This window comes from Bos indicus x Bos taurus, chromosome 15 (genome assembly GCF_003369695.1).
Source record: "Bos indicus x Bos taurus breed Angus x Brahman F1 hybrid chromosome 15, Bos_hybrid_MaternalHap_v2.0, whole genome shotgun sequence".
Classification (NCBI taxonomy): domain Eukaryota; kingdom Metazoa; phylum Chordata; class Mammalia; order Artiodactyla; family Bovidae; genus Bos; species Bos indicus x Bos taurus.
The window spans coordinates 46,836,746-46,980,924 of NC_040090.1; the positions used below are offsets into that span (position 1 = coordinate 46,836,746).

The 144,179-nt window shown below is 44.7% G+C and overlaps 1 protein-coding gene across 1 annotated transcript; it reads left to right on the top strand.

The window, feature by feature from the left end:
- The first annotated feature begins 11,015 nt into the window (after positions 1-11,015).
- Positions 11,016-112,089, top strand: INSC (INSC, spindle orientation adaptor protein). Its single transcript, XM_027563356.1, has 12 exons — positions 11,016-11,110; positions 39,521-39,866; positions 40,841-40,893; positions 41,952-42,075; positions 55,770-55,883; positions 61,927-62,052; positions 80,804-80,975; positions 88,436-88,614; positions 99,517-99,583; positions 102,216-102,371; positions 103,867-103,943; positions 111,471-112,089. Exons 1-12 carry the CDS (start codon positions 11,055-11,057, stop codon positions 111,597-111,599), a joined length of 1,599 nt encoding a protein of 532 aa, XP_027419157.1. The 5' UTR covers positions 11,016-11,054; the 3' UTR covers positions 111,600-112,089.
- Positions 112,090-144,179: the final 32,090 nt, after the last annotated feature.

Below are 144,179 nucleotides of genomic sequence, written 5' to 3' on the forward strand. Positions count from 1 at the left end.
AAACTGTGATCCACAACTCACCTTATTCCATCTTTTGGCTTTGCCATACTGTGGCTTTCTAGTTGCTCTGTTATCACTGAGGAGACAGAAATGGGAAGAGAGAGGGACCATGAAGAAAGCGTATGTTTTATTATAATATAATTTAAAAAATTTCAGGATGTCAGAGTTTGATTTATTCCTAGGAAACCTGTTGGAGAATTTACTGTAGGTTAGGGTGGTTGGAAAAGGCCTCCCAAATGAAGTAGGATTAAAGCTACATCCTGAAATATCGATATTACCTGGATATAGGTAAAGAGTGTTGAGATTTCCGTCTGGATGTGCTGAAGTGGCATGACCAATGCATAGAATTATGGAAGAGCTAGATGTTTTTGGAGAACCATGCAACCCTTTCTTGGAAAATAACCAACATTTATTGAGCTCCTATGCTGTGCTAGACACTGTTCAGATGCTACGGTGATACATGGCTTCCTAAACATCATTGAGCCTCCATAAGACAACATTCTGGGAATGGGCTCTTTTTCATGTTTGATCCACTCTGTGGCTGGGTTAATTCAAATAATCATATTTGGAACATGTGGTCCAAGTACCTGACACTGTACTCCCACATAAAGGATCTTTATCTGAGGATGTTATGGTAATGACAGCAGGATTTGTTGAGAATCGTGTGTTGAACTCTCACTCTGGATTATTCTGTCTACATTTGGTAGCCCTGAAATGGGTTCTCGTTCTGTGACTTTGGTGCCTTTTTTTCAGTGAGCTGCTGAGAATCCTTTGCCCTTGTTGCTGAATCAAGGTTCTGGTTCAGTATGGACTCTCTTTTGAATGCCCCACACTATTTAAGTCACACAGGGTGTGAGCTGGGATGTTAATTGTTTCTTCATGGCCAATGTTACTGATTATGGAAAATGTCTTCATGTTGTTATTTGGACTTATTCAAAGCATGATCTTTGTATATGAGATCTTTGTCAAATCTCCAGGGAAGGCTTGTCTTCTTCCCAATATATACAGTATATTCTGCTTTTTAATCCCTTTCAGTTTGAAGCAGCTCTTTGGGCCTGAGTTCTGGGTGGGAAATGGATCTTTCTTTGGGTACAATGATAGATATCATGAGACTTCCTGTGTGATACCATTAACTTAGTTCCCTGGGTCAAAGTAGCCTATGGTATTGTTATTTCACTTGCTCTTATAAGTATCATGCAGGATACATGATCTTATGTGATTCTTATAACAATCCTGAGAATAGATTAAATTCCCATTTTACAGATGAAGAGGCTAAAGGTCAGAGAGGCCTGGTAAGAGACAAAATTGGGGTTGGAATCCCAATCCTGAACTTTTGGATTTCCATAACCTTATCATGCTACTTTCTAGATGTTATTGAGCATCCTCCAGTTTGGAGGATTTAAGAAGGAAATAAAATATGGGGAGGCTGGATTAGCATGGTTGTTGATGTAGTACTCTTGTCTACTCATGGCTTTAGAAGTAAGAGAAAATGGTATTTGTGAAACTACAAAAGATTGTAGTCTCTCTTCTGTCCTCTTTCCCAAGGGTATGTAGACCCCCCTCAATGCGGGCCCTCGTCATGACTCAGAGAGGGAAATAACTTGCCCAGCCTGACCTCCAAGAGTGATTTATGAAACAGGATATATCCAAATTTTCACCACATTGGAGCTATTCAATTTTCTCTAATGGCCTTTATCTGAGAGTTATGTCTATTCGTGGCAGCCACGACCAGTAAGTCATTAGCTTAAAGTATACTGATTGTTAATTTTAGCATCCTGGGACCTGGGCCCAGTGAGAGAGGACTCTCGCTTTTGCGAATCAAAGCTGAAGAACGTTCGAGCAGTTGGCTAACATTTATATCAGCAGAAGTTAGAAAGTAAGAAGAAATAATTAAAAAGTTGAAAAGTAAGAAGCAGTTGACTAGCTTGACATAGTTCAGGAGGTGGCAGAATGGCTTCCATTTGTTGGCCTCCCTACTGCTAGGTACTGTCCTCATCAGAAGAGAAAAATGGAACCAGTCTTTATATCAAGCACCCTTGGGTGCCAGGTACTTCACATATGTGATCTCATCGATCTGAACAGCAGTGTTATGAGGACGGGACCACCCCTTGCATTTTATCTTTACAATATACAAACCCCAATTTATAGACAAGGGCACATAATACCCGAGGTCACACAGCTAATAACTGACGGAACTGGGATTTGAACCCCGACAGTCTGCATTCTTAACCAACAGAATTCTGCATGGTGGTGGCTCAAAGGCCCAGCCAAGCCTCCCTTGAGGACTGCATGCCACTTAAGGTCTTGGAGGTCTGATGTACCATTTTCTTACTTATGACCCTTAGAAAATCACCAGCTCAGGGACAGCTCCCAGATGCCAGTAACTGCAGTTTCCTTGTGTGGTTCAGGGCTTGGGGCTCCTCTCATGGGCAGCTGGGCTTTGGGACCCCAGAGCTGGAAGGAACCTACCCTAGGACACAAGATGGGAAGCCATGGCTTTCCTGGCTCCAGGAGCCTGTGTCCCCCTGCAGGATTGCTTCATATGCTCCTTCAGGAGAGGCTGCTGGGGTTTGGCTCTGACAAGTTGAGCCATTTGGGGGATGGGTGGTCGTGTTAATCAGGAATTGGGGCACATGGCCTCAGCCAGGAAAGTTCGACTCTGGGCTTGTTTTCCTCCAACTTTGGGGGACTCATGGACACTTCTGAGTCAACCTGCCTGTCCCATTCCAAGGCTGAGCCAAATTAGACCAGGAATCCCTGGAACCTCCCTGTCCACTGTCCATTCTTCTGTGCTTTGTAATCACAGCAAAGGAGAGAAGCAGCTGTAACTATCCCTGTTTTACAGATGGGGAACTGTGCTGCCATCGATTTCCTAGGGTAAATTACTCTGAGCCTGGATGGGGCTCTCTGAGCTCTCACTAGGACAAGACTTCTTTGGATTTCCCAGGGGAGTTTATGGGAATGCAAAGACCTGAGTGCTGGCCCCAGGAATAGCTCAGCTTACTGTGTGACATCAGGCAGATTTCTTCCCCTCTCTGGGTCTCGCCATCTGTTCACGCTGAGCTCTTTATGCTTCAGTTTCCTCATCTGAAAATGGGGGACAATAATAGTAACTTAATTCATAGAGTTATTTTGAGGATTAACTGTAAAGCATTTAGAAGAGTACCTGATACAAAGCACCTAATAAGTGTTTCTCCCTCTACTCCTCATTTTCTTATCATCATCATTATTATAAGGGGGTCTTCTCTTATGCTTTCCATTGGTTCTCATACTCTATGAAGTAAACTCCTCCAAGAAGCCTGCCTAGATTTTGACTGACCCTGGGGTTTATGGGGTCCCTCTGGGAGCTTATAAGTGTCTCTTAAATGAACTCCTGTTGCTAGTCTTACTCCTGTAAAGTTCACGGACATACTTGTGCATAAGTACATCCATGAATTTCGATGTCCTATTACTTTCCAGGACTTTGGGATTCTTGTTACTTTCCAGGTTAGGGCTAGAAAGTGTCAATAGACATATTAGGTTAATCAGGTGGAGGCTTGGGACCTTGTCTGTGTCTTGCTGAAATTGTTCTGGCTCCAGAATTGAAGAGCAGGGCTGAAGTCTGGGTGGACCCTCTCTACGTGATGCACAGGCCACCTGGGTTGTCCAGCCAGGCTTTCCAGGGCCTGAGGGGACAAGGCCAGCAATATGAGCCCTGAGGTTTGTTCTGCCTACCTGCTGGGCTCTGTTGCCTGACAGCTGTGAGGGGCCCTCAGAGCCTCCTCCAGGGAGCCAGCGCTCTCTATATTTCATGAGACTTGGTCCATTCAGCAGGGCTGGTGGCAGCTTGCTTGAGTTCTTGCATCTCCCCTGGGAATAAGGGTTTTTAGAGTATCTGATTGCTGCAGGAGACTGGCCGCCACAGCTAGCAATGCACAAGGATCTCTGATCCTACTGCCACCTGTGGGAGACAAGTCACATAGAGGCCCAGAGTGGGGAGGGGGACCCATTATCCTTACTTCACAAAGCTCACTGAATCCCTCCTTTCCACTGTGGGTCTCTACTTCTCCAGCCCTGGGGCTTTCGGGGTTCTGCTAGGAGCTTGTGTTTGTCTCTTGAACGAATTCCTGCTGCTGGTCTTGCTCCCTGAGGCCCGTCCACTCCATTGGTCACGATGGAAGTGGAAATTCCACTCTGATTATTTTACTCTCCTGCTCATACACCTTCAGTGGTGCCCACCATCTACAGGATAGAATCTAAGGAATCAGCTCCTTTTTTTCCCTTCCCCACCTCTCTGCCCACTGCCTCCCCTCCCCACAACAGGAGAGACCTGGGTCTCTAATACCTGGTCCATTTTCTGGTCTCCTTGCCATGGCTCTCCTGGCACTGAATGTCATGTCCCATCTTCACCTGGCAAGATCCCACTCTGCATTTAAGACTCAGGTCAGATGTCTCCTCCTCTAAGAAGTCTGGCCTGTTCTCCAGCTGAAAGTGACCCCTTTTTTTCTGTATTTCCTTGCCACTGGGACAGCTTACTCCTGACTCCACTACCAGCCCTGAGGTCCCCAGCCTTTCTAGAAACCCTTGAAGTTCCCTAAGTGTATCATGCTCAGGATTCTGTGCTTTCACACGCCCATCCCTCTGCCTGCATGCTCTTCCTTTCTGCCCCTTCTCCTTCCCACATTCTTCTCTCAGTTTTGGGGTCATGTCCTGAGAAACTTCCCATGACCCCCTCGCCCTACCTTCCATTCTCACCTACTACTGCTTGGAGGTCCTCTGGACTCCTTTTAGCACGCCCTTGTGTGTGTGTGTTTAGTTGCTCAGTCATGTCTGACTCTTTGCGACCCTTTGGAATGTAGCTTGCCAGGCTCCTCTGTCCATGGGATTTCTCAGGCAAGAATACTGGAGTGGGTTATTTCCTCCTCCAGGGGATCTTCCCAACCCAGGTATTGAACCTGAGTCTCCTGTGTCTCCTGCATTGCAGGTGGATTCTTTACCCACTGAGCCATCAGGGAAGCTCTTGTTATTGTAGTTTTTGTGCAGTTTTGGGATTGTCTATTCATCCATCTGTCTTGAGCATAGAGCTGGTGGGAGGGAGGGAAGGTACCACCAGGCAGTTAGGACAGCAAGAACTAGAGAGGGGCAGGTGGCTCTTTCTCATGGATTTAGGAGGCAGAGCCCTTTCCATGCAGTGTATATGGTTGCAAAAGGCCCTCCCAACTATTTCACTGAATTCTTATAACCATGTGGTGAAAATAGGTACTTCATCTCTGGTTTCCCAGTGAGGAAGCTGAAGTTCCTCAATAAGAACTCACCTAGTCAATCAGCAAGTGTTACTTGATCTATGTACCAGGCAGTGTGTCAGGAGGGAGATGGTGTGGTGAGGAGTGGCGAGGAGACAGAGCCGTCAACGGGGCAGACCTAGTCCACACCCCTGGTAGGATCCTCAAGGGAGAAAGACGCTAAGTGTTAATTTCACAGTTAATTGTTTAATTACAATTGTGATAAATTCCATGGAGGAGAAATAATGAGGGGATAGGGGATGGTGTAAGGAGGGACTTGACTGAATTCCTGGGTCAGTGCCTCTCCTGCCCACCGCCATGCCCAGCTCCTATTCCTCTCTCTATTGGTGCTGCTGCTGGAGCTTAACTGCTTCCCACAGTAGTTACTGCCCAGCTCCTGTTGACAGCCCTAATGGATTCTTCAGATTAAACAGTCCCAGCCCAGCCTTGGCTGTACTTGGATTGGCCCATTAAACAACAGCAGAAGCACCCCCCACCCCCCCAACCCCTGCCTTGCTCCTGGTTCTAATTGAATAATTTACTGTAAATAGCTTCCATTTCCTCTAGAGCCTAAGCTGGCTCCTTAGCCAAATGGAGGTGAGCAAGGGCTTCCTCTAATGGGACGCAGGAGCAGAAATGAGCTGTCCAAATGAGCAGTCGTCGCAGCAGGCGTTGAATTAAATCAGAGACACTTAAGACTTCAAATCCTTCTTGTAAACGAACCACTGTGGTGGGGAGACACCACCAAGAGCCCTGCAGAACCCAGGCTGCAAGCTCCAGGGTAGGATTTCCCATGAATTAGAAGGCCCTTGGGCAGAGAGTGGAGGTAATGGAGTTTGCTGTTTCCTGCTCACCCCTACCTGTGTCCTTTTCCCATCTCTCATGAGCAAGATAGCATCTCTCCCTGAGATATATTGGGTTGGCCAAAAAGTGTGTTCAGGTTTTTCCATTACACCTTGTGGAAAAACCCAAATGAACTTATTGGCCATCCCAGTATTTCTCAGCTCTTTCTTCTATGAGGAAGAGTGCTCCTACTCTGAGGCTAGCATGTGCCAAGCACAATATATATTATTTTGAACTAAATTATCTATCAGAGAATTTTATGAGTGATCTCATTTAACCCTTATGAGGCTTCTGGGAGGCAGGTATGATTGAGGAAATCGCATTCATGCAGACTGATGCTTTTCCAAAGGTCACATATTTATCAGACATAGAATCAGGATTTGAATCCAAATCTATTAGACTCCAAACTTTAAATTCAGTCTGCAATACCAGTGAAGACAGATGGCATACCGCCAAGGGGTTACTTTGGGTCCATTCTTGGTTTCCTGACATGCTCAGCAGCTTCAGAGGGGTTCTATTCTAACTCTCTGCTCAATAGGATGAGTCCAGCTTAGGTCAGTGGGAGGGAGAAACCACCCAGCAATCTGTGGAGACCTCCCCGAAGGCTGCGTGATTGAAACGGATCTCTCTGCAAATCTGGTGACACTTTAGACTTTAGCTGGGACTGTCGTTTCCCATCCCCTGACCCCTTTGGGACCCGTGTGCATGTGCTAAGTCACTTCAATTGTCTGACTCTTTGTGACCCTATGGACTGTAGCCTGCAGGCTCCTCTGTCCATGGTATTCTCCAGGCAAGAATAATGCAGTGGTTTGCCATGCCCTTGTCCAGGGAATCTTCCTGACCCAGGGATTGAACCCACATCTCTTACATCTCCTGCATCGGCAGGCAGGTTCTTTACCTCTAGTGCCACCTGGGAAGCCCTTTAGACCCACAGCTTTGTCCTAATGACTCACTAAAGGAACCAACCAATGAGGAGCAGGAGATCTGCTCCCCTTACTCCCATTGGTGTCCCACTTCCTTCTACCACTTGGTGCAGTGTTTGGGGGCTTCCTTCTTCCAAGGACTCTTCTGTCCTCTGACCTTGTCACTGAGGTCCGATACTCAGTGAAGCTGCTGATCTCATGGGTTGGGAGGCGCTGGTGAGAGGAAGAGGGCTCTGCAGTGTGTGAAGGGTGAGGGCCAAGTGTGGCCCCCAGGGAACGGAGTCAGACTTACTGTTAGCAAACGCTGGACTTGTGTTGCAAGTCCTTTGTTGCGCTCATCATCTTCACCTGCTGCAGCACCTCACCTCCTGTCTGATCATAAAACCCAGAGACCGGTCCTCTGTCACCTACTAGCTGTGTGATCTGGGGCAGTGCACGTGCTTCCACTGAATTTCAGAGGTCTTATCATCACAGAGGGATGCTGATAGTTTTAAAGGTGCTAATACTATATGAAGCTCTTAGGTGCCTGGAACATAGTACACACTCAAAATGATACAAGCAATTATTAGTATTCTTTGCACTTTATAAACATCAACTAGGCTTATTCTTGATAGTCCCCATTTCATCTTCCAGATCTTCCCAGGTGGCTCTAGTGGTAAAGAGCCTGCCTGCCAGTGCAGGAGATGTCAGAGACGTGGGCTCGATCCCTGGATCAGGAAGCTCTTCTGGAGGAGAGCAGGGCAACCCACTCCAATATTCTTGCCTGGAGATTCCCATGGACAGAGGAGCCTGGCCTTCTACAGTCCTTAGGGTCACAAAGAGTCTGATACAACAAACGACTTAGCACACATGCATCTTCTAGATATGCCCTTACTTGTTCCCCGTCCCCAGTGATTATGAGCTGTGGCTCCTCTGAAAACTTATCTGACTCACCATCTCAGCTTCACCATGTAGGTGCCCAGCTTCTCACTGAGCAAGATGGGGCTTCAGACATCCAGGAGTTTGTCCCACTGGGGAAAGGAGGCATGAATAAAATAGTCTATGCAGAGGGCAGTGATACATGTCTTGCCTGGATGTCCCTAAGCAGGCTCTCCAGCCTCTGGGAACGTGCATAGTCATGTGAACCAAGGTTTCGTTAGCAGACAGCCTCCACTGGCCTAGCTCCTGAAAGGCTGATGAAATAGGGCAATGAGGATATCTCAACTGGGTCTTTCAACAAAATCAAGATATATTAGGTTTATTGCATCCCCCTTCAGCTGAGAGCCCAGTGGTTTCTAATGAAAAGGAAGAAATTGAGCATGATTTGTTCCATCTGGGCTCTAGCTGGCTTCTGCCTAAAGGGCTCACAGATCAGTGATTAGGAATCTGTTTTAGAATTTTGTGGTCACCAAGTGTTTCTAGAATCTCTTGGAAAGTCAGAACATTCTCCTGCCTTCAGGGACCCTTTCTCAGGGTCCCTCAGATACAACTTGATCAGATCTAGACGGGTTCTCTAATGTTCATGGGTGTGCTCACAGAATCCTAACTCGTTCACACTTTCAAGGGGCTTGGAGCTTTGTGTGTCCTTAAATTTCCCTTAGTGTCACCTGCCTTAAGCTGATTTCCTCTTTAACTTTTACTTTGCCCCTTTCTTCTCCATGATGAAGATGGAGCTAAAATAAGATCTGCTAGCTCACTGTGCTCTGATCACGTCAGAGCATTCACTCTGAGATGCTGGTATTTCCCTTTTTGCTTCTTTCATCAGAGATATCGAAAAGGGAACAAATACCTCATTTTGTTGTTTCTAGCTTTTTTTTTCTTTTGTGCCTTTCTTTTCAGGTTGCTGACTCACTGGGTTCCAAAAATATACCTTCTCAATAATGAAAATAATGAAAGTAATAAAAATTGTGATGCTCCTGATGATAAAGAGCCCTCATGGAGCACTGTTATTGTCCTGGGTTCTTTAGATGCTGTGTTTAATAGCATCTCCCCCGGCAAAGCTGACCACAGGGCTGAACACACCACAGACTCTTAGGACATAATAATAACTATTTATTTAGCTCTCCACCTGGCCTGACATTTCTGCATTCCTTACCCTATGTCATTGTTATAATAGCCCTGTAAAACAGATACTATTATTCTCTGTTGCAGATGAAGAATTAGGGCTCAACATAAATATATTAAGAATTCACTCCACTCATTATTTCTATAGACATATCGAATGTTTGCTAAGTGCCCAGCCCTTAGAACCAAGTGGTTCCTGCCCTCCACGGTCTCACAGTCTAGTGGGGCCCAAAGGGCAGGGAGCAGGCAGTGGAAGTGAATCTCTGGAATTATCTAAAGCCCTAATTTGTTCTGGGCTCCTGCCTCCCTATATTTTCAGATTCACTCTTTGTCTTTTGTTCCAAGCATCACAAGGGGGCTTCCCAGGTGGCACAGTGGTAAAAAATCTGCCTGCCAATGCAGGATGCTGGAGATGTGGTTTGATCCCTGGGTTGGGAAGATCCCCTGGAGTAGGAATTGGCAACCCACTCCAGTATTCTTGCCTGGAAAATTCCATGGACAGAGGAACCTGGTGAGCTATAGTCCATAGAGTTGCAAAGAGTTGGACATGACTGAGCACTCATCACAAGGGGTACTTCATGTCCAGCCACATCACTATTAATTAAAGTCCTCCTCCATTCTTCTCTCATAAGGGTCACTTGTAACCATAAGAGTTTAATTTTTCTGGACCTGAGTTGCTGCCCTCCTCAGCTGTATCCTCCCACAAGTTCATGCCTGTGTTTTCTCTGAGGGTCTTGATCTGTTGTTCTCAAGCTCAGAACATGATAGGTGACAGTCAACCCTGTCTTGACTATTGCTTTACTCAGATGAAGGGGACAGAATCTTTATTTTCACCAAGGAGGGCTTCTTATTGGCTTGGAAAAGGAGATGACAGAGAGAGGAGTGGGAAAGGACGGGCGAGGCAGGAGACAACAGGTGGGCAGCTGATTTTATGGAGGAAGAAGGACACTATTTGAGTTGGTCTAATCTGTGAGGCACAGGCAAACCAAGTAGGTGCTCAGTGCTGGGACTGGAGGCCCTGGAACCTGGATCACTTTTATTTATTAGACTATTTATCGAACCAGAATCCTCACTGAGACAAGAACTTTACTATCTTACATACTGGGACGCCCAGAGGTGGGCCAGACCCAGCACTGGTTGATTCAGTGGCTCCGTGATCAAGGATGCAGGTTTTTCCCTGTGTGCATCCACTTTCTTCTCTAGCTGGGTCCCTTCTCGATGGCCAGGTAGTCTCTGGCAGCTGTGGAGTGATGCGCTTCCTTGTTCAGGTTCAGTGGGAGAGATACTATCTCACCTTGCGACTGGCTTGCAGTTAAGGAGAAAGTAAATTTTTCCTGGAAACAGTTCTTTCATGGCTCATTGGCTTGAATTGGGTCACATGCCTATCGCTGAACCAATTCCTGGCAGTTTGGGTGAAATGACATCATCTAAAGTGGAACAGATTTGGGGAAGCAACCACCGTGCCATTACAGGGTCACATTTCCCAGACATAAGCAAAGTGAAGAACCCAGTACTGTGACAGTATATGGTTAAGGAATTAGTATGCAGAGTTGCCAGATTTAGCCAAGAATACAAGGTGCCCGGTAAAATGTGAATTTCAGGTAAACTACAAACTTTTAAAGTATAAATATTTCCTGTGCAATATTTGCTGGTCTGTATGTCCCAACATTTGGTACAAAGCAAAATGGGTTAAGTATGTGTTTGGCGATGAAACCTAAGAAAAATTCTAGGGGTTGATGGTGCATCAGGGACTTAGAATCAAGGTCAGATCTGAGTCTTGCATGGAGTGTGAGGTCAGTGATTCAAACAGCAGAGGAGGGCTGGGGGGCCTTCTCTCCACACATAAGATGACCCCCTGTGGCCAGGATTTGGGAGAGGAAATGACTGGGCCTCCTCACCTGGGGGCCCTGGTTGACCCCATCCTGCCTTCTCTTTGTAGGGCCCCGATCGCTGTCGGCAGGCTTTGCTGCGGATTGGCGTCAACATGATGGCGCTGCCTGGAGGCCGCCACCTGGACTCCATCCCTCTGCCGGGTCAGCGGTAAGTCCCACTGCTGTGTCTCAGGGCCTGGCCTGCCCCATCTGGACTCTGGCAGAGGCCCAGACCCAGGATCCTAGGGTTTGCAGGTGGCCCCATCTCTCAGCACACTGTGCTGGGAGGAGGCTTAGGATGAGGTATCTGGGATACTGCAGTCACTCAGCAAATACAAATGGAACTGGGCTCTGAGACACAGAGGAGTCAGCCACATCCTGCCCCAAGGGGCTACTTTAAGATCCAAGCAGACAATGAAGCAAAGGATCAAGTGGGAAGTGCTGCTCACAGAAGGGGCCCCAAAGGAAGCTCTGGATTCTGTTAGCGACAGGAGGTTGGAGCCACTGGGGGGACTTGGCCTCTCCAAGCCTCTTGGAAGACATCAGACTACCATTAGATGTCTTTCTCTCGAAACACCAGTGGGAGGAGTGGGCACAGAGCTGATCCTTGGGAAACGCTTGTTGCCCTGAGTTGGGCAGTGTGGTGAGGGGGAGGAAAGAATACACCAAGCAGGGAGTGAGGCCTGGATGATGGGCGAAGGAAGATCTAGGGTTCCAGAGCTGCCTTCACACAGGTGAAGGGGACGGGGAGGCAGGTGGAGATCTGACTGGCTGGTCCTGGTGGCCCTAGACAGAAGCAAAGGTTGAGGCACCAGGGCAGCAAATCTCTGATGACAACTATCCCAGTTTGCCTGGTACTGTGCTGATTTTGGCACTGACAATCCCATGTCCCTGGAAACTCCTCGGTCCTGGGCAAACCGGAATGGTGGGTCACTCTAACTTAGGTTTGGTCTGTGGAGGAACTTTGCAGTTTGAGGCTCAGAGCTTCCTCTTAACCTCTCACTTCTTGCTTAGACATTTTGATGGGACTGTTTTGAGGCAGCAGAATCCAAGTAGCCCTTCCAAGGTTGTTAGATCATTGTTTTTTATTGCTTTATATATTGGGTTGGCCAAAAAGTTCATTCAGATTGTTCCATCCAATATTATGGAAAGACCCAAACAAACATTTTGGCCTACAAAAATATTCTGATACCACTACCATCTAATCTCTCTTTTCAACCCCCGCTTGAATTATAGGGGCTTCAACTATGTACAGCATTCATTGCTACATTGTTTGTTCTGTTTTTGAGTATTTTGGGTGTGTGTGTGTATTGCTTTTAAAATCAGAAGGATTTATTAAATATTTGCTAAGAGTCTACTGGAGTTGGATTAATCTCTATGACAGTATCGGTCTGCTCCCCCAAAGCCATTATCATAAAGAGGTTTAAGAAGATGAACATTCCTGAGGGCTGAGAACACTGTTAGAAATGCAGTTAAGAATTTCCTGTGTGGCCTGACCCTGGGAGTAAGGTATAATATGAGACCCAAATATTTTTCCACGTGGACTGTAAGGTAGAGCTCAGAGATGGTGTGATGCAAACCTGTAAGGATACATGCATAGTCTCAGAGATGGGATTTCATGATTTGAGCAGATGTTATCACCTCTGAACACATGACTGACTGGCTTCAACTAATTGTGTGGTTTTATGTGAACTCCTCAACCCCATGGCTTCTTGGCTCCCTCATGTATAAAACAGGGGTAATAATAGTATCTAGACATAAGGTTGATGTGTGGATTAAATGAGCTAATAATACATGTAAAACGTCTGCCATCAGGTGAGAGCTATATAAGAAGGGCCCTTGTTTATTGGGTGCCTGCTACATGTTGGAGGCCCTCTGTGTCTCTTCATGTAGGTGATCTTAGGGGGTTCTTCTAGAAATACTTCGCTTGACCCCTTACTATAGGCAAGTTACCTCTTTGAGAAAATAAGAAATCATGGGCAGACACTCCCATCAGCCTAATATTTTATAATCAGAAAAGAGTAGAAGTGTTCTAGATGCAGAGGAATCTGTCTTTCCATCATCTGTCCTGCCCAGGTTGAAAACCGTATACTCAGATGAGTAGAACATCTGTGGCAATAGGGCTTTGGGACCCCTCTACAGATCTCACAGGGTTGGAATTGTTAGACCAGAGCCTGTGCTGGGGTTCGGGAAACTGACATCACAGGGCAGTTTAGGACAGTGGTTAGGAATCTTGACCCCCCCCACCGCCCACAAAAATTGATTCTTGGTTCTGCTGCTTATTAGCTATAACCTTGGGCTTCAGTTTATTGATCAATGAAATAGAGATATTTATGCTTACATCATCGGGTTGTGATGAGCCTTTAATATGTATATGTTGTTACTATTCACATATAAACTGAACAACAAATTGTTGCTGTATGCAAATAGCTATTATGCTTTATTTTTGTGTAGAAGAAAATGCTTGAAAATAAATCCAAAGATTAAAAAAAGAGATAATATACAAAGTGCCTGTCTGAAACATAGGAACTGCTCAATCAATATTACCATCTCCTTTAGATAAAGAATAAGACCCTGGAGTAGAGAATATGAGCCAAGGTAGATCACATTCTGGAACTCTGTCAGCCCCTGGGAACCACTGGTCTCTCTCTTCCAAGCTCCTCAGAATTTTTAAAAATAAGAGAAAATTAAATTACATAAAAATGATTTAGGAATCAGATCATTATGCTTTTGGAGTCGAGACAGGCTTTCTAACTGACATTGTACAGCAAATATTGATACCTTGGGAGGAAAATACCAGACTAACATGATTCCACAAACACTGCAACCTGCAAAATTGTTTGTTTAGAATGTCTTCAGTCTTATTATTCTGGTAGGGGAGGCAGGCTGCAGAGAGAAGGTGGCAGCGCCTTTACTGTCATCACAATCTCATATTGCCGGGCCAGGCCTACCCAGAACAGTGGGGGAATATAATCCTATTAATCATCTACCACCCTGTTAATTGTCTGTGTTCTGGAGTGTGTGCCTGGGCCACATTCACTGTTGGGGCTCATGTGTATTTACAGCATGTCAGAGGAATTCATTTGTCCAATCTGATGCTTCATTATGAGCAGACAATAGCAGCCGCCTCTTCTTTCCTCTTGTTCCAAGCTGCAGAGGCCTCTCTCGTGGGGAATAACACCATGGTTATTGTCTCCAGATAAATAATTAATGCTGGATAATTGACTTCTTTCTGTTGTGTTCCACTGAGCCTGAATTTCACTCTGGAGTGCCATTGTTCACATCGGTGTACAAAGTAAATAAATATTGTCAAGTTGCATGGGATCATCCCACAGCCTGGGTTAGACCTTTGGTGTTTGAGACCCTTTTGAGTAAATAGCATCAGAAGAGCTTTTCTAGGTATTGGCTCCTGGAAGAGTACAGAAGGTGGGGAACAGAGGTGTCTGAGGCCAGGGGTTGGGATTGTGAACTGAATTGGGTCATAGAAGGGGGTGTGATGGTTGTCAACTATGACCATGTCTGAATATCCTGGGAGGTTTTCATATTTAAAAAAATAATATAATAATAAAAAGCCCATACTGCTGATTCATGTTGCTATATGGCAGAAACCAACACTGTATTATAAAGCAATTATCCTCCAATTAAAAATAAATTTTAGAAAAGCGATAAAATAAAATAAACAAGCCAAAGAACAGGACCCTATTCTTGAAAACTTTAATGTAGGAACCTGAAGATGTTGAAAGCATATAAGCCTTGGGATCAGACTTGGGCTCTAAGCCCAGCTCCACTTCCTACCAGCTCTGTGACTCTGGCTGCTGCCTAATCTGTCTGAGCACCAGTTTTATCTTCTATAACAAGGTGACCGTGGTCATTGCTTTAAAAGGTCGTCTAAGTGCTGGGGTCTAAGAAGGAAGGTCTCTCTAGGCCTCTGGGTGCCAACATACATTTTACAAGGCCATCCTGGTAACAGTAAGGCATCCCCCACCCCCAATCTCCCTCCCTCAGCAGTAAAAACCCTTGCAAGCTTAGGTTCAGATACTTCCCCAGAAGTTCATGAATTTATTGCTGGCAGTAAAGGGGACAGCGGATCGGCTCTCTGGGTAGCTAGAGACTGTGGTGCTGTGTCTCTAGCTGATTTTGTTCTTCTCGGGTCTCTGGGCTCCCATCTCTACGATTGGTACATCAGTTCTTGCTGTTGGCTCTGAGCTGGATGGTAGTGGTTCGGGGATCCAGACATGGTGGTCAGGGTGCTGCCACCTGTCTGCCTGCTCCCAGGATTGTGCCCGCCATCATCGTGCCTCCTCTTCTGCAGGAGGCCCAGGCCTTTGAATTAACAGTCTCTATGGTGCGGTTCCTGCAGGGTGGACTGGAGGCCAGTCTGAGGGATGCACACAGGGCCACATCCAGACATGTCTCCCGCTCCCCCTCCCTCCCACCCTCCCTCCCTTTCATTGCTTCTCTTACCCACAGATCAAGCTGAGACACTGACATTTTCTCTCTGGTTTCCTGCTTGTGAGGGTGGGAATACTGATGAAAGGACTTTACTAACCCCCGTAACAAAATTGGCTCACTCTCATTCAGCACTTGCTATGAGCTGGTTGCTTTTACACATAGCAATTCACTCAGTCCTCATCACAGCCCTTGTGTATACTTACTATTATCTCTGTTTTGCTAATGAGGGGGCCATAGGTTGGGTTCCCTGGGAAGCAGTCATTGAGATGGGGTTGAGAGTCCAGGATGGTCATTAGGGAGTGCCTTTGGGATTGACACTTGTGGCAGGAAAGGAAGGAAGCAGGCATGGCCGGTGGTGTGGGAGTGGGGTGGGGGCAGGGTGCAGATGGTGAGCTGTGATGCCGGCTTGATGACAACTCAGCTGACCTCACAGGGACCTTTGGGATCAGAGTTGTTCATTGGCCAGACAGGCCAGGACCTTCATATCCCACCTTCATTCTGTCGGAGTGGGCGACTTTGGGCAGAGCATGACCTCAGGTAAGGTAGCTCTGAAAGTCCTGCCAGCTGGGGACAGCAAGTCTTTCCTTTGAGGAAGAACCCAGATGCCACATACAACGTCCGTCCCATGAGAAAACTGAGGCTTGAGGAGCTGAAGCTGCTTACTTGTCCAGGACAGGCTGACAAAGAACAGAGCCAGGATACATGTCCTCAGATGGTGCTTGAACCTGAGTGCCAGCCAGTACTCTATTCCAGCTGTCTTTTCCATGATGTTCTTGAGGGCATCACATGAAGAAGTCATTCATTCATTCATTCATTCAGGTGGTTGTTTATTCATTGTTGTCTTTGTTTAGTTGCTAAGTTGTGTCTGACTCTTTGTGACCCCATGGACTGTAACCAGGCTCCTCTGTCCATGTGATTTTCCAGGCAAGAATACTGGAGTAGATCACCATTTTCTTCTCCAGGGGAATCTTCCAACCCAGAGATTGAATCCGTGTCTCCCATGTCTCCTGCATTGGCAAGTGGGTTCTTTGCTGCCAAGTCACCAGTGAAGCCCCGTTTATTCATTAGTATTCATTAAGTCTTCCACAAAATTTCTCTACAAGTACGTATTAAGTGCAGATCACGTCTCTGTATGGGGCTGTGTGCTTAAGGACATGATGGTGACTGAATCAGATGTGGTGCCTTTCCTTGTGGAACTTGTTCATTTATCTCAAGTGATCAGGCTTGGATTGGAAGCAAGTATACAACCGGGGTCTTTTCTTTGGGATGTCTCACTGGGAGGGAGAGATGTCTCACTAGGTTTCTGTTCAGCCTGGAGTCTGAGATGAGTCAGCTGAAGCCTGTGGCAGGCTGGCGGCCTCCTGGGTCACCCCTGGGCTGCTGGCGAGGACCCGCCCAGCTTCCCTGAGCCAGTGAGGCTGTCGTGGGCCAGCCTGTCTCCAAGTAGATAATGGCTTGCATGTGTACGCCCTTGCTCTGCGGCTGGTTTTCTGCTGCCGGTTGCTTTCTGTGCCCGCGGTGAAATGTGCAGACTGTAATTGTCAATGGGATAATTGGATATTTTCCTGTTTAAACCTAAAGGAAGGCTAGAATCAAATTCCCTTCCTTCTCCCATCTCCCAAGAGAAATCCACAGAAACGTAGGGTGTGACCTTGTAAAGACATAGGAATAATGATTCCATTTTTAAGAGAGGAGGTTGGATTTAAAATCCCTTATAGTGCCGGGAACTGGGATCATAGAGGCATCGAATGTTGTTGCTGGAAGTTTCCTTAGAGCTCCCTGTATTACGAGATGGGGAAATTGAGACCCAGAGAGGGGAATGGAGCTGCTATAATACTCTCAGGCCCCCTGCTGCTCTCTGTGGAGTCCTGCCTTCCCTGAGCTGTGTTTCTTAAGTTTATTATCCCAGCTAGCCTCCAGTGATTTCTAACAGCTCTGTGTCCTAGCTCCAGTGGAATCCTCTTATTAGCAGTGATCTGTAATAGATTTCAATTTCATTCATTCACCCGTTCATTTGAATGAAATTTACTTTAGGCTAAGAACTTACTTTGGGCCAGGCCATGAGTAGAACTATAATGAATTATGTAAATGTCATCCTTCTGACTCAATAAATATCCTGAGGGTCAGTCATTTCTGATTCATATTTGTGCTCCTGTGGTTAAAATGCACACGAAAGAAGCTCAAAAACTGGTTGTTGAATGAATAAATGTTTAATAAATGACAAGTGACTAACCACTGAGGCGTCTCAGGTGACTGTGAGAAATTTAATTCCTTAGCTCAAAGTTTGTTCCTTTCTCCAAGCAAGCTGTTTTCATTCTTTATGGTAGAAAACTGCCTCATGGAGGGAAAGGATAAGCTAAAGTTTTACCTTGATTAATTTAAATACTGTTTCTGAGTGGCAGCCAAAGATTTAATTGGTTGAAGAGTCAGATAGTTGGAGAGACTTTTTCTTCTCCTAAAGGATAGCAATTCAGAAATATTTTTAATCTTTTGGTTTTATGTTCATTGGAAAAAATGTCTCTGCGATTTCATCATTTAATGTCTTGCAGGAGAGCACGGTGCAGTGGGGAGCAGTGACCAGGGGCCAGAGGCTGGCCTTCCTCCCACCCTGTCTTCCTTCCTCCCTTCCTTCCTTCCCAGCCCTGGTTCTGCACTCACCTGCTCTGTGTCTGCAGACAATCATTTCCCTCTCTGAGCTTCGTTTTCTTCACCTGAGGATGAGGAGGTAGGCAAAAGTTTCCCAAGGACTCTTTCAGTGCTAATGTTTTAGGACTTTGTGAGTGAGTTTTGGATGGTCTTTTCCCTTTTCTGGACAAAAAGGATCCCACTTTAGTGCCTCAGGGCTGTGAAAGAATCTCATTGACCAAAACAAGCAAGGTCTTATTCCTTTCAGTGAAAAGCATGAAAAGGTTTTGTGTTGGCCTTGTAGCTGGGAAGGAAATTGTAAGACATTTTAGTTTGGGAGCCCCTTCCAGCATCTGAGGGTGTGCCTTGTCCAGGTTTTATGGAAGCCCCATGGTATAGCCTGGAGAAGTGCTTTATGAGGGGGTGGGTATAGAGCACCCAGCTTCGCTGGAATAAAATACAGATAAATCCATGAATCCCAGCATTCCAACACGCTTCTTGATTTGAAGTTCTTACTTTTGACTGAGTCCATTCCACCCCTCTGACTACTCTTAGCAACTCGCCATCTTCCCAACATGCGGCTCCATGTCTCCACTGCTTTGCACATGCTGGTTCCTCTGTTTGAAATCCTGTCGCCTTCCAACTCTGCTGCTTCTAGTACACTTGAAGGCATCCTTCTAGCGTTAGCCTGGGACACTTTCTCAGATCCCCTAGCTTGAGCTGAACTTCTCTGTGCTCCCCAAATTCCTTCTGATTACTTCAAAATGCCACATGGAACATACTGAGCCATAATTGCTTATTTAAAACCGTTCATTTATTCATTCAGCAAATGTTCGTCGAGTGCTTATGACATGCCAGGTGCTGTGCGAGGTCCAAGGATCATGTCACACTGTGATGGAAGGTCCAGCCCTCTTGGAGATCACATTCTCACTATCTCTCCTATATAATCCCAGCACCTAGCTTGGCCCACTGGGATGCTCAGTGGAATTTGGAGGTCATTACCAAGTGTTCTTGGCATAGAAAAGTATTCTTTTACAGAAAAGTCTCCGCTTCACATTAGCAGGTAGAATAGAATAAGGCAGATCGAAATTTCAGACTTAGAAGGAATAATTGAAGTTTCAGTCTGAGTGAAAAGAATTTAAAAGGAGCCAACAAGAATGTAGACAGAGATTTCCATAAACTATTGCCCCCCAGTGTTTTGGGGGAACCCTGGATGCCAGACCTACAGGATTATCTGGCAATGAGACATTGATATCAGAAGTTAGGGGCCAGGGCATGGGTCTGCTGGACTGCGGAAAGCTGTTCCCTCTGGCATCTGAATGGTGTGGTGCTGTTACCTTCCCCCAGTGATGGGCTTTGAAGAGTGAGGCAGGATGCGAGCAGAGGCAGAGCAAGGATGGGGAAGAGTCCTCAGAAGGGCACTCCTCACTTTGCCCCATCTCCCTGGCTTCCCACTCTGGCAGTTCTTCTGGTGCAAACTTGTCAGAGATCTGTGATGATGGGGCCAGTGGCCCAGTAGTTCTGTCCTGAATTTAAATAACATACACCTCATTCTGTCTCAGAAGGAAATAAGGCAGGATTTGAAAAATGACTAGGCATACTGTGGTCTTTAAATGATCATAAGCTTTAAAAAGACTTATATACGGTAGCAATGAACCTCTTTGCAGGGCAGGAAGAGAGGCACAGACACGGAGAAGGGACTTGTGGACACAGAGGGGAAAGGGAGGAGGGGACGACTTGACAGAATACAGTTTACATGTATATAGTACCATGTGTAAAACAGTTAGTGGGACGCTTCTGTATAACACGTGGAGCTCAGCTCAGTGATGATCTAGAAGGATGGAATGGGGGTTGGAGTTGGAGGGAGACTCAAGAGGGAGAGGATATATGTATACATGCAAGAGAGTGGAAGTGTTAGTCTCTCAGTTATGTCCGACTCTTTGCCACCAGATGGACTGTAGTCTGCCAGGCTACTCTGTCCATGGGATTCTCCAGGCAAGAATACTGAAATATGTTGCTGTTCCCTTCTCCAGGGGATCTTCCCAACCCAGAGATCAAACCCAGGTCTCCTGCATTGCAGACAGATTCTTAAACACTATCGCCATCTGGGAAGCCCATACATATATTTATGAAAAAAAGGCATTGATAGTCATGTAAGAATGGTTTAACATGGGAGAAAGAGCCCCAGCTATGGATTTGAGGGTGTGAATATCAGTAAAATTGCTGAAGACTGTTAAAAAACATACTATTTAGGTAAGAGCAAAGCTCTGGTCTCAGACTGCATAAATTCTTGTTTCCACTTAACTCAAGATCTCCACCTTGAGATCTTGGCCTAGTTACTTCACCTCCCAAATCTCAGTTACGTGACCTTCACTGGATTGTTTTTGTTTGTTTGTTTTAATTTTTACCGAATGTAGATGCTTTATAATGTTGTGTTAGTTTCTGCTGTACACCAAATTGAATCAGCTGTATATATAGATATATCCCCTCTTTTTTTGTGATATCCTTCCCATTTAGGTCACCACAGAACATTGAGTAGAATTTCCTCTGCTCTATAGGTTCTCATTAATTATCTATTTTATACACAGTAGTCTGTGTATGTCTATTTTGAGGGTAAAGTAAATAATTAAGATTGGACCAAGCATTTAGCACAGTGTCCAGAATTTAATAAGCACTCAATTCTAACTTCATTATGATTATTAACAGTGAGGTCTTAGGCGAGTTAAATAATGCTTCTAAGCCTCAGTTTTTACCTCTGTATAATGGGTGGGTAATCACCAACCATCGAACCACTGTGTGGGCTGAAGGAGAGAGTTCTTGGTTCCCAGAAGGTGTCCTATTGTTGGTAATTCTTCCTGCTTACTGTGTGGGTAGTTAATTCCTTCTGATTTTAGACACAGCTCAGGGAACCCATTGTTTCATTCTGTAATTCTTTGGTATATGACTATGCTACTCCCTTCCCCTACTCCAACTCTACCCTGGATAAATTCCAGCTTAAAAAAATCTATCTGACCAGTAGCCTGGTATGTGGAGATAACTGTGGTTACATCTGGCTTTGGGTTTTGGAATCTGCCAGACTCCACAAAACCCAGATTTGGGGGCTCAGTCACCTCCTTCCAGATGTCCAGGAAGGCCACCATCCAGAAGCAAGGAGCAGGGCAACTGGGGGAGTAGGCAGCTCTTGGGAACTCTGCTGGGAACTGCACAGGCTCTTGTGAGCCTGGTTCACTGCTGGGATGCCCGCCTGCTCCCCAGGCACAGGGGCATCTTCCTAGCATCAGATTCCAGCTCACCAAGGAGACAGAGGAAATCCAACCTCGGTCTTGGCCCCTGGCCCCTCCAGCTCCTGACTGTGGCAATTTCCACCATGAAGGGTATGTGACTCATTGCCAGTCCATCTGCTTTGACCTTGGTTTTCATTTCCTCCCTTTGTATGAGAAGTCAGACCATCTGTACTAGGAATGGGAAGATTTCATGTCTAGTGTGATGGCAGCTCCAGGTTCACAGCTGAGGATGGTTCAACCACTGGGAGCTGCGAGGTGTGGGGCAGCAGACAGTCCCCACTGCACAGCAAGAGCTGCCCTGTTCAACCAGACTTTTTATCTTGGGGGTCAATCAGCAAATACAGTAGGAAAGGTGGCGCCCTGGGAACTGGAGAGCTAATGACACAGAATCTGACGAGCTCTGCAATTATGGGATGCTCAGTCCAAACCCTAAGGAGCCGCAGTCCCCGGACTCCAAAATTGAGAAGAACATCTCATTATGTGGCGGCACGGTGACCGCGGCTGGGAGTGGACCGGCCTGTGGCGGGGCCGTTCCGGGCTCTCCAGGCCTGCTCTCCTCCCTGGGAAGGCGTGGGGCTCTTCGATTGACCCCTCTGTGAGGCCCCACACCCACTTCTGCTCTGACCTTGTGAATCCTGCTTGTCATCGTGCCCCACCCTGAAACCAAGCAAGATGAAAACTGACCCCTCCCTGAATGGGTTTCCCGTCAGCCAGGGCAGCACCGGGCACCCAGACCAGGCCCCAGGAGCCAGCCTTGCTCCTTCTCCTCCTTCACCCTCGCATCCTCTCACCTCGCCTCACCATCCACTTCTTCCTGGCCCATGCCATGGTCTTTGTGCAGCCTGCTGTCCTCTCTCGACTGTACAACCTTCATCTCCTGGCAGGTCACCTCCTGTACAGTATTTAATCCACTGTGGTCCCTTTTCTACTGAGTCTCTGCACAGTTATGTCACTGCCCTGCTCTGATATGTTTTGAGTGGCTCCGAATTGCCCTCAGGATTAAATCCAAATCCCTAATCATGGTATTCAAGGTCTTTAATCAACTGATCCTCCTCTCTATCCTTAGGCCCCTTCATCGGGCCCTGAATTGAGTCTAGTGAAACTTCTAGTTGTATTACTATTTCTGTGTCCCCAGGCGTTTTTGCATTTATGTGGAAGCCCTTTGGCCCTTGTCATCCTGGCCAACTCCTCTCCTCTAAGAACCAGGGCAAATGTCATTTCCTTTGTGTACATATTCCCAGGCGAAGTCAGGCCCTCTGTCTCCTGTGATCCCAGACTCTCCTGCTCACAGCTTCTTCCTCTCAGTGTGGTGTTTAGTTGATATGAGGAGAAGGTCTGTGCTCTAGAGCATGGGTCTGAGTCTTGGCTTCACCACTTACTGACATGTGACCTCTCCCAGAAGAAGTCTCTTTGTCTGTAAATGAGATTAATAACAGTCTTCTCTCCCAGGGCTGTGGGGAGGATTAAGGAGATAATATATTGAGAGAGCTTAGAACACTGCCTGGCTTATTGCTGGAACTCAATACATGAGCTACTGTTACAATTATGACCAGATTGGATTCTTAGTGCTTTCTTCCCTGTTCAGGGTCTTGCCTGAGCTGTGTGAGCACTGGGATTTTCTTCTATTCAGCTGTGTCCTCAGCTTTTAGAACAGACTGGTGATGAGAATGCACACAGAAGACACCAGGGCACTAGGGCTCCCAGCCTGGCCCCAGCACGTGCTGCAGGACCTGGTGGGACAGGCAGCCTCTCCTGACCTCTGCGTCTAGGGTCCTTTTGAAGCCAAAGCCTAAGGATGCCTGGAGTCTGCCCAAAACCAGGGACAGAGGACTCATGGTCACAGCCTAAGGCTGGAGCTGCTGTGAGAGTGGTGGAAGAAGGGGGTCAAGGTGCTAGGGGCTGGAGTCCACAGCGATGGTATAGATCTGCTCTTGGAAGCCCTCTAGTGGTGACTTCTGGACTCTCACCTCCCTTTCCCGGAACCCCATGGAGGTACCAGGATGGCAGCTGTGATGTAGGATCTGTGAATTCTCCTAAATGTTTCACTTTGGCAAATGAAAATACTCTCCTTAAAGTGAAGAGGAGAATACAGTGGGAAAGATAAAGCTAAAACCGTCTTGTCTATACTTCAGGTCCTGTGTTACAGCCATGAAACTTGAGGCCAAGCAAGGACTCCGCTTGGGGATGTGAGAAGGCATTTATATCTTTACCTGACAGTCCTGAACATGCCACCTGCACAGAGCATGGCCTTCACAAGGCGGGTTAGAGTGGCATTTAAGAAAAGACAGGGTCTAGAGTCTAATGGGCTGGGTTCTGAGCCAAACTTTGCCACTGACAATCTGAGTGATATCTGATAGTTCATGTAACCTCTCCGAGCTTCAGTTTCCTCATTTGTAAAAATAAGATAATTATGGCGCCCTGCCCTCAGGGTCACAGTGAGATCTGCACAAAGCCATCCCCATGGTAGTTTGGCCCAGGGCCCAGTCTCAATAAATGTTAGCGGTAATGGTTATGGAGCTTATCACAATAACCCCGTGAGACGGTACAGCAGTGCAGGTCATTGTTATTCCCATTTGATAGATTTTTAAACTTAATTCAGTTCCATAAATATATACACTGAGCATTTTCACTATATCAGGTCCAGTGCGAGGGGAAGCGTGGAGGGCAGGCATGACAAACAGAAGCCCCGCCCTGCTATGGACTAGTGCAGGGGTCTCCTACCCCTGGGCAATAGACAAATGCCAGTCAAAGGCCTGTTACATGGATTTCACAGCAGGATGTGAGCAACAGGTGAGCAAGTGAAGCTTCATCTCTATTTATAATTGCTCCCTATCGCTTGCATTACCACCTGAGCTCCACCTCCTGTCAGATCAGTAGAGGCATCAGATTCTCATTGGAGAGGGAACCCTACTGTGCTTGAGTCATCCTCAAACCATCCACCCCTCACCCCCAGTCCATGGAAAAATTATCCTCCATGAAACTGGTCCCTGGTACCAGAAAGATTAGAGACCTCTGGGCTAGTGGATAAACAGATAGTTGAATAATTGAGACCTGTGTCATGATGGGGGAAAGACAGGGTGCTTCAGACACACAGGACCCATGGGAGGTAAGCTCATCTAGGAGTCAGAGACACCTGCCCCAGGAGAGACATTTGGGACAAGATTTCAAGGATGTGTGGGCACCAGCAGGGTGCAGAGGAGACAGGGCGAGAGGGATCAACAGCTGCAAAGGCTGGGGGGCTGGAAGTCTCAGGAGGCACTGAAAGAACTTGGTGAGGCTGAGACAATGGTTGGGGAATGAGGGGGAGAGCAGGTCAGGGAACTGAGGCTCAGAGAGGGCAAGTGTCACATGCAAGGCCACACAGCTGTTAAGAGGTGGAGTGGGATGAGGACACGTGATGGAGCCTCATCACGTTTTCTTGCTGTGAGCAGCATCATGCCAGTTCTTATATGTGTACTGACAATGTGCACACATACATGTATCTTTTTAAGAGGTTCAAAAATAAGTTGTTCCTGAGTTAAAGAAAGACCAGGGATTATTAGTAGCATCTTTCTCTGGGGGCTTCCCTGGTGGCTCAGATAGTCAAGAATCTGCATGCAGCCCAGGAGACCCCGGGTTCTATCCCTGGGTTGGGAAGATGTAGGAAATCCCTGAGTAGGAAATGGCAACCCACTCCAGTATTCTTGCCTGGAGAATGCTATGGACAGAGGAGCCTGGCAGGCTAAATTCATGGGGTCACACAGAGTCAGACATGACTGCAGGACTAACAACAGTTTCATTCTCCGAGGGCGTCTAAAATGCCAGGGTTTCATAAAGTTAACAAGATGGGCTTGCAATCATCAGAGAGGAGGCAGCTGTGAAATGTACACATGAAATTGGCTGCCTGGACTGGAAATAGTCACCTGGAGACAAATTCCTGTTCTTTGGCTTTCTGAAAGAGAAAACAGCAGTGCACCCCATAGGTGCTGGACAGACTAGAGGGGGTGAGTCTCAGTTTTCCTCCTCTGTAAAATTGGGGATGATAAAATAGGATCCTAAAACTGCAAGACGGGCTTCCCTGGTGGCACAGCAGTGAAGAATCTGCCTGCTAATGCAGGAGACATGGGTTTGATTCTTGGGGCAGGAAAACCCCCCTGGAGAAAGAAATGGCAACTCACTGTAATATTCTTGCCTGGGAAATCCCATGGACAGAGGAACCGTCAGGCTATAGTCCATGGGGCTGCAAAAGAATCGGACACTACTGAGAGACTAAACAACTGCAACAAGTGCAAGACAGATACTGTACGTCAAGCACTTGATATGTGCCTGGCATGCAGAGGTACTCAAAAAATATCTCCTTTACAGCATGCTTGGAACGAGGCCAGACTTTTTAAAAATTGACTTAATGCATCCAAATCTCTTTCGTACCTTCAAGTCCTTCTATAGGTCAGTGGAAGCCACAACCTGGAGAAACAGATGGGACAGAGTGACTGTAATGCCATTATCCACGTCCCCTTCACAAATTACTCCCTGGTATTAGCTTCAAGGTATATTGGTGGGCCATTACTCCTGTGAATATCTGAAAAGTAGGATCAACTCTCTAACCATGTTATACTGGACAGTTCAATTAACAGAAAGAGTTGTGGAACACATATGTCAAAATGGCTAGGATGAATAATGAAAATGAGAACATCTCTACCCTTAAAATGTGAACTAGGAGTGGTCAGGGATGGAGAGGTAGAGAATTGTCTGCCCCTTTCACAAAAGCCTCAATGCACAGAAAGGCCTGTGCTGCTGCAGCCCCGCGTGGGTCAGAAGCAGGGCGATGAAGATGCTGGAAGACGAACAAGATCAGGGAGCAGCATTTCCTCGGTCTCAGCTGGCTGGGCTTCACTGGTTCACCAGTGCCTTAGTAAAGAGGGACTGGAAGTTAATCTCCTAACCATACTGTAAATTATTTACAGTTTGTTACCTAAATAATTATGCTTGAATTAACTGTTTAGTAAACAATTTATAGTTTACTGCATAGCAGAGATTGTCATTCTAAATTAATCTATGTGTTGTTTTTATAAAACCCTTAGTGAGAGAGTCTTCCGGGTTGGGTTGTAGAATGGTGTGGGGGCCGGGTAGACCCAGCTGATATCTGATGACAAGACTCCTCGGATGTCTCAGGAGGAATCCTCATGTTTCCTCAGAGTGAAATCCCAGAGTGCCTGCAGTGGCTTCCAGGGGCCTCCAGGATCTAGCTTGAGTCCCTTCTCACCTCTTCCTGATCTTTCCTTTGTTCACTCCATTCTAGCCGTGTTTATTTCTGTGCCATTTCTCAAACACCCAGGCCTACTCCAGCAGAGGGTCTTCGTACCATCTGTTCCCTCTGCCTGGAATGCCCAGTACCTGTATTTAACCATGGTTGGTTTTCTCTGAAGCATTTACTCAAATCCTACCTTCTCAATGAGTCCTGCCCTGATCCTTTAAGTGGCAGTTACCTTCCTGCTTCCCACATGAACGATCTCATCCCCACGTATTCTTACATCTTTTGAAAAGAAATTATCTGCGTTTGATGTACTGCATGTGTCCTTAGCTGTGTTTGACCCTTTGTGACTCCATGGACTGTAGCCTGCCAGGTTCCTCTGTCCGTGGGATTTTCCAGGCAAGACTGCTGGAGTGGATTGCCGTTTCCTCCTCCAGGGGATCTACCAGACCCAGGAGTTGGAGCTGCATCTCCTGCAATGGCTCTGCACTTTTAAATTTATTACAATTTATTGCTATTGTCTGTTTTCCCTGCTAGAAAGTACCTTCCATGGGACAGGGATGTTTTTTGGCTTTTTCACTCTGTATCCCAAGTGGCTAGAAGAATTCCCAGCACATTGTAGGCACTAAGGAAATATTTATTGAATAAATATTCAGAGTTGAACGTGTGAGGGTATGGAGGCCACGCACTCTGCCTGGAGGCTGGAAGTGCCCAGAATTTTGGAGAATGAAGTTCGATGGGAGGAAGTCCAGTGAGAAGGATGAGCCCTCTTCAAAAAAAGAGACAGTAGGTCCATTGGATTCAACTAGTCTCAAACTGAACCCATCTTCCTATCTTCTGACCTGGTTTTGCCTGTCCATTCATCTGCTCAAGTCAAAAATCTGGGTCACCTCTTGGACTAGTTCCTGTCATTCTTCATCCTTATGATTTGGTATCGAAGTCCTATTGATTTTATCTTAATTGTTCTTGAGTGATTGTCTCCCAACACCACTGCTGCCGCAGGAATCAGGGCTCCTTCTTATACTTGAACGTCCTTTTGGCTAAATATAAAATCCTTGGTTTCCCTTAGTGTTTTGTGTATGTTACTTTACTTTTTTTTTTTTTTTTCCTAGTAAAAAGGATTGCTCTAAAAATATTATTATAGCCTAATTTTGGTCCTTTATAAGTAACATGGACTTCCCCAGTGGCTCAGCAATAAAGAATCTGCCTACAATGCAGGAGTCACAGGAGATACAGGTTCGATCCCTGGGGTGGGAAGATCCCCTGGAGGAGGGCATGGCAACCCACTCCAGTATTCTGACTTGGAGAATCCCCATGGACAGAGGGGCTGGGTGTGCTACAGTCCATAGGGTTGCAAAGAGTTGGACATGATTGAAGCAATTTAACATGTACACAAGCATAAGTTAACATGCACTCATTTCTAGATGCACAAAGGATTTTCTTTTTTTTTTAAATAAAAGTCCAGTCTTCCTAGGATGTGCTTTGTATGCTTGTTTTCATTTATGTAGTATACTCTGTATCTATAATTTTCTTAAAAATTTAAACTCATTTTTATAATGGTTACTTAAATAGTAAGTTATAATTTCCTTCTGTTTTGTGAGTACATTCTACTGGCATTTTCTCATTGTTATTATTCTGCTCTTTATTCTATTTCTAAAATAATTGTACATGGGATGATACTTCAATAAACTTTTGTTGCTCATTTCTATGTGAAATTAGATTTATGAACATTTGCGGGGGGGTGGGTGCATTTAGGAAAGCTGTTCTAACTTCATAGAGCTCCATTGTCTTTTGTTTTTGTATAGGGTTCAAAAAACATAGTGATCTGCCTCCTAAGGTTCCTAGCTCTGTTCTGCCCTTCACGTTGGACTGAACATCTCCTCCTCTGTCTCTGTTGTCTCTGTCTTGCTCAATTTTGATCTTACTCCCAAAAGTTTCTTCTTAACGTGGCTCTGTGTAGAAGAGATTCCTGTTGGTTCCGTTTTAAGAGTCTAGTGTAGTTGCCTTGCACTCACCCCAGACAGGCAAACCCCTTCTGATTTCAGTTACTATTCCTAAATTGTCACACTGTCCTTTGCATTAAATACGCAGTGGCTCATCCAAGTTCTCATCCTCTCCAGATGCCTCCTTACTGCTGCTTCTCGTACAGTTTTGTAACTGCAGGTGATTTGTCCCCAGCCGCTTGCAGTTTGAGTTTTGTAGGAATCCTTTACCGTCTAGTTTTGTTGTAAATATTATCCATGGGGTTTTGGCTCTCTTATCTAGTTACTCTGCCAGTTTTTATATGGGGAACTGGAGTGACTGAAAAACTATACTGCCACAACTGTCATCTTTTCAGAATTCTTCCTTATTTCTCTTACTTTTAAGCAACTAAGTTCTGATGATACAGCTGCTTTAATTCAAATCATTCCAGAAATAATGAACACACACAGTATTGCCTATCAGAAATGATTCTAAGCAAATATTTACATATAGTTGTAATATACATATTACACTCTGGATACTACAAAAAACATGATAAAAAAGTTTTGTGTTTTAAATAGAAATACTTAAAGCAGATGTCAGCAGAAGATAATTTTCACTTATTAATCAAAAAATGCCTAGAAGTTAGGTACTATCATCACTCCATCTTGCTAGTGAAGAAGAGGAAACTCAAACATAAAGAGGCTTTCCCAAAGTTGTAGTTAGCAAGTGGCCAACTAGTAGTTAATCCAGGCAATCTAGCTCCAGGATTCATACTCGGAGGGGAGTAGTGGTACCCAACAGAAGCCACCTGATGCCTGGAACACCCAGTGTCATGCCAGGCTCTGATGCTGGCACAGTGGTACCTAGAAGATGCAGCAGTAAGAGAAGAAGCAGTGACTCTGATAGTCTGAGATGTCTAATAGAAATCAGAGAGCATGACGTTGCCCAGAAGGAAAGGCAACCATGCTGGATGGACCTGGCAGGGCCTGGAAGTTAGAATAACAGCCAGTGGAAGTCTGCTGAAGGAAGAAAAGATGACAGCATGATCCAATGCTGCCATGTGGTTGACTGAACCTGTCTTTTTTTAGGGGGTAAGGAGGAAATATATGAGTGGAACTCTAGGGATGCCTGGAAATACTTGACACTATGGTACATCATGTTGGAATGAGAATGAAGTTGGCTGTATTTGTTTATGTCTGTTTTTCTCTTGGGCAGTGTAAGGGCAAGGGTTGCCAGAACAAAGCCTGGTATATGATCAACATCTGTAGCGTTTCACTGAATTGACCAGGGATTGTTTTAAATCTTATGAAACTGGTTGAGACTACTTTATGTTTGTTACAGGTATCATATGGGGACAGGCACTTCCTATGGGAGCTCAGACCTCCCTTCAGCCACTTCGCCAAGGCTTAGATATATATCCCCATTCCTCATTGGAAAGCCATTTGCCTGTAAGTTCTGAGAATCGGGATAATGGTTGGTTAGGGTTCAAGCTCCACCCAATCAGAGCATTGCTTCGTGGAATATAGGAATGTCTGCACAATGCCTTTTACAAAGGTCTCTCTGATTCTGCTGACATCTGCTTTAAGTACTTCTATTTAAAACACAAATATTTTTATCATGTCTTTTGTAGTATCTAGTTATTTGGTCAAACTCAAATTTTAGCCATAGGTTGATCTACACTTTTTCTGACATCTAAGCCAAAAACAGAGTACACATTGTCTGAAATATAGCCCCAGAACAGAAGATGGAGTGATGTCATGGATTCCAGTCTATGTTCCCAGTCAGGGCACTCATGCTTATCTTGCATGACACTCTGCAATTTCTGGAAATATTTTTGGTTGGCAAGGCTCATAATCTGTTTTCCAGAAACTCTTTGGTTTACTTGATTCAAATAAGTATTTATTAATACCTGCTGTGTGCTGGATACTGGTGATGCTGAGATAAATCAGGAAGTGCCTACTTTTGAGGGGAATCTCAAAATCTAGTGAACAAGAGACACAGGTGGAGAAACTCTTTAGTATGGCCAGGGTGCACACTGTCTATGAAATCAGGCTGCCTACATGGAGTTCTGGCTCTCTTAAGTCTTGTAAGTGTTGTGCACCTCTATTTTCATCTGGAAAGTAAAGGCAATAAGAACATTCACTTAACCAGGTTACTGTGAAAATAAAATACTGCATGATAATTGTACAGCTATGGGGCACAGTAAGAGTCCAATAAATATTAGTTATAACTGGTGGATTTTGTCTACTTTCTCTTTCCCCGTGACTTCAGAACTGCTTTCCACCCAATTATCTATTTTATTTATTTATTTAATGCGATTATATATTATCCCAATGGCTTAGTTGTAACTTGAGTAACTTGGGGGCAAAGCAAGCTGAGTAAAGTCAGGCTTTGTAGGTATATACATGCCTTGATCATCAACCCATTTTGACCTCTACCTGCTGGTGGGCCAGAGCCTCCAATGTCCTCCCATCCCTGGTCAGAGTTGGCCTTGGACCTGAGTGGGATGTGCCTGCTTCTTGGGGCCTGGGGATGAGCCACGGAGTGGGGTTAGGAGGAGGCAGGAGGCAAGGATCCATGGGCTTACTAATCTGCTTGTTTATTCTTCTCTGTATGTTCGGTTGCTGCTGGGAGAGAAAGAGGAGGTATCTGTTTAAACAATCTCTAGAAACGGAAGTTATTTTAAGTTCATTCTTAAAGAAAACCAGATTCTTCTTGCCCCGCAGGCGCCCCTTGTCTGTCTTCGTCTCTGAAGCTGTCACCCGGGAAGGCAGCTCCTGGAACTGCGCGGCCAGGAGTGGGTTTGGCCTGAAAGCAGCAATTCCCTCTCTGGGGCCCGTGATCCTGGTCTTCCCGCTACCCAGAGCTTCAGGCAGAGCCAGTGGCTCACAGTTTCCCTTCATCTTCTTGTTGCCAATAAGCAGTCCCTGAAGTTCTTCCTTGAGAAAATAGCCCCACTTGTCTTCCTGGGTTGAGGCATCTCATCCTGCTCTCGGATCTTCTTCACATTTTTTGAAGGGGTGGGCAGAAGGTGAAGCAGTAAAGCAGAGCAGTGAAGAGTAGACTCTGGAACCAGAAAGACTAGGATTTACTACTTTTGACCTGGGTGACTTTACTTCTCTGCATCTCAGTTTCCTCATCTGTAAAATGGGGATGATGATAAGACCCGACTCAAACAGTTGTTCTGAGGAGTAAGCCAAATAATTCATGTAAAATACTCAGCACAGCTCTCAACACATGGAATGTGCTCACTAAATTCTCACCATTATTATAGTTATTAGAGGTGCTAATGGAGAAGGCAATGGCACCATTCCAGTACTCTTGCCTGGAAAATCTCATGGATGGAGGAGCCTGGTAGGCTGCAGTCCATGGGGTCGCTAAGAGTCGGACACGACTAAGTGACTTCACTTTCACTTCTCACTTTCATGCATTGGAGAAGGAAATGGCAACCCACTCCAGTGTTCTTGCCTGGAGAATCCCAGGGACAGGGGAGCCTGGTGGGCTACCGTCTATGGGGTCGCACAGAGTCGGATACAACTGAAGCGACTTAGCAGCAGCAGCAGCAGAGGTGCTGAAGTGTTGCATGTGGGGAAGGGCAGCCAAGAGAATGAACATTTTTGAGCATCTTCTTTGTGTTATGCAATGTCCTTTCGTGTTCACCATTTAATCCGTCCATCAACTCAGTGTGGCAGGTTCTATTATTATCTCAGTTTTACAGATGAAGAAATTGAAGCTCAGAGAGGTTAAGAAACTGACTAAGAAGGCTAATGTATGTGGTGAGGGTCAGAACACTGGTTATTGTGGTGGAGGAGTGACCAGAAAGGGGTGCAAGGGTGACTTCTGGAATGCTGCTAACGTTCTATTTCTTTGTCTGTTTTAGAATACCAGGGTACATTGATTTTATGAAAAGTCATCAAACTGCAGCTTGATATTATTTGTTTACTTCTAAATACATATGCTGGGAAAGACTGAGGAAGGGAGGATAAGGAGGCAACAGAGGATGAGATGATTGGATGGCATCACCAACTGAATGGACATGAGTTGGAGCAAACTCCAGGAGATAGTGAAGAACAGGGAGGCCTGGTGTGCTGTAGTCCGTAGGGTGGCAGAGTTGGACACGACTGAGCGACTGAACAACAACAACAAATACGTATGTTACTTCAATACAAATATCAGAAAAGGGGGAAGAAAGCAGCAGCAGGGCCAACCTGGCTTTAATCCCTCACACAGATTATGAGCAGCAGGCCCAGCTCTTTCTACCACCGTGTGCAGAAGTGCAAGCCTTGTTGGTCTGGGCCTGCGGAAGCCCCTCTTATGCTCAAGGCCTTTACACAATAGGCTGTTCTGTCTGAGGAAGCTCTGCTTCAGGGTCTGTTCAGGCGATTAAGGAGGGATCAGGATCTTCCTGAGCCAGTCTGTGGGCCTGGCTGCCAGAGTGAGGCCTCCCTGGGATCGTTAAGTGCAGAAGGCTCAGGTCTAAGAGTCTGGCCTGGGATCCAGCCATTGCTGGGCTCTAGGGTGGGTGATGGGGTCGACTGAAGACAGAGCCAACTAGGCTCTCCCTGTTTCTCCCCACTAAGAGGACAACTTCTGTCTCCTAGCTGAGCCATACACCCTCTCTCCTTTGGCTTCAGCTTTGTAGCCAGCTTCCATCTTCTGGTCCTCTGGAGCTTGGATGCACTAAGGCTTCCTGCTGTGAAGCTCAGGACACAAAGTCAGAGAGACGTACCGTCTCCGCCTGTGTTTCCGGTTGGGGAAGAAGCACGGGAAGTGAAATTCTTTCTAGAAGGATGGGGTGGAAAATCCTTTGGCTTGTCATCTGAATTCCACCTCCCTGCCAAACCTCATCTTTTAAAAAGAAACTTAAATTATTTTTTGCTTAATAGTTTTGGATTTGCAGAAAGTTGCAAAGATAGTACACAGTTTTTCTATATCCCATATACCCAGTTCCTCTGATTACTGTCTAATACCCACTTGGTCCATTAGTCACGACTAAGGAAGCAGCATTGGCCCTTTACCATTAACTAAATTCCAGACTTTATTTGGATTTCACTAGTTTTTCCGTGAATGTATTATTTTTTTTAATGGTTTCAGGATTCTATCCAGGGTATCCTGTTACACTTAGTCATCACCGCATCTCCTTGCTCCCCTCTGGTCTATGACGGTTTCTTGGTCTCCGCTTGCTTTTGGTGGCCCTGAGGTTTGAGGAGTGTCACTCAGGTCTTCTGTACATGTGTGCCGTGCACTTAGTTTGTGTGCAAACCCTTAGGTTGGTTCCCTGTTGTTTTTCCCATGATGAGACTGAGTTACGGGTTTAAGGGGAAAATTCACAGAGTTTGAAGTGTCTTTTTCACATCCAATCAGAACTGTGCTGAGCTGTGCTGTGTTTAGTCACTCAGTTGGGTCCGACTCTTTGCCATCTCATAAACTGTAGCCCCCCAGGCTCCTCTGTCCATGGAGATTCTCCAGGCAGGAATACTGGAGTGGGTTGCCATACCCTCCTCCAGGGCATGTCAAGACTGAAAGTGAAAAGTGAAAGTAAGTCACTCAGTCGTGTCCGACTCTTTGCAGTCCCATGGACTGTAGTCTACCAGGCTTCTCTGTCCATGGAATTTTCCAGGCAAGAATACTGGAGTGGGTTGCCATTTCCTTCTACCTGCTATCAATGTGGCTTATCAGCAGTGAGGTTGATCTCTTGGTTAAGGTGGTGTTTGCCAGGTTTCTCCATTGCAAAGTTACTTTTTTCCTCCACTTTCTGTTCTCTTTTCTTTGGAACTGAGTCATCAGTCGCAGCCCACACTCAAGTCCGACACCACCGCCATCCATTTTTAATCTTCAAGTTTCTCTGACACAAGACCAGTAAACACACAAACTCATCTGAGTATTGACTCAGGTAGGGATACACAGACTGTCACCCAGACACCAACACACAGATGACATAGACAGACACCGAGATGAGTTCATATCTGCCAACATGGACAGACACAGACACAAATATACAAACACCGGGGAGATCAATAGTTTTGTCATTCCATTTCTCTTACCAGCAGAGTGATAAATCAACTAGGATTTTAATCAGCAAAGCTTCTGAAATCCCACTTTCCTTCTAATTTCTAAAGACCTTAAAGAGCAAGAACTGAGTAATAACCTCCATGCAAGTTGGGGAGGAAGCGGGGACTGATGAAAATCTTGGTTTGGGGATCTCATCAGACTGAGATGGGTTTCAGGGAAAAAGTGACAGAGGTGAAGTGTCTTCATCATATCAGAAGTGCATGCTACCAACGTGGCTTATCAGAAAGGAGGTTCCCTTGTGGATGGGCCCAGGTCATTGGCAAGTGGTGGCTTTGTCTTTCTTTTTCTACCTGGTTCTTCCACGGCCCTTTCCCACCCAGACCAGAAGTGAGGGGTGTGCATATCTCCCCCTGAGGACCCCAGAGCTCTTCCATGGGGAGATGTGCCAAGAGCCCATCTTAGCACTGTGGGTTTCCTTTGTGCTGGGTGCTGGTCTCAGCTGCTGTGATTTAGGTAGGAATCTTTCAACTCCACTGGTCTCCTCCTGTCGTTGCCTAGCCTGCTGCCCTTGAATAGCTTTTTGGGGCTTTCAGCATAAATGCCCAAGCCCTACTCTGGCTTCAAAGCTTCTCAAGCTCAGGGCTTTCCTCCTCCTCCAAGCTTTTCCCTCTCTTTGCTCCCTCTCTTTCAGAATGTTTAACTCTAACCCCACTGACCTACTCATTGTCCTTTCATCTGCCATACCCTGGAAGATGCTCCCACTGTCTTTAGGTGTTCCAACTCTGTTGCTAAGTTGTGTCCCAGCCCTACCCAGCTCTAAAGCCACCTTCTACATGAACCTACCCTGATCTCCAACTGGAATGAAAGGCTCCCAGAAAACCATTTTTTTAAGGGATGGCACTGACTGAACTCTGCTTAATTATCTGTGAACTTGTGCTTCAGAAAAGATTCTTTTGCTTGCAAGCAATAAAGATTAACTCTGGGCCTTGTTCCCCAATCTTCAGTTGATGCTGGAGTTCCTCATGGAACAGCTGAAGTTGCCGTCATGGAAGTGACTCACATCCGGCACCTCCAGTCTGTTGTTAACTCTTGGTTCTAAGTCTCATAGTTTAGGGAGAGGGAATCAGATTAGTGCAGCTTGGTTCAGGAGCCCACCCATGGATTAACCACCAGCCGTGATGAAGAGCATCTTCACGCAATGCAGACAGGGCTCCTGAGGGACCACCTTATGTTTGGGAGCAGGGGCCCGCCCAAATGCTGAAGCCTACATTGCCCCACCAAGAGGCCAGGCAGCTAATGTAGCTTGCCTTTGCCACTGATGGAAGGAGGGAGGGTGCAGGGAAGACAAAAACAACAGATGTCCCCTCCTAAGTATTTATGAAGAGAATGAGTCAGTGAGTGAGTGACTGGTTTATTTGTTGCCCCTTAAAAGCCCCTAGGTCAGTTTGCCTCCCAGGTCTGTATCTCTAGAACATGATGGGCATATATTTTTCCATCTCCTGTATCCCCTTTCCTATCATGTTGTCATGAATGGAAAATGTTGCCAGTGTATCAGTAAACAAAGGATGCTGCAGCCATCAGGCCACTATAGCCGCCCCTGAAAGTGAGCCCCGAGGGAACTCAGAATGGAGACAGATGGGCCGCCTGCTGCCAAGCCCTCAGCCTCTGCAGCCTCACTCTGCAGCCAGTGGGCTGCCCTGGGGGAACTCAGGATAGAAAAGAACAAGGTACCAGGCCTAGATAGCTAGATAGCTGAGATGCATATCAAAAGAACGATTTCAGGGAGTCCAGACTCTTGCATCTTCCTATACATAAATAGTGCTATATTCATGAACTTGAGATGTCTGGCTTTCTTTATTTAACAGTACTGTTTTGATGTTCTGTCTACTTGGCCTTTGTTGCAAAACCCCCTATACATCCTGGCTCCTTCCTTACCTCTTCGGAGCAGTCCCTTGGAGCTATTCTGAAAGGCTACCCCCCAGACTTGAAGTGCTCAGTTTTGTCTGTCAAATAAAACATAATTCTCAATTTTTCAGTTGTGCATTTTTTTGTCACTTGACCTTGTGCTTGATGCCGTTCCCTGGGAGGTGGAATAGTGGAGTCGTGGAGAGTCCCCCTGCAGAGGTAGAGCAGTAGATGCCTGCCACTCATTCTAGGTGGAGCTGGGATCTGTCAGGCACTGGTGAGAAACCAGATATGAGGGACTGTCCCTCATAGGATGTACAGAGTGCAGACAGATATACAAATTGCAATAGAATGTTATTAGGCTCCAATGGAGGAAGCATGGAGAGGTGGGAGCTGCTGGGGGGCAGCTGATGAACTCTGACTGAGGCTTTTCAGAGAAAGTAACATTAGAGTCCAGTATCGCAGAGTGAATAGGAGCTTGCCGGGTCAAGAAGAAAGAAAAAAGATTCCGGTCTAAGAAATTATCTGTGCAAGACAGGGGTATGGATTGTAAAAGACTGCTGTACTTGGGAAACAGGGAGGTTGAGTGTACCCTGAGTGTAGTGTGTTTATGGTGAGAGTGCTAAGATTGGAGGGAAGATGGAAAAGGGAGGTGTATAGAAAGGAGGCTGAGGCCAGATCTAGGAAGCTCCCCATCTGAGCCTCGGGAACTTTAACTTGTGGAAGGAGGCGGTTGGTAGGGGGGACTCACATAGGGGAATAACAACATATATGTATAGAAAGTTCTCCTGCATTGTTGGGGAATGCATTGCTTCTTTGGGGAGCTAATGTGGCAACTTACTGAACTTCGCTCCTTCCTACTCCTGGGGTCTATGGCATAGAATGAAAATACTGATATGTAACGGCACATGTATAATGGGGTCTGTAGTGGTCAAGAACTAGAAACAAATGAGTGCCCAAGAATGGGAAAATGTTTAATAAATTGTGGTATATCCATAAAGTGATTTTTCATCCATCTATCTTCTATTAAAATTCTTTACAAAATATAATAGCTATTTTTCATGAAGGGAGAGGGAGATAGAAAGGTCATTGGTAAGCTCTTATTTTTAACAATTTAAAAAGCTGTAAGGAACCACATGTATAATTTGCATAAACAGTATAAGTCTTGTAGTTAAAACTTACATTTAAAAGCCTTATAGACAGCTGCATCATTGAGAAAGTCCTAGTCCTTCTCATTAAAAATGAAGATGTGATTTTAACCATGATAATTGGAGCATGCCTTTATCATTTCAGTCCTCCTTGGTACCTTGGGCCCACCTATCCACTCTCCTCCATGCTTTCTGTGTGCTGTGATAACTCGGAATAAAAGCCAAGTCCTCACCTTGTCCTACACAACTCCGCAGGGTCTGCCCACCTCCACCGTCCACTCCCCTCACCTCAAGTCCTCCGTCTCTCTCCCTGTCAGGCTAACTCTGGCCTCCTTGCTATTTCTCACACATCTCACAGACATTGTGTGCCCCAGGACCTTTGCTCTTGCTGTTTTCTCTCCCTGAAACAATTTGCCCCCAGATATCCACACGGCTCACTCCCTCATGGCCTTCAAATCTTGGCTCACATGTCCCTTTCTCAGACAGCCTTCTCTGATCCACCTATTTTTACAATGCAGTAACTACTCCCCTTCCACCTCCACAACTCTCCAGACTTTTTTCCTGTTCTTTTCCTTCATGGTACTTACTACCTCTAGTATACATTGCTTATTTATTTTTGTTTATTTGGAAATTGCTTTGAAAGTTGACTCTCGTCTCACTTGAATGTAACTTTCACAAAGGAAATGGCTTTTTTCTACCTGTTGTTATAGCCCAGAGCTTGGACAGTACTTGGCATGTAGTAGACTCTGAGTACTTACTTGTGGGATGAATGAATGACTCGTGGTAGATGGAGAATGGCTGGAGGCAGGTAAGATGCATAACAAAAGACTAGTTAGAAGCCTGTTACAAGCCAAGGGCTAAGGGACTCAAACCCAGCCTTAAAGTTTAGCTGTGCATATCTTTTTCTGTTGTAACTTTCAAATGATGTTGAAGTCTATTATTTTTTAACTTCTCATTAGTGTGTCTTGTTTATTTAGGCAGATCTGAAACTCCAGGAGAAGGGAGGCTTGGCATGTTGATCTCCACTTTTCCCACAGTGCCTGGCAATTACATGCTATTAAATATAATTCACTCAACCAATGCTCAAAGCTTCATTAATGATCTGATGTTACTTACTATTATTTGACTAAGTGATTTTTAGAGTGAACTTTATTTGACAAAGATTTTAGGATCTAATTGATATTCTTATGCTGTTGTATTAAATAGAGTTAATTTTGTTCCATTAAAAATGTAGTATGGGACTTCCTGGCAACCGGGTAGTTCAGACTCCATGCTTTCAAAGTAAAGGGAGTGGGTTTGATCCCTGGTTGGGAAACTAAGATCTCACATGCTGCATGGTGAAGCCATCAAGTAAGAAAAAATAAAAAGAAAAATATCTAGCTTAAAAAAAAAAAGTCATATACATGCTTATGATAGAAAATTTAGAAGTTAGAGAAAAGTTGAAAACAAATGAAAAATTTTTTTCATTTCACTACCCATAAAGAACCACTAGCATTTTAATATTCCTTTTAAATATTTTTCTAGACATAGCTTTTTAACATAGTTATAATAGCTGTGTTTACATTTCTGCATACTGATTGCATACTTTGTGTTTATTAATGCTATAAACTTTTGGAAAACATTATTTTAAATAGGCTCACGTTATATGTCACTGTACTATAGCTTATTTGACATAACCAGTACTTGATACTTAGGGTTTTTCTGTTTTCTTCTTACTGTAAAAGTTATTTGTTACTCTGTCAGACTTCATGGCCTGGTTTGTCTGGTCATCTGCCCTCAAAACATCTTATTATCTATAAGATGGGCATAATGAGGAGCAAGAAGTTTAAGGTAAGTGAATGCAAGAAACAGTGGTGAGCATAGAGTAGGTGTTTAGGAAACATCAGATGGCTTGGGATTGAAACTGTGGGAACTTGAGGAGTGCTAGGAGCCTTCATGATGCTGTGCCCTGGCTGCAGGCCGCACCTGATGCAAGTGGACTCAGTCCAGCGCTGGATGGAGGACCTGAAGCTCATGACGGAGTGTGAGTGCATGTGTGTCCTGCAGGCGAAGCCCATCAGCCTGGAGGAGGATGCCCAGGGTGACCTCATCCTGGCAGGTGGCCCTGGCCCTGGAGACCCCCTGCAGCTGCTGCTCAAGCGGGGCTGGGTCATCAGCACTGAGTTGCGCAGAATTGGGCAGAAGCTGGCCCAGGACCGCTGGGCGCGCGTCCACAGCATGAGCGTGCGTCTCACCTGCCATGCCCGCTCCATGGTCAGCGAGTACAGCGCTGTCAGCAGGAACTCTTCGCAGGAGATGAGCCAGGTCGGTTGCCTGGCCTGGGCATGGGTGGGCACTCAGAACTGGGAGTGTCTTTTAAAAGAGTGGGTCTGAATTGCTTAGAGTCTGAAGTCTTCCTGCCCCAGGGACCTTCCTCCCCTTCCAATGAAGCAGGGAAGACAGTGAGGACCTTTACTGAGTATCTGCTTTGTGCTAGGAACTGTGCTAGATGTTTTTATACACATCTCACTTAACTTATACAACCTGTGAGGCCAACATAACTTGTGAGGCCACAGTGCAAGACACTGAAATGGTTAAATACACCCACTTTAATGCCAGACTCCCTGGGTTCAAATTTCAGCTCCGTGTGCTGTGTGACCTCAGCAAGTTACTTCTCTGTGCTCTAGTTCCATCATCCTGATGAGTATAATAATAGAATTTATTTCATAGCTCCATTGTGATGACTGAGTTCTAATTAAATTAATTAAAAATATTAGCTAGTATTATTGTCCTCATTTTATAGATGTGGAAATAGAAACTCAGAGAGTCTAAGTAACTTGCCCAAAGTTACGCGTGAATGGTATAAATGGGATTCAACCTACAGCTTTCTAGTTTCAAAGCCCATGATTCTGAATCTTCTTCAGGTCCAGAGTGAACCACTGAAAATCCCCCTTCATATCTGTTTCCTCTGGCATCACTTTGCACCTTAGTTCTCTACTCTTTTCCTTGCTCCACTTTGCACAGTATACTTGTCTTCACTCTTTGAAACCCAGCTCAAATGCCTCTTCCTCTCTGAGACTTCCCAGATCCCTCAGCACAGTTAATCACTCAGTTTTCTTTCCCTGAGCAGCTGACGATGAACTCTGTTGCCATCCATTTCGCACGGTTGTAGTTTATGTGCCTGTTTTCCAAATCGGATGATTTGATTCTTCATCTTTATGCCGCAGAGCGCCCAGCTCAGCAGTTGGTCTTCGACCAATGCTTATTGAATTGAATAAAATTGATCTATTTTTCTGCAGATTGAGAAGCTGCTAATGGAGAAGTGTTCAGAGCTGTCAGCGGTCACAGAGAGGTAAATCTGGCCCCTGGGTGAATCTGGACTGCGTCTGCCATCCTTAGGCAGAGGAAGGTCCTGGCGTCTGTCTCCTTCCATGGGAACAGTGGGGCTGGGGAGGGCTGGTGGTGACCTGGGAGCTTCCTTTTGCAACCTTAAGAGACTCCCTGGGGATTTTCTGCTCTGTTTTCAGGCATGGGAGAATGTAGAAGGCAGAGGAGAGGCCTGGCCATAGGAAGAAAGAGGATTCATGAGGGTTGGTAGCAAGGAAAGGTTTCTCACAGCTTTGAGAAGCCCCCTGATCTCCATGGTCAAGGCAAAGTGAAAGTGAACACACACACCTTATCCTCACATCCACACTGACCACTCACACAATCACAGGGGTACACTCACACCTTCTCCATATCTCACATACATAAACCCGCAATGACACTCAGACACATACACACACTCAACCTGGCCTGTTTACATACCCAAGAGTGTGTTGACACTCTCCCTCATGCTTTACAGCCCCCAGGCCCTGGAAGAAAAACCTGCAACTTGACATTCCTAGGGCTGTGTGGGCTCTTTGGACTTCCAGCATCAAACATTCTCAGGCCTTAAGGGTGGATTTTATCTTGATCTTCCTGGGTGAGGAGAAAATCCTCAAGGCTCCTGTCTGCACTGCTGCAGGCAGCCATTTCTTAAAGGGGCACGGGCATCGCGATACACCTTCAGAGTGAGCATGGCACACCAGCATCCCTCCTCTGCAGCTCTCATCCCCCATCTCTAGACACTGATGGTTGATTCTCCCAGGGAGAATCCCAAAGGTATGGATTTAGCCACTTTTGGGTGGCCTTTCTTCCTGGTGACTTGCACTGTTAGCTCCCATTCTAGGCCAGCTCTTCTCGGAATGCTAGGAAGCCGGAGGATGAGCCAGTCTTGGAATATTTCCATTTTGGACTCCCCTGGAGCTGATATCCTCTTCCCAGGCCACTTGTTCCACCACCAGGCCTGCGACAGGCCCAGATTTGGCCCCGGAAATGGCTATGACCGCCTGCTCCTTCTGGTGGCCCATCGAGGGTTTCTTTCCCTAGGTGCCTCCAGGTGGAGAATGAGCATGTCCTGAAGTCAATGAAGGCCTGTGTGAGCGAGACCCTGAGCACTCTGGGCGAGCACTTTGGCCAGCTGCTGGAGCTGGCCCTGACCCGGGAGGTGCAGGTCAGTGCTGGCTGGGCGGCGGAGGAGGGCTGAGTGGTTCTGCTAGGCTTGGGGAAGCTCCAGAGTGGCCTTTCTTGGGGGCCATCCTTCTCAGACTGCCAAAGTGAACTCCAACACCTTAGAGACAGGACTGTTAGAGCTGAGCAGAGGCTTGCTGAGCATCTAGCACAGCTCTGCATTTTCCAGATGTGAAAATTGGAGCCAGAGAGGGCAGAAACTGACCTAAGGTCACACAGCAAGGCTGTGGCAGAGCACACCGTCTCCTAATTGTACTTTCAGTATTGCTCCCACCACCTTAACTCTTCTCTTTTGAGTTATTGTTCACAGCACACACAATGAATCTTTATTGTCCCCAAAGACTTAAGGCACCTGCAGGGAACATGTCAATTCTGGATATCCTGGCAATAGAGAAGAATCTAGAAAGGTCAGATAGTCTAGCTCCTGCCTTCAGGCAGTCTGGTGCTTGATTCCAGAAAGAACGTAGGCTTTGGAACCTGACAGATCTACTTTCACGGCGTGGTTCATGGCGAGACCTTGGTCAGGTTCCTTAATCTTGTAGCCTCCCTTTCCTCATCTATAAAGTGAAAATCTTCCCCAGAAGAAAAGCGAGAGGGCTAAGTAAACAACGTTTGAAAAGCACTTAGCACATAGTATAGGTTAAATACGTGTTATTTCCTTCTCTTGCCTTTTCCTATTTTAAAAGCCTCCAGAAAAGCTGATTCCATACGGTTTTCATTAGGAAAGGTATTTACATGTTATTTATAGTTACAGAAATATTGTGTTACATATTTGCCATTCTTTTCCCACCATCAAGTAAAAGCTTTCCACAAATAACAAATCCCTTCCCGTATCGGCTTCTATCCAAACTCAGCCTTTTTACCTAACCCAGCATTTCCTTTCTCTTTTTCCTGTGTGTCTGGCTCGTTTTGCACACAGCACAGGCCCTTCTGATCTGGCTCACTTGCTGGTCAGGGTAGCTGGCCCTGTGCAACCCAGAAGGGTCTGTAAAGTTCTCTCTCCCTGTCCCCAGAGCCTGGGACAAGGGGAAGGAAGGACCGGGGCTCTGGTGCTTAAAGCTGATGAGCAAATGCTGACAGTCACATGTATGGTCAGGGAGGAGTTCAAGCTGGGGCCAGTGTCCCAAATGGAACCATCAAGAACCATCAAGTCCAGAGGGACCCACTGGAACATGGGAGCTAAAGTGGGTGTAGAAGTTGGAGAAGTGATGAGCTGGGGTATTGAAGTCGGTGGTAGGGACGAGGGGAGCCTGAAGGGACGCCTGAGCAGGAGCACAGGTGCCTGTTGACTCTTTTTATACCATTTTGATGCTCTTTTGCATCAAAGTACCAGGAAGTACCAGGCTCACACTTTCATGCATTGGAGAAGGAAATGGCAACCCACTCCAGTGTTCTTGCCTGGAGAATCCCAGGGACGGGGGAGCCTGGTGGGCTGCCATCTGTGGGGTGGCACAGAGCCGGACACGACTGAAGTGACTTAGCAGCAGCAGCACTAGGCTCACGTAAAAGGGCTGAAGTGGAGGAGTTCTGCTGGATTGTGAACAGAAGCCAGCAGGGTTTGCAAGCAGTCAGTCCCTAGCTGTTTCTACTCGCAGGCAAAGGGTAGGATGTCTTTTTGATGCTCTAGATCATAGAATCCTGCGGAAAAGCTCCTTAGGCTGTCAGGAACCTACCTGGGCCTTGTGGACTATGTATCTGATTTCCCGGGGCACCTGGATCCATTCTGTTTTTCCTCAACTTGACCTTGTTCAGGGTGGAATTCCTGATCTAGTGCTTTGGGAAGGCTTAATTTTGAATTCATGTTGGATCTGCTTCTGTGACTTGAACCCTCATCCTGCCGCTACTGTTACTGTAAGCATACATAATGACCTGCCTCAGGGAGATAACCTGAGCTGCCTGACTGTAAGGAATTGAAACTAACACATTCCCCTGCCTGAGGCTCGCCCATTCTTGGGAATGTTTGCTAGGATTGAATAGTCTTTTTACTTGGTTTCCTCAGCCCCTTCCCATCTCTGGTTCATAAAAGAACCTGACAACCAGGCCCCTTTTCAGCGCTACCCTACCATCTTCTCAGCCAGCCAGCTCTCGAATAAAGTCCCTTCCTGATCCCAGCACCTTGTCTCAGATCCATAGACTGATTGTGCTGCTAGTTTGGACTTGGTAACCCTTCTGCTTCCCTGCCTAAATCCTGCCGCATCCTCAGATCTGCCCACCTGCATCACTGATACTCAGCCTGAGAGCTGTTGTATCAACTGCTCCTGTCTTAGGACTGAGTCCCTCATTGATCCCCCTCCCCTGGTGGAGGGGGCAGTGTCTGTCCTCCATTCCTCTGTGTACTTGTTGGTTTCCTGACAACTCCTCCCTTCCTTCCCACATGTCCCATGGTGTCCTCTAATCCCTCCTATGGGCTGAGCTTGCTGTGCTCATAATATTTCTTGGCTGATCTTTAGCTTCTTTTTACATTAGAAAGTTTCCAAACAGGACAGTGGTGACATAAAAAGATACACCACCTGAAGGCAGGGTAACCCGTGTGCGGTGTTGTGAGCATGTGTTTCCTAAATGGGTGACTAAAATACTGTTCTCTAGAAGTTAGTAATTATACCAGGATCCTATGTTTGCCGTTGTTATTAGTCGATAAGTTGAGTCTGACTCTTGCGACCCCATGGGCCCCCAGAGGGCCCCTGCCAGGCTCCTCTGTCCATGGGATTTCCCAAGAAAGAATACTGGAATGGGTTGCCATTTTCTCCTTCAGGGGATCTTCCCAACCAGGGATCACACCCACATCTCTGGCATTGTAGGCAGATTCGTTATTCTTTATCATCTTGACATAATTAAACTTAAGTTTATTTCTTTATATTAGGATTTCTCTTATGATATGCTACTGTGAGTCTTCTTAAAGGTCCTCACATATTCATAGTATTTCTTGTCTGAACTGTAGTTTGCATAAACACGGAATTTGGTTTGTTTTGTTCACTAATGTAATATCTGCTCACAGTAGGCATCCAATAAAGATTTATTAATGCATGAATGTTAAGCAGTGTGTTCCAAACTTACATAGTTACAGCTCTTTTTTTATTCTTAAAGCACCCATTCACTTATTCTGGGATACTGGTTTTTAGGAAATGCAATTTGGGAAAATTCCCTTTGTGCACCAGGGAGCCACGTAGGCTCTAAAGCAGAGAAACAGTGCTCTTTCCACCACAAATTACAATACACGGTAGAATGGTGCTTGTAAGGAGGGCGGTGATAACCCAGCACTACTTTGCATTGGTCTGCTCCGTCCTGGAATGTTCTGTCAAGCTCCAGATTCTAGATGTGTTATTGCCAATGATTGTGTTCAGGGAGGTCCCTGGAAGGATGAGAATGGGCCAAAGATTAAGATATGTGGGGACTAGGTGGAGGAGCTGGGACGCTTAATCTTGAATGGACACTGTATTACCTCCAAAGAGAGGAAGCGAATTTATAGGACATTCCATGAAAAAAAGGAGTTGGTAAAGCAATAGGGCTGCCCCATAGTAAAAGGTCTGCTTTAGAAACTTCCCATCACTGAGTCGTGCCAGGAAGGGTATTGGCAGTAGGTGGAGGTTGGATTAATTACTTGCAAGGTTTCTTCCAATCTTGATAACGTATACATCTATGAATGTGAGCCTTGTGGAGTGGTGAAATGAGCATAGCATTTGGAGGCATCAGGGTTCAAATCCTGTGCTGCTTACTGGATCTGCAAACTTTGAGCCAGTTGCTTAACTTTGCTCAGTTTCCTCATCTCGACAGTGGCTTGTTGTCGGCATTAAATAAGACAACACAGGACTATGGGTGGTACTCCTCTGATTGTGTCAGTAGCTTTACTCACTAGAGACCTAGCTACCTTAAGAGAAGCTAACAACAGGCTTTGCTAAAAAGAGCCTCCTAATCACCTAATTACTATTTCTTGAGATAATTTAACTACTTGGTGGGCATAGAAATTTAAGGCTTACCTGTTAGGAGTCACCAATGGAAAATTAATGAGTATTAAGGATTAGACTTTCTTGGCTTAAAGGATTAGCTGTGTGGGAGGTAAGCGGAAGAGACTTAACAGAGGTTGATTTACTTGAAGACGACTTCTAGGGGACTCTATTGAATAAATCACCTCTCACCTGTACTTTTGAATTTCTTGACTCAGCCTCATGTGGATAGATGTTTTGTATTCATCCCATCAATCAATATTTATTTTAGTTTAAAATATCACCTTTATTCTAGTAGAACTGGTTCGTGAGTTTATCTCTGACTCTGTGGCTGCATGAACTTAAAACTTCATCTCGCCCCTAAGTTTCCCCTCCCAGTGCCAGGCAGACCTGGGCAACCTCAGACCGCACCTGGGGCACAAGTACCTATCTTGTGGCAAAGGTCAGGTCAGAGGGACGCTTCCTAAGAGAAGAGAGGCAGGTGCTAAGCTGAGTATACCTGGTTCCTTCTTCCAAACTCACTAATGCATCCCTACCCTCTTGGCAAGTGACATAGAGGTGTGGGGAGTGAGGCCAGCAGACGTGGTGTTGCTGAACCCTCCCTAGCAGAGCAGGAGGACTGGAGACCAAGCATCACTCCTGAGTGTTCACAGTTCTTGTCCTGTAACCTTACTGAACTCATCCATCCACGTGTGGTCAGGCAAGGGTATGGCTGGGCCCTTTGGAAGAGGAGGTCAGCTCCCTATGAAGCCATCTTTTCCCACCTTCAGGAAGCTATCCACCCTGCTTCCCCCCCCCCCCCCCCCCCGCCATAACAAACTCTACTCCTTTGTAGATCCTTCTGGAATCCCAGTGGGCAATTTAAACTTGGAAATGACTCAAAATACTACATTCCTTAAATTGACTCTAAGGAGATTTTGTAACTAAAGGTTATAATTTGCTTTCCTGTTCTTTTTCCCACTCTCAGATTTTGCTCAGCTATGGTACCTAATACAGATAATCAGAGGCTGCAGGGCAATTCAACAGCAAGGTAAAGGTAATCCAAACATAACTGCCAGGAGGAGAACTATCAGGATGTTCAAAATTTTTAAATGGTCTTCTATCTCATTTTAAAGTTCCCTGAGAAAGAATAAAGTGAAAGGAAAAAAAAAAAAACCTGAAAGCTGAATCCTTTTACTCTTAGCAATAATTCAAAGCCCCCAGTTCTTAGATTAATAGGATTCTCCTTAATTTTCTTATTCAGCTCATCCTAGTCAGGAGGGTCTCATCCCAGTGTGTGTGTGTGTGTGTGTGTGTGTGAAATTATGTTTCCCTGGGTAACTACAGCCCAGGCTGTTTCCCCAGAAATAGGAAGGATTTCTTCAGGGCTTTTTGATTTATACTGGTCTTTCCCTATGATACTTGAAAGGACCCAAAGAGTTGGTACCTTGCATACACTGTATTATCATAGCATTGCTGCTGTACTCACAGAAAGTTAACACAGGCCAATCAACCCTAACAACCGTTAGGGTGGGAATTCCAGTCAACATGTAGTCCCAAGACTCTCTTTAGGGTTGCCAGAGACCTTAATAGGCACTCATTTGTGGTTGAGAGAAAGAGGGTGGATGACAGGTACCGTCTTGGTTGCATATGCAACAGGATGACTATTTCAGTTGTCCATAGTCCACAAGGATTCCTGAACATACATTCACTGGAGGAAATGAGAAACCACAGGTTAATCGTGATGTGATGGTTACCATATTTGGGAGAAAAATGTCTCCTTTTTCATGGACGGGTATGTGATATATTTCTTCTTCGTAGCAAAGCCAGGTATTTGTAATTCCTCCTCAAGGACTTGCTCGATTTGTATTCTTCCCCGCAGTGTTTTCAACATTTGTGAATTTCAGGCTCTCCTGTAAACGTTGTGTTTCTGCCACTCCAGGCTGCATTGATTTGGACTGCTTGAACCTGGGATCTACCACTTCGGATGCATTGCATCCTCTGTGTTCCCAAAGATTTCCTAGGAGAAGTGCAAGCACACGTATTTTTAAGGACATCAATTTCTAGATCTTCAATTTTCATTTGTTTTCTTTTTTAAAGACAACCCAATGATACGTCGTTTTTAGTAGCTCTTCTGTTATTTTCTGAAAGAAAGGCATACTCCTCACTCATCCCAAAACTTATAGTGCATTGCCACCCCCCCACGCCCACTTTTTAGCAAAAACCTTGGAGGGGGAGTGAGGAGAACAAACAAAAAAGAAACCTATATTCATGAACCGTAGATCTTTAGGCTTCCATGCATTTCCATGTTTTAAATATTTCTGTTGAGAAAAGCATTATAAATTGTGTATTTTTCCCAGTGTGGGAATTTTCTGAATCTAGAAGTGTGGTAGAATGGTAGAGTGTGTGTGTATGTGTGCGAGTCACTGAGTCATGTCCAACTCGTTGCATCTCCATGAACTGTAGCCCGCTAGGCTCCTCTGTCCATAGACTTCTCCAGGCATGAACACTGGAGTTGGTTGCTATTTCCTTCTCCAGGGAATCTTCCTGATCCAGGGATCGAACCCTGGTCTCCTGCATTGTGGGCAGATTCTTTACAGTCTGAGCCACCAGGGAAGCCCATCTTATCCATTTATTCTCAAATTGTGCAGAGCTCTTGAGGGATATTCTCCGTAGACAAAGCAAAGATAGCACAGGTAGGGCCAATCAAACACTAACAATGGATTTAGGGGAACTTTTTAAATGCAAGCAGTTCTTTTCAGCTCTGTGTTGTGCTCAGCTCTAAGAGATGTCATTGCTGCTGCTGCTGAGTCGCTTCAGTCGTGTTCGACTCTGTGAGACCCCATAGACAGCAGCCCACCAGGCTCCCGTGTCCCTGGGATTCTCCAGGCAAGAACACTGGAGTGGGTTGCCATTTCCTTCTCCAATGCATGAGAGTGAAAAGTGAAAATGACGCTCAGTTGTGTCCGACTCTTAGCGACCCCATGGACTGCAGCCTACCAGGCTCCTCTGTCCATGGGATTTTCCAGGCAAGACTACTGGAGTGGGGTGCCACTGCCTTCTCCGAAGAGATGTCATTAGCTGGAAAGAAAAGTATCTTTAAAGAACCAAAGACTTTAAAGTTTAATGATAATGATTCTTTTAAATGTAATTGAAATATTTTTGAGAAAGACCACATTTTTCGAGATATACTGGATAAAATTCACAGAATCAAGTTTTGCATGGTTTTCCTATTCAGATTTGATGCATATTATTTAAGGCACCAGTTAGACTATTTTGTCTAAACACTTTGTGAGATATTTACACTAATTTCTACTTACTGTTAGCAAGAGATATAATTAATTTCTGGCAGCGGGACTAATTAGATTTAAGTATAAATACTTTTCTTCTTCTTTAAACACATAGGGAAAATTGATCATAAGAGCTACTAAAAATAGTCAAATGATATTTTTATTCTCAGATCTTATTTAATTATTCCTTGAAATAAACACAAAAAGTTCAATACACAAACACATCTATTTACTGAAGGAATACAGTGCCTTTTATATTTCCAGATTTATAATTAATTTACAGTGTAAGCTATGTATTACTTTGCATTTTGAAAAGTTTAATAGATTGTTTCATCTTGGCTTTAGAACATATACAACTAAATCAAATTTTATTTTAAGTCTATATTATTTTAATATTGGCAGTTTTTAGCATTTTCCCTTATAAAATGATTTCCATAATTATTTGTCAGCATTTTTAGCATTTCTTGGAACACATATTAAAATTTTTTAATTAAAAATGAAGTCAGGTCTATATTGAGAAAAAGCTAAGTTGACTTGGCTGATTGGGTTGGCTTAAAAACAGTCTTTGCCAGTTAGGTCATAGGGTGGGTATTTTCCATAAATTAAATATACAAAAGCTGCAGATTCAAGCTTTTTATAAAACATATTTGAAACACACAAAAATATTTGATTAAAATTGTATTGGTGATGAAATTAATAATATTTTGATTTTCTTAATCCTCTCTGAATAATTTGGATAATCCAAGGTGCTCTAAGTGAAGGAGTTGAAGGAGTAGTGGGTATAATTAAGAGTTATTTCATATGTCTTGGTAAAGTACTTCTGGATTTCTTCCCAGAAATTGAGATAAGTGAATGAATGAATCTAATGATTGGGTAAGAAATACTTTTGCAAGTCAAATGGTTTCCAATTTTTGCTTCTACAAATTTATATGCATTATCAGCTGGCAGATCATTAAAAAATAGTGTTTGATGATAGATCACTGAGTGACTACATAGCTCAGAATGTGCTCAAAGGGTGAACAACTTGTCTATACAAACTCCTCCCATTCTTCTTTTCATTTGATTTATAGAAACAAGATTTTTCAGGATTTATATCATTAAGTCAATATTTAGTCATGGATAAATAAGTTAGAAAGCCTAAAATGTTTGCAAAGCCTTATTTATCTCATTAGGAGATATAGTTATGATAAAATTTTAATTTTTATGATTTATAATTATTTTTCAAAATTTATCATCTATGTTGTATTGACCAATTGTACTGATGATAACTGTAACACTAATTCAACTAAGAAGAGATTATTTTTAAACACTTGGAGCCTTATAGTCAAAGAAATAATAGAAGATTTCAAATTTCAATTATAAGCCTGATAATGGTGATTAGTAAAATTATTTGAAACTTAAATGTATTACATTAAGATAAAATTCTGAGGGAGAAATGGAATAAGAATGTAAATTTTAAAATGAAAAGATGCAAAATGGTCCCATGTTAAAGAGATTACTCATGTATTTTTAAACATGATGATGGTATCAAGTTTTGGTATGTAGATTTCATGGAATACATCTAAAACAGTAATGCAGTCATTTTATTTTATGTCACTATTTATAGTCTGCTGGAAATCATATCATTTCCAAATTTGTTCTTTAAAGTTATGATGAAAAACTTACCTGTCAAATTAAAAATTTATAGGGGGACATATATTTTAAAAAGTTCTTTTAGGGCTAAATGAGAAAAAAAATGACATAGGATATACAGACACCCTAGTTCTATAATATGATGGCCATTGTCTCTGCCTCTTGCTGAGAATCGCTTCAGCCTTAAGACCCTGTCATCTTGGCAGGGTTTTCTTGTGATGCTCCTGAAGCTTGGTGCCTATGGGCCTAGTCAGAACCTTCCTTCTGCCCTGTGCTTCTCAGAACATTGTCTTCCCAAAGCTTTTGAATATTTTAGTCTTAAATAACATTTTTCTGCTACATCTTTATTTTTTTTTCCCCCAGTAATGAATTATGTCTAATTCAGTTTTCTCTGTCCTCTGTTAATCCCCAACTCATTTCAGGAAGACTCATTGATTTCCTTACCATTTGCCCTGCTTCTCATGTGGGTCTCTTTCCTTACTTAATTCATAGAATGAACACTATTTGTTGGATCTGAGCAGTGTTTCTGCTTTCACTTCTCTTTCCTTTCTGGCACATTCTTTTGTTTCTAAAAATACTCTTTTAGATTTTAGGATTTCCCTTATTGTGAAAAATAAATCTGCCCCAGACCTCTGGATTTAAGTGATCTTATCCATTTTTTTGTCTCTCTAAACTGGATAATTACACCTAGGAGATATTTTCCCAATAGACCACTAGCTAATCCAAGCCTGAATTCAGTTATTATTTCGCCTGTCTCCTGTTTAACATGTCCAGTCTTTCTGTGCCTTTCTTCAAGCCCTAATTCATGCATTTCTCAAAATGCTCTCTTGGGCACAGGCAGTAATAACTATTTATTTATTTTAAAACATTTTCCCTTGCAATTTATCTCATGATCCTTTGACTATTTTGTGCTGATGTCTGTACTTTTCTCCTGTGTTCCAGAACTCTATTAACACATAACAAACAACCCCAACAACAATTTTCTTTACATCTCACAATTTTAAGGGTCAAGAATTTTGAGCTTGGCTGAGTAATTTTTCTGCTCCTTGTGCCATAGATAGAGGTCACTTGGGGATATTCAGCTGCCTAATGGTTCAGCGAATCTTAGAAAGGTTCCTCATGCATATGGTGCTTTGGAGGAGACGGCTGAAAAGCTGGTCTCAGTTGAAAGCATTGATCAGGGACCCAACACATGGCACACAGCATCTCTAGCATGACAGTCTCAGAGTTATCAGACTTTTTGTGCGCTCAGTTGCTCAGTCGAGTCTGACTCTTTGTGACTTCATGGACTGTAGCCAGGGATCAGAACCATGTCTCCTGCATTGCCAGGCAGATTCTTTACCACTGTGCCACCTGGGAAGCCCCATTAAACTTCTTACCTGGTAGCTTAGGACTCTGAAAAGAATGTTCCAAGAAGCCTGAGTGGCAGCATCAGAGTTTCTGATGACCTAGCATTGGAAATCCTGAAATGTTACTTCTACCACGTGCTGCCTTCTGTTGGTCAAGAAAGGTACGAAGACCAGCCCAGATTCGAAAGGCAGGGACATTAGAACCCACCTCTTTATAGGAGGAGTAGAAAAGAATTTGTGGCCATCTTTAATCTACTTGTGTTTATGTCATCCCTTTGCATGGCTTGGCTGCCCTAACTATATCTATGGAGTCTCTCTCTGAACCTTTGAATGAGGCTTCACGATATTTCCTTTCTCCATCTGAGAAACTTATTCCAGGCTGATTTTTGAGAGTTTACTCCTCCTAATAAATTTCACTGGACTGTAGTCACTCTTTCTGATGGACAAACAATTAAAAATATACCCCCCTTTTTACATTTTTTTATTTAGGGTAGTTATATTGTATGCATCTCCTAAACACTTAAAAAAAATCTCTCTCTTGTTCTTCAAGATCTTCATTTTTGTTTCATATCTGCCTAATCTGTCTTAAAAAATTCTATCATTCAGTTTAATCGGTCTGTCTTTCTTTATCTTGTTTTCATTGTTTCACCACTCTTCTCATGAGAGGCTGAAGCATATTTTTGAAACATCTCTTTCCTCCTCGATTACTTGAAAAAACTTGATTTTGTAGACTGTGTTGGTTTGAAACTGACACCAAGATAGGATTTGATAAGAAACGTCTATGAAAGATAAAGGGAAGGAAGCAGGAGGAGGCAGTGGGAAAACTGCAAGTCTGACAACTGAGAAAGAAAATGGAGATGGACGAATTGAATAGGAAGAGCTGGAATTTTCAAGCTCAAGTCACCTGTTAGTGAAGTTCCCTGCTGGCAGTCTTGGGTTCGCAGTGGAGCCCCTGCTGTGCTGAGTCAAGGCTGGGAGTAGCTCATGGGGCTATGTGCCCCCTGCAGGAACACAGTGGGGGGCCTAACAGGGCAGCTGGTGGGGCTTTCAGTCAGCTCTGCCTGCTGCACGGAGAAGCTCAGGCCGTCACAGCGTAGAGCACTGTAGATGCTAATGGAAGCCAGGGAGGAGTACAGTGCTGCAGTTTGGTAAGAGCTGCTCATGAGGCTGGATTTTCTCCTTATCTTGAGACTTCCATCTCTAGTCCCCGGGAGATCCTGCTGGCACTGGGGGACATGGATTCACTGACTTTGGCAAGTAGGAAGTCACATTCACAGGGGATAAGGTCTAACTCTATCATGTACCACAAGTGTAATTAACCTTGGTCAGATTTCTGTGTCTCAGTTTTTCTCAGCTCGGAAGGAAATCTTGCACAAAACTTTTGAGAGCTCTTCTGGCTCTGACGCCTTCCAGCTCTGACACATTCAATACTCAGAGCCTTGATGATTCAGTAGAGCCTTTGATCTCTTATCTTTCCAAATTTATTCTTGTGAAAAGGATGCTTACAACTTTTCATTGTCAGAGAGCTGACTCACTGAGACAGAGCTGAGGTGTGACTGTAAACATGGATAAGAAATTTTCCTCAGACATAAATGGTCTAATAGCAGCAGATGATTGCCAAAGACATTAGTTTTGAATAATTTAACATAATGTTATCTACTGCGAGTACAAACACTAATCAGGAACATTAGGTAATTCTGATTTAGGTACAGGACCCCAATATATGAAACGTGCATTTTCATGCTAGCACCAATAGCACTTACATAACTGCTTGTGCTAACGATGGGGAATGAGTCTAACAAGTACATTTGCTACAGAGATTTGCAGTGTAAATCCTGGTTATTAATTTTACCTTTTGTTAGATATCTTACAAGACGCATCTACCCAATCTTAGGAAATAATTTTTATGTTTAATGTGTCGACAGATTAATTACACACTTAATCTTAGACTGGTGTATGTAGAAGATTAGCATATTGCTATGTGTGAAGCATTCTGAGTTTGAATAAAGAAGAAAAAGGGAAGAGCTATTTACCTTGAGCTTCAAGCCCATTTAATTTAAATAATTTTACAAATAGGGAAATTGAGGCCTAGGTTGTTTGTCGCAACTGCCCAATATCACAAGATAATAACTCCTAAGAATTTTATTTTGCTTCTGTATGCCAGATACCTTTATAAGTTCTTTATATATATGAGCAACTTTAAGAGATGGGTAGAACCACCAGAAGAGATGGACACTGTTATTTCCACCGTCTTACACATGAGGAAGCCGAGGTATGAAAGGGTTGAATTATCTCTAGGGCACTTAGAAGTGGCAAAGCCAGGATTTGAACCCAGGCACTTTGGCTCCAGAGTCCATGCTTTTAACCCTATACATACTTTACATACTTCCTCATCAGTATAGTGTGTTAAAAAAGGCAAGCCTGCACTGGAAATTGGATCTCTTGATTTCCTATGTGTCTTTTCCGTAACACCAGGGTTAATTAGAAACAAGCCTATTTTAATATTTTAAAACTAACACAGCAACTGAAACTGTACAAGTGGCTTCCCAGAAGTCCTACTCTCTCCCATGAGGACCCCAAAAGCAAGTCTCCCCAGTCTCTGCCTCCACACCTCCCAGGAGAAACTCGAGCAATGAACATTAATTAGCAGGTAGGAGTCATTTATAATTGATGAACCACATGCTTCAAAACAAATGACTGATTATGAAGTGGTTTCAGGTTACATGAAAAGCTTTTTCCCAGAAATAAGCTAAACTCTACTAGGAATAATCTCCATATCTCATTTGTTGATGAATTCTCCATTTGCTCCTCTTCCTGAGTCTCCCGGGGTCCTGTGCTTAATCATTCCCAGCCCTCTCACCACCAGCCCTAGACCCTTCAGCCTTAACCAGTGGCGTTCTCACTGAGTGACCGCCTCTTTGACAGGACCCTAGGTTGCTCTGTTGGCCTGGCTGACACCTAAGGCAGGTGTCCCCTTGTAGCAGGAAGTAGCAGGAAGCTACTGCAGAGAAGAACGCTTCTTTTGACTCAACTCCTGAACCCATCATCCAGCTGGACTTTGCATGAGCTTACGGACATTCGAACTGAGCAGCTTCTTTGGTCATCTGTGTAGCAATCCATTGATTTGCAACTTGATGGTTTATTTAACCAATGGTTTCTGTTCTCGTTAGGAGCCAGTAGAATAGCAAAAAGGTACTTGCTGAGACTATCAGTGATGAAAGCTGATTTTCTGATTGACTGAAGCAGAGTGCATTGATTGTCTCTGCCCCAGTGGGGCTGTTTCTCAAACATAGCTCAGACCTCATCCTGATTCATGTCTTTTCAAAAGTTAGAACCTCATCACCCCTGTCGTGGGGTAGTAGAGAAGGGGCGGGATTACAAATTTCAGGGGGCCCTTAGGAGTGTGGACCTACTGGTATTCCATTAAGGAAGATGCGCAGAGGGTAGATGAGTGAGTAACCATCAGACTTCGCTCTCTTTTCTTAGGCACTGGTGAGAAAAATCGATGCCTCAGACAATATCTACACCACAGAGTCCACCACGGGGAACCTGTTCAGCCTGACCCAGGAGGGGGCTCCCTTGTGCCGCATCATAGCTAAGGTGAGCGTCATGGTTGGGGGCCAGGGTGACAGGCCTCGGGAGAGTGTGAGGAAGCTAGTTTGGTGGGGACAGCTGTTTTCCGCTCTAAGTATCAACTCTCCTCCCCCATCTTCACGTATCTTAACAAATCCAAACCAATCATATCTTCCAACTTAGGTTCTTGGCTGGATCTTAAAAATGCCCGCTGTCACTGAAATACTGCATGAGGAAAAGACAAAATTGAGAAAGACTGTGTTTTTTTTTTTCAGTTACCATGGGCGCTGTAATTCATTAGACTCACGGTCAATTTGCCCCTGAACTTGAGACTCAAATGCTTAGAGCAGTGGTAGGCAATCGGTAGCCCTAGGACCTCACTAAGGTCTTTGTTTTATCTTTGCCTTTTCTTTCTTCCTTTCCTCCTTTCTTCTGTCCTTCCTTCTCCACCTCCTTGCTCCCTCCCTCTTCCTTCTTTCCTTTTTTCTCCCTCCCTCTTTTCCTCCGTCCCTCCATTCTTTCTTTCGTTCTTTCCCTTGAGAAATGGCATCACCCTTGGGGATAGAATGATGATCCAACTGGAAGCAGTTATGTCCTCTAATAAACTTCAGATGTCAGTCACAAGAAGATGCTTGAGCTTGGTGGTTCTCAGTCCTCACTGGGCATCACAACCCCTCAGGGAGTTTTTGGAAAATAGCCGGTTTGCCCCACCCAAGGTTTATCAAGGTCCTGGGTTAAGACCTGGGAATCCACATTTTAAAAAACTCTACAATTCTATCCCCAGTTTTTAAGGAATCTCTCTAGGACAACCCAGAGGGCTAGGGTGGGGAGAGAGGTGGGAGGGAGGTTCAGGATGGGCGGGACACATGTATATACATGTGGCTGATTCATGTTGATATATGGCAAAAACCATCACAATATTGTAAAGTAATTATCCTCCAATTAAATAAATTAATAAAAAAATTTAAAAGCTTTTCAGGTGTTTCTGAGGCATGGCTACTCTCAGAAATAACTGCTCTAAGCCTTTATAGAAATCTGGAAGAGCAGGGTAAATGTCAACTTTGCTCAGGGGAGAAGTGGATTATATGGTACCTCAATAGCAAATGTTTGAGTGTGCTCTCCGCTGAGCTTAATGCCTTGCAAACATTATTTCTTTTAAATCATAAGACCATCCTAATAAGTAGTTACCTTGTTTTCCCTCATCTGTGGTTGAGGAAATGACTTGAGAGGCTTACTCAAGGTCATACAGCTGATAAAGAGTGGAGTCAGAATTAGAACCCAAGTCTTTCTAACCTGGAATTCATGATCCAAAAGCCCACAGTGGTGACTTCTGGTTCAGTCTTTGGCCCTTCAGCTTCTTGGGCCAAAGTGTGACTCAGAAGTTCTCAACCCTGTATGCATATTAGCATCACTGGGAAGCTTTAAAAATTTCTGCTAGTAAGTAACCAAGCTGAATTTGAACCTGGCTGTTTGGTAGTGAAGCTATGCTCTTGTTTGCTGTTCTGAACTTGCTCTCAGCAGCTAGGCTCTCTCTTTTTCCTCCTGCCTGCCTCCTCCTTCTCAACCCCCTCCTCCCATGCCCTCCTCCCTTCTCTACAGCCTTCATTATCTCCTGCATCCTTACCATATGTCAAACACTGTGCTAGCTTTCCCTTCATCATCTCATCTGATCCTCCTGATAATCTAATGATGTGTTACAATCATAATTCCCATTTTTAAGATAAGGGGACAGAGACTCAGAGAGAGGGTTATGTGCCCTGAATGCAGATGAGATTTTAACTAGATCTGCTGACTCCAGAGACTTAATCTCAGCCTTCCTCTGTCTCCAGTCCTTGGTTGGGGGGTGCGGGGGGGGGGGGGGTGGGGGACGGTGGTGGTGAGTAGACAGAGGTTTGAAGCAGAGAGAAGATTCAGTGGTGAGTCTCATCTTCTGCCTCCAGCAGAATCATCTTTAGGTTTCTAGTCCTGACAGTGACATGGGGGCTGGGAGTCCCTGGTACGCCCTGCAGAGCATCCTCACCTTCGATGCTCAGGAAATGTGCCCTATCTGGTGACAGACGTGGGGCAGCTCCCCCCAGTGGCCTTCCTCACTCACCTCCTTGGGGGCCCAGGGTGTCTGTCTTCAGGTCCTTCATCCCTCTGAGCTGCGCCCATGAGATGGTTTGGGCAACCTCTTTGAGGTCTATCCTCTCATCCCTTAGGGTTCCTCTGACAACCAGGAAATAAACCAAGTCCTCCTTATGAAGCTGGTGGCAAGTCCCATCCCTTCCTGAATGCAGAGCCCAGAAGACTCCCCTGTGTGTTGTCAAATTACTCCCCCCACCCAGCCCAACTCCTCTATTATTCCCCCTCCACTAGTCTACACACCCTACAAGTGGCCTCCTCCAGCTTTATGACAGCTTATCCTGAGCCTGTCTGAATAATGCATGCCATTATACAGCTGGGCTCTGAGCCCAGAGCTCTCTATAAAATTAAACAAGCTCCAGCCAACAGTGCAATTCTGCAAGCTCAGGCGACTCCAAGTCCCACTCGAAGCCGAATGCTGCTTTTCAGTCCTTGGTGGGTGGGGGCTCCAGAGTGGTCCCCGCAACGACTCCATCTCACTTCCTACCTCTTCTCCCTGCCACGCACGCCAGCCTCTGGGACACCTTTCATGAGGCTGTCAGTCACCCTTCTGACCAGGGTGACTTCCGTGGCCCGACCCCCTCCTGGCGGTCCAGGCCCACCCTCACTGCATGCTCAGCCCTTTCACAACCTCAACCTGCTTCACCTCTGACAGCTGAGTCATGCGGTTGTCCCCACCACATTTTAAACCAAAGATACCCAGCAGCAGAAGTACGATTTGAACCAGAATCCTCTCAGTCTGGGTTCTGGATTTCCCTCTTCCTCTCCTAGTAGCAAAAAATGCTAAGAAGACCGTTTTTCACAGGCTTGGGAAAGGATGTAAGGAGAATCCAATGCAAATGGGTACAAAGGCTTAGATATAGTCATGCTGGAGCTGGCATCTCCCAAGCCAAAGGAAGGCTGCCACGTTGATCCTGGCTCTCAGCCTCTCATGCTTTGGCATCATTTCTTCATGGTCTGCTCCAAAAGTAACTATCACTTTATCTATCTTTGTACATATATAAAGAATATTCATACTACCTATGATTATAAATATATACATGTATAAATATGCATGCTTATGTAAACATATATGTATACAGATATTTACATCTGGTGGAAGGTCATTAATAGCTAGCAAGGCAGGCTGGGGAGACCTTAGGATTCTTGTTTTTTCTTTTCACTTTAAAGAGTAATTTGATTTTATGTCAGTGACTCTCTGAGTAAGGTCTTTGTGTGGAACCCTTATCAGATGTCCCAGGGGCCGTGGGAAGGTAGGCAGGCTGGGATAAAGGACTGTGGAGCAAGAAATCAGAGGGGTGAGTGTCTTGGCCCATACTAGAGCATACATTTAGTGAAATGATGATGTGGCTTTAAAATCAGAGTGCTTTTCTTTGACACTTCTACAGCCACCCCGCCCCCTCCCCAGATTGTGTCAGGAGTTTCTGCTCCATGCTTTTTAAACCCTGTACCCCATCCCCATTTCAGTGCATCCCTACCCAGATTTCTTCCTGCTTTTAACATGTCTGCCAGACCATGAGCTCGTTATTGATGGAGACTGAGGCAGTGCCCAGCATAGGGTCTGGCATATAATAAACCATTAATATTTTTTGCTTCATGAACAAAATTACCCATCCTAAGATATGACCTTTTCCCACCAAATAAACTATCCTAAAAGGAAGTAGGAATATAGAAGTTGAAGATCACTCTTAGCTAATTACAAAATATCAGAAATCCTGAACTCCTCCAGAATTGGACACTTTCGTCTTGGTCCTGCTGTGATAGCTGCCAAACTCTTAGACTGCAAAGGGCTCAGAGCTTATCTTTGTGGGGTACTGGGAAGGGGAGTTCTGGGGTGACTGGTTTCGATGGGGCTGTGCTGGGCTGCGGTGGTCGTTGCTGTTTCTGGTTGCTCACACACTATGCTTTCAGTTACTCCTTCCTGTGTCCCTAGGACACTCGACAGTGCTTGGTGCATAGTATAGTTTTTGTTGAGAGAGTTCTCAAAAATCTGATGGGATGGCAGTTTTGCTGAACCCAGCTCCTTCTTCCTGTAATGTCTTTCTCAGTTTAGGAAACAGCGTGATGGGCTCAGTTAGAGCCAGGAGTGGTGCAGTTAAAGGCAGTGCCCCTCAGGACCAGGTGCAGACCACTTGTTCATGTATTCTTTCCTGCTACTGGCACCTCTGCAGCCCGCAGGGAAGGGAAGAGGGGGAAGCAGGGAAAAGCCAGATGTGGGGCGGCCAGCTTCCTCTGCTCTGGACGTGGACGTCCAGAGTAGGGTTGCCACCAGTTTGCTGGGCACGTGGTGAGTCACCGTTGTGATCTGTTGGCTCTTTCACTTTGCTCTGGGAGCCAAGGTGGCTTCAGTGATTTCTATAGAATTAATCTGTCCAGTTAGGAAGAGCGCTTCACTCCCAGCCTCTTCTCAGAAATCCTCCCAGACTCCTGGGAAGTCGCCACAAGGTAAAGGAGTTTCCACAAACTGCTCTCACAAAGAGAAAAATACAGGTTCACACTCAAGAGCTGGGCTGATCAGTTCTAAAGGGTTTTATTTTTTTTTCCTTTTACAAACTGGAGTGAAGGAGTGAAAATAGGACCAATGTGAATTAGGGGGGGAGATGTGATTATTTCATCCATCTGGACTTCCATTTTTCCCATCCCCAAAGTGGAAAGAAATTTCAGTATTGATGTAAATAAAGCCCCTTTTTGTGTTCCTGCAGTGGTGGTGGGGACGATCTGAGAAGTAACAGGTGGTCGCTGGCATAGTGAGAACCAGCATGAGGCATCTCGGTTTCAGCTCTCTCCATCTGCCTCGGGCTTGTTTCTAGAACTTATTTCTGACAGCTCCAGGCTTGTTCCCAGGCGGCTGCTGGGAGGGGGTTGCCAGGCGTCTGGAGCAGTGATAACTGGGGTTGACCCTGGTCCCAGCACAGGTGCCTCCCCTGGCCCCTCACCTCCAGTTTAGATTTCCAAGGGTGACATTATTTCTGGAGCTGATATTTCACTGCAGCATGTGTGGGAGCTTGGGAACATGTGAGTGTGTGTGTGTGTGTGTAGGAGCTGGGCGGGGGGAGGGGGCGGGGGATTTTTGCTCCTACGACCTTTCTAGATTCTCTGGCTGGGGCCCTGTAGATTAGGCTGACAAAAGGAAAAAAAAGTTATTAGCGTGTGCACTGCACTTACCCATGGGAACTGTCAGAGATGAGTAACCCACAGGGTTGGTTACAACGTGGGCTTCTGTAGCATCTTAGCAAAGGAACAATACATTTTTAGAGATGTTATAAGATAAAGGAAGAGAACCTTGAGTTTCTGAAAGTGAAAGTGTTAGTTGCTCCATCCTGTCCAACTCTTTGAGACCCTAAGGACTGTAGCCCACCAGGCTCCTCTGTCCATGGAATTCTCCAGGCAAGAATACTGGAGTGGGGTGCCATTTCCTTCTCCAGGGGATCTTCCCAACCCAGGGATCAAACCCAGATCTCCTGTATTACAGGCAGATTCTTTACCATCTGAGCAACAAAGGAAGCCCCCTTGAGTCTTTAGGGGTGGCAAACTGTGGGAAGACACGTATATGGCAAACCAATAGTAGCTAAAGACTGAAGTTTGCTATATGAGTTTCTTCTGGTGCTGAATCCAGGCTAATAAGGGTCTAAAGTTGTCTCCAGTGATTAACTCTTGTCCTTCTTAGTAGAGAGGAAAGGGAGAATGCTCTTTTTAAATTTATGTCCTGCTGTTAGTCAAATAGGGGGAGAACGGATATCTTTTTTTTTTTTTTTTGTATCTGCTTCTTAATTGCCTTCAGCTCAAGACAATCCTTAGACTAAAGTGGTATATTTGGGGGTGGCTATTCTGCCGCCCTACAGACCCCAAAATGCACCAGCTGAGTGAGGGGGTGTCAGTCCTTCTCGAGTCAGCCGCGGGAGAGGTGACACGGTGAGGTCACGTGACATTTTCTTTTCCTTGCCAGGAGGGTGGGGTCGTCGCGCTCTTCAAGATCTGCCGGCAGGACACTCTCCGGTGCCTCTACCCCCAGGCCCTCCGCACGCTGGCCTCCATCTGCTGTGTGGAGGAGGGTGTCCACCAGCTGGAGAAGGTAAGAGTGCAGCTGGCCAGCTGCATGGGGACTGAGGTCCCCGAGGGGGTGGGTGGCTGGGCAAAGTGACCTCTTGGTGGACATCTGGACCTCTTCCTGGAGCAAGTCCCCTGAGACCCTCCTTTCCCCAGCATCATTCAGGTGGGGCTGCTGTGACCTTGACTGTGGCTGATGAAGATGTGAAGGGGGCAGAGACTGAGGAGCTCAGCTGGAGAAGGCAGGGCCCAGAGGGACACTCAGCACTTCCTGGGTGGAGGTCCCAGGGGTGGACCACTGCAGGAGGCAGACGAGTCGGATGGGGAGGGGGCGTCGAGGCTGAGGTGGTTGGTCCTCCTCTCGTGGCAGGTCCCTGGCATGAAGAGAAGAGATTTCTCAGGGGACGGGATATGCAGGAGCAGGGTGTGCGTGGATGCCTGGGTAGGCAGGTGGGCTTCCCTCCAAGAGGGCTTGGGGTAAGGGAAAGGCTTGAGTCCAGGGGCGTGGTGGGTCACCACTGCTGGGGTGTCTGGGGTTGGAGGGGTGGGGTGACATGGCAGTCCCAGGTACCTGGCTCCAGGCCAACCTAGGGCAACATGACGGGTTCCAGCCACCCCCTCCCCACCCCCACACCGCCCAGGTGGGAGGGCTGAGCCTTTCTCCCACTTGGCCTGAGTGGGCCCGAGCCTGCAGACAGCTCCTCAGGGATTCTAGCAGGAGGGTTGGGAGGCTACGGCTGACACTTGGGGATTTTTCAATCATGTTTCAAGGAAAGATGCTGAAATTATTTTTATGGAAGAGAGGTAGAAAGTTGTGGTATGTCCTGGTGACAGATGCCATGTCTGCAGGATTGGGGGTAGGTACCTTGAGTGTGTTCTCATAGCTTGGTCTAAATGGGGAGGGGGCAAGCAAACTGCTTCCTTTCCACTGCATCCCTGCCCCACAGTCTGGTCCTGGCTGCCCAGGAAACCTCCACCCTCCCCTCAGCCTTTTCACTTCAGTGTGGACTCCTAGACGGATGGTTGTTTTACATTCTACCCTGCCTCTTTCCAAATCTGCTCAGTTTGTGGGACAGAGTCACAGGGTCATGGGCTCTGAGGTGCTTTTAGCTGAAGATGGAGTGTTCATGGGCAATCTACTCATTTCACAGATGAGAAGGCTGTGACTCAGAATGGGCAAGTCATTTGTCTGGGGTCACACAGCAAAGTGGTGAAGGAGCGAAGGCCAGCCCTCTGGACAGAGTGTTTCCTTCCCATGGGTTCAGAAGCCTTTGTGTGTGCGCTTGCTTAGGTGGCAAAAAGGAGACGAGGCAGTGGCTAGACAGACAGACTCCATGAAGTAAACGCACTGAGCACATCCAGCTTCATGCAGGGAATAATCCTCTCTTCTCCAGTAAAGTCTTCCTCCTTCGAGAGTGGAAAATGGCCAAATGGGTTTGTTTCTTGTCTTCTTTCACGCTGGCTGGCAGAAAGAAGAAGGGAAGAAAGCAGAAGGGACTGGACTCACCAGTCCTCCAAAAGCAGTGGATTTCTTGGCTTATGAGTTTGCAGAGCAGCGGGAAAACTTCAATCCGGGAAAGCAAAACAGCAGAACTTTTTTGTTTAGAGTGAAAGCCTGTGCAGCCAGGAAGGCTGGGGGCAGTTTTTCCTTCCACCTCCCTGTGAGGGTCCCAAGCCAGAAGGCGAAAATGTGTCTTTCCCAGGCCAGGTGGGCCGCTGGCCTGGGAGTCAGACCCCAACCCACCAAGCAAAAGGATGAGGAGAGTGCCCAGTGCTGGAGGGGTTACGCAGCAGCCAGAGCTGACCTAGCCCCTTACATGCAGCCCTTCATTAAGGCCCCAGGACCTCCCGAGGTGAGCGCTCTTCCTATCTTCATCTTAAAGAAAAGGAACTGTCTCAGCCAGTGTAAGTGACTCACCTAAAATCACGGAGTAAGTTTGGAGCTAGGATTTGGATCCTGTCTGCTTGCCTAATGCTCAGTCAGTATCATTGACTCACTGGTTTAATAGATACTCTGAGAACACCCCCCCAAAAAATTCCTTAAGCTAAACCCAGACCGCCTTGCTGTTTCTGGCCAGTGTCCTAATCTTCTCCCTCCCCTAACTGGCACAGGAGAAAGTCACCCTCTCTGGGCTTTCTCCTCCTCCAGGTCAGATTCGTTTCCATACACAGATACTTGTGAAACAATGCGGTGCCAGGCAGTGGGCAGGACGGAGACTTGTCAGAAAGGAGCCCCCTTGTGGTCAGAAACAGCAACTACAGCTCTGCAGTCAGAGCTTGCCAAGTGTCTCCATGGACAGCTTAGTTTCATTTGATGCTTACCCTGAACGTGCAAGCATACCCATTACACAGATAAAGAAACCGAGGCCAAGAGATATGAAGTGACATCTGCACAGAATCACACAGCTCATAATTCATTCATTCAGCAAACATCTATCAATTGTCTGCTGTTTGCCAGGCACTGTTTTATGTGTTGGGAGTATAGCAGTGAACAAAACCGACGACCACCCTGGTCCTCTTAGAGCTTATGTTCTAGTTCATGGGGTGGCAAGTTACAACCTGTGGGCTGAAGTCAGCCCGTTGTTTTTGGCATGTACAGCCCATGAGTTAAGTCATTTTTAAATGATTATAAAAATATGAGAGGAATAACATTTTATGTCACGTGAAAATTATGTGAAGTTCAAATTTTTGATCCATAAAGTTTTAATGGAACACCGTCAGGCTCCTTCGTTTAGGTGTTGTAAATGTCTGGTTTCTCTACAACAGCATAGTTGGATAATTGCAAGAGAACATGCAGTTAAAAATATTTACCACCTGGCCCTCTACAGAAAATGTTTATCCACCCCTAATCTATCAGGTGATAAGGACATCATGGCCGTGGCTAAAAAGACAATGAAAGTGAAAATGAAGTTGCTCAGTCGTGTCCAACTCTGCAACTCCATGGACTGTAGCCTACCAGAATCCTTCGTCCATGGGATTTTCCAGGCAAGGGTACTGGAGTGGGGTGCCATTTTCTTCTCCAGAAAAAGACAATAATTAACATTTATTGAGTGCTTGGTTTGTGCAAGCACTTGGCTAGACCACTCCTTTCATGGTGTCACTTAATCATTAACCTATCAGTGCTATTATCATCCATCTCATCTATAGAAGGAAGGAAGACTCAGAGAAGTGAAGCAACTTGCTCAAGGGCACACAGCTAATCGACGGCCTCATTTGATCCAGGATCACAAAGAGTTGGACATGACTGAGCGACTGAACATGCACTGATGAGCCGGAGCCAGACTGGGTTGCGAACTATCGTGCCCACCCAGGATTCAGCTCCAGTGTGTGAGGTCAAAGTCCATGCTCTTTTCCTCCATATCACACTGTTTCCAAAGTTGTGAGAAGTTCTAGAGATACCCGGGGGTCCTGGGTCACCTGCCCCTCCCCCAGGTCCCTCTCACACTCTGTGATCTGGGTGCCAAGTGCTGGCCTCAGACGCTCCGGTGAGGTCACCACTGTCTGTGTTTAGGGTGGAAGGTGAAGAAGTCTGGGGATGGGCTGGATCGCAGAAGCCCTAGCACGACAGGCTGGGTGGAGGCATAAGTGGAGAGCAGGTGCCTGGGGGCTCTCACCCACTGCCCACTCACTAGGCACAGCTCATGCCTTCCTCAGATAATGTCACAGCCTCAGCCTCCCCTGATTTACTGGCCTCACCTCCTCCCTGAGGCTCCTGTAATTAATTGCCACAAGAAACGCGCTAAATTTGGTGAAATCCATCTTTGTCTGCAGCTACCCACCCCCTCCCCTTCCCGCCAACCTTGGAGCGGTTCATTAAGTCACGCACAGACCCCGGCAGAGTGTGAGTCTATCGGGTCACCAGACGCCCCATCCATCCTCAGCCCTGCTGTGTGATGCTAGAGCTCCGTCGGGCTTGAGGCATTCACATGGCCATAGATTCACTTAGTCACCTGCTTCTTCTTTCTCTGTCATCCAGCCGTTCACTTACTTTCAAGCCGCTTGCTTCCTTGCTCGCCCACTCAGTCCATCACCATCTCATCCTGCTACTAACTCATTCTGTCATCGAGTTTGTTGTGAACTGTCCAGCGTGCTGGGGAAACTGTGGCCTCTCAGAGTCAGGCTCTTCTGGATGCGAATCCAGGCTTGTCTACCAATGAACTTGGACACATTTCCCTGGGCAAGTTACTTAACTTCTCAGAGGTGCAGTGTCTTCATCCATCAATGTGCACGATGAAATCTACCTCCCAGGGCCAGCAGAGATGGATAGATGCACAGCAGTGTGGTTCCTGGCTCCCACTAGGCACTGAATAAATGGTAGCTGTTATGATTATGGTACAGGTAATTCCAGTTTCTGGGGTTTTGGACATCAGTGGCCTCAGGGAAATGATGGTCTGGTGGAGAAGGGAAGGCTGTCCGGTCAGCAGGAAGGGCTAGCATGGCCAAAGATGCTGCCCCGTGCACTGTGAGCAGAAGTGTGGAACACGAGTCCCCACAACCTTTCCACTTTACAGGGGAGGAAACTGAGACTCAGCTCATGAATGTGGAGTTTTGATTCAAAGCCTGGCTGGTTTCCAAAGCCCAGTTCTTTACATTCTGTGACCCTGGGAAGAGCTGGCCCTCAGGGCAGTGGCTCCCAGGGAGCCAGGCTCTGGGTATTGGTCTGGAAAAGGGGGCAGGCATGGAAATTCCTGAGCGGGTATGGAGCTGAAAGATGTCAAGACAGAGCAAAGTCCTCTCCAGAGGTGTCTGAAGGGTCTTCCAAGCCTCCCTTCTTTCTTTCCAGAGGTCCGGTTCCTCCTGTTCCCCCTGGGGCAGCGGGTTTCAGGAAGTCTGTCTTCCCTCCCGTGTGCCCTCAGCAGACGGTCACCCCTCACTCCCCAGTCCCTGTGCTGGGCTCTGGGAGGAAGAGACAAGCAACTGTGTTCCCTGCCTCCCACCTGGGATGGCCATGGGGCGGCCCCATGGCTGTCAGAAGCCGCAGGCCAGTGGCCTCACCTGTGCCCGGGGAGCTGGTGTTGGCAGCGGCAGGAGGCAGCGGAGCTGGCCAGAGGACCGAGGCGGAGCTGCCAGGCAGGCCAGGGGAACGCGGCCTCGGCAGAGGGAGTCCACAGCTAGGCCAGTGGGGCTCTGAGTCTTTTAGGAGCTCAGTGAATTGGGGAAGCCCAGAAGAGAAGGCAGCGTTTTCTGGGACTCACTTTGGAGAAGATGGGATAAAGAAAATGAGGCCCAAAGAGAGAGTGAGGACCCCAGACCCACACAACCCGGTGAGAACAGATGGACCCAGCTCCGTCTGATCATCAGGTGACCCAGCCCACCTGGACTGGTCAGGGCAGCACTGGGGAGGACTAGAGCTGGGACGGTGGACTGGCATCACCAAGGGGAGGACTGCCAGTCTGTGGGGAAGCTGCAAGGGGGCTAGAGAGCAAGTGATTCCTCTCTGAACCTCCGTTTCCTCTTTATGGGGTTGCCATGGTGAGGTGATGCAGCAGTGTGGGTGGGGCCTGTGTGGAGGCAGAACTCGCCTTTGTCTGTGTCCCTTCCTTCTTTCCTGGCCTGTTTGTCTTCACCTTTTGGGGTTAGTCTGGGGAAACCCTGTAACATGACCAGAAATCCTGAGTCCTGGGGTTTGACAGTGACCCTGGCAGACTTCCAGTGTTCTGATTGGCTCATGAGATGGTCAGGGCACTGCTGGTGCAGAGGCCAGGGTTGGACAGGGCTAGGGGCCAGGATGGGGCTGGAGGTGGGTGGGGACTAGAGTCAGACTGGGGCCTGGGGTCCAGGTGAGGGGCTGGGGCTGTGGGGCCGGAACCTAGAGTCTAGGGCCATAGGGATCTGTCCAAGCCTAATGCTCAAATGGCCCGAGACAACCTCCGAGAGAGTTCTGGTAATTGCCTCTTCCAGCCGTGATACCAGAGACAATCTTACTTTCGAAAGAGATTTCTTTTATTCCCCCCTCCCTCTTATTTCATTTTTTCAAATAAGGAGTTCATCCTATGTTGGAGCCAAGAAGAGAGGTTAATGTAAATCGATGGAGAAATTAAAGATGAACAGCGGGGAGGGAAGGAGGGCTCAACTTCAAGTCTAAGAAGAGATCCATCAGTAATGAGGGATGGGGACACTGCTGCCTGTCTCCACGCAGCTCCCTCATCCCATTTCCTGGGGCAGCTTCTTGGGATTGAGTTGCCCTGACATCTGAAGGGCCAGGCTGGAGACAGGGAGGCCTGGACCCGGAAACCCTGGGCAGGAGGGAACTGGATGGGGAGGCTCTGTCTCTCCAGCTGCTGTCTTACAGGAGTTTTTTTCCACTGCCTGCTTCTTGTAGGGCTGCAGATGGTCAGAAATAAGTCACATCTGCAGAAAAAAAACAACCAGTTTTTCTCATCCTTTTGCTCATTTGATCCAAACAGTCATTTTACAAGGAAGGCACACAGAGATGGTTATGCCCATTTTACAGAAGGGAAAGTTGAGGCTACAAGGCATAAAGACACTGTCAGGGGCAGTGTTGTGTCTGACTCTTTGCGACCCCATGGACTGTAGCTTGCCAGGCTCCTCCGTCCATGGAATTTTCCAGGCAAGAATACTGGAGTGGGTTGCCATTTCTTTCTCCAGGGAATTTTCCCAAACTAGGGACTGAACCGGGGTTTCCTGCACTGCAGGCAGCCATCAGGGAAGGCCCCAGGATGTGGAGACGGGATAGAATTAGGCACTCTGCCCTGCTCCCCCTGTCTTTGAGATTCACTCAGAGATTATGTAGGGGCCAGTATTGTCCAGACAGAAGAAGGCCCTGCTGGCCCCGGGTCTGCACCGCACTCCAAACCTGAGTTTGAAGAAGGCAGCCTCAGTCCTGCATGTGGCAGCCGGGGAGGGCTCAGCTCAGCCGGGCCTCGGCTGGTTCCCATGTGCTGTGCAACAGCGCCACCTGGTGGACAAAAGCAGCAGCTGCCTCTGACGTGCGGCCTTGTGCTGTCTTCTCTACTTGTCAAAACTGGTCTGAACCAATAGTCAGGGCCACGATGTGTCCTGAATGTGGCCTGGTTTGCAAATTCAAGGCAACAGAGTCTTCTTTTTACTAAAGTGGCTTCCTCCCGGGGGAGTTTGGAGATACATCTTGTAATCTAGTGTTAGTTGCTCAGTTGTATCTGACTCTTTGCAAGGCTGTGGACGGCTAGGCTCCTCTGTCCATGGTATCCTCCAGGCAACAATACTAAAGTGGGTAGCCATTCCCTTCTCCAGGAGATCTTCCTGGTCCAGGGATCAAACCCAGGTCTTCTGAATTGCAGGCAGATTCTTTACGTCTGAACCACCAGGGATGCCCTCTTGTGATCTAACATGTCTCCAACTTGCAGTCTTCCACAGCGCTTGTCCTGTGCCCTCCTGGAGCAGAACCCTTCCTAAACCCCCAGTTCTCACTGCACAAAATCCACCCCTGCCCCCGCACCCCACCCCCAGCCCAGTAAAGGTGCCCTCTGAGCAAGCCACGGTCCGCACATTGCCCCTCCGACACACAGACCCGGGTTGATGTCTGGCTTTCCGCCCACTCACTATGAGTTGACTTTGCCCTGCTCCAGCCCTGTGTCATCACACGTAAAGTGCAGTGATAATCCCTGCCTTGCAGACAGTGAGAGCCAAGTGAGTCAACATACCATAAGTGCAAGCTGTTTTCCCCTTCTTATCAAATTCTTCCACTAACCATTCTCAGGGCTTCCTTGCCTGCAGCACCTGCCTAGGTGAGGCCGTCCCAGTGGAGTGGCTCAGCGGTACTTGCCCATGTCGGTCGATGCCCATCTCTGAATGGCCTTCCTGGCGGCCCTCTCCCTCTTGGAGCTCACATTGTACTTGGTGCGTCCCTGAGAGCGTGACCTATACCCCTGACCTCAGAGCACTGTCTAAGCTTCCCCACCAGCAGACGCTGTCTCGCCTACTCCTTGGCCCATCAGGGAAGTGGCTTGCACACACAGATGAATCATTTTTGCTGTATGGATGAATAAATACAGTTGGAAGAGTTCTGGTGCATCCTTCCATTGCTAATGGCAGGACAGAGACTCAGAGAGGCAAAGCTCCTGCATCCCAGGCTCCCACTGTTAGCAGCAGGGCCACAGCCAGAAGGCTGGCTGCTGACTTCATGCGGATACAGCCTGTGAGCAGTTCCGGGCCCCTGCGTGGGGTGGGGTGTGGGAGTGAAGACGTTGTAGATCCCTCGGCAAGGATGCACTAGCTGAAAATCTTTCTATGGGATTTGCCCTGAGCCCCTTTTTGTACCATCTGGCCTGAGTAGTTGGTTCCAGCTTCCTCTCCCCTCCCTTTCTCTCCCTCCTGTCACTCTAAGCCCAAGCTCTGGAGTCCACAAACAGACCTTGTCCCCGGACTGGCAATAGTGCGGAGAGCCTGGGGCCAGCTCTTCCTTTGCTACTGGTTTGCTGGGGAACCACAGGGAACTTTCCTAATCCCCGTAAGCCTTGGTGTTCTCATTCGCTGAGTGGAGAATCTGTTCTGCTGGTATCCTGTGCCCGATGAAGTGATCTTGGAAGATGAACGTGTGAACACAACTTAGAAGGTGTTGAGCTGGCTGGGCTGGGGTTCTGGGGCCTCTTCCCTGCACACAGTGTGTTGTCAGAAGAGAACTGGACACCTCTCCCTGTGAGTCCATAGATGGAGACCTGTGCTTGTGTGTGTGTGTGTGTGTGTATGGTGGGTGAGGGGCAGTAAGCTCGGCAGGGTAAAACATCAGTAAAGTGCATTTCCTGGCTCTACCCCCAAGTAATCTAGTGCGAGCAGGGAATCTGCCCATAAGAAGTCAGATGTAAACATGATGCTTGTGTCAGGGAGAAGGGAAACTGTGCCACAGCGAAGCGAGGGCTGCTCAGGACCCCGGACGGGGTACAGAGGTGGGGCCTGTACCATCACGGCTTCCCCTGGGCTTCTGGAGCGGGGCCAGTGCCAGTTCAGAGGCCAGCAGGGGAAGGAAGCTGCTGCAGCAGAGACAGTGAGGAGACAGGGAAGGTAGAGTGTGGAGGTTTAGGGGCAGAATTTGACATGGGAGGACCCATTTGCTGGGAACAGCCTGGCACCAATGGCACAGGATCCACCTGGTGGCAGGTGGTGGGTACTCCAGTCACACACAGAGACAGAGACAAGGAGAGGGAGGAGTAAAGGAGAGGGAGGAGTAATGGGAAAGAGGAGGAGACACAGGATAAGAGAGGAAGGGGCGACGGGAAGACCCACACAGATAATGAACACACAGTTTCCAAAGGAGTGTTTCATTCTCCCTTGGGCTACTTTAAAAGTACAAATAATTAGTTTGGGAATTCCAGTGGTTAAGATTCTGCACTTCCACTGCAGAGGGTGTGGGTTTGATCCTGGCTGGGGAACTAAGATCCCATGTACTGCGTGGTGCAGCCAAAAAAAAAAAAAAACAAACAAGTAAGTAATCTGAAGCCTTGTGGTGACTGGACATGCAGTGCCCTGCTCCTGGCCTGCTTGGGCATATAGTGATCTCTCATGGTGGTTTTAATTTTCATCTCACTGACAACTAATACTTTTGAGCTGTTTTCCCATATCATTTCAAGCATTTAATGCAGCTCTTCAACCCCAAAAGGGTAGTGTCTTCAGATGGCAGCTCTCAAAAGGTCCACCGATCCTGTGTTTCAACTTACATGTTCATAAAATTCGTTGACAATGCCTTCTGTCTGTTATTAATGCAAGCTTCCAACTTTTGTTGGGCCAATTATATCTGCCAGTTTGCATATCTAGCATACTAAGAGGAGATCATTTTCATTACTCTATTCTATACCATTATTATTTAGGTCATTGACCTATCATTGGAAAAACAGAATTATTTTAGGGGCTGAGGGAGCAGGAGTTTTTTGTTGTCCTTTCTTTGGCTGAATCATGCAGCTTGTGATTTTGTGGCATCTTAGTTCCCTGACAAGGGTTTGAACCCTCGCTCCAGGTGGTAAAAGCCTGGAATCTTAACCACTGGACTGCCAGGGAATTCCCCAACGTTTGGTTTTTACTAAATTATCTTAAACTGTTTCCTGTCCTTTGGACAGGAAGGAATTTGAATAAATGCTTCCTTTAATTGGTACGTGCCATGACATGTACCTCTATGGGTTAAATTTTCCTTTGAAGTGTGATTAACAATTTTGTTTCAATGGAAGTAGAGCACTATATAAGCAGAACAAACCATGGGTTTCAGTATTTGTGATTATTGCAAAAAATTGAACTTGTGTATATTATATGTTATACACATTAATATATATAATAACATATATATATATACACATACATGCAAAACCAAGGGCTTCCATGGTGGCTTAATGGTAAAGAATCCACCTGTGGTGCAGGAGCTGCAGGAGTCTCAGGTTCAATCCCTGGGTTGGGAAGATCCCCTGGAGAAGGAAATGGCAACCCACTCCAGTATTCTTACCTGGAGAATTCCATGGACAGAGGAGCGTGGCAGGCTACAGTTCATGGGGTTGCAGATTGTTAGACATGACTGAAGCGACTGAGCACTCACTGACCATTTGGTTATTTTCTGTGATATGTCTGTTTGAGACTTTTGCCCATTAAAAAAAATGAATTGCCTTTTTCTTATTGATTTATAAGCTTAAATATATGTATTCTACATAAAACTCTTTGTCAGATATGTGTATTAAGAATACATATTCTCAGTCCGTGGTTTGCATTTTCATTTTCTTAATGGTGTCTTCAGATGGATAGAAATTAACTTTGATAAAGCCCAATGTATTGATCTTTTCTTTTATAGTTAGTGTTTCTTGTCTCCATTTAAAAAAGGTTTATGTTCCCTCAAATCATGAAAAGAGTCTCTTATATTTTTTTCTAGGAGCTTTATTATTTAACCTTTCACATTTAGTTCAATAGTCTATTTTAAATTACATTTTTTTGATGTTCAAGATTCAGTGTTTTTCTGTATGATATCCAATGGAGCCAGCACCACTTATCAAAAAGATAATGTGTTTCACCGCTGAATTAAAATGGTACCTTTGTTGTAGGTAAAGTAATGACACAGGTATGTCTGTTTTTGGACTATTTTCTGTTCAATTAGTCTTTTTGTCCATCCTTGTACCAGTATGGCCTTGGCTGAGTCCCTATAATCTAAATAATTTTTCATATTTGGTAATATAGATCATCTAATATTGTTCTTGTTTAAGACTTTCTTGGTAATTCTAAGTTTTATGCTTTTCTATATATAATTTAGAATCAGCTTGTTACTTTCTCCAAAGACACCTGCAGAGATTTTGATTGAAATTTCTTTAAATTTGTAAATAAATTCAGGGAAATTTGACATCTTAGACAGTATAGGGTATTCCAGTCAATAAATGTAGTATACCTTCCCACTCTCTCTCTCAGCAATGTTTTGAGTTTTCAGTATTGATGTGTTACACATTTTTAAGATTTATTTCTAGATATATTTTTATGCTAATGTGTGTTATTTGAATTTTTATTTTCTAATTATTGGTGATATATAGAAAATACAATTTTGAATATTGTATCTAATGATCCTGCTGAATTCAGTTATTAATTTTAGTGGTATGTAGATTCTTTGGGATTTTATGCAGATTTGGATTATGTACATTGAAGAAGAAGTGAGTGCTCAGTCATGTCTGACTCTTTTGTGACCCAGTGGACTGTAGCCCGCCAGGTTTCTCTGTCCATGGAATTTCCCTGGTAAGAATATTGGAGTTACTTGCCATTCCCTTCTCCAGGGGATCTTCCCAATCCAGGGATTGAACCCACGTCTCTTGCATCTCTTGCATTGGCAGGCAGAGTCCTTACCAGCTGTTCCACAGGGGTACAATCATGTCATCTGTAAATTATGACAGTTTCACTTCCTTTTTTGGAGTCATTATACCTTTTTATTTCTTTCTCTTGTATTACCTAGGGCCATGACCAACCTAGATAGTATGTTGAAGAGCAGAGATATTACTTTGCCAACAAAGGTCTGTCTAGTCAAGGCTATGGTTTTTCCTGTGGTCATGTATGGATGTGAGAGTTGGACTGTGAAGAAGGCTGAGCGCCGAAGAATTGATGCTTTTGAACTGTGGTGTTGGAGAAGACTCTTGAGAATCCCTTGGACTGCAAGGAGATCCAACCAGTCCATTCTGAAGGAGATCAGCCCTGGGATTTCTTTGGAAGGACTGATGCTAAAGCTGAAACTCCAATACTTTGGCCACCTGATGTGAAGAGTTGACTCATTGGAAAAGACCCTGATGCTGGGAGGGATTGGGGGCAGGAAGAGAAATGGACAACAGAGGATGAGATGGCTGGATGGCATCACCGACTCGATGGACATGAGTTTGAGTGAACTCCAGGAGTTGGTGACGGACAGGGAGGCCTGGCGTGCTGCGATTCATGGGGTCGCAAAGAGTTGGACACGACTGAGCGACTGAACTGACTGACTGTCAAGTATTAAGTAGCGGTGGTGATAATAGCTATCTCTGTCTTGATACAGATTTAGGGGGAATGCTTTTGATATTCATTAACTTTTTCCTCATTATCATTTTAAGGACTAGAATACTGAGGCTTAGAGAAGATGAATAACTTGCTCATTTCACCAAGTCAGCAGTTAACACAGTTGAGTTGTGAACCCAGGCTTTTTTTACTCCTTGGTTTGTGCAGCTCCCACTGCACCATCACTACCTCTAGAAAAGTGGGCTGAACCCAGGATCTCTGCTAGAGTCACTTGAGGAAGCTTAAAAATATTGATGACAAGACTCCATCCCAGACCAGCTAAATCAGAATTTCTGGTGGTGTAGTGCAGGCATTAGTGTTATAACAATCCCACATATGAGTCTAATCACCTGAGAACCAGGCAGATAACCGCTGATCTAGAAGTACTTTGGTACAGTTCAGATTCCAGCTGTGCCAGGAGTGCTTTGTGGAAAACTTGCTGTTTTCACATCACCACATGCCTAGCAACCTTCACCCAAAGGAAAATAAACTTTTTCTTAGTGACCTTTGAAACCTCCTCACAGACTCCACTCCTTCCACCGCCAAATGCCTCCAGAGCATCTTTTCAACAATCTGCTTTAAGGAAAATCACTTGCTTGATGGGGAAATTATTTTCTATTTATATTCTTAAGTGATTTAATTCTTGATTTCTTTCCACCTCACTAATTCACCTCCTTCTTCATCACTGACTTGGCTGCCAAACTGGTTATATAATCCCTTTCATCTACTGTTCCATTCCCTATTTCATACTCATATTTGTTTTTGTCTGATTTGGCACTTGACTTTTAATCGAAGAGTCTTGTTTGAAAGAGTAAAAGAGGTTGAGTGGGGTCTGGGTATGTTCATTTGGGAGGAAGGTTATATTCTCCTCCTGAAGGTGTGTTTTACTTTCTGTAACTTTCTATTGGGCTCCCAGCTCTCCCACCACTACTTAAAACAAACATGTCATTTTATAAAGTAAGCCTCTAACCCCTTACTTTGTTCGTAGACTTTGTCCTGAACTTTGCCCTCTTCTGGTTTATATCGCACATTCAGATCCTGCTTCTGGCCTGTGGGCTCAATTATTCCGCCAAATACCTTGCCCTGTCCCTTGGCCCGCACTTGGCCTTGCTTCCTCGGAAGTGACCCTGCTTCCCTGTCTGACTGTGATTGGATTTTCCCTTTAGCTGTACCTTGGATATACAGATCCATCAATGAGCAGGATTCCAAGTTCTTTGTGGTTCCCACTTGTCTTTTGTTTTTTCCTGCAGGCTTCTTGTGTCCAAATGGACAGAAAGGTGAAGGAGGAAATTCGGGGGGTCTTTAGGTCATGCTCCCCTTCCACCCCACAGCTGTTATAGCTGCTTTCACATGATTCTGTTAATCTGTTACAACAAGCAAGTCCTGACTTCCCCTAAAAATGAAACATGCAAAAAGGAATTAGAAAGTAGCAGGCGAATGCCAGTGATAGATGATGGGCCTTTGTATCCTGGCCCCTGTCCCTTAGATATTCACCCAAAAGCCACCGGTGCTGCTTTCCCAAAGGTCAGTGGAGGACATTGCTCATAAATCGGATGTGATGTGTCCAGTACACTTGGATCCCTCAAGGGCATGGTTTCCACATCCCACCTCCCAGGGAGACTTTCACAGTCTGCCTGTTCCCTCTTTGTTCAGATTCAGGGTGCATCAGTCCACCAACCCAAGTAGTGACCAGGCCAGACCATCCTCAGCATCACTTGAATGCCCTCCCATGAGGAAAGCTTGTCACCAGGCCCAGCCCATCCCACTCTACGTAAAAGCTAATTACCTCTAAGTGCTTCCAGCAGCAATCTCTTTAGGGCTGTGAAAGTGCTTTGATTAGATTGTTCTCTTGGCATCATTAAATTCACGACTGAGGATGGGAAGTGGGTGTTTGGGGATGGAGGCTCTCCAGAAATGGGACCAGTGTTGGAGGGAGCTGGTCTCATGCTGGGCTACCCCTCGGCCCACCACAGGAGCTGAGTTGAGCAGCCCCTGCTGAGCTGACCCTCTTGCCAGCCTCTTCCTTTCCTGCCCATGTCAAAGGCCCCACAGATGGGCCACAGGGCCAGGAGGGGGGAACCAGGATGGGAGTCTCGGCCGTGGCATCACCCTGCTTCGTGGTCTGAGCAGTCTCTTCCCCTCCCTGGGCCTCTGTTTCCTGATCATTCAGCCCAAACTTCATGCAGCTGAAGTTGTCTGTCAGGCCTCAGCTGCCTACTAGACACCAGAGAAGATTCAGTGCAGGAGCTGCTCCAAGCCGTTCAGATCTAGTACAGGGATGGGCATGTAAACTAGGCATTTACCAACATGATGGGACTCCCCAGGTGGCTCAGCGGTAAAGAATCCGCCTGCCAATGAGGAGACATGGGAGATGCAGGTTTGATCTCTGGGTCAAAAAGATCCCCTGGAGAAGGAAATGGCAACCCACTCCAGTATTCTTGCTTAGAGCATCCCATGGACAGAGGAGCTTGGCAGGCTATAGTCCAAAGGGTCACAAAGAGTTAGACACGACTGAAGCAACTTAGCACACACGCGCCAGCATGGTAAGTACTCTAGTTGTGGGCAGACCAGAGTGTGTGGAGGACAGAGACCTTCTGACTGGGGGATGAAGGCGCATGTTCACAGAGGAGGTGATTTCTTACCTGGGTCTGAGAGGGAGTGAGGAGTGAAGGCAGGGAAGAGGAACACTTCAGCTGTAAGTGAACTGTGTTTGAATTGTCTATGAAATATCTGGGAAAATTAGTTTTGGAATTGAACATAAAGATACCCAGTAGCAGGTTGGAAATGTGTATGTGGATCTTGGGAAAGGAGGTCAGAGCTGGAGGGCTAGGTTTGAGTCATTAAGGTCACTTGGGTTTGAGAGGTGTTGCTGACGTGGTCCAGAGTGGGCTGATGGCAAAATCTGGGGTTAAGAAGCAGTTAGCTAGGAGGAGATGGGCCCCAAAGTGGGTATCCTAGAGGCCCAGGAAGAGGAGAGGCCCAGATGGAGAGAGTTCTCAGCAGGGGGAGGTAATTCTAAAGGCCAAAAAAGAGGGGAATGGAGAGGCTGGGCTTTGCACCAGTCACGTTCCCAAATCCTTTTAAGTGTATGACCTCTCTCTTTCTGCTTCTCCCTCTCCCACCCCTGTTTCTCTTTGGTTTCTGTATCTCTGTTTCTCCGTCTCTTTCTTTGTTCCAATTGATCTCTGTGTCAGTCTGCCTAGTTCAGCTTCGGTCACAATGTAAACGCTCAGTTACTGTTTGCTGAACATTAGAGATGCATGGGTGGTACTTTTTCTCTCAGTTCCCTTCTGAGGAATGTAATTGTTCATCTTATCGTTCCTGGTTGGGCATTAATACAGGAGTCACTGACCTTCGCAAAATTCTAGTTCTGGCCTGCATGATCCAAGGTTGTCAAGCCAATGAAAAAACTTGTAGGCCCCAATCCGCAGAGCTAAGGTTCCCCACGGGGTCACAACCTCAGAGGAGCCTGCAGAAGGGAGCCCTGGAGAGAAGTCCAGGTGGGAGACTAAGCTAGGGTAGGGAAAGTGAAACCAGGGCCCTAAGTCTCGGAGAGACAACTGTACCCGCTGGATGGGGCTAAGGTGGAATGAGGGTGCCACCGTGTGGCGGCCACTGCATATGCATCTCTTAGGTAATGCAGATTTCAGCACCCTTTGGGGTTTATCCATTATATATATATATATATATATATATATATATAAAGAGAGAGAGAGTGAGCGAGCGAGCACTTCCCTGGTGGCTCAGATGGTAAAGAATCTGCCTGCAATGCAGGAAGCCTAGGTTTGATCCCCTTGGAGAAGGAAATGGCTACCTACTCCAGTATTCTCGCCTGGAGAATTCCATAGACAGAGGAGCCTAGTGGGTTGCAGTCCATGGAGTCACAAAGAGTCGGACATGACTAAGCAAAAAATTAAAGGCTCAGAGTAGGTACAAAAATATTCCAGCTAGTAAATATAGAGGCACGATTCAGAACAGCTAGGTGTGACTCCAGAGGCCGTGCGTTTTCTGAGACTGTACGAATTGGTTCATACACTGGGAAGCCCACAGCCCATTGGTGGGGGCCCTTCAGGGCCTCCTGATGATGAGCTGGGCTGGACTGAAGTTGTGAGATAGTAATGGATATGGAGATCAATTTCGGTTGGTGGCGGCTTGCTAGCAGGAGGCCATGTGGCCAGTCACTGGCATCAGGGCCAGAAGCCTGGGAAATTGACCCACTCAACGATTCAGGGTCACTTTCCAGGGGTCAGGAATCTGTGGGATCCAGTTATACATGCTGTCATGACAGTAGATGTGCCTAGATGTGAGCTCTGAAGAGGGTCTCCCTCTCTGATCTGGGGGTGCGGGCCTTAAGTCAGAGCGGCTTCCGGGAGATCTTCGGGGAAGTCAGGCTGTACAATGGTCATTTGTGGATGAGTCACTTGCCCTTGCCCCTCTGCTCCAGTACACAGCCTGGCACTCGGCATGCGCTCAGGGAGGCTGTGCTCAGTGGGTTTGCCAAGCGGGAGTCTGGGCTGGTGAGTGGGCCCTTGGGGACCGTCCATTCCCTGACCTCTCTAGTGTATTCAGATTGGCCCATCTCCCTGAACCTGCTGGGGATTAGGTCTGAATCTAGTTTGGGACTGACCAGCATTCCCAGCTGGGGCTGGGATGCAACTCCATGTGCACCCAAGATGAGATTAGGGAGTTGGACTGGCTGAGAGAGTCCCTCACTAGAGACCCTGTTGCTCTCTAGCCTTGGATGGTGCTGGAAGTGGGGAGGCGACGAACCAGATAAGCTTAAGAGGTGTCTTAGGTTGCAGTAAGAGGGCAGCTTCCCATTTCTAGGCCCAGAGCAGCCCCCGTTTCTTCCCTGGGCCCCGGTGAGGTCCCTCCCAGAGGGCCTGTTAGCCGAACACCTGGCAGGAGCCCAGTCCTGCGGGGACTGCTGGCTGCTGTTTGCTCTCTTTTATTGAGCACATCCAGGTGAGTTTTATTGCGGATGGTTCCCCAGGCTCCTGTTTCCACATTTGTCTCTTTTGAGTCTGAGATTGCCAAAGGCTTTCACTGCTAATGGCCCTTAGGGCTCCCAAGAGCATTTAAGGGAGGCCTAGAACATGACTGGGTAATTAGTCAGACTAAACGCAGCCCCTGGAGCGTGGCTGAAGCTGAGTGGCAGGAAGTCATGGTGTGGGGACAGGAGCCCAGGCCCAGGGCAGCTGCACAGGCTTCTCCTCGCCTCACCTCACCTCACCCTGCCTCTGTCCCTGCCCTGAGCCCGAACAAGGGTAGGTCTCCCTGGCCCTTGATGGCAGGGTCCCCAGGCAGGTGGGTGTCCTGCGTCATCTGAGGAGGACTGCTGAGCTGACCTTGGCAAGTTACTGCCTCTCTTTCTCTGAACAAGTCTCACCTTGCTGGCAGGCTGAGCTCAGGTGTCACTTCTCAGAAGGCAGCATGACACCTCTTCAAAACCATGGGCTTTGAGACCAAGCCATTTTGGTTCAAATCCCAAAGCAACTGGTTTTAAAGTCTGTGATCTGGGGTAAGTCAATGAACCTTTGTGTGTCTCAGTTTCTTCATCTTTAAATTGAAGATAATGATAACACTGACCTCAGAAGGTTATTAAAAGGATGAATGGTATAATAACGTATGCACTGTGTATCATAGCACTGACCTCGGGAGGCGGTTATGAGGATTAATGGTGTAATAACACTTGCACAGTGGTAGCGGGCATATATTAAGCTCTCAAGAAGTTACAGTACCAAGAGCAGGTCCGACTGGAGCAGAACTCGGGGGGTTGACATCTTTCTCTGGCATTCAGGTCCCCTGTGCCCAGGTTTGCTTCTCTCTGGTGGGGCAGAGAGAGCAAGGCCTCTGTAGGGGAGGGCGGTGGAGGACAGGATGGGGAAAAGGATGCTGAGCTCAGCCTGCTGCTGACCTAAGGAGGGGAGGAGGGAGCCAACATTTGTCAAGCATCACTTCTGGCTCCAGCATCTCCTGCTTCATCTCTTTAACTCCTCACACCTTGTTGGTGGGTGAGGAAACAGAGTCTCAGAGAGGCTGAGTGACCGAGCAGGAGGGAGTGAGGAGGGGCGCTTAGGGGTGTGAGATTCCTAAGGGACTGTTCTTTCTACTAGAGTTCGCTGTGGTGGATGCCCTGGCCTAGCCCCTGGACACCTGCTGATGCCTGCTATCTAAGAAGCCCATGGGAAGTCACTGATCTCTCTGGAGCCAAAGGATAAGCCCCTAGAGTCCCTGGGGATCCAGTCTGGGATGTGAGTCTGTTTCATTATTGTCATGAGCATGTGCTGTCTCTCTGCTCGCAGGTGGATGGTGTTCTGTGCTTGGCTGACATTTTGACCGACGACAGCCACTCAGAAGCCACGCGGGCCGAGGCTGCGGCCGTGGTGGCCCAGGTCACCTCCCCACACCTGCCCTTCACCCAGCACCTCAGCAGCTTTCTGGAGAGCATGGAGGAGATCGTGACAGCTCTCGTTAGTGAGTCATCTGGGGTGCGGGGGTGCCGTTGGGTGAGGGGGGCCTTGTCACGGTTGTCTTCAGAAAAGGCTCCCTGGGCCCCCTCACTACACCCCACACAACTCCTCCACAGAGATCACATGTGCCAAATCCCAGCGGTTAAGGATCAGAGTCAGACTTGGAAGAGCTTTGTTGTCAAGTCTTCTATTAGAATGCTTGCAGCCCTCTGAGAAACTACAAGCACTGACTTGAGTTCAGGCTAGGATTAATTGGCCTTTCTGGGTGGAGACCAAGACACGCCCCAGGGAAGCGTGGGGACTCCAATGTTGAGGTTCAGATCCTTGGCCAGAGAGACTGATGGGCTTTGTTCCCGAAATCTCCCATCTGTGGTACCCGGGGAATGTGGCAGCAATGCCTGGCGACAAGTGGCTTCTCAGAGAGCAGCCATTCCCCACACCTGCTGCCTGCAACCCCAGCCTGGCCTCGCCCCCTGGGACCCTGAGAGCTTTGACTCTTCTAGAGTCCCCTATTCAGATGTGTGTGTTCCTGGCAGGAGAATCAGAGCCTGATATCCAGAATATACTCTTTCTGCCAAACTGCAGGAAGTAGAAGAACTCACCTGGAGAGCAGTCCTCAGGAAATTTGTTTTGCAGACCTCAGCCGTTTTGTATTTCTATTTCAATCCCTCTCTCTGTCACTGTCTCTATATCTGTATCTTATTGAAACAATGAAAATTGATTTCATCAGATAATGTAGGGTTGGTGTCAGGGCACTTGGGCTTGGATTTTTGTCTTTGATTCATCCATCTGACAAAGAGCTCTTGATCGGTAGCCCTGGGCAGGCTGTGTGGGATTCCACCCCTCACTTGCCATACTGCATTGCAAAGCTCCCTTTATGGTGTTCCTACTGTAGGAAACAAGAGGTAAGGACCCGTTTCTCCCAAGGGTTCTCCTAGCTTTAGAATTTTCAGATCTGTAAGTACTTTGCACTCAGGAGGTCTTAGTTAGAGTTGACTTAATGGCTGATTCTAGTTTCTCTGGTCACGGCACCTCCAGGCCAGGGTGGGAGAAATCAACTTGTTAAATATCTACATTGATTCAAAGCTGAGAAAATACAGAAGTGGACTGTTGAAGAGCCTTGGCTGGAGGGAACTCAAGAGATCACGCCCACCCTATAAGAGAAGAAACCGAGGCCCAAAGCGGGTGAGAAACTTTCCCAAGGCCACATGACAGTGTTAGGATTCCCTTCTGCCAAGGGTGTTATACTCGGGCATAGCACCAGAGCCTGGCAGGAAACAGAAATGAGGTGAAGAAGCCAGGTGGAAAAAGAAAATAAGGAGATTCTGAGTCCTGTATTGAATTTAAAAACATGTACAGTGGATGATGTTGTTGTTCATTCGCTCAGTCGTGTCCAGCTCTTTTCGACCCCATGGACTGCAGCATACCAGGCTTCCCTGTCCTTCACTATCTCCCAGAGTTTGCTCAAATTCATGTCCGCTGAATCAACGATGTCATCCAACCATCTTATCCTCTGTCAACCCCTTCTCCTGCCCTCAATCTTTCCCAGCATCAGGGTCTTTTCCAGTGAATTGGCTGCTCGCATCAGGTAGTCAAAGTATTAGAGCTTCAGCTTCAGCATCAGTCCTTCCTTCCAATGAATATTCAGGGTTGATTTCCTTTAGGATTGACTGGTTTGATCTCCAGATTCACTTCTGCCAGGGGTGTCATGCTCAATCATGCACCAGAGCTTGGCAGGAAACATAAATGAGGTGAAGAGGCCAGATGGAAGAAGAAAATAAGGAGATGTGAGTCCTGTACTGAATTTAAAAGCATCTGCAGTGAATAAAGAGAGGCAATCCCTGATAAACTCCGGTTGATTGTTGCCATATAGGAAAGAGCAATTTTAAAAAAGACAAAAATTCTAAGTTTTATAGAAAATCTCCCAGTCTATAAATGATAGCAAATAATAAATCAAAACATATATATTCCAAGTGACCTTTCACTATTACCATATGTCTATGCCAGCTTCTTTGCCTGGTCTGGATTTCTCCCCAGAGAAGAGTTTCCTTATTTGTTTTGCCCTGATGAAGATACATTGTGGAGTCAGCTCTGAGAGTCAGCAGACGGGATGTATCTTCTGGGCAGGTAGCCAGGGCTCTGTTCTTTGGTGGGAAATAGTCCTCCAATTTCTTGCCATTCCCTGGAAACATTTATAAATGAGTCACTGGGATCCTCAGTTTAATCTTTCTAACATATCCCAGGTGACTCAGCCTGTAGCTCAAATAAATGTGCATCATCAAAATTAAAAGGCACTTAGACAGTTGTGTTAATAATTGCTATGTCTGCAGCAGTGGTGGTGATATAAGAATGAGGGTGGGTATTTGGACTAGAAATTGTAGCAAAGTGGACTATGGGTTGTGTGATCACACCCCAAACCCTGGACATAGGCAGGTGGCCTGGAAGGGCTGACCCTAGTGGTTCCCCCCAAATCAGAAGATAAAGCCATCATTGTAAAGGGGTGGTCATAGACTTCTTATTTGTTGCTGTTGTTCAGTCGCTCAGTCATGTCCAACTGTTTGTGACCCCATGGACTGTAGTTCACCAGGCTTCTCTGTCCTTCACCATCTTCTGGAGTTTGCTCAAACTCATGTCTATCGAGTCAGTGATGCCATCCAACCATCTCATCCTCTGTCATCCCCTTCTCCTCCTTCCTTCAATCTTTCTTAGCATCAGAGTCTTTTCCAATGAGTTAGCTCTTCGCATTAGGTGGCCAAAGTATTGGAGCTTCAGCATCAGTCCCTCCAAAGATAGAGTTCTTAATTCCTTGGCTAATGTGCAGCCCAGGGAGGTTAGATCAAGATGCTCGGTCTTGTTGTGGCCACACCTGGGCTGTGGGGAGCAGTGCTGCCCAGGGGGTAAGCATTTTCTCGATGAAATAAGATCTGCAGGAGCATCACTGCAAAATGAAGCAAAGAAGCCTGGAGACAAGAGGCAGCCTAGAACATATAAAGAGTGGGGAGTCTGGGGTCATGCAGACTTGGATTTGATTCTCAGTTCAGTTTAATTCAGCCACTCAGTCGTGTCCGACTCTTTGCGACATGAATTGCAGCATGCCAGGCCTCCCTGTTCATCACCAACTCCCAGAGTTCACTCAACTCATGTCCATCGAGTCCATGATGCCATCCAGCCATCTCATCCTCTGCCGTCCCCTTCTCCTCCTGCCCCCAATCCCTCCCAGCATCAGGGTCTTTTCCAATGAGTCAACTTCTTCTCATGAAGTGGTCAAAGTATTGGAGTTTCAGCTTCAGCATTGGTCTTTCCAATGAACACCCAGGACTGATCTTTAGGATGGACTGGTTGTATCTCCTTGCAGTCCAAGGGACTCTCAAGAGTCTTCTCCAACACCACAGTTCAAAAGCATCAATTCTTCCATGCTCAGCTTTCTTCACAGTCCAACTCATGAACCCCCAAATTACCATCAACCCTCAATTCCACAGTTTTTGGAAAATCATTGAACATTTGAGTCCTCTGTCCCTTCATCTATAAAATTGTCACAAAAAGTTGGGTTGTTGTGAGGATGGAATGAATTAGTGAGATAGAGTGCACAGCAGGGCCTGGCACAGAATAAACACTTGATCAGAGGTGGCTATTGCTACTAGCTTCTCTGAGTCTCAGCTTCTACATTGTAAATGGAGGCAACTACTTTCTGCCCTAAAGGTGCTCAGAAATTAATGGCATTGTGTAAAGCACACTGCAGGAGGTTCAACTAATGCTATTTTCTGTCCCTTTATAGGCAGGGACCAGAAATTGCTTTCACTAGAAGGTGCCAAGAGGTGCCAGTTCTAATATCAGAACCTAAAAGTAGATTCTTTTGGAAGCAAGAACTAGAGAGCAGGATAGAACACAGCTCAACTCTTCCCAGTCTGGCTTCTTTTCCTGTACTTTCATAGAGGTACTATGTAGGTATCCACATCAGTAGGAGGGGATGTGGACCCAGGAAGCCCCTTGATTATTGGTCATGTTGTAACTGAGGGTCAGAAGTCAGGTCCATTCGGATGGGTGGGCAGCACCGTGGACCCCTTTATGCCTTCTCCAAGGCAGGAGCCCATGGGGGGAATGTGTTAGATGGTGGAGGGGTGCAGGTTGGGGTGGCCCTCTCTTCCTCAAAGAATCCACAGAATACTGGAGTGGGTAGCTTTTCCCTTCCCCAGGGGACCTTCCCAACCCAGGGATTGAACCCAGGTCTCCCACATTGCAGGTGGATTCTTTACCAGCTGAGCCACAAGGGAAACCCAAGCATACTAGAGTGGGTAGCCTATCCCTTCTCCACAGATCCTCCTGACACAGGAATTGAACTGGGGTCTTCTGCATTGCAGGCACATTCTTTACCAACTGAGCCATCAGGGAAGCCCCAGAGAACCTTTAATACAATTACAGATGGTAGTTGGGGGGATATTATTAGGATTGGGTTATGGCTCCTAGAATCAGTGAGAAAGAGCCTGACATTCAGGGACATGATGTAGGACTTTTATGCAGCCAGGTGATCCTTATCCTGGGACCCAGAGGAAATCCCAAAACTGTGCTGACGACAGTTGAAAAAGCAGTGTTTTTATATTTTAACTTCAGCTTCTCCCTCAAGGCTAACTTAGCAGCAGTCTAGTGCAGTCACTAGACACACATGGACTAGAGCTCTTTCCTGCCCCAGGGCCTTTGCACATGCTGTTCCTTTGGTTTGGAACATGCTCTTTCCCCCACATATTCTAATCACTTGTTCATTTCCCCCCAAGGTCTCAGTGGGAAAGTCACTTTCTTAGGGAGACCTTTCCTATTCACCCAGTGGGCCTTTAAGACGAGTGCTAATTCTTGTCTTAGCACCTGTTTATTTCCTCCCTCATATTTATTAGACTTTGCAGTTATATATATCAACTTCTTAAAAGTTTGTTTTCTCTTGCCCAGTTGTTTAGTCAGTAAGTCGTATCCAAATCTTTGTAACCCCATGAACTTCGGCATACCAGGCTCCCCTGTCCTTCACTATCTCCTGGAGTTTGCTCAAACTCATGTCCATTGAGTCAGTCATGCCATCCAACCATCTTATTCTCTGTCACCCACTTCTCCTCCTGCCCTCAATCTTTCCCAGTATCAGGCTCTTTTCTAGTGAGTCAGCTTTTTGCATCAGGTGGCCAAAGTATTGGAACTTCAGCTTTAGCATCAGTCCTTCCAATGAATATTCAGGGTTGATTTCCTTTAAGATTGACTGGTTTGATCTCCTTGCTGTCCAAGGGACTCTTAAGTCTTCTCCAGCACCACAGTTTGAAATCATCAATTCTTTTAGGATGTAAGCTTAACAGGGGCAAATATCTGATCTGCTGTGTTCACCAGTCCATATGAAGACACTAGAGTGCTCAGTACACAGTGTTCACTCAGTAGATACTTGTTGGATGAACAAGTAATTAGAATTAGAATGCACACATCAGGTTGCAAATACCAGCTCTGCAACTAATATCAGATCAGATTAGATCAGATCAGTCGCTCAGTCGTGTCCGACTCTTTGGGACCCCATGAATCGCAGCACGCCAGGCCTCCCTGTCCATCACCAACTCCTGGAGTTCGCTGAGACTCACGTCCATCGAGTCAGTGATGCCATCCAGCCATCTCATCCTCTGTTGTCCCCTTCTCCTCCTGCCCCTAATCCCTCCCAGCATCAGAGTCTTTTCCAATGAGTCAACTCTTCGCATGAGGTGGCCAAAGTATTGGAGTTTCAGCTTTAGCATCATTCCTTCCAAAGAAATCCCAGGGCTGATCTCCTTCAGAATGGACTGGTTGGATCTCCTTGCAGTCCAAGGGACTCTCAAGAGTCTTCTCCAACACCACAGTTCAAAAGCATCAATTCTTCAGCGCTCAGCCTTCACAGTCCAACTCTCACATCCATACATGACCACAGGAAAAACCATAGCCTTGACTAGACGGACCTTTGTTGGCAAAGTAATATCTCTGCTTTTGAATATGCTATCTAGGTTGGTCATAACTTTCCTTCCAAGGAGTAAGCGTCTTTTAATTGCATGGCTGCAGTCACCATCTGCAGTGATTTTGGAGCCCCCCAAAATAAAGTCTGACACTGTTTCCACTGTTTCCCCATCTATTTCCCATGAAGTGATGGGACCGGATGACATGATCTCAGTTTTCAGAATGTTGAGCTTTAAGCCAACTTTTTCACTCTCCACTTTTACTTTCATCAAGAGGCTTTTTAGTTCCTCTTCACTTTCTGCCATAAGGGTGGTGTCATCTGCATATCTGAGGTTATTGATATTTCTCCCGGCAATCTTGATTCCAGCTTGTGTTTCTTCCAGTCCAGCGTTTCTCATGATGTACTCTGCATATAAGTTAAATAAACAGGGTGACAATATACAGCCTTGACGTACTCCTTTTCCTATTTGGAACCAGTCTGTTGTTCCATGTCCAGTTCTAACTGTTGCTTCCTGACCTGCATACAAATTTCTCAAGAGGCAGATCAGGTGATCTGGTATTCCCATCTCTTTCAGAGTTTCCCACAGTTTATTGTGATCCATACAATCAAAGGCTTTGGCATAGTCAATAAAGCAGAAATAGATGTTTTTCTGGAACTCTCTTGCTTTTTCCATGATCCAGCAGATGTTGGCAAGTTGATCTCTGGTTCCTCTGCCTTTTCTAAAACCAGCTTGAACATTAGGAAGTTCAGGGTTCACATATTGCTGAAGCCTGGCTTGGAGAATTTTGAGCATTACTTTACTAGTGTGTGAGATGAGTGCAATTGTGTGGTAGTTTGAGCATTCTTTGGCATTGCCTTTCTTTGGGATTGGAATGAAAACTGACCTTTTCCAGTCCTGTGGCCACTGCTGGGTTTTCCAAATGTGCTGGCATAATGAGTGCAGCACTTTCACAGCATCATCTTTCAGGATTTGGAATAGCTCAACTGGAATTCCATCACTTCCACTAGCTTTGTTCGTAGTGATGATTTCTAAGGCCCACTTGACTTCACATTCCAGGATGTCTGGCTCTAGGTGAGTCATCACACCATCGTGATTATCTGGGTCATGAAGATCTTTTTTGTACAGTTCTTCTGTGTATTCTTGCCATCTCTTCTTAATATCTTCTGCTTCTGTTAGGTCCATACCATTTCTGTCCTTTATCGAGCCCATCTTTGCATGAAATGTTCCTTTGGTATCTCTGATTTTCTTGAAGAGATCCCTAGTCTTTCCCATTCTATTGTTTTCCTCTATTTCTTTGCATTGATCGCTGAAAAAGGCTTTCTTACCTCTTCTTGCTATTCTTTGGTACTCTGAAAGATACATTTCCCTCTCCAGTAACTACTTTTTTTTTCATCTGTAAAATGGAAATTATAACAGCTTTCCAAAATTTCTCCCAGAGCTATTGTGGGAACCAGATGAGGTAACTGATATGAAAGCGCTTGGCAGTGAAGCTGTTTTCTTCCTCTTCACCATCTAGAACTGTGCCAAGAGGCCTCGTCTGGGGAAGTTTTCCTGCTGGCCTCGGCGGCCCTTGCCAACATCACCTTCTTTGACACGATGGCCTGTGAGATGCTCCTGCAGCTGAATGCCATCCGCGTGCTGCTGGAGGCCTGCAGCGACAAGCAGAGAGTGGACACACCTTACACCCGGGACCAGGTGAGCCGCTCAGGGGGCCATGTCTGGAGCCTGTACGTGTGAAGGCAGAGGGCAGGGGCCAGGGCTCAGGTTCTGGAGTCAGCATGGCCTGCAGCACAGAGTCAGTGCTGTTAGTTGTGTTCTTGGGGAAGGTGAAGGAATGTGTTCTCCACGTGCCTCATGCCCTTGAAGCATCTCCACAAGTCCCCTGCTCACCCCCTTTCCCATCCCAACCTCTAGAAGGCCTTCCTCCGTCTCCATCTGTCCATCCTAGGAGGCAGAGAGGCACCATGGGAAGGTCCCTGAACCTCCTCCAAAGGTCTGGGTCCAGCTTTGTGGGCTCCTGGCTGTCTGATCTTGAACCTACTGTGAGTTTCTTCCTTTCCTGGCCTCCATGAAACAGGGTCTTGAAGCAGACCCTTGATTCTGGACCTCAGCCCCTGTATCAGTTTCTCTCTCTCTCTCTTTTTTTTTTTTTTTGTATATTTGAATTCCATGAAAAGTTTTGTTTGGGGAAAAATGATTTTACTACTATATATGTTTGAAATATCGAGTAAGGGGCTTTTCAAGGGCCTTTGCCCTCTGAGGTTATGGGAGTCGGTCTTGACCCACCTCTGCTGTGTTCAGCCTCCCATTTCCCTATCAGAGGTGGGGGTGGTGGATCTGGTGCATTTTTGTTCTCTGTAAATCCCACCAGATGCCTGAGCTCTGTGTCAGATGATCCTCTAACCTCATCCTTGTCTGTGTCCCAGCTCCCCAGTCCTACCTGATTCTTCTAACCTTGCTGCCTGGTCAAAGCTGCCATAACTTCACGTGCCAGCTCCCACCCCAGCAACTCTGGGAAAGCCTTCCCAGACAGCCCTGGCTCTCTGGGATCCTCCTTTCCTTGAAGGCCACACCTCACAATGCAGTGTTGACTTTTCCAGTGATATTTATTCTTTTCCAGTTATTTCAAGTCAATTTATCCCCCTGAGGGCATGGTCCATGTTCTGCACTTCCCTAGGATTTCTCGGGCCCCTAACCCAGAGTGGGCACCCTTGATGCTTTCTGTAAATGTTTGTCTAGGACCTGAAAGGGAAGAAGCAGGATGGTACTTCATCTTGTCTTTCTTGTCTTGAGAATCCCCTGTGGAAGGGCAGCCACAGAAATCCCCATTCAGAGAGAACTCTGAATATAAGCATTTGCATATGAGGGTTCTGCTAATGCTGTGAGGCTGGCAGTATCTGCCCCATTTTACAGATAAGAAAGTGTATTTTTTTTAAGAAAAAAAAAAAAGGATATTGAGACTTAAGAGAGTATCTCCCATATCATAGGGCTGACAATCAGTTCAGTTCAGTCGCTCAGTCGTGTCTGACTCTTTGCGACCCCTTGAATTGCAGCACGCCAGGCCTCCCTGTCCATCACCAACTCCCAGAGTTCACTCAAATTCATGTTCATCGAATCAGTGATGCCATCCAGCCATTTCATCCTCTGTCGTCCCCTTCTCCTCCTGCCCCCAATACCTCCCAGCATCAGGGTCTTTTCCAACGAGTCAACTCTTCTCATGAGGTGGCCAAAGTATTGAAGTTTCAGCTTTAGCATCATTCCTTCCAAAACACCCAGGACTGATTTCCTTTAGAATGGACTGGTTGGATCTTCTTGCAGTCCAAAGGACTCTCAAGAGTCTTCTCCAACACCACAGTTCAAAAGCATCAGTTCTTCGGTGCTCAGCTTTCTTCACAGTCCAACTCTCACATCCATACGTGACCACTGGAAAAACCATAGCCTTGACTAGACAGACCTTTGTTGGCAAAGTAATGTCTCTGTTTTTGAATATGCTATCTAGGTTGGTCATAACTTTCCTTCCAAGGAGTAAGCGTCTTTTAATTGCATGGCTGCAGTCACCATCTGCAGTGATTTTGGAGCCCCCAAAAATAAAGTCTGACACTGTTTCCACTGTTTCCCCATCTATTTGCCCTGAAGTGATGGGACCGGATGCCATGATCTTCGTTTTCTGAATGTTGAGCTTTAAGCCAACTTTTTCACTCTCCACTTTCACCTTCATCAAGAGGCTTTTTAGTTCCTCTTCACTTTCTGCCATAAGGGTGGTGTCATCTGCACATCTGAGGTTATTGATATTTCTCCCGGCAATCTTGATTCCAGCTTGTGCTTCTTCCAGCCCAGTGTTTCTCATGATGTACTCTGCATATAAGTTAAATAAGCAGGGTGACAGTGTATAGCCTTGATGTACTCCTTTTCCTATTTGGAACCAGTCTGTTGTTCCATGTCCAGTTCTAACTGTTGCTTCCTGACCTGCATACAAATTTCTCAAGAGTCAGATCAGGTGGTCTGATATTCCCATCTCTTTCAGAATTTTCCACAGTTTATTGCAATCCACACAGTCAAAGGCTTTGGCATAGTCAATAAAGCAGAAATAGATGTTTTTCTGGAACTCTCTTGTTTTTTCCATGATCCAGCGGATGTTGGCAATTTGATCTCTGGTTCCTCTGCCTTTTCTAAAACCAGCGTGAACACCTGGAAGTTCACGGTTCAGGTATTGCTGAAGCCTGGCTTGGAGATTTTTGAACATTACCTTACTAGAGTGTGGCTATTTAGGGCTGACAATAGCCAGCACTAAATCCTAGCCTGACATAGACCTTGGTCTTTGACTCTTATCTGCTGCCATCTCTGAAAATAAAGAGGAAATAGTGGGACTATGGGGTCAGACTGAATGTTGATCTTGTCTGGGACCATTTTTTAACTGGGTGACTTTGGGCAAGTCACAGCCTCTTGGGTGTTGGTCTACCTTGCACAATCATTGTGAGATAAAATACATGTAAAGGACTTCATATGATGCTTTGTCCTTACTTAACAAGTGATGAGTATCACTGTTTTTCAAACTTGATCTTATAAGGAAGAGCGTAGATAGCAAGTTATCCAAAATCCTCACTTTGTCCTTCCAAGCCTTGCATGATGTAGTTCTAGACTTCCTTTCTGGTTTAATCTCTCACTTCTTAGTTGGACAACCTCCATAGAGACCAGGTAAGACAGTGCAAATAGATTGAGTGGTGGCTTATTGGGCCGGCTTTTGGCTGTTTGGCTGACAAGGCAGGGCCAGCCATTTGCAGTCACTGTGCTCAGCTATGTGGGGGGTGGAGGCCACTGGAGGGCTAACTCTGTGTCATCTGCCTTGTTCCCCCTCTTCTTTTCTTCAGCTGGGTGCCTCCAGTTGCTGGGTCTCTCACCTACCTGACACAATTTTAGGCCCCTTTCCTTTCAAGTGCCTCTTCTATAGCCAACTCTAGTCATCTCATACAAGATCCAATAGTAAGGCAGAAAGAACAGGAGTGAGGGGTTCAGATGACATGGCTTCAAAGCTTCTCTGCTGTATAATCATGTAACTGGGCAATTCACTTGGAGCCTAATTTTTCTCATCTGTGAATGGGGTTGAACAATACATATTTCCTAGAAATAAAATAAGAATTGAGTAAACTAATACAAGCTTTTAGTACCATTCCTGGCACATAGGAAGTATTACATAAATGAAAGCCTCTGTCCGTGTGATTGTTATGATTGGCCTTTGAGTGTGTGGTACTCAGCCCTGAATGGGGCACCTTCAGAGGGGAGCATTCTAATCTGTAAAGGGGGATGGTCTCTTCCAGCATAGACATCCTGTGGCTTTATGTGCACAGACCCTTTTTCATCATGAGGAGTGATAGTCTATCTCTTGGAACCTCACTGATCCATAAGAAGGAGGTGCTCCAAGTGGGGTGAGAATGGAGAATGTGGTCAGGTTCTATGATGATGACATTTCTTTCTGAATCTGGATTCTAATGTTTTCTGGCTGTGTTTCCCCAGTCTCCCCCATCCCCTACCCCCAACCCCTTCTAAACTCCCCACAGCTGAGCCAGGCTCTTCTCCACTGTCCTCAGGACGGCCTCACCTTCCGCCCTGACTCAGAGCAACCACTTAGCTAGTGAGAGAGGACCCATTAAAGAAACAAATGTCTCTTTCCTGTGGCAGAGGGAGGATTAAGGTGATCTGAGGGCTCCCAGTAATGAAGACAAAGAAGACGAATTAGACTCTGAAGTGCTTACTGCCTCCTGAAACACTTAGGAGATTAAATGCCCACGAGGCTTCCGGTAACGCATCTGCCAATGACACCAGTGCTGTGCAGAGCCTCTGGGTCTTGCAACTGTATTTGTCCACCTTCCTCTGAACACCTCAGCAAGAACCCCTCCATCATCCCAGCAAACTGAGTCTACTTAACTGGTCCCCAGAAGCCACGATAGCCTCAGTTTGCCTGTCCTCTACCCACTCTTGGAGTGTGGATGGGGCTGAGGGCCGCCTGGGGCCTGGGCTCTTCCACTACCACCATCTGCCCCCTGCCAACCCCTGCTAATGGAGGGGAGTGGGATGCAGTTAACATTCAGAAGCACTCCCTATCTAACAAGCCATCTGTGTGGATTGTGTTTTCATCCCTAGAAGTATTTTCGAGGGGTCACGCTGCCCAGGGTAAACGGTTACAGGCATGACAATAGGGTGGGTACAGGGCTGGCTCACCTCTGCCTACCTGTCAAGATGTGACAATCTAGGGTGAAAGGGATGTGGTTATCTTGTCTAACTCACAGCACAGATTTTCACTGAACATGACTTTGTAACCTTTAGAGATGAATTGCTTTCACAGAGGTAAAGGGTGCTGGTATATTTACTTTCCATGAAGATACACTATCTGTTTGGCATTTTAGAATGTCCAGATTTTGTAGCATTTCTGAGCCCTTGCTGTGAGTATCATTATCATGCCTGCATGCTCAGTTGCTCAGTTGTGTCTGACTCTCTCAGTTGCGTCGTGACCCTGTGGACTGTAGCCCACCAGGCTCCTCTCTCCATGGGATTTTCCAGGCAAGAATACTGGAGTGGGCTGCCACTTCTTCCTTCAATATAATTATCAGAAGTCCATTTATCAGAAATGCCAGTTACTGAAGATTACAATTTTGACTTACATTTTAGAAGCTCTCTGTAGTTTATACAGCCCTATCACACACATATATGACATGGTAGAAACAGTAACAGGCTTTGGGTTCAGGCAGACCTGAATTCAAATGCTGATCCCATTTCCTAGCTGTATGACCTTAGACAAATTGCTTAACTTCTCTGAGCCACAATTCCCTCTGTGAAATAAGGATACTAATATTTCCTCCCTTCTTGTGTCATTATGATGATTAGGTGGCATAATGCTTGTAAAGTAGTTGGAAACAAAGTGATACTCATTGGGATGGGTCCACGGAAGTGGAGTCAGGAAATGTGGTTAATGTGGAGGTCAATGTAATGTGGTGTGAGTCAATGCATGGTGTGTGATTGTTTCAATCTGTGTGTGGGTTTCTGAAGGTCGTACTGTATGTGTGTGTCTGTGTGTGTATGAGAGAGCAAAAGAAGAGAGAGAGTGGTGTAGGGGACTATAAAGCAGTTTGTTTGTATTTGAATATATGAGCGTATCTACTATCCAGAGAGGCTTAGATTAAGCCAGGATCACAACACCCAGGCCTGTTTGGCTCCCAAAACCCTTCCCTATAAAGTCAAGGGAAAACTAAACCCAGAGAACATGGTCTGGTGTTCACATGCTTCTAATACTGTGAGGCTGACAGCCCAGCCTTGATGCAATCCCTAGGCAGAGTGTTTTGGTTCAGTTCACCTTTAACTTGGGACCTACATCTAAGGCATTTCTATGGCCTTTGTGACTCTCCCTGCTGAGCCCAGAACTCAGCCCTCCAGTCTCACCTCTTTGGTCGTGAAAGGATCAGGGACCAGAGGGTGGGAGCAGTGTCTGTCTTGGGAATCAGGCAGGTGCCCTGCTGGTCTCCATGCCTATCAGAGGGAGAGAGAGGAGGGGGAAAAGGGCTGGGTCTTCTCCTGAACCCCTTGCCTTGCTGGCCTTGAAGGAGAAAGTGTGTTTCAAGAGCCCACACTCTCTCTCTGTCAGACCCCTTCATCCTTCAAACCACTGTTCTTGTCTTGATTCTTTCTGTTCTTTGATGGAGGGAAGTGGTGTGGAGGGAGGGGAGCAGGGCAGAGAAGTACTTCCTTAGAGGCCATAAAGGGCTTCTGCTGGCTGGTCTCAAGGCTGAAGGTGACATGGTTGTCAAAGCTTTAGAGAGTTATCTCAGTGACCTGGGCTTCCCAGGGGGTGCTAGTAGTAAAGAACCCGCCTGCTAATGGATGGAACTCGCATTTCCTGCATTGGCAGGCAGATTCTTTACCTGCTGAGCCATTGGGAAGTCCCAACAGCTGCTCTGAGTGCTTGACAAAACATTAATTCACTTAATACTCATCACAGTCTTATGAGTTCTCTTGTTTTTCTCTTCTGCAGTAGGCCAAAAAATGCCCCCTCCAAGAATGTCTACATCCTAATCCCCAAAACCTGGGTAGGCTCCCTTACATGGCAAAAGGGATATCTTCAGATATGAGTAAGTTAAGGATCTTGGTTTAGTAATAATATCCTGGATTATCTATGTGGGCCCAATGTACCACAAGGATTCTTGTAAGAAAGAGGCAGAGGGTCAGAGTCAGAGGATGAGATGTGACTGAGGAAGCAGAGGTCAGAGTGATGGGCCAGCAGAGGCTAAGGAGTCTGAGCAGCTTTTAAAAACTGGAAAAGAACAGGACACGGATTCTCCCCGAGAGCCTCCATGCAGAAGGAATGAAGCTCTGTCAACACTTGACTTTAGCTCCATCAGACCCACTAAAGGCTTCTAACCCCCGGAATTGCAAGATAAAATTATGTTGGGTTAAGTCACTAAGTCTGTGGTCACTTGTTTTAGCAGCAATAGAAAACGAATACTCCTTGCTTAACAAGGCAGAGAAAGGTTAAGTAACATGGTCAAGATCAGATGGAAAATGATGATAGAACCCAGATTTGGAAGAGGTTGGTCCATGCATTTAGCTGCTATGCTATACTGTCTCTTACCTAGGGCCTCTCTTGAGGGTGATACCCTCTGTATTCACAAATAGCTATAGAGGGATCAGTACCCTCTCACTTAGGAGGAATAAGACTTAATTAAAAAATCATCAGACAGGAATGAATTGGCTTGGGCCAGGGGGAAAACTGTCATCTGGCTCCTGTCTTCTGTCCCTTGACAGCATTGCTACTGTATAGCTAACAAGGTAAACCAGTTGTCCCTAAAATCCCAACTCTGGATTCAACTGTAAGGAGGAATGTTGTGGATCTGCCTTCTCCTTTCTATCACAGTAGGTACAGACAAGGATGTTTCAAAGGCGGGGGCTCAAGGCAGGGCCTAATTGGCATTTATTCAAATTGTGCTTAATTGAATACTTCATCTGCACCTCAGAAAACCACATGGGGTACAGGTTCTGTAAAGAGGAAGTAATTTTCATTAACAGGATCTAAATTAGTCTGACACAAAGACCTGCCTGTGCTGTGACACAGCTAATAATTGCTGTGTAATGAACCTGATGCTGCAGACAAAGGTTTCCTTTTTTATTTTGCCTTTCTTTCCCTTCTTCCCTTCCTTCCTGGCTTCCTCTCTCCCTCCCTCCCTCCCTTCCTCTCTTCTCTTTTGGTTCTGTATGTCAAGCAACCACCTTTATTCAGCGGCCAGGCTGGTCATGGTTGGAGGATCACTGTCCCCATGCTGCAGGAACCAAGGGCGTGCACCATACTCCTACTCACATCCCAGAGAAGGCCAGGTGAACTCCAGTCTGGCACAGGCTTGGCCTTGTGTCTCCTTCCTCACAAGACTGTGTGCTTTAGGCCTCTTAGGAGCCTTCTGCTTTTGGCTGCATCTTCTACCTATATTTTTCTTCTGCCTCTTTCACTTAGCCCACAAACACTCATAATCCTGAAAGGGTGGGGAAAAAGAGCTTCCAAAGACAAACACTTCTTTAGTCCTATTATCTTTCAAAAATGCAAATAGGAGTTTGTCACTCCCCTCATGAAATACTTCCTGGTGCAGAGTGACCTTCAGGATGAAGGTTATGGCGCCTGTCCTGTCCCTCCCCTGGCTACCCTCCCCATCATGCTTACCCACCCAGGCCCCTGGCCGGGTCCAAGCTGGGATGGCTGATATGACAGCCTAAGAAGACATGTCCCTTTCTAAAATGTATTTAGTGGGAAATGGAGAGGATTGATACTCTATCAATGTGTCATACTTTTCCCTTCCTGTTAAGAGATTTGTTATCTGAATTTATTATCCAGAGTAATATGCCAATATTGAACCAATTAAAATCTAGATAATACTCTTTGTTAGTCAATACCATGTTCAGTTCAGTTCAGTTCAGTTGCTCAGCCATGTCCGACTCTTTGCGACCCCATGAATTGCAGCACGCCAGGCCTCCCTGTCCATCACCAACTCCCGGAGTTCACCCAGACTCACATCCATCAAGTCAGTGATGCCATCCAGCCATCTCATCCTCTGTCGTCCCCTTCTCCTCCTGCCCCCAATCCCTCCCAGCATCAGAGTCTTTTCCAATGAGTCAATTCTTCGCATGAGGTGGCCAAAGTACTGGAGTTTCAGCTTTAGCATCATTCCTTCCAAAGAAATCCCAGGGCTGATCTCCTTTAGAATAGACTGGTTGGATCTCCTTGCAGTCCAAGGGACTCTCAAGAGTCTTCTCCAACACCACAGTTCAAAATCATCAGTTCTTCAGCACTCAGCCTTCTTCACAGTCCAACTCTCACGTCCATACATGACCACAGGAAAAATCATAGCCTTGACTAGACAGACCTTTGTTGGCAAAGTAATGTCTCTGCTTTTGAATATGCTATCTAGGTTAGTCATAACTTTCCTTCCAAGGAGTAAGCGTCTTTTAATTTCATGGCTGCAGTCACCATCTGTAGTGATTTTAGAGCCCCCCAAAATAAAGTCTGACACTGTTTCCACTGTTTCCTCATCTATTTCCCATGAAGTGATGGGACCGGATGCCATGATCTTTGTTTTCTAAATGTTGAGCTTTAAGCCAACTTTTTCACTTTCCACTTTCACTTTCATCGAGAGACTTTTTAGTTCCTCTTCACTTTCTGCCATAAGGGTGGTGTCATCTGCATATCTGAGGTTATTAATATTTCTCCTGGCAATCTTGATTCCAGCTTGTGCTTCTTCCAGTCCAGCATTTCTCATGATGTACTCTGCATATAAGTTAAATAAGCAGGGTGACAATATACAGCCTTGACGTACTCCTTTTCCTATTTGGAACCAGTCTGTTGTTCCATGTCCAGTTCTAACTGTTGCTTCCTGACCTGCATATAGGTTTCTCAAGAGGCAGGTCAGGTGATCTGGTATTCCCATCTCTTTCAGAATTTTCCACAGTTTATTGTGATCCACACAGTCAAAGGCTTTGGCATAGTCAATAAAACAGAAATAGATGTTTTTCTGGAACTCTCTTGCTTTTTCCATGATCCAGCAGATGTTGGCAAGTTGATCTCTGGTTCCTCTGCCTTTTCTAAAACCAGCTTGAACATCAGGAAATTCAGGGTTCATGTATTGCTGAAGCCTGGCTTAGAGAATTTTGAGCATTACTTTACTAGCATGTGAGATAAGTGCCATTGTGTGGTAGTTTGAGCATTCTTTGCCATTGCCTTTCTTTGGGATTGGAATGAAAACTGACCTTTTCCAGTCTTGTGGCCACTGCTGAGTTTTCCAAATTTGCTGGCATATTGAGTGCAGCACTTTCATAGCGTCATCTCTCAGGATTTGAAATAGCTCAACTGGAATTCCATCACCTCCACTAGCTTTGTTCATAGTGATGCTTTCTAAGGCCCACTTGACTTCACATTCCAGGATGTCTGGCTCTAGGTGAGTGATCACACCATCGTGATTATCTGGGTCGTGAAGATCATTATCCCATTTCAGAACTTAAGCTGCTTGAACTGTGTCAGGAGACTGTCAGCTGCTTCTCCAGAGGTGGGGTACAGTCTCCACTTCTGTTATACCATGTGACAGGCTTTGCAGAGAAATAAGCCTCCACCAAGGAAAAGTGTTATTTTATGATTTATTTTAATTACTACTTGAGAGTGTTGTCCATTTCCATGGAAGCGGGTGAATTTTCATTTTGCTAAATTTAATGTTAGGCTCAGTGTCATGAGTGGCATCTGGATTAACAGGTGCCCCGTTTCCAACATATTCCAGTGGTGTTTGGCACCCTTTACAGTTTGGGGTCTACAGGAAGTCCCTTACTGGCCCATCCCTTAATTCAGTTTTGAGTTCTCTGTACAACCTTGACTATGCCAGGGGGTAGGGCTGGGGTGGGCTGTTGGCTGCTCAGCCCAGAAGTTGTAACCAAGGCTCAGTGTTTACCTGGCATCAGCATTCCTTTCCTACAGGCAGAGTCCTTCAGCCATGACTGACAAGCAAGGCTTTGCAGTCCACAGGCTTGTAAAGTGTAGCAGAGCATGAATCCTCATCAGATTCCATACAATACCTGAAGTTTATGGTGCAATGCTGCCTTTAGTTTCCTTGTCATGATCTCTATCTTAACCTTAGTCTCCATTCATTTCAGGTTGAAAATAGGTGGGGCTTAGTATCAGGGCAAGAAGCTGGGGTGGAGAGAACCCAATCCAAGACAGGGGCTAGCCAGGAACCTGCCAATTCTGTCTGCATTCCAGGGGCTGGGTGCAAAGGGATCCTGCTGAAAGGTGATTGAGGCTCCATCTTCATTCAGGTGATTCTGTTCTCTCCAACGGTGTCCTGGGGCCCCTGAGGGCCGTCCTAGGGCCACATGCTGATGAATGGGCTTCAGTCACTAGGGAAATACATCTGAGTGCCAGAAGCCTGTGAAGATGGAAGAAAATACCATGGAAGGATGGGCCAGGTAGACTGTAAGGAGTCATGGGCTAAAGGAAAGTTTTGTAGCCCCTGACTCACCTACCTATACAGAGTACCTTTGGCTCAGGAGTTCCCATTTTCTTAGCTTCTCAATTCTCTTTTCCAGATTGTGACCATCTTGGCAAACATGTCTGTCCTAGAGCAGTGTGCCTCCGACATTATTCAGGAGAACGGTATGTCTTTTCAGCGGCGTGCATGCTGTATGGGTTATGCGGCTCTGTGGGCCCTTGTGCCTTTGTGTTTGTATGAAGGCCTCTGTGTAGGTATGTAAATTTGTACACGTGGGTCTCCCCATTTGCAAGGGCACATGAATGTGTGCTTATGTGGGCAATGGGCCAATAGGTAAATGTTTGCTTGCTTCCATAGCACTTTGATCTAGTGGGAGGCAGACACGGAGCAAAAGATAGGGAATGTCAGGTGTAGAAAGCAAAGCAGGGAAGAAGACAAGGTAAATCCAAGGTAGAAGCATGGCAGCTGCTATTTTAATTAGTGTGGTGAGGAGAAGACAGAGACTTCATTAGGATCCAAAAGTAAAAACCTGCCCGTAAAGGATGCATTCCAACTTTAAATTATTCTCATCATACTGGGTTTGGCCACGGGAGAAAGCTGATGGGTGGGGGTGGGGTCAGGGCAGATGGATCCCTGGATGCCTCACCTGAGATCATCTGTTTCCTCTTGTTCCTTTGCTCCCACCTCGCGCTGAGAGTGTCACCATGTCCAGGTGAGGTGCCCAGGATCTGATCTAAATGGTCTCTACTGGAAAGCAGATCAGCTGGCTGCCTTGCAGCTGGGATAGGAGTGGAGAGGGCTTCCTGTGACTGAGAAATAATGGAGCAATTAGCAACCAGTTGGAAACCAAGAGATGCTAATGAGGAGGAGTGAGCTGGGAGCCTGGACAGCTGCCTCTGCTCCTATTAAGCCCCCTTCTCCCAGGTTGCCTTGCTGTTGTAATACATGTATACATTCTCCATTCCCCTTACTCTATTGAAAAAATATCTTTTTGTGTTAATTTTATGTGATCGGGCTAATAATGAGAAACTTTTTTTTGGCTGCATTGCATGGCTGTTACTTACTAGTGACCTCCATTCTTCCATCTGCAAAACGAAACAATAGTAATATCCACCTCACTGGGATGATGTGAGGATTAATAGAAGGCTTGTTAGAAGAGTGTTAGGCACAGAATGAGCTCTGTGCTATGGGTATATGCTTTTTCAGGAAACAGTGGTCATCTCATAGGGTTTAAGTGAAGAGAGTTTGATGAAGGAACTATTTACAAAAGTGGGGCAGAATTTGAGGGTTCAGCAGTGGTGGTCATTCAGCCCGGGACCACTGGAAGACTGTAGAACTCCTTGGTCTGGAGAGGGCCTTGTGCTGTGAAAGGCAATCCTCCACTCAAGACACTTGAGACTCTGACATGCCTTGCCCTGAAGCCTGATGATTTTGTCTCTGTCCTGCCCTGAATTGTGTGTGAGTGTTGGTGGATGAATGGGCCCTGCTAGAAGGTCAGAAACTGTGATCACTGGTCACCCTTACACTGGGAGGCGGGCCAGGGCAGTACAAGCTCATTTTTATCAGTGGTATCAGTGGTGTCCTTCCAGCTAATTTTGCTTCTCCCTCAGTGGCTGGGGCTGAACTGGAGTGAATGTTGGGGATGGAACGTGGCTTTGGGACCTGCTCTCTAAGCTGTAACACCCTTCAACTCTTGGGCGACTCTGTGGCACTGAGCCTGGCTAGAACTTAGAAAACACATTCTGGATTTTTGTTGGCAGCCCCAATTTCATTGCATCTTATCTTTCTGTAGATAAGATTTATATATATTTAAAGGAAACTTTGTGTTTTGTACAATTGCAAGACTTCTCACATGAATACATCCACATTCATTCATTTGATGTTCATTCACAAACCTTTGAGCTGAGCACTATTCTGACACTTAGGAGACACCTGTTCAGGAAATGGACGAACATCCTTGTCCTCATAGTGCCCACCTGCTAGCATAAGAGAAACTGTTTTTTTGTCAGGCTCCAGGTACGAAGCCGGGTTAGGGTTAGGGTTTGGAAAATGGCTTCTTTATGGGAACCCTGACCATGAGGTGTCTGTAAAATTTCTTAATCTTGGTGACCCCTGTTTATGTCACCACAGGTCACAGTATACACCCAGGACAATCAGACCACAGCTCTGGTTTCAGGGGAGAGGTTCTCAGCTGACCAAGCCTAAGCCTAAACATCTCAGTCCGATTACTCCACCCTCTTCTAGTCATGAAACCCCTCTAAGACATCTGATCTAGTGATTATCCAGCCTAGGGGTAGGTCACCTCCCACCAGGGAGACCCATTACCCCTGGACCTGTCTCAGATGCTCCAGCATCAGAAGTGAAGCAGTGATGGAGGGTAACCAGTTATCTGAGTTCTCATCCCTAGCTACTTACTGCGCGACCCTGGGCAACATACTTCGCCTCTCTCTGGGCCTCGAAGGGAATTATAATAAATAGTACTTAGTCTCTGAGGCTGTTAGGAGGTTTTAGGGATCATGCATTTACTGTGTATTTAGTACAGCATCAGGGATGTAGTAAAAGCTCAGTGATAGCATTAAAAAAATGTTAAAAGGACCAAAGGTCCCTCCCAAGTATAGTGTCTTGGTATGTGGAGGCAGAGACACCCTCAGGGCAGATGGAGCAGACATGGCCTTGTCCAGGTTCCTCCTGTGGTTGAGACCCCTGAGTCACCCCAACAGCCTTGGCTTGAGCCTACAACTCCATCCAGCTGGCCCTACTCAGGCAGCTACCAACTGTTCCTCGCTTTCCACTCAGGGGTCCAACTTATCATGGGCATGCTGTCTGAGAAGCCACGGTCTGGGACCCCTGCCGAGGTGGCGGCCTGCGAGAGAGTCCAGCAAAAGGCTGCAGTGACCCTGGCCCGTCTCAGCCGAGACCCAGATGTGGCACGGGAGGCCGTGCGGCTGAGCTGTGAGTGGTGCTGGCTGGGGCAGGGGTGGTGGAGGGGTGGTTCGGGCTGGGAGCAGTCCTGATTTCACAGTGGTGGTGGCGATGGATGACTCAGAGCAGGGCTGGCTGTGCTGGGAAACGCTGGTGTGGGGCCCCAAGGTGTGCCCCAAGTGACCTTCCTTTCCCCTGGGGCTGAGGCTGGAGAGAAAAGGAGTCTAGAGAGGTTTAAGTTGGTCAGAGAGTGACTGACTTAGGGGCTTCCTGTTAATGAGGACCTCATTCTTTCATACTCTCATTCATTTCCTCATTCATTCATTCAGTTATTCACCTACTCTTACTTACTTAGCCCCTCATTCATTTACTCATTAATTCATCCTTTTGGTCATTCATTCATTACTTCATTTATCCACCATTATCTCATTCATAACTTACTCATTAAATCCCTCACTCATTCCTTCATTCAGTTAGTCCGTCGTTTATTTACCCAACAAATGTTTCCAGAGCACCCACTCTATGCTAGGCTCTGTTCTGAGTGCTGGGCATAAAACACTGGTTATAACTGCAACCTGATGACAGTGGCTTATAATCTAATGCAGGTAACAGATACGGAAAGAAAAGTTTGCACTTGAATAGCATCATGTAATGCTCAAAGGATGTCGATGGCATGATTGGCACACAGAGGAAGTAGTCTACATTTACCTGGGTGGGGCAAATAATGCTTTAACACGGAAATGAATCCTTAGCTGTAGTTTGAGGAGTTATTCTGGTGTGAAGGCTAAGAAGGAGAGCCCCAGGTGGAGGCAGGAGATGGCAGTGTTCCTGACCATCCAGGCACTGGAGGACAGCAAGAGGTGGCCCTGGGGCAGCATAGAGTCCTGGCTCCATAGTGACTTTATGGAGAATAAACATCAAGAATCTGTCTGCATACTTTTTATTACTATCTTATGAGTTTTTCCCTGTTGTTTTTAGAATTTGAGAGAAGTCATTTTGTATTGAAGAACAAGATCATTTATTTTACTTTCCTCTGTAAAGGCTTAGGAAATATTAGCCTACTCAATCTGTAGTCTTCTTTAATTTTAGCCACAATATATTTTCTGACTCAAATGGGCAATTAGGGAAGAAAAAGGTACTAAGATGTAAACATTGAGTTTAGCTCTGATAAAGTACCTGCATGGGAAGTTCTTTCTTAGAAGGACCTGCAGTATCTCCTGTGGCTCGTCCCTCTCCACTGTGGGGGTGCTCCATCCTGCCAGTGTGCTGATGCTCAGGGAAAAGGTTTTGATGCTGCAGCTAATTCTGGGCCTGACTAAGGTTCATTTACACTTGAGGGAGCAGAAAGTCTCCCCCACAGACTCCTCAGAGGGGTTTATCCCTTTCCCTATCAATTGGCAGCCACCTGCCTCTACCCACCCGGCTCCACGCAGAGGGCTGTGGTAAGAGACTGGAACACCTTTGGGTCAGGCCTGGCCGCACCCATCCTGACCCAGGTGTGAGGGTCTCCCCATGTCTCTTGCAGGTATGTCCCGCCTCATTGAACTCTGCCGCTCGCCCTCAGAGAGGAACAGCAGCGACGCCGTGCTGGTGGCCTGCCTGGTGAGTTCCCAGTTTCCCCGCCTCTTCCTTCCTGGGCTTTGGGGTTGCAGACCAGGGACCAGGGGATCAGGCTATGCCACGGTTGACTTGGGTACAGGCAACTTATTCTGGGTTTCCACTTTTCTCTTTAAAATGGTAGCAAGAATAATACTTGTTTCACTAAGTTCATAAGATTGTGATGAAAATTATGCAAGGTCATATAGGTAAAAGGAGAACCTCCATTACACATGTTTATAACCTTTGGGGTTCTGGGGGATCTAATAGCAGGTCAAGACCAGAGGGGCTGGGTGGCAGGATGCTGGTGGTGTTGGTGATGCTGTGGTGCTTGTAGCATGTGGTTGCTAGGGTCTGATGTCTTCTGCCTGTTCCAAAGAGGACACTGTAAGAAAGCCTCCTTTCCTCCTCAGGTAGAGCCCCTCTACTGGTGCTCTTCCAGCTTCGTAGCTCCCTTCTTCTTTGTGGAGCAGGGCAGGGCAGGGCAGGACAAAGTATTATTTGGCCTGTCCCCAGGATCTTCACCCAACCAAGCTAGCACGTCCTGAGAGGTCCCTACCCAACTTCTTGATGCTTGGGTCCACCATGAAAGTACCAACAGCACCAGATGGGGAACAGATGCCTTGTCTCTGTAATCCTCCCTGCTAGGCTGCATCGAATCCTAAAGCAGAGCAGCTGGAAGCATCCAGGAGCAGGAAAGCCCATTGTAAAAGCCCTTTAACTTCTAGAAGGGGGTGCAAGATCTTTGATTGGCCCTCAAAGACTGTGTAGGAGAAGGGACGGACCTAGAGGTTCTGCAAGCTGTTTCACAATAAAGCCCCTCCTCACCCCATTCTTTTTTTTCCCAAACTGATCCCATCCCATTTCTGGGAGCTCCTAACAGGCAGTGTGTGGTGGTAGGAATAGCAGGCATTTTAGTCAGACACACCTGTCTTGGTTTTACCATTAATGAGCTGTGTAACATTGGGTAGGCCACTAAGTGCTGTAAACTTTATTCAGTAAATATTTGCTGAGTGATTATGTGGACCATGTACTCTTCTAGGCTTTGGGGATGACAGATGTGGGGAAAAAAAGAAAAAAACCTCAGCTCTGATGGGGCTTTTATTTTGGTACATGCAGAACAAACTTCATCTCTTCTGTGCCTTGGGCAAGCTGGTGAAGCTTATGGACCCCATTTCAGTATTAGTTTTTATCATGCATAAAGTAAATATATATAGAATTAAAAGGAGGGCAATCATATTAAAATAATTATTAGACTATTTAAACAGGTGACATAGTAATAGCAGTTCAGTTCAGTCACTCAGTTGCATACAACTCTTTGCGACCCCATAGACTGCAGCACACCAGGCTTCCCTGTCCATCACCAACTCCTGGAACTTGCTCAAACTCATGTCCATCGAATTGGTGATGCCATCCAACCAACTCATGGATGTTGGAGTTGGACTCATGGAGTCTTGACTAGCAATGAACATAAATAATGTTGAAAGTACCTCCAGAAACTGTAACGGGATGTGAAATTGTTACTGAACCAAACTTGGGTCCATATGTCCATGGGCAGTAAAGCCATTCCACTGACACTGGCTTGTGGAGAAAGAAAGTGCAGTGTTTTTGCAGATGCCAATTAAGGAGGCCAGGTAACCAGTGCTTAAAAGGCCCAAACTCCCCAAAGGCTTTCAGGGAAAGTTTCTCAAGACAGGATAAGGGAGGAGGGCTTGTGCCGTGTGTGATCAACTCATGGACATTCTCCTGATTGGTTGGTGGTTAGGTGATCTGGAGTTAGCATCATCACCCTTCTTATTTCAACTGGTTGAGAGTCTACGTGGGCAGCATAGAGTTAACTTCTTCCACCTGGTGGGGGTTTCAGTATCTGTAAACCAGTTCAAAGGACATGGCTCAGAATATTACACACATCCACTGAGGAGAAACTAAAGGCCTTTGACTTTGTTTAATGGCTTAACTATCATCATTTTGTCTTGCTTAACTATTTTCCTTTTCTTTCTGCATTTCTCTCTTCTTTGATTAAATGTACTCTTTGGAACTCAGGGAAGTCTAGGAGACTAAAGTTTTTCTACAGACAAGAGGCAGATAGAGGATATGGGGGGAGAGATGTGCTGTTCCACAAAGGCTCCATAGGGTCCTGAAGGTGAAAGTGTTAGTTACTCAGTCATGTCCGACTCTTTGCGATCTCACGGCCCGCCAGGCTCCTCTGCCCATGGAATTCTTCAGGCAAGAATACTGGAGTGGGTTTCCATTCCTTCTGCATCTGGATCTACCTGACCCAGGGTCCTGCTCAGTTACAAAAGTCCCTGTGATTGCTGTTGGTGAACAAGTAACAGTTATTGCTGAGACTTCTTGGTTTGTCACTGCATTCACAGCTGAAGGAAAGGCTATTTCATTCAGTTGGAGGGCAGTGAATGTAAAGATATAATATTTTTCATTGCTTTTTCCTCCACAGACTGTAATTCTGTCTGGTCTGCTGAATACGTGGAGAGAGTTAATACCTGCAAATGCATAGTCAGTGGTCCCAACTGCTGCATCTTCACAACTTGGGTGGCCAGCAACTGCCTGACACTGAACAGACCCTAAAGAAATGTTGAGCAGTTATAAAGCTTCATTCAGACATGGGGGCTTATTATGACTCATTTTCCATCTTTATCATTAGGTTGAAAAAGAGCGCATAGACGGGCTTGGCCTCTATTTTCCATCACTTGAAGGACTTTCCGGTGGAAAAGGGATTAAATTTCTCCCTGTGGACAGGTTTTTGGATGTGAATAGAGGCCCTTCCTCCAGAATCCATCCTTAACATGGCTGCTGGCCTAATTTTCCTCATGACAGTTTACAATCAGGACCTTTCCACGAGCAGCCCTTCCCTGGGGCCCCCTTCCCTGTGGCCTACTGTCCATGTGCTCAGCCTTTGTAGCCTGGCTCTGACCTCTGAAGACCTCCCACTGCCTCCAGGCCCTTTCCAGCTCAGGTCTGAGTGCCCTGAACCACCCTGACACTGAGCTTTGTCCCTTGTCCCAGGCAGATGCCCTCTCTACAGCTCTGCCCACACTCCCTTCAAGGCTCGGATCAAAATCCTCCTCTGTGAGGCTCAAATGCAGGGAGTACATGGTGTGTGCCTGGGCTGGCCTGCTTGGATTTTGTTTTCCCCAGTAGAAAGCAGGCTGTGTTATCCTGTGTTCTACGTGTTATGAGGGAGGCCCTTGGAATTCCAACAGAGGCTTGCCTGATGCTGAAGGTCTTGACTTTTTGCCCAGACCTTCTTGTTTCCAGCCATGCTTTCTCCCCTTATGCCTAATGGCCCAGTCATGCTACCTTGGCTCATGGGAGGGGTTCTGTACTTCTCACCCTCTACCCTAGAAGCTTCTCAGGGCTGGGGTTCTTTCCCAGCTCTTGTGTTTCCATAGGACCTTAGGTTTGGTGACTGTTTCTTGCCTGGCTGAGGAACCAGTGGACTTGTCTGCCCACCCCCGGTCCCCAGTGTTGGAGGGTGTTCACTATTTGACCCCCAGACAGGGCTCTATGCCGCCTGGCTGGTGAGCTGGGGGTCACCTGGAGCCTGGCCTGATGGGTGGAGTTGGGGGTACCTCTCTTGGCCCTCCCTAAGCCTTCTTCCCAGTTGCAGAGGCACTCTTCAGGTGAAGGGAGGACACCTCATTTATCATCTCCCACGTCTGGAAAAGCAGCCACACAGACTGCCTCTTGCAAACAGAATTGATTTTTCTTTATTGAAGCGGCTGTCAGAGGGCTGCAGGGCTTGTTTAAGACTTGGCTGTTTTCAGACTGTCTGGGAATGAGGTCCTGGGAATATTGGCTATTAACAACCCTCCGAGGAAAGGAGAGGCCAAGGAAAAGGCTTCAGGCAGGAGAGGTCCTTTGAGCTCCTGGACCCTGAGGAGGGGGTGCTCTGGGGTCATTTGGGTCCATGCCCTGCACGCTTTCTGAGGACCCTGGGGAGTGGAGGATGTCTATTTGCCTTTGTGGTTTTTTGGGTCTAATTCTCTCTCATATTTTGTTTTTGCTTTTCTCTTCCTCTAAAGGTTGCCTCCTCCCTTAGGGATTTTTCTCTCTCTTTCTCTGCTCCCCCCATTCTTTTTACCCCCCTGGTCCTCTCCCCTGTCCTCTCCCATCTCCCTCCTCACCTCCTCCCACTTATTATCCTCTTGTTTCCAGGGTGTGCTCTTTTTTTCTCTGATACCATCTCTTTCTCTCTCCATCTCCCTTTCATGCCTACTTTCTTTTCTTTCCAAGTTCATCTATGTCTCTTTTTATAGTTCCTTCTTGTTCTGTTTTTCTGATGCTCTTTTTCTCTGTGTGTAATTTCCTCCTTCTACCTCATTTTTTCTTTTCATGGATCTATTTTCTATTTCTTTGTCTTCCTTTTGCTTTATTTTTACCCTTGATAATGTAAAATACATCGATGGCTGCCGGGGTCCAGCCCCGGTGGATCCAGGGAATTCGAAGCGGGGACGGCGTCGGCGAGGATCAGGAAACAACTGCTTAATTAAACTTTAATTAAGGATATAAAGAGTAATAGAATAAGGATAGCTCAGTGAGGAAATTCAGTGGAGAAAAGAGGCTGAAATAAGGATAGCTCAGTGAGGAAATTCAGTGGAGAAAAGAGGCTGAATAATTCAGCCAGAAGGTAAGAGAAAGAACGACATGGGGAGACCAAGTTTAGGTGAACAAAGCCCGCACTTTATTTTCCAAAGTAGTTTTTATACCTTAAGTTGTGCATAGAGGATAATGGGGGAAGGGGTGGAGTCATGCAAGGACAGCAGTTCCTGGTTCTAATCGAAGCCAGGTTTTCAAACTTATCATATGCAAAAGTTCAGGTGATTTACATCATCTTCTGGCCAGGAGGCCTGTTAACATTTTAAGAAACTTATTTTTCTCTAAAGGTGATTATTCCAAAGTCAGGCACCAGCCTCCAAAAAAGCACTGGACAAAGCTGCATTCCTATAGGGCAAAGGTGAGGTGACCTCAGTCAAGAAAAGATTTAACTCAAGGGTCCAAGGTTACAAACATTGAGGCCATTACTTACATTTCTATACACACATTATATCAATCAATACACTGCCAAGGACACAGTAGGTAAGGAGTATGGAGACTTAGCAGCAAACATTGGCCCAATAAGTGAAAAACCCTTCACCAATACAATTTCTAATCAATCTTTTAACTACTCAAAGGAATCTGTGTTTAGACAGTTTAGAACATCTCCTGCCTCTCACAGTTGGGAGGCTCCGAACAATCACATTGGCTGGAAAAACCTATTCAGGCAGGCTAGAGGATTTCCAAAGGAGTTAGTAGGTTAAACACTGTCATACCCAGGAATTATTAACTGGAGCTGTAAGCTAACTCTTTTTTCAGAGAGAGGTATTCGGAGACAGCCCCCCATAAAGTCAGAGATGTAGGTGAAAGCACAAAGCAGAAAGTAGGCAGACTCTGGTTTTGGGGGTAGATGCTCGAGAATTTCCAGGGGGGACTCCTGAAGCTCGATCCCGGAGCCTTTGCGTATGCCGAGCCTCCTTCCTCATGACCTTTGTCATGGGCGGAGTTCCTCATGCTGGCTCCCGGCAGTGATAGAATTCCAGTTGAGCTATTCCAGATCCTGAAAGATGACGCTGTGGAAAGTGCTGCACTCAATATGCAATATGCACTCAATATGCAATATGCCGGCTCCCGGCAGATGGCCTCATATTCTTGCATCTGTGGAAGATCCCTGATTCCATTTTTTACAGTGACACCTTGAAGGCAGTGGGGTTATTTCTCCCAATTGGAGCCAAGAGGAATCAGAAAGGGTAATGGAGTTCAGCCTTTAGCCCTTGGGGACATCATACCCAGGAGGGGCAGGACACACTAGTTAGAGACAGTCTCCTGGGATCTCCCTCCTGCCACCAGTGGCTAAGACTCTGCTCATGAGCAGAGATGCATGGCCCTTATCCTTGATCCAGCTTGGATATGGCAATGCCTGTTAGTCCAATAGACAAGCCATCCTCTCTTTACAGTAACTTGGTGATTTCTCAGCACTAGGTTACCTCTTATGTCTAGGTAATGAGCTACATGTTTGCTCTGTACTCAGTATAAGCTAGTGTTTTGGGCTTGCAGCATCCTGCCTAGGTTTAGGTCTGAGGGCCCTGGAGTTGGACTGCTGTGTGGTCTTGGGAAGGTCAGTTTCCCTCTCTGAGTCTTAGTCTCATTTCTAAATTGGAGATCATGATACTTACCTTGCTGTATCCTATGGGGATGAAATGCAGTACTATGTAGATACTCAGGAAGAGTTTGCATTCTTCCTCCTCTGCTTCTCTGCCATTCCAGATAGTCTCCTCTTGGTTTTCCAAGGGAAGGGCATCCTTAAACTCCCATCTTGTTCCCTGCTGCATTTAGGTTTGAGAAGAGGGAAAGAATTAATATTCATTGAACACTTAGTGTGCATGGCTTCAGCTAACCAGCAAAGAGGTCTGGGTAGGTACACAGCATACATTTATAGTTTAAAGGTTGCTCTAGCAGTAAAACTCAGTTTAACATTTGTTCATTTTTTCCCCCCAGCAAACATTTATTATTTATTTGAGTCCTGTGGCAAGCCTTGTTCTGCCTGCTGTAGATGGAGCAAAAAGTACAACAGTCTGTGTTTTTGAGGAGCTTAGAGTCTGGTGTGGTAGATGAACACCTAAATAACAATTGCAGTCTAGTGTGAGAAGGTCGAGGTAGACAGAGGAGGGAGGGATTTTCTCTGCTTCCAGGAATCAGGGAAGGCTTCACAGAAAAGGTGACGGTGGGCCAGGCCTTGCAGGATGAGTACACCTGCTGGCTAGAAAAGAGTGGGTAGGGGTTTCATGTCAAGAGGAAAATCGGAGTAAGGGCACATGGACATAAAATAGGATGGCATACTCAGGGAAGAGCGCGACACTCAGTGCATGGGGACCTGGTTTCACTCTGTTTGCACCTCTTTCTCCTGTTCATCCCCATCTTGGTGGCAGAATTTCCATCTCCTTCAACTTTATGACATAGTTTCTTCTCTCTCTTCCCTCCTCTCCATTCCAAATACTTTAGAACCTTGCTGAATTCATGGATGAATGAATAGTCCTTGTTGTTCTAATGTCCCTCTAGGGACCTGGAAGTGAGAATATAATTCCACTAATGCTTCTGGCAGTTCTAGTCTCTAAGATAAACAAATCTTGAACTTAAATATGTTGCTAAATTGACCAAATCCTTAAAATGACAAATCTTCAAAACAATCAGTTTCCTAAGATGATTGAAAAACCAAGATGGCAAGATCATTAAGACCATGAAAACTTTCAGAAGACATCCACCCTAGAGATCAAAGTACCAATGAAGCAAGGTGACTGTGTCATAAGGTTGCTATGGTGACTAGGTGACGAAAAGGACCAGCCCACTAAGGTATCAAGGTGACAGTGAGCTCAAATTGGCTGATAAATAAGCCACATACTGAAATGCATCTCTCAGGGAAGTTGCAGGCCTACATGAACCTGAGCAGACCCAGTGTGACCTCTTCTGTTTTCTCATTAGGCTGCTCTGCGTAGACTGGCCGGTGTCTGTCCCGAAGGCCTCCAGGACTCTGACTTCCAGCAGCTGGTCCAGCCCCGGCTTGTGGACTCTTTCTTACTCTGCAGCAACATGGAGGAGAGTTTTGTGTAGCAAGTGTGGGAGACAAAAGACATTCGGCATCATTCTCAAGACCCTATCTGAGTACATTCTTGTGAACGTACCTGATTATACACCAGCCCTTCACCTCCTTATTTATACTTAATTTATTTTTTATGTGAAATGAACAGAGGGCTAAATGTTCTGGCAACATCATCAGGCAGTCTGTGGTCTTTGGGAGTCTTTTTTTTTTTTTTAATTTTTTGACTTCTGTGACCTTTTAGTTGCAGATGTTGAAATGCATAATGTCTAATATGACAGATTGTCATGGGTGATTTCACTTCCTCTTGCTTTCTCTACTCTCAATATGTAATCTCGCATCCTTTTTAAAAAAAATTTGAGAACCAGAGTATTTTAGCTGCCCAGCAGTTTTTTTTAAAGTTAGATTTGTTCTTTCTAAAATATTGTAAATGAATTTCATAGTTGGACAGACTATACTGGAAGGAAATTCTAGTTTTATTCTTAATAAATGTAATATAAAATGTTTCTTGAATTTTCTGATTGTATTATGTCTTAGACTAAGGTCTTGCTCCCCAAAGTTTCATGCCACAAAAACTTTCTCAACTATTAAAACTGCATAGAAGCTTATATGGTCTTCATAGTTGTGTAAATGGGTCAAGTTCTGAGTGATTTAGTGAGAAGGCAAAAGATTTCCAAAGCCCCAGGAACTCAGTTTCCTTTGGCTTGCTTTTTTTAACCTCATGGTAAATAGTATCCTCAGATGAGGTATTAAGTAATCAAAACTTAACGCATTGACACCAAAACAGACATATGGGTGGATCAGTGGAACAGAAGAGAGCGCCCAGAAATAAACTCACATACCTACAGTCAATCTTTGACAAAAGAGGCAAAAATGTACAGTGGAGCAAAGACAGTTTCTTTAATAAGTGGTGCTGGGAAAAACTGGATAGCCACATGTAAAAGAATAAAATTAGAACACTCCCTAATACCATATAAACAACACAAAAATAAAATAAAACACAAAAATAAACCCCAAATGGATTAAAGACCTAAATGTAAGACTGGATACTATAAAACTCCTAGAGGAAAATACAAGCAGAAAACTCTTTGACATAAATTGAAGCGATACTTTTTTGGATCGGTCTCCTAGAGTAATGGAAATTAAAACCAAACTAAACAAATGAGACCTAATTAAATTTAAAAGCTTTTGTAAAGCTAAAGAAACCATAAGCAAGATGAAAAGACAATCTACAGAATGGGAAAAAATATTTGCAGACAATATAATCAACGAGATTAATTTCTAAAATATACAAACAACTCATAAAGCTCAATATCAAAAAATACAAACAACCCAATAAAAAAATAGCCAGAAGATCTAAATAGATATTTCTTCAAAGAAGACAGATAGATGGTCAATTGGCGCATGAAAAGGTGCTCAACATTGCTAATTATTAGAGAAATGCAAATCAAAACTCCAATTAAGTATCATCTCACACTGGTTAAAATGGCAATCATCAAAACGTCTACAAATATATAAATGTTGGAGAGGGTGTGGAGAAAAGGGAACCCTCTTACATCGTTGGTGGGAGTGTAAACTGGTGCAGCCACTGTGGAGAGCAGTATGGACAGTCCTTAAAAAACTAAAATTAGAGTTACTAAATGATCCAGCAATCCCACTCCTGGGCATATCCAGATAAAACTCCAATTTGAAAAGATACGTGCACCCCCATGTACATTTCAACACTATTCACAATAGCCAAGGCATGGAAGCAACCTAAATATCTCTTGGCAGATGAACCGATAAAGAAGATGTGGTATATATGCACAATGGAATATTGCTTCTCCATAAAAAGTAATGAGCTAATGCCATTTGCAGTATTATGTCAAAAGAGCAAGACAAATACCATATGGAATTGCTTATATGTGGCATCTAAAAAAAATTATACAAATGAACTAATTTATAAAACAGAGACTCATAGACTTCAGCAACAAACTTATGGTTACCAAAGAGGAAAGGGAGGAGGAGGGATAAATTAGGATCTGGGGTTTAACTAAATTGGGGATATATTAATTATATACATATACACTTTGCTGTTGTTTAGTCACTAAGTTGTGTCTGACTCTGCAACCTCATGGACTATAGCCTGCCAGGCTCCTCTGTCCTTGGGGTTTCCTAGGAATAATACTGCAGTGGGTTGCCATTTCCTTCTCCAGGGGATCCTACCACTACTATGTATAAAGCAGATAACCAACAAGGGCCTACTACTGTACAGCACAGAAAATTAAACTCAGTATTTTGTAATCACCTATAAAGGAAAAGAATCTGGAAAAGAATGTATATGCGTATTATGAAGCACTTTGATGTATAGCTGAAGCTGACACACATTGTAAATCAACACTATTTTAATAAAATAAATTAATATAAAAAGGAATAAAAATTTTAAAAAATGATTCCATTTATATACTCCATTATAGGTGGGGAAACTGAGGCTTGAAGAGGTTAAGTATATTGCCGAAATTAAATAGTTATTACTAATGTGGGGACTGAAATCACATCTCTCTGATTTCAGAGGCTAACTGGGAAGAAAGCAGGAACTTAGCACCAGGTCCTTACTATAAGGTAAATATGGATCTGGACCCATGCTGAACCATCATCCTCTAGCAAACATACTATGAGGGTCTGTTCTGGGCCCAGGGAAGGAAAGTAGAAATGAATAAATGTTGGTATCACCTGTGAATTTGGACTGGAGGGTGGTTGGTTCGTTGTCAGTAAACCAATCACTTAAAAACCTGTAAAGTATACTGGTTAAAAAAAAGTATGAGCTCAGCAGCCCACCTTGTTTGAATCCTGGCTCTGCCACTTGCTAACTGTTAGGTAGGGCTCATATCCTCTCTGTGCCTCTGGTTTCTTACCTGTAAGACGACGTAATGATGGTGCCTTAATCCTAGAGCTGCTGTGAGAGTTAAATGTGTTCATACTTGGAAAAGGCTTAGACTAGTGCCTAATGACAAAAGCACAGTAAATGTGGCTACAGTTAAAGTCAACCAAGTCCCATGTTTGCATTTACGCCAGTTCTCTGAGCCATCGTACAGTGTCTCAGATAAGGGACTTATAGCTTGTTAGAAACAGAGACTTTATCCTGCAAAAGGTGTAGGGACCATCTAGTCCCATCTATACATCCCTCACGTAGGAGTAAAGACACTTGCCTAAAACAACACAGCAAATTACTAGAAGAGCTGGGACTTGGGTCCCAGCAAATTATAACAGCTATCACCACAGCTGCGTATTTTGAGCACCTGCTCTGTGCTAGGCACTGTAACATTCACAACTTTATTAAATTTCTAAAATGACTCTAAGTAGTTATTATTAACCTCTTCTCACAAATAAGGAAACTGATATACAGACAGACTCTGTGTCCTGCCCAATATCACACAACGGGTAATGGGAGACAGGACTGAGCAAAGACCGTCTGACGCTAAAGCCATGATCATTCCTCTTTAGTGAACAAATGCTTTATGCATAAACCCAAACATCATGCTCTATCTTAAAAACAGAAGTATAACACTCTGGCAAATTCTGAACTTTCTTTTTATTTGAAAAATATATATTAATATTTTGCATTTAAAAAATTTAATTGAAGTATGGTTGATTTACAATGTGTTTAATTTCTGCTGTACAGCAAAGTGACTTGTTATATATATTCTTTTTCATATTGTATGCTATTATGTTTTATCCCATGATATTGAATATATCAATAGTTCCCTGTACTATATAGTAAGACCTTGTTAGTTTGCATTTTTAATTAAATAATTTTAATCTCTGATAAACTTTAGTTATTCATTTGTTAAAATTATAATAATAGATGTGAAGATTATTTCAGAGAGCAAGTGAATAGGAATGAGACAATGAAACATAACTTAATCAAAGCAGAAATTCTGTGCCATTTCTGATCAATACCAGGAAAATCTCCAAAATAGCTTCTCCTTAGCCTAGTTTCAGAGTAAAGCATCAAAGACAAATCAAAGCAGATGCTGTATGTTTTCATTTCCAATTTTAAAGCAGTGACAGCTTTTGGGAACAATTGTTTTAAAATTCCTTTTTGTTAGAGGTTTCTGATGTTCCCTTTGTAGAGATCCTGTTTATGTCCACATTCTCTGTCTCCTTCGCTGTGATTTTTATCTGTGATTCTTTATACTGTTTGGGGCTACCCATGACTGATAAAAACAGAAATTAGAGGATATTTACATGTGTGTATTCATGAGTCTCCTACCTGAGGCCTTGAAGAAAGCCAAGGAGTCCAAATAGAAATCCATAAAGGGCTATTTGCATATTTTCACTTTCAACAACACATAAAAATGAGATTGTCCATTTACTCACATCATTTACACGGTATTTTCTTTAAAGTCCATGGTCTCTCTCCATCCTGGGACTAAATTGGTTGCACTGCAGGCATACAAACCTTTGAAACGGAGTCATTTCTCACTTTGGTGGGGGCCATGATGACCTTGAATGACATTCAGGATATGGGGGTAACACTCCGAGTGAGGCTCCCTGGGTTTCTGCCCTCAGGGAAGGTTAGGAAAGAGAGAAAGAGAAGCTCTCAGGGTATTTTTCAGCTCCATTTTTCAGGTTCGGTTTCTGCCACTGCTCCAGCCATGCGGTGCAGTCCCCTGGACCCACAGGTGCCTTGAAGTATGAGGTGGGGGAAGGGCATGCTAAGTTTTGAGGTCTTTGAAAAAGTTATTCTTTACATTTCAAACATATTAAAATTTAATAATGAGCTTACCTATACTTCTACAGTGCTTCTCAAGTTAAAAGTTCATTTGGGAAGTTCCATTTCGATGGTTCGTCTTGAGAAAAGCATCATGTGACCCATCTGAAGAAATTCACTGTCTCATACCAGGTTGACACTTTCCTTATGGATGTCCTTGCAGAACAGTTTCCAAATTTTGAATAAGACATTTCAAAGGCCCACATAGCAGACAAGGAAAGTAGAAGTCTTTCTTTAAAATTCACATCCAACTTCACTTTCCACCTCCAGAAAGCAAATTCTGATTTTCCAGCATTTTCCTCAAGAGCCTAGTATTTGGATCTCTTCCACAGCTGTTCTTCAGAGAGTAATAAACACAGAGGAGTGCAAAAGCAGAAGGCACCTTTGTATACTAGATGTCACACCACCAAAAAGTAAGAAAGTGACCCTTGGTAAAGGCAGTCAATCTCTCTGCCATTCCTCCTCAGGAAGGCTCCCATCACTCCATCTACGCTGGCAGCTCTGAGTCAAATGACCAGTGGACGTTTTCAGTTTCTCTCAGAACTTGCCCATGTTAACCATCTCTTTTATCTCCTGGCACCTGAATTTGATGGCCTTGTGGAGTACTTGCATGTACTGGTGGGCTTTCTTCTCCTCCCTGCAGTTGACCACATGAGCCCGCTTCAGCTGTACTGTATCTTTTGCCTTTAAGATCAAGACTTCCTTCCCTTTGCTGAATCTCATGTCAGCCATGGCACAAACCATGGAGACCACAAACAAAGGAGACCACAGAGCTGATGATGTTCTAGGCTGTTTACTTGCAAGAATATCTGGGAGCCTTTCTGTAGTTTACAAGTTACTATTTAACTCACTTTTGTAGGATTGGCTACTCACTGTGACTTCTGACCAAAGGACAGTGGTGTCAATTTCCTGTCCCAAAGACCTATCCAGGAAAGTCAGGGAATGGGGCACATACCTCATCTCCAGCCTCTGCCTTCCTCCTACAGGCACATCCCATGTACTGGCATTCTAGGGCTCTCTCAGACCAAACTGAATTTTTAATACTTATTCATCAATTAAAATATCTTCCCTCTCATCTTTGTTGTTCAGTGATATTTCTTAATAGTTGAAATGGCTTTCCTTCTACTGCCTGAAACTTCCTTAGCAATGGAACCTGCTACACCCTGAAATCATAAAATTGAAGAATCACAAAATACAATTAATGATCTACATAATCTTTGCAAAGATGGGAACCAGAGAGCTCATGTAGTGCAAGCCCAATACTCACATATGTGTGTGCTAAGTTGCTTCAGTCGTGCCTAACTCTGTGAGACCCTATGGACTGTAGCCTGCCAGGTTCCTCTGTCCATGGGGTTCTCCAGGCAAGAATACTAGACTGGGTTGCATTTCCTCTTCCAGAGGATCCTCCCGACCCAGGGATCGAACCCACGTCTCTTATGTCTCCTGCATTCACAGGCAGGTTCTTTACCACTAGCGCCACCTGGGAATCCTCAAGACTCATGTACCGATTGTTATTTACTGTTCAGGTGACATTTTGAATGTATTTTAAATTTTGTATAGAGAGAATAGTGGTACATTCTTACAGTGAAGTACCTTATTTTTCATTTTTACAATATTTATTTATTTTAGCTGTATCAGGTCTTAGTTGCAGCATGTGGGAGCTTTTGCTGTGGCATGTGAGCACTCTAGCTGTGGTATGCCAGCTCCAGAGCACACATGTTCAGTAACTGTAGTGCATGGGCTTAGTTGCCTCATGACATGGGGGATCTTAGTTCCTTGATCAGGGACTGAACCTGTGTCCTCTGCATTGCAATGCAGATTCTTAACCACTGGACCACCAGGGAAGTCCTGAAGTACTTTAAATGAAGTCCTGGAAATTTGTCATACTGATACATCTCAAAAGAACAATCCATGTTTTTGGACTAAAAAAGGAATTACAAAGATACATACAGTTCGATAATGTTTATATAACAGTTTATACAGACTGAGAGACAAGATGGCAGAGTAGAAGGACTTGAGATCAACTCCTCTCATGAAAACACTGAAATCACACCTAACTGCTGAACAATCATCAACAAAAGAGACTGGAATCTACCAGAAAAGATACTCTATATCCAAAGACAAAGAAGAAGCCAGTGAGATGGTAGGAGGGGCATGTTTGTGATAAAATCAAATCCCATACCTGCTAGGTAGCTGACCCACAAGCTGGTGAAAATGATTATATCACAGAGATTCTCACACAGGAGTGAGAATTCTGAGCCCCACATCAGGCTCCCCAGCCTGGGGGGTCTGGCATCTGGAGGAGGAGCCCTCAGAGCATTTGACTTTGCAGGTCAGTGGGGTTTGCTCAAAGGAACTCCACAGGACAGGGGCAAACAGAAACACCACTGTTGGAGGGCACATGGAAGGTCTCACTCATTGACATGAGCTCTCCTAGAGACTGCCATTTTGTCACCAAGACCTGGCCATTCCCAACTGGCTGGTGTCCTGTCTCCAAGGCTGGGACACCTCAGGCCAAACAACCAACAGGGCAGGAACACAGCCCCACCCATCAGTAGACAGGTTGCCTAAAATCTGCCCATAGCCACTTCTAAACATACCTCTTGACATGGTCCTCCCCACCAGAGGGACAAGACACAGCCCTACCCACCGATGGGCAGGCGCCAGTCCCTCCCACCAGGAGGCCTGTCAAAACCTCTTAGACCAGCTTTACCTACTAGGGAGTAGAAGAAAAAGTATAACTCTGCAGCCTGTGGAACAGAAACCACAATGACAGAAAGTTAGATAAAACGAGACAGCAAAGGAATATGTTCCAGATGAAGGAACAAGGTAATACCCCAGGAGACCAACAAAGTGAAGTGAAGATAGGCAATCTACCCAAAAAAGAATTTAAAGTAATAATAAGATATTTATGTTGTTATTAAAATAATATTATTCAGAGTAATAACATTAATAAGATGACCCAAGATCTTGGGTGGATCTAAAGATTATCATTCTAAATGAAGTAAGTCAGACAGAGAAAGAAAAAATATCATATGATATCACTTACATGTGGAATCTTAAAAAATGATACAAATGAAGTTATTTGCAAAACAGAAAGAGACTCATAGACTCAGAAAACAAATGTATGTACCAAAGGGGAAAGGATGTGGGGAAGGGATAAGCTGGGAGTTTGGGATTAACATATACATATTACTACATATAACGTAGATAATCGAAAGGGACCTACTATATAGCCCAGGGAAATCTACTCAATATTCTTTAATAACCTAAATGGGAAAATAATCTGAAAGAGAATAGGTATATGTATATGTATACCTGATCACTTTGCTGTATATCTGAAACTAACAGATTTTTAATCAGCTATACTGCAATATTGGAGAAGGCAATGGCACCCCACTCCAGTACTCTTGCCTGGAAAATCCTATGGAAGGAGGAGCCTGGTAGGCTGCAGTCCATGGGGTCGCTAAGAGTCGGATACGACTGAGCGACTTCACTTTCACTTTTCACTTTCCTGCATTGGAGAAGGAAATGGCAACCCACTCCAGTGTTCTTGCCTGGAGAATCCCAGGGACGGGAAGCCTGGTGGGCTGCCGTCTATGGGGTCGCACAGAGTCGGACACAACTGAAGTGACTTAGCATACTGCAATATGCAGTTTCCCTGGTGGCTCAACGGTAAAGAATCTGCCTGCCAATGCAGCAGACACAGGTTTGATCCTTGGTTTGGCAAGATCCTCTGGAGAAGGCAATGGCAGCCACTCCAGTATTCTTGCCTGGGAAATCCCATGGACAAAGGAGCCTGATGGGCTACAGTCTGTGGGGTTCCAAAGAGTTGGACACAACTAAACAACAATAACAACATGCCCCAATATAAAATAAAATTTTTTAAAAGCTTATACACACAAAATACTATATCAGTTTAGTTCAGTTCAGTCACTCAGTCATGTCCAACTCTTTGCGACCCCATGAATTGCAGCACGCCAGGCCTCCCTGTCTATCACCAATTCCCGGAGTTCACTCAGACTCACGTCCATCGAGTCGGTGATGCCATCCAGCCATCTCATCCTCTGTCGTCCCCTTCTCCTCCTGCCCCCAATCCCTCCCAGCATCAGTCTTTTCCAATGAGTCAACTCTTCGCATGAGGTGGCCAAAGTACTGGAGTTTCAGCTTTAGCATCATTCCTTCCAAAGAAATCGCAGGACTGATCTCCTTTAGAATGGCCCAGTTGGATCTCCTTGCAGTCCAAGGGACTCTCAAGAGTCTTCTCCAAAAGCATCAATTCTTCGGCACTCAGCTTTCTTCACAGTCCAGCTCTCACATTCATACATGACCCCTGGAAAAACCATAGCCTTGACTAGACGGACCTTAGTTGGCAAAGTAATGTCTCTGCTTTTTAATATGCTATCTAGGTTGGTCATAACTTTTCTTCCAAGGAGTAAGCGTCTTTTAATTTCATGGCTGCAATCACCATCTGCAGTGATTTTGGAGCCCCCCAAAATAAAGTCTGACACTGTTTCCACTGTTTCCCCATCTATTTGCCATGAAGTGATGGGACCAGATGCCATGATCTTCGTTTTCTGAATGTTGAGCTTTTTTTTTTCTTTTTTACGATGTATGCATTTTTATTTAGAGCTTATTGTGCAGCAATAGTATTAAATTGTTTCACCTCCCCTTTTTTAAAAAATATAAATTTATTTTAATTAGAGGCTAATTACTTTACAATATTGTATTGGATTTGCCATACATCAACATGAATCTGCCACGGGTGTACACATGAATGTTGAGTTTTAAGCCAACTTTTTCACTCTCCTCCGGCCACAGCCAGGATTGTCTCACACGCGCTGGCTGCAACGGACCGCACAGCAGAAGCGTGGCTGAGAGGAGCAACCCCATGTCCAAGGAGCGATGGCTGTGCCAGTGTAGGAAGGCCGAGAGGAGCTACTCAACGTTCAAGGTCAGGAGGGGTGGCGGTGAGGAGATACCCCTTGTCCAAGGTAAGAGAAACCCAAGTAAGACGGTAGGTGTTGTGAGAGAGCATCACAGGGCAGACACACTGAAACCATAATCACAGAAAACTAGTTAATCTAATCACATGGACCACAGCCTTGTCTAACTCAATGAAACTAAGCCATGCCACATGGGGCCACCCAAGATGGGCGGGTCATGATAGAGAGGTCTGACAGAATGTGGTCCTCTGGAGAAGGGAATGGCAAACCACTTCAGTATTCTTGCCTTGAGAACCCCATGAACAGTATGAAAAGGCAAAATGATAGGATACGGAAAGAGGAACTCTCCAGGTCAGTAAGTGTCCTATATGCTACTGCAGATCAGTGGATAAATAACTCCAGAAAGAATGAAGGGATGGAGCCAAAGCAAAAACAATACCCAGTTGTGGATGTGACTGGTGATAGAAGCAAGGTCCAATGCTGTAAAGAGCAATATTGCATAGGAACCTCGAATGTCAGGTTCATGAATCAAGGCTAATTGGAAGTGGTCAAACAGGAGTGGCAAGAGTGAACGTAGACATTCTAGAAATCAGTGAACTAAAATGGACCGGAATGGGTGAATTTAACTCAGATGACCATTATATCTACTACTGCAGGCAGGAATCCCTTAGAAGAAATGGAGTAGCCATCATGGTCAACAAAAGAGTCCGAAATGCAGTACTTGGATGCAATCTCAAAAACAACAGAATGATCTCTGTTTGTTTCCAAGGCAAACCATTCAATATCACAGTAATCCAAGTCTATGCCCCAACCAGTAACGCTGAAGAAGCTGAAGTTGAACGGTTCTATGAAGACCTACAAGACCTTTTAGAACTAACAACCAAAGAAGATGTCCTTTTCATTATAGGGGACTGGAATGCAAAAGTAGGAAGTCAAGACACACATGGAGTAACAGGCAAATTTGGCCTTGGAATATGGAATGAAGAAGGGCAAAGACTAATAGAGTTTTGCCAAGAGAACAACACTGGTCATAGCAAACACCCTCTTCCAACAACACAAGAGAAGACTCTACACATGGACATCACCAGATGGTCAACACCGAAACCAGATTGATTATATTTTTTGCAGCCAAAGATGGAGAAGCTCTATACAGTCAGCAAAAACAAGACCCGGAGCTGACTGTGGCTCAGATCATGAACTCCTTATTGCCAAATTCAGACTGAAATTGAAGAAAGTAGGGAAAACCACCAGACCATTCAGGTATGACCTAAATCAAATCCCTTATGATTATACAGTGGAAGTGAGAAATAGATTTAAGGGACTAGATCTGATAGATAGAGTGCCTGATGAACTATGGACGGAGGTTTGTGACATTGTACAGGAGACAGGGATCAAGACCATCCCCATGGAAAAGAAATGCAAAAAAGCAAAATGGCTGTCTGGGGAGACCTTACAAATAGCCGTGAAAAGAAGAGAAGCGAAAAGCAAAGGAGAAAAGGAAAGATATAAGCATCTGAATGCAGAGTTCCAAAGAATAGCAAGAAGAGATAAGAAAGCCTTCTTCAGCGATCAATGCAAAGAAACAGAGGAAAACAACAGAATGGGAAAGACTAGAGATCTCTTCAAGAAAATTAGAGATACCAAGGGAATATTTCATGCAAAGATGGGCTCGATAAAGGACAGAAATGGTATGGACCTAACAGAAGCAGAAGATATTAAGAAGAGATGGCAAGAATACACAGAAGAACTGTACAAAATACTATATGTGTGTGTGGAAAAGTCATATGTAGTTAAAGCATTAATAATGGTTGGTGGTATAGGCTGAATTCTGTCCTCCCTAAATTCATATGTTGACATCCTAACCACCCCTCTACCCCTTGCTCCAGGTTCTCAGACTGATATTTGGAAATAGAGTCACTGCAGATGTAATTAGCTAAGGTGAGTTCACACTGGAGTCATGTAGGCCCATAATCCAATATGACTGGTGTCCTTATCAAAGAGGAAGAAAGAGGTGCTGGTCTGGCTTCCAGCACCATCAGGCAGTGAAAGTCTACTGTATAAGCTAATCAATTTGTGGTCCTTTATTATGGAAACTGGGAAACTAAACAGGTGGGAAGGATACACATGAAGTTCAAGATAATGCTTATCCCTGGGGAGGAAAGAAATGAGATTGAAGAGGGAATTTGTGAGATCTTTATTTCATGAATAATAAAATATCTGTAGAATATATGGTAAAAGGTTAGTAGCTGTTAAATCTGGGTAATGAACACATGGGTGCTTGTATATTATTCCCTGTGTGTCCATGCTAAGTCACTTCAGTCTTTTGAGACCCCATGAACTGTAGCCCACTAGGCTCCTCTGTCCATGGGATTCTTTAGGCAAGAATACTGGAGTGAGTTGCTATGCCCTCCTCCAGGGGATCTTCCCAACCCAGGGATCAAACTCGTGTCTTCTGTATGAGAGGCAGACTCTTTACTGCTAGTGCCAACCGGGAAGCCCATTATTCTCTGTACTTTTCTTAATGTGTAGAACAGTCCAAAATGAATCAAGAAGATATTAAGAGGAGTGTATCAGCATACCTAGGATAAGCATGGCCTGTTGTCTGGTTGCTGATTTTAAAGCTGTGATAAACCCAAAGCCCTGCCCCATCTTTGGTGATAAAGGGAGAGGTTGCTGGTGACTAAAGATGCTGAGGATCCATCCAGATGGGCTTCCATCCAGAAGAAAGCCAATAGCTGGCTCAGACTGTTATTTATTTTTAGAAACAGTGACCTTATTCACCAGTTCACCTTTTGAAGTTTTTTTATAATTGAAAATACATCATTCGTCCTGCTCTGGAGTCAAGATATAAGATCAGAATGTCACCAATTAGAGGAGTAGGTCCTTCTGGAAAATATCATTGCTGATGCTAACAGTCATACAATACCCATCCTAGAGAGAGCTCTCCAGGGCAGTGGCTGATGTAATTTGATGTGTTAATACTCGACCTGGACAGACACAAGAATTCATATTGACATCTGCTGAACCCTTTGAATACTTCCCAGACTAAGTTAGAACTAGAATTCTGAAGCAGAACTCCCAACAGTCTGTTCCAGGTGCTCTCTGCCCTGGGTCAGGTCTGGCAGCAGGCTAAGATATGCAACTTGAAATCAAATTTAAGATCTTTAGCTCACTGCCCACATTTAACATAACACATCCATGGCAAAATGAGGCAGGACATCTAGGGTATAATTAACAATCACTATTCCGTGACAGTCTCAGCTACACAAATGCCAATTTGCTTGTCAAATTCCAGAGAGAGAGGAAGGGGCCATGTGGTAAGCATACAATACAAAGTCCTTGTCGTCTGGGCCCAACTCAGCAATTGCTTTGTCCTTGTGTAGCAGGAAAGGAAATCGTGTCAGATACTGGTCCACTGGGCTCTAGATCACTTTCTGAACAGCTCTCCAGTATCAGAGTCTGATTCAGTTGGGTTCTATGGGTCCGTTGGTGAATCAGTAAAGATGTAAATGGAGATCATGAGCCCAAGGAGAGGCAGTTCAGAGAACTGACACAAAGTTTCTTTATTTGGGGCTTGCTGGATACAGATTGAAAGCACTAATAGTCATTAGACTTTGTTATTGCTTAATAAAGACAAGAAAGTGAATTATTACTTAATAATTGCACTTTGATAGGATAATTTTATCTAAAAGTGAGGTTACTTTTACAAATGAATGACGAGAATTCCACTGTGGTATAAATGTTGAAAGCTACTTCTGTAGCTAATCATGAAATTATTTCTTTTTTCTCTGAAAAGGAATTGATCATGCCATAAATAACTAAAATTTTACCTCTTTTTACCTCATATTCTCTCAATGTAAAGAAAGTTCTATTACTTGAGTTGAAATGAGATTTCTAAGCAGATTTCATCCATATCTTTCCTATTGTTGGATAAAAGTCAGTTCTCAGATAATTGATCGTAGCTTCCTGTATGGCTATATTGGTGGGAATTATGAGAAGGGCACAATGGTATACTCTTCTTGTAGAGGCAACACCTCAGAGTAGCTGAAGTCTTGCTTCTGGAGCCAGGCTGTTCTGTTGCTTGATTAATCTTGGACAAGTTTTCTCTTCATGTTTTAGTGTCACTAGCTGTAAAATGCTAAACAACACCTTTATCATGGGATTACTGTTAGGAGTAAATGAATGAATTTGGTAGAGAGCTTTAGAAAAGTAACATATTTAGCTATTATTACTATTTTCATCATCATTAATTAGTAGTGCCTGCCAGTGATGAGGGCGGGAAGAATACTGTAAGAAACGACAAGGATTTTACCATTTGATCCTGAAGGGCAACATTGGCTCCTCCTGCTGATCTGAGTTTTCATTCTGCCACATTCTCAGTTTTGGTTTTCATTTTTTCATTCTGTCTTTCTACACCCCCACACTAGGCCAACTTCCACTTTGCCTCAGATAGTTGATTCTACTTTCCTATACCAGAACTGAAGCCTAACAGCAGACTTCTTGTTCTTTCTGTAATTACTCAAAGTCCAGTCTTCACAGTACAGAGCAACACAGACTCAAGCACAGAAACCCCATCAACTTGGTATCTTTTGTAGTCGCCTGCCATTTGGTACCTAACTAAATACCTGTTTTACATTAGATACTGAGCAACTGAACTGACTGACTGACTGACTGTATATATTCGCAGTGATCTGACAAAGATTATTTACAAATGAGGAAACCGAAGTTTAGAGGGTTTAAGTGGTAATTCACCTACAAGAGAAAGATCTGGGTTGTAAGTGTTGATATTTTCGACCCTTGAAGTTTGTGCTTCTTTCTTTCTCATAGCATGCTGCATTCTGAAGCCTACAGTTGCCAGCACTTGGTTCTAGTACAGGTTAGGATATACGGGGTTCTGCAGTGCTTGTTCCAGTGAATATTGGGAGAGATGGAAAACAGGGTAGACCTCCCAGAAAGAAACAAACAGCTAAAGATGGAGTGCACTCAGGTGTAACCCACTTCTGTGTCAGGTGTGGGAATCAGGCTGGACTGATTTGGGTCAGCAGAAAGGGGAAGGTAAGGAAGATCCAGAACTCCAGATCAGGTGTGGCAAGAACATCAGATACAGCAGGAACAGTGGGACTGGACTTCAGTGCAGGGGACAACGGCATGAATCGGACCAACCTATCCTGATTACTGGAGGGTAGGATGCGGTTCCTGTCTTACTGGGCCCTAGAGCCTCGGAAGCTACAGAAGAGAGGAAAGAGGTGGCAGTTTGCCCTCCCCTGGGAAAATTCATCTTGCAGAAGAGTAAGAGCACCCAGAACTTCCATTTCTATTAATAGCAATGTGCCAGATACAGGGTACTCACTGAAAACAGTAAATACACTATAGACAACACCTTATTAAAGGCTCTAATGAGCTGGCGAGGGAATAAGAAGCTATGAACTTAGTGAAATTAGAAACCCAACTGGCAGGCTTTTACCAGGAGGGTATTTGCCAAACCAGATGAAAACGAGCTATGGTTTTCAGAGCCTTGCCTGGTACTGCTGAATTAAAACCATGTCTGGAGCCTGCCTCAAGTACAGAGACTAGAGAGAAGCTGCCAATGAAAAGTTGGGGCTCTCAAGTATTGCATCTTCAGTATAAGTGTGAGCTAGAAATAAGCCTAAACTTCTGACCCACGAGACTGAAATGAAATTGCCTGTCTTGATTCTTGGCACCAATATATATGGAAGTTTATGTCACAGGTGGTTCTCACATGAATTTGCCACCTGAACTTCTGTTATTTGGATGAGTCAAAAAGAAAAAAAAAAAAAAAGCAATCCAAGGATTTAAAGTGCTCCTTTAATGAGATGAAAATACAGTTTTCTCTGAATGAAACAATTTCAAAGACCTCAAAGCCTCTCCATAGACAAGGTTCCAAGATATATAAACATAGTTTAAAAAAAAAAAAGTCCAACAAAACAAAAGGAAATTAAGCACTCTAAAAGGGCCAGAAGAAAACAACAGAAGAAACAGACCTACCTTGAATGTAGATATTTGAATCATCAAATACAGAATATAAATGAGAATATTTAATTTTTAGAGAAATAAAAAGAGGGTTCACAGTTTTTGAAAAGAGCAAGACAAATGATGAAATGGGTTTAAAACAGATACAATAAAGCTTCTAAAAGTAAAAAATGAAACTGAAATAAGAACTCAATAGGTGGTTTTTAAAAAGTGATCATCTTGAAATGTATGATGTGTTTTTGTTACTGTTTAGTTGCTAAGTTGTGTCCAACTCTTTGCAACCTCAAGAACTGCAGCACTCCTGGCTTCCCTGAGTTTGCTCCTGGAGTTTGCTCAAACTCATGTCCATTGAGTTGATGATGCCATCAAACCATCTAATCCGCTATCATCCTCTTCTCCGAACCTCAGTCTTTCCCAGCATCAGGGTCTTTTCCAGTGAGTCAGTTCTTCACATCAGGTGGCCAAAGTATTAGAGCTTCAGTTTTAACATCATTCCTTCCAATGAATATTTAGGGTTGATTTTCTTTAGTATTGACTGGTTTGATCTTGTAGTTCAAGGAATCAGCCTGCAATGCAGGAGACCTGGGTCCAAACCCTGGGTCAAGAAGATCCCCTGGAGAAGGGAATGGTTACCCACTCTAGTATTCTTGCCTGGAGAATTTCATGGAAAGAGGAGGCTGATGGGCTACCGTAAATGGAGTCACAGTCGGAAATGACTGAGTGACTAACACTTCGAAATGTATAGAAATCCCAAATTGCTGTGTTGTATAACAGAAACTAACAGTGTTATAGGGCAATTATGTGTCAACAAACAAATTCATAGTGATAGTTTATGGTGAACAGTGTTGGATTCTTGACCTCCAAAGAAGAAGATTTAGCTTTGGGACCAGGGACCAGACTTGATCACTCAAGCTTTTGTGTAGCAGTTTTATTAAAGTGAAAAAGAGACAGAGAAAGCTTCTGACATAGACATCAGAAGGGGACAGAGAGTGCCCCAATCCCTAGTCTTAGCAAGGGAATTATACACTTTTAAATTGGTTATTGCTAAGTTGCTTCAGTCGTGTCCGACTCTATGTGACCCCACAGACGGCAGCCCACCAGGCTCAGCCGTCCCTGGGATTCTCCAGGCAAGGACACTGGAGTGGGTTGCCATTTCCTTCTCCAGTGCATAAAAGTGAAAAGTGAAAGTGAAGTTGCTCAGTCGTTATGATAAATCAAAAGAATGTCTCAAGGTTGTAAAGATCTTACTAGACCCACTCCCATAATATACATTTTAAGATCAACAGGATTAGTCAGAAGGTTTTCAGGAAGGAGAAACCTATCCTCAAGCAGTATACATTATTGTTATATAATCCTTACTAAGGAATGTAGAAAAAAACGTTTTTCCTTTCCTCCTCCTTGAGAATTTCAGACCCCTATCTTCTCCTTGAGAGCCCCAGACCCCTTTCTCCTCCTTGGGAACCCCGGACTTATCAACCTGCCTAAGAATTGATTTTCTCAATTGAAAAAGATCAGATTTGTTACTGTGGTGGTGTGGGGAGGGGTTATTGCATGAAGGCAGTCAAAAGATACAAAATTCCAGTTATAAGAGAAATAAATACTAGGATGTAATGTACAACATGATAGATATAATTAACACTGCTGTGTGTTGTAAAAGTTGGTAAACGAGTAAATCCTAAGAGTTCTCATCATAAGAAAATTTTTTCTCTTTCTTTAATTTTTGATCTATATGAGATGATGGATGTTCACTGATAGCTTCATAATGTATGTAAATCCAATCATTGTGCTTACATCCTTAAACTTATACAGTGCTTTAAATCCATTGTATCTAGAGAAAACTGAAAGGAAAAAAAAGCAGAGTAGAAGCCACTAAAGAGTCAACGGATAAACTGAAAGATATATGTGAAAAAAAAAGTGTACTTTGGAGTGTCTTTGATCGACAATATGGAAGTGAAGTTAAGAAAAACTAAATACCGAGTCAATTGGTTCAATATATACCAGACTGGAATTCCAGAAGAGGAGAAGAGTAAATATTCGAAGATGTCAGGGCGCAAAATTTTCCAACACCATTTCATCATGACTTCCTGGCAGGAAAATAAAGTACACATGCAGATACATGAAAATGAAATCAAAGACAAAGATCTTACAGGTAGGCAAAGAAAAAAATACTTTAAAAATAATGGTCCTTAGAACAACAGATGGTTTTTCAACAGCAGAAGTGAAAGCCACACGTGAAATGATATTGTCAGTGTACTGAGTATTCGTTTCCTACTGCTGTCATAACAAACGACCACAAATTTAGCAGCTTAAAAAAACACAAATGTATCATCTCTCGGTTCTGTGGTCCATAGTTCAAGTTGACTATGCCAGTTTCTCTGCTCTGAGTTCCATAAGGCTGAAATCCTCCTGTCAGCAACCTGGCCTCCTACTGGGAGGTCGAGGTTGTTGATTATATAAGCTAGTTCCTGGCACCTGTAAACAAAGTTCCTGTTTTCCTTGCTGGCTGTTAGCTGGGGGCTGCTGTCAGATCCTAGAGGCTCTCTCTAGTCCTTGTGTATGCCTCCCTCTATCTCAGAGCCAGCAACAGTTTCAAATCCTTCTAATGCTTAGCATCTCTGTCTTCTTTGACACATCTCTTTTCCCTCTTCTCTTGCATATCTCTGACTTCTAGCCAGTAAGTCTTCTGCTTTTAAAGGCTCATGTGATTAGACTGATCTCACCTGGATACCCCTGGATCCTCCCCACCTCCACCTCCACACATACACACACACACACTTCTCCCCATTTTTAGGATCAATAACCTTAATTGAATCTTCAGACTCCCTTTTGCCATGTGATGTAAACTAGTCACAGGTTCTAGGCATTAGGATGTGAGCCTCTTTGGAGAAGAGGCATTATTCTGCCTTCTATGCACTGCAAGAAAATAGCTATCTGAAAATATTTTTCAAGAATAAAAGGAGAGCTAGCAGAAAAAAGAATAAAGGCAGAATAACACTTTCAGATAAACAATATCTATGAGAATTTGTCATCAAACCGCTGTCACTAAAGGAAATTCTAAAGAATATGTTTTAAGCAGAAGAAATGTGATCCTAGAAGGAAGGTCTGAGAGATGAAGGATAAAAGGTAAAGAAACTGGCAAATATGTGGGTACATCTTACCGAACATTATATAAAATGGTAGTAAGAAACTTTTGTGGATTATGAACACTACAGTTAAAAATATCTGTCAACAATAATGAATAAGTTGGGTGAATGAGTGTATTATTAAATCTTTGTGTTCTTTGAATGCAAATAGACTTTGTGTAGTCTCTTTTCCACCAAAGTTCTTTCTTGTTTTATCTATATAAGGTTTTTTTTTTCCCTTAGGGTTTTTTTTTTTTTTTTTGAGTGGACCATTTAAAAAGTCTTTATTGAGTTGGTTACAATGTTGCTTTTGTTTTATGTTTCAGTTTTTTGGCCATGAGGCATATGGGATTTTAGCTCCCTGACCAGGGATTGAACCCACACCCCTGCATTGGAAGGCAAAGTCTTGACAACTGGACTTCCCAGGAGGTCCCTCCATGTAACATTTTGAAATTGAGGTCATGTTATATCAATGAAAGTTATATAAATTTCTTTCTGAAATAATTTTTTAAAATATTTTGACTAGTCAGTAAAACTAATCAATAAGACATTTGGGAGATTGTTGTTTTTGAATTACCATTCACTTTGTTTAAAAATTATTGGATTATTCATCTTTAAAAAATTTTTTTCTAGAGTCAAGTTTGGTAAATTGTGTTCTTTAAGAGTTTTATAATTCATATTTCAATTATTTATTGGCATAAAAATTTCAGAAAATCTTATCTTTTAAATTTTACCAAATTCAAATTATGTCTTATTCTTCACTTGTAGTATATCTGAGCTTTTATTTTTTATATCAATCAAGTTAGCAGAAGTTTATAAACTTTATTAGCATGTTCAAAGAATTAATTTTTGATTTTATGTATTCCCTTAATTTCATGTTTATTTTGTATTTCATTGAAAAAAATCTTATTATTCCTTTAGTATGGTATTTGTAAGATACATTTTTTCTTCTTTCTTTTTTCCCTTAAACTTTAATCTATTTGTATTCTTATAACAATTATTTTTTTTTCTTTCAGTCACCATAGTAAAATTGATCTGAAATTTAGAAGTAGATGATATCCTTTGATAAATGAAATTTTCCAAGAGACTTATGATTTTCTCAGTCTAGAAGTATCTGCAGGGACTCAGGAACAAAGTCCATTAGGTCTGAACACATGCTTGTTCAAGTTCTAACATGATTTCCAGGAAATGGGAGGTGTTCACCAGAATATGAGGATAATGTCTCAAAATGCTTCTTAGATGTGGAGAAACAGTGAGAATCCACCCAAGAGTTAATTTTATCCTCAGAGGCAGATTTTTTTTTTTTATTTTTGGAGAAGGGAATAAAATAGGCTAAAATAAAGATCTTTCTAGAATGGCACCAAGAGCAGAGAAATTTGTTGTGTAGGTTCTAAAGTTATACAAAAGGTGGAATCTAACCAACCTATAGTCTCATGGTGAATATAAGATGTGCTCTTTTGAGTCACGTGTCTGTACATCATGTGTGAAGAGACAAGATACTCTACTACCAACAAATGAAGAGATAAAAGAGATATTGGGACCTCTGTTCTTTGATGAAATGTCATCTGATGTTCTTCAAGGCCCACTCTGATATTTTCAAGGCTATATACAAGCATTTCCAGGAATATTTATACTATTAAGATTAGAAGAGGGAACATCACAGTTTTATCATATATCACACTGAGCCAAATGCTAAAGCAGCATCTTATCAACTGTTCATCAAAGAAGTATTATCAGGGCTCACATGGAAGTAAGATGTTTTATGAGGTAGTTTGGATATTTCAGCACCAGGAGAAGATCCACATAATGAACCTAGATCATCTCTTGGGAATGTTTTTTCCAATTCAGAGTAGAAGAGTGAGACATTGCTTTTCTTTTTTTTAAATCAGTGATAGGGGATTTGAATATACTATGGGCTTCTCAGCTGGTGCTAGTGGTAAAGAACCTGCCTACCAGTGCAGGAGTTTGATCCCTGGGTTGGGAAGATTCCCCTGGAGAAGGGCATGGCAACCCACTCCAGTATTCTTGCCTGGAGAATTCCATGGACAGAGAAGCCTGGTGGGACAGTCTTTAGGGTGGCAAAGAGTTAGACATGTAAAGAAGGCTGAACACCGAAGAATTGATGTTTTTGAACTGTGTTGTTGGAGAAGACTCTTGAGAGTCCCTTGGACTGCAAGGAGATCCAACCAGTCCATTCTAAAGGAGATCAGCCCTGGGATTTCTTTGGAAGGAATGATGCTAAAGCTGAAACTCCAGTACTTTGGCCACCTCATGCGAAGAGCTGACTCATTGGAAAAGACTCTGATGCTGGGAGGGATTTGGGGCAGGAGGATAAGAGGACGACAGAAGATGAGATGGCTGGATGGCATCACTGACTCAATGGACGTGAGTCTGGGTGAACTCCGGGAGTTGGTGATGGACGGGGAGGCCTGGCGTGCTGCGATTCATGGGGTCACAAAGAGTCGGACACGACTGAGCAACTGAACTGAACTGAACTGAAGCAACTTAGCATGCAGTGTAAGTGCCATGGAAAGGAATATTGACCATTCCTCAATAATGAGGACTACACCCAGGTAAGATAGGACATAGATAAGAGGCAATTTTTTTTTTTCTAAGGCCCCATTGGAATAAAGGGAAGCTCTTGTCCAACCTTTAATCTTGGACACACTTATTTTAGAGAGAATGTTCAGAGTTGGATCCACCTTCAGTGACAGATACCACAGTTATTCACAGGGAGCATACTAAAGAAGGAAGGTGGATAACAGTCATCCAGGAAGCCCTGAAATAGACAAAGGCAGCTGTGGATTCATAAACTCCAAATGTGCCTTAGGAAGTAGTAGAGGCCTTCCACATTCTTTAGGTAAGTTCTTGAGCTGCATTCTGAGTTGAAGAAACAATGTCACCCTTGTGTTCATATTTGGTCAGAGATGGAATTCAGTGGATGAATGACATGGTGTGATCTCAAAGAGCCACTTTGTACATTAACCAAGATTTGAATGTCAGGGACACATCAGAACAGAAACGTTTCCAGATGCCTTGGAATTGCACTGGACTTCATAGGAGTCCATTAGAAATTTACAAGTCAACTATTGTGACATCAGTCCAGTTCAGTTCAGTTGCTCAGTCGTGTCTGACTCTTTGTGACTCCATTGACTTCAACACATCAGGCCTCTCTATCCATCACTAACTCCCAGAGTTTACGCAAACTCATGTCCATTGAGTCAGTGGTGCCATCCAATCATCTCATCCTCTGTTGTCCCCTTCTCCTCCTGCCTTCAAGCTTTCCCAGCATCAGGGTCTTTTCCAATGAGTCAGCTCTTTGTATCAGGTGGCCAAATTATTGGAGTTTCAGTTTCAACATCAGTCCTTCCAATGAACACCCAGGACTGGTTGGGTTTCCTTGCAGTCCAAGGGGCTCTCAAGAGTCTTCTCCAACACCACAGTTCAAAAGCATCAATTCTTCAGCACTCAGCTTTCTTTATAGTCCAACTCTCAGATCCATACGTGCCTACTGGAAAAAGCATAGCTTTGACTAGATGGACCTTTGTTGTCAAAGTAATATCTCTGCTTTTCAATATGCTGTCTAGGTTGGTCATAACTTTCCTTCCAAGGAGCAAGTGTCTTTTAATTTCATGGCTGCAGTCACCATCTGCAGTGATTTTGGAGCCCCAAAAAATAAAGTCTGACACTGTTTCCACTGTTTCCCCATCTATTTCCCATGAAGTGATGGGACCAGATGCCATGATCTTCGTTTTCTGAATGTTGAGCTTTAAGCCAACTTTTTCACTCTCCTCTTTCACTTTCATCAAGAGGATCTTTAATTCTTCTTCGCTTTCTGCTATAAGGGTGGTGTCATCTGCATATCTGAGGTTATTGATATTTCTGCTGGCAATCTTGATTCCAGCTTGTGCTTCATCCAGCTCAGAGTTTCTCATGATGTACTCTGCATATAAGTTTAATAAACAGGATGACAATGTATTTAATTAATTTAATTAAACAGAGACATCCTGGTGATGTCCCTCATCTATGAGAAATGAACGCTAAGTTTAACATGGAGTGAATTAAAGAAGGACAAGTAAGAGCTTCTGTTAAATGTGTGGAACCAGGGACCAGAATAAGGCCAGTATTTCCCCCATATACCTTGGTTTTGATTTTAGACTCTATAAAATCCCACATTTGATTACAAGTTATCTCAGTGTGCATATCCTATTGGCCTGAGTATACTTTCACAGTTTTATCTAAGATTACTGAGCAGTGGGATACCCCAGCTCTCACAGCAAGTGGTCAGTTTGAATACTATTCAACATGGAGTGGGAAAGTCTCAGAAAAAAAGGTATGTTTTTCTCCATATATTCCAGAGGTCCCACTTGTAACATCCAACCTACTTTCCCAACTACCTCATATAAGTTTTCAAGTAAGGTTTCATGATTGACTAGTTACCTGATTGTTCAGGCTCTATCTATGTCCTACGTCACTCTGTCACAGCATTTTTGAAAATTAAAAAAAAATTTAATGGAGTATAATTGCTCTACAATGTTGTGTTAGTTTCTGCTGTACAAAAATGTGAACTAGCTATAAGTGTACATATATCCCCTCCCTCTTGAGCCTCCCTCCCACCTCCCCACCCCACCCATCTATGTCATCATGGAGCACCAGGCTGAGCTCCCTGCATTGTACAGCAGCTCCCCACTAGCTATCTATTTTATACATGGTAGTGTACATATATCAATGCTACTTTCTCAATTTGTCCCATCCTCCCCTTCCCCTGTTGTTACAGCATTTTAAGAACAGTCCTACAAACCTCAGTCTAACCCTCTGAACAGCTGTCATGGAAGCCAAAATGTATATGATTATATGAACAGCATATATACTATGGCAGTTTTTCTTATAGTTTTCATTTCCTGGAGAAAAATGATGTTTGAAAGTAAGAATTACTCTAAATACCTGCATTACTAAATTCAAATTGATACGGAAAATGTAACATCTGTTATTCATCGAGAAATACAGGGTAATCTGCAATTTTTACATTTTTGCATTCATTTGAATCTGAATTCCTTATGATAAAATATCCTAATTAACTAGTAGTCACTGCTTGTGAAACAATGATACTCTACTCGGTATGTCAACAATTTTGTCTTCAAAGGTATAGATATTTCATTAGCAGTTACTATTCTATCAATACTGTAATACTTTTCCCCTTCCAGGTTTCCATTCAGAATACGCAGTTATCCTTTTGGAATGGGTGCTTTGATTAAATCTTTGCCTATTACATATTAAAGTAACCTATTAAATATTCAATAAGCCACAATTGTAAGACTTCACCACTTTTTATACATGTTCTGAGCCTTCATTTGAGGTGCTGATGCCTATTTTTTAATCTGTAATCAAATGGCCAGGGTCTCTCAACTATCTTTAAGGCACTTACAGTGTAATGTTTCCAGCATCTCCATACTCTGGAGGCCTGTATTTCTTCCTCAGCTGTGATAAAGTCCTTTTCTCTACCCATAGCCAATTGGAATTCTCGGTGTCTTAGATTTTGTTTCTTTTTTTCCCCAAAGACTCTCATGGAAATTTCTTTAATAGCAGTTGGTGAAGAAGAACTTACTATGAAAATAAGATGGTTTGCCACGGTTTAAAATAGGTCATCTTTTGAACAGCAACTCACATGACATCTTGTTTCTTTTGTTTAAGCCTTCATTGTTCAGACATGTCATTATAATCAGCTTTATCACAATACTAAAACGAGGAGACTGTAACAAATGAGATAAAGAATATCACAAACCCAAATTGCACATACAAAACCCAAATTGCTTTTGTTCTAAACCACATCATTTTAATATGTCTTTTCCCCCCTTTTATTTGGTCCCAAGCATTGTTACTAATAAAACGCTTTTGTTTTAAAAATAAAAATGGACATAGTCATCAATTTGAGGCCTTACCAGTAGTCTGCTCCTTTAAAAATTCCAAGCAGATTCAGAGATCAACAAGGAGAATGCATGCATGTTAATAACACTAATGACAATAATTCCATCAGTGTGGATATGGCACAAGCCCAGGCACATTATGCTGCTGTGCAAAGAATGGTGAACAAAGCCTCAGGATCTTAAAAGACCCATCAATCTGAGAACTGAGCTTTGCAGAATCTGCAAAGCATAGCCACAGTTCTCTCCTGCACTCAGAAAGTCCTCCAAAATGATCCCCCCCAAAACAGTTTTCACTCTTTAGCTCCACGGGAATCAAAGTTTTGCCCGTGTAGCTGAGACTGGTAGTTTTTCAGGAAATAGAAAGCAATTTGTCTACATTGTTGATTGATTAGATTGGCTTTTAAGCTGACCCCAGACTTCATTCCACGGCAAGTTTCAGTCCATGACAGTTCACGTTTGACAAAAGTTTAAGGAAGCTTTTCATTATAGGTACCTCTTGTAGCGGTTCCCTCTCCTTTCTCCCCACAATTCTTCTCTGTAGAATCAAGCCAGGACCACTGGATTGCACACTTTCCAGGGGGCATACTGTAGCAGAGTTAAATGGTGCCCCTGGGATGCTATCCAACATTGTATCCTTGGACCAGTTTCTCCTCAAAGTCCCTAGGGCCAAATTGTTGACTATCTGTATGCATGATCTGTATGCAAATCACCGTGGGTTTCTGGTACAATTAACCAAATTGGATCTTCCTAAAGAGGGATAATCTTGGATCTTCACAATGTTTTTACAGTATTCTGAAATTATCCACTAAATATTTTTATGTAAATGCACTTCATGAGACAGAAATCTCTGTATCAGGTGGCCTGGATGCTTTACTGTATCCACGATGCTTTACTGTATTTTCCTGTGCTCCTGTTGCCACCTTCATAGATGGTGACAGGTCATCCTTTCAGGTGCTCATGCTAAAAGGCTGTAATGGGTACCTGATCCTGCATTTCACTGACAACCGATACTGAGTTCAAAACCATTATCAGCTTATCTCCAACTTCCACATAAATATCTGTATTAGTTCTTTTAGGCATGTTTTTCCTTTACTACAACCATGAGAAAACTTTAAAAATTTCATCTAAATTATATGGTTTGAGAGCTGAGTCAGAGCTAATATTTAGAGAAAAACACAAGACAATGGTGCTAAAGCCATTCCAGCGCTCGGACAAACATGGAAGTCTTTCCACTTATTTGAAGAAATTAGTATAGCTTGAGGACAAATTTTGTCCTGGAAGCCTTGAACCCACAGCCTGAGGGTAAATGTCCCACGTGGGGTCACACCTCAGATCTGGAAAGCTCTGTGTATGGACCGTTCTACTGCTGGACATACCTCCTGGTCAGAGATTGCTATTTAATTTTTAAAAATCAGTCTGACAATGTTTGTCTTTAAACAGTTCATCAAAGTTATGTTTATTGTAATTATTTGTTTCTACCACCTTATTTTGTGTCTTCTATGTGTCAGAAATGACAGAGTGATCTCTGTTTCTTTCCAAGGGAAACCATTCAATATCACAATAATCCAAGTCTATGCCCCAACCACTAATGCTGAAGAAGCTGAAGCTGAATGGTTCTATGAAGACCTACAAGACTTTCTAGAACTAACACCAAAAAAAGATGCCCTTATCAACACAGGGGACTGAAATGCAAAAGTAGGAAGTCAAGAGATACCTGGAGTAACAAGCAAGTTTGGCTTTGGAGTACAAAATGAAGCAGGGCAATGGCTAACAGAGTTTTGCCAAGAGAACACACTTGGCATAGCAAACAACCTCTTCCAACAACACAAGAGATGACTCTACACGTTTACATTACCAGATGGTCAATACCAAAATCAGATTGATTATATTCTTTGCAGCTGAAGATGGAGAAGCTCTCTACAGTCAGCAGAAACAAGACCGGGCGCTGACTCTGGCTCAGATCATGAACTCCTTATTGCCAAATTCAGATTTAAATTTTCAGGTATGACCTAAATCAAATCCCTTACGATTATATAGTAAAAGTGACAAATAGATTCAAGGGATTAGATCTGGTAGATAGAGTTCCTGAAGAACTATGGATGGAGGATTGTAATACTGTACATGAGGCGGTGATCAAAACCATTCCCAAGAAGAAGAAATTCAAAAAGGCAAAATGTTTGTTTGAGAAGGCCTTACAAATAGCTGAGAAAAGAATAGAAGTGAAAGGCAAAGGAGAAAAGGAAAGATATACCCATCTGAATGCAGAGTCCAAAGAATAGCTTGGAGAGATAAGAAAGCCTTCCTAAGTGATCAGTACAAAAAAAAAAAAAAAGGAAAACAACAGAAAGGGAAAGACTAGAGATCTCTTCAAGAAAATTAGAGATACCAAAGGAACATTTCATGCAAAGATGGGCCTAATAAAGAACAGAAACGGTATAGATCTAGAAGAGCTGACAAGAATACACAGAAGAACTATACAGAAAAAGATGTTAATGACTTAGATAACCACAATGGTGTGATCATTCACTTAGACATTCTGGAGTTCGAAGTTAAGTAGGCCTTAGGAAGCATTACTATAAACAAAGCTAGTGCAGGTAATGGAATTCCAGCTGAACTATTTCAAATCCTAAAAGATGATGCTATTAAAGTGCTGCAGTTAATATGCCAGCAAATTTGGAAAACTCAACAGTGGCCACAGGACTGGAAAAGGTCAGTTTTCATTTCAATCCCAAAGAAGGGCAATGCCAAAGAATGTTCAAACTACTGCACAATTGCACTCATCTCACATGCTAGCAAAGTAAGGCTCACAATTTGCCAAGCTAGGCTTCAACAGTACCTAAACTGAGAACTTCCAGATGTTCAAGCTGGATTTAGAAAAGGCAGAGGAACCAGAGATCAAATTGCCAACATCCATTGGATCGTAGAAAAAGCAAAAGAATTCCAGAAAAAACATCTACTTCTTCTTCATTAACTGTGTAGATCACAACAAACTGTGGAAAATTCTGAAAGAGATGGGAATACCAGACCACCTTACCTGTTTCCTGAGAAACCTGTATGGAGGTCAAGAAGCAATAGCTAGAACAGGACATGGAACAACAAACTGGTTTCAAATTGGGAAAGGAGAATGTCAAGGCTGTATATTGTTATCCTGCTTATTTAACTTATATGCAGAATACATTATGTAAAATGTTGGGCTGGATGAAGCACAAACTGGATTCAAGATTTCTGGGAGAATTGTCAGTAACCTCAGATGTGCAGATGACACAACCGTTATGGCAGAAAGTGAAAAGGAATTAAAAAGCCTCTTGAGGAAAGTGAAAGAGGAGAGTGAAAAAGCTGCCTTAAAATACAACATTCAGAAAACTAAGATCATGGTAGCTGGTCCCATCACTTCATGGCAAATAGATGGGGAAACAATGGAAACAAGGAAAGAGTTTATTTTCTTGGGCTCCAAAATCACTGCAGATGGTAACTATAGCCATGAAATTAAAACACGCTTGCTCCTTGGAAGAAAAGTTATGACCAACCTAGATGGCATATTGAAAAGCAGAGACATTACTTTGCCAACAAAGGCCTGTGTAGTTAAATCTATGGTTTTTCCAGAAGTCATGGATGGATGTGAGAGTTGGACCATAAAGGAGACTGAGCACTGAAGAATTGATGGTTTTGAACTGTGGTGTTGGAGAAGACTCTTGAGAGTCCCTTGGACTGCAAGGAGATCAAACCAGTCAATCCTAAAAGAATTCAATCCTGAGTATTCATGGGAAGGACTGATGCTGAAGCTGAACCTCTAACACTTTGGCTACCTGGTGTGAGGAGCTGACTCATTGGAAAAGACAAGATGCTGGGAAAGATTGAAGGCAGGAGGAGAAGGGGATGGCAGAGGACAAGATGTTTGGTTGGCATCACTGGCTCAATGGACATGAATTGGCGCAAACTCCAGGAAATGGTGAAATACAGAGAAGCCTGGCGTGCTGCAGTTCATGCGATTGCAAAGAGTTGGACATGACTGAGCAACTGAACGAAAACAAATGTGTCTTACCTTTTCTTTCTTTTCTTTTTCTTCTTGCTGTTTTTGAACTGAATATTTTTTCCCTCATGTATTTCACCTTCACTTAATTTCTCTTCTTTTAGTAGTTACCCTGGAAAGGTATCATGCATGGTTAGCTTGTCAAAACAACAAAAAATTAAACAATATTTTACTACCCCCCCAAGGGCTTCTCCAGTGGCTCAGCAGTAAAGAATCTGCCTGCAATGCAGGAGCCACAGGATATGCGGGTTCGATCCTTGGGTCAGGAAGATCCCCTGGAGTTGGAAATGGCCACCCACTCCAGTATTCTTGCTTGGAAACTTCCATGGGCAGAGAAGCCTGGTGGGCTACAGTCCATGGGGCTGTGAAGTGCTGGACACAACTGAGCAAGTGAGCTACCAAGCTTTACAAGGACATCAGAATATTTTGCCTTCAATCAATTCTTGCCAGACAATTTTTATGGTTTTGGCATATTTATCATTTTTCTTACAACCAGTAAGACACAATTATAGTGTTTCACACTTGATCTTAGCCAAAAGGCTGAGCAGTGATATATATTGTTTTATGTAGTTAAAATTTTATAGTTATATAATTATCAACTTCTATGCTCATGCAGTTACAAAGATTTGGACATGACTGAGCACACACATACAGATGCTCATTATTCCTACTTGCATCTCAGACATTCAATCTCAGATAACTTTCTGTAAAGACATTTTTGCTCAACTCTACCAGAGACATGTACAAGGATGTATATAGCAGCATCCTATATAATATCACAACCTGGAGAAAACAGTGTCAACTAAAAATATAGTCACAAATTAAAAGTAGGGTTATTTTATTTGGTGGGAACATTTAGGACTCGGAGCCTGGGAGACAGCATCTCAGTAGCTCTGAGAAAACTGCTCCAAGGAGACAGGAGGGGAAGTCAGGCTCTATGTAAGTTTGCAACAAAGGGAGCAGGCAGTCAGAACATCAAAAATCAGGTATAAGTTAAGGAATTCAGCATTCTATGTATGGGAAGATGCAAGCCTCTGGTCTCACTGAATTCATTCCTTTCCTACGCACCTCAGCTCTCTGGGACCAATCCTGTTTTCTTGTTCACTTTGTTTCCTGCATTCTTGCAGCTCCTCAGCAATCACCATTGGGGGTGGCAGCATCTGCTGGATCACAGTTTTGGGAGCCATCATTCACATTTGGAGGCCAGAAATTGCTGATGGCTGTGACATTTCTTGTTTATTAATATGACAGGAGATATTTTTATTTCACAACCCAAATGTCCATTTAACAGTAAAATGGACAATTTATTAATATTCCTTCCATGGAAATCTGTAAAACAGTGAAAAATGATTGAATTCTAGCTGTGCAGATAAATGAGTAAATCTTGTTGAGCAAAAAAAGAAAAACCACAAAGTTCATGCATCCATTTATATGAAGTTCAAAAAATGGGTAGCAGAATACTATGTTGTTTAAAGGCACAATAATATGCGATATCCCTGATACTGGGAGGGATTGGGGGCAGGAGGAGAAGGGGATGACAAAGGATGAGATGGCTGGATGGCATCACCAACTCAATGGACATGAGTTTGGATAAACTCTGGGAGTTGGTATGGACAGGGAGGCCTGGCGTGCTGTGATTCATGGGGTGGCAAAGAGTAGGACGCGACTGAGAGAATGACCTGAACTGAATATGCGATAAAATATAAAGAAAAGCAAGGAAATACGAAATACACAATTCAAGATTACAGTTACTTCTGAGGGGGACAAAAAGGGGGTTGGAATCTGAGATGGGGATTCAGGGCACATATACTAATAGTTTTCTTTTTCTTAAATTTGTTGATGAGTACAAAAATGTGTGCTCCAAGCTTGCAAGTCATAGCAGAAACATTTCATCTGTTTCTTCCCAGTCTCTTCCCACTTGAAGTTAGCCAAGGCCATGTGACTGGTTCAAGCCAATAAGCTGTAGACAGAACTGGGGTGTGTGTGTGTGTGTGTGTGTGTGAAAGCGAGAGAGATTTCTGGGTCAAAGAATGAAAAAGTTACTGCATAATTTCCAGCTGATTCTTTCTCTTCTGTGGCTTCATGTTGAAATGAAGGGGTCACAAGATCAAAGCAGCCTGAATCACTGAAGTTCATTATTTTCCAGAGTTATCATGAGAAGGTGTCTGGATCAGCAGTGGATTTTGCAGAGTAGAAATCCATGTTTGTTACGTTAAGCCACTGGCATTTCAGGCTTGTTTCTCACCGCGGTATAACCTGGCCTATATAGACTAATACAGATGCTTTTACAAGTGTTGGTTTGTGTTTACTCGGTATTGAATAAAGTCAGTTTAGAAGGCCCACATTCAATGTTTCAAACAAGGAAAACAAGGAAAGAAAGAGTGCCGCCCAGGACTTGGGTATAAATCATTCCTACTTACAAGTTCTTCGGGTTTGAATGATAATGAAAACTGATTGATAGGCTGAATTGCTCACCTATTAGTCTAGACGTGAGTGAGGAGGCAGAGATAAGTGGGCATTCAATAGAATCAGCTTGATGAGAGGTTGGCCTGGGATGGCCTTTGCTGCCTCTGGCCTGCTTTGCATCCTTATTGAACTTGGCCATGTGTGTACATCTGGACTCCCCAGTGAAACTGAACATTCTTTAAGGCAAAGATCAGAGTGTCTCTTGCATCTCCCCATCTGGTTTCCCCATCTGGTTTGGAGCCTGTGAGTGACCCGGAAGTACTTGTTGCCTTGAGCTCAGGAAGTCTACCTGCCCACTTCAGCTGAAATTCTTGACAGCCGCCACATCCTCCCTGCCTTCTCCTTGCCTTGCACCTTTGGCCCTGGAGGCCTGCCCAACAAAACTCAGGGGACACAGTTTTCTAAGAAAAGCTGACTTCTCCAGCAGGGGGGATTTGCCAGCCGGCGGATGTCATGCGAGACAGATTGCAGACGCCTCGCCTCCGTGGCCATCAGAATCAGAAATGCTTGCCTGCCAATCAGCATTACGGTGAGGAGCTGTGACATGACAGTTGTCTGACTTGTGTTAATACGTTCTAATCTTGCAAACTAATTTTTCTCCCCCACTTGGCTATCCCTGCATTGTATTTGGCCCGCTAGGGCTCGCACCATCCATCAATCTTAGTTAGTGGGACCGCTCCTTCCACCCTACAGCTAAGAGTGTACCCGGTCCCACTGAGACACTCGTAACCCCGTTGACAAAGCTTCCTTTGCCATCAGTCCTGTAAGAATGTGATCATCTGGTTCAGAACTAAGATGCATGTCCTTGTCTACGGGGGCCAACAAATGGCCATTGTCTGCTCATGTTTTTCAAGATGGCTTTTCTGGGGGATATATTCCCCCTGGCATACGGAGACCATTGTGGGCCTGGTTGTCATTTATGAACCAGTGAAACATGTTAAATTTGTTGAAGTCAAACTCACTGACCTTTCCTTGGACTTAGTTTCCCCATCTGAATGCAGAGTTCTGTGCTGCAAGATCTCTGAGGTCTTTCTTGTCTCTGAAAGTTGATGACTTTAGTCTGTCATTTTACGGCTACTGATTCTCCTGTGTCTGCTAACAGTCATTCTCTTAGTTCCCTTTAGGTTTCTGTTTTAATATTTTTGAGGTGTATAGGATATTACAAACTCCTTGAGAATCTAATGAAAAATAATAACTTCCTCAATAGACAAATGCACTAACAGAGCATTTGTACTTAAAACTTCCTGAGGTTTGTAACCCTTAAACCCCATGCATAGTCCCTAGGTTGAGGGACTATGGTAATTTTTATTGTGTCCTGATTTTATTTTTTGCTCTGCCATTTACATTATTTTTAAACTTGCA

Excerpts from the sequence above, each read along its gene's own strand:
- INSC (XM_027563356.1), top strand. The coding sequence starts at position 11,055 with ATGATGGCGCTGCCTGGAGGCCGCCACCTGGACTCCATCCCTCTGCCG. Across the intron at positions 55,884-61,926 it reads TGTGCCGCATCATAGCTAAG|GAGGGTGGGGTCGTCGCGCT; the intron begins GTGAGCGTCATG and ends TTTCCTTGCCAG. Across the intron at positions 103,944-111,470 it reads CCGTGCTGGTGGCCTGCCTG|GCTGCTCTGCGTAGACTGGC; the intron begins GTGAGTTCCCAG and ends TTTTCTCATTAG.